Source organism: Grus americana, chromosome 1 (genome assembly GCF_028858705.1).
Source record: "Grus americana isolate bGruAme1 chromosome 1, bGruAme1.mat, whole genome shotgun sequence".
Classification (NCBI taxonomy): Eukaryota; Metazoa; Chordata; class Aves; order Gruiformes; family Gruidae; genus Grus; species Grus americana.
In genome coordinates this window covers 86,986,197-87,096,221 of record NC_072852.1, presented here as the reverse complement: position 1 = coordinate 87,096,221, position 110,025 = coordinate 86,986,197, and the positions used below count along the sequence as shown (strand labels likewise).

At 50.9% G+C, this 110,025-nt stretch overlaps 9 protein-coding genes across 13 annotated transcripts; 8 read left to right on the top strand and 1 right to left on the bottom strand.

Moving 5' to 3' along the window:
• Positions 1-10,674: 10,674 nt before the first annotated feature.
• On the top strand, positions 10,675-23,809 carry CD4 (CD4 molecule). The gene is made up of 10 exons (XM_054813350.1): positions 10,675-10,922; positions 18,259-18,370; positions 19,652-19,807; positions 19,893-20,036; positions 20,226-20,501; positions 20,935-21,297; positions 21,416-21,658; positions 21,749-21,867; positions 22,107-22,174; positions 23,443-23,809. Exons 2-10 carry the CDS (start codon positions 18,310-18,312, stop codon positions 23,456-23,458), a joined length of 1,446 nt encoding a protein of 481 aa, XP_054669325.1. The 5' UTR covers positions 10,675-10,922; positions 18,259-18,309; the 3' UTR covers positions 23,459-23,809.
• Positions 23,810-31,832: 8,023 nt separating this feature from the next.
• GPR162 (G protein-coupled receptor 162) lies at positions 31,833-38,452 on the top strand. 2 transcript variants are annotated; one of them, XM_054813505.1, is made up of 5 exons: positions 31,833-32,105; positions 33,878-35,673; positions 36,484-36,673; positions 37,256-37,407; positions 37,573-38,452. In XM_054813505.1, exons 2-5 carry the CDS (start codon positions 34,834-34,836, stop codon positions 38,095-38,097), a joined length of 1,707 nt encoding a protein of 568 aa, XP_054669480.1. In that variant the 5' UTR covers positions 31,833-32,105; positions 33,878-34,833; the 3' UTR covers positions 38,098-38,452. The 2 variants fall into 2 exon arrangements, with proteins under 2 accessions (XP_054669480.1, XP_054669479.1); XM_054813504.1 differs by having other exon boundaries at positions 37,253-37,407.
• A 1,174-nt stretch (positions 38,453-39,626) lies between these two features.
• Positions 39,627-50,688, top strand: P3H3 (prolyl 3-hydroxylase 3). Of its 2 annotated transcripts, XM_054813316.1 has the most exons (15): positions 39,627-40,102; positions 40,332-40,484; positions 41,201-41,387; positions 41,515-41,646; positions 42,563-42,696; positions 42,986-43,075; positions 43,405-43,457; positions 43,664-43,722; positions 44,902-45,026; positions 45,151-45,246; positions 46,236-46,386; positions 46,564-46,681; positions 49,087-49,162; positions 49,560-49,700; positions 50,017-50,688. In XM_054813316.1, exons 1-15 carry the CDS (start codon positions 39,683-39,685, stop codon positions 50,227-50,229), a joined length of 2,148 nt encoding a protein of 715 aa, XP_054669291.1. In that variant the 5' UTR covers positions 39,627-39,682; the 3' UTR covers positions 50,230-50,688. The 2 variants fall into 2 exon arrangements, with proteins under 2 accessions (XP_054669291.1, XP_054669292.1); XM_054813317.1 differs by lacking the exons at positions 41,201-41,387; positions 41,515-41,646; positions 42,563-42,696.
• Positions 50,689-57,588: 6,900 nt separating this feature from the next.
• Positions 57,589-62,711, top strand: GNB3 (G protein subunit beta 3). Its single transcript, XM_054837706.1, has 9 exons — positions 57,589-57,645; positions 58,215-58,253; positions 58,434-58,540; positions 58,652-58,715; positions 58,832-58,994; positions 59,096-59,162; positions 60,096-60,297; positions 61,446-61,662; positions 62,504-62,711. The coding sequence occupies exons 1-9, from the start codon at positions 57,589-57,591 to the stop codon at positions 62,608-62,610; spliced, it is 1,023 nt and encodes a 340-aa protein (XP_054693681.1). The 3' UTR covers positions 62,611-62,711.
• A 1,417-nt stretch (positions 62,712-64,128) lies between these two features.
• CDCA3 (cell division cycle associated 3) lies at positions 64,129-66,782 on the bottom strand. 2 transcript variants are annotated; one of them, XM_054837720.1, is made up of 5 exons: positions 66,617-66,782; positions 66,408-66,537; positions 66,087-66,323; positions 64,919-65,040; positions 64,129-64,526 (listed from the first exon to the last, which is right to left on the bottom strand). In XM_054837720.1, exons 1-5 carry the CDS (start codon positions 66,728-66,730, stop codon positions 64,386-64,388), a joined length of 744 nt encoding a protein of 247 aa, XP_054693695.1. In that variant the 5' UTR covers positions 66,731-66,782; the 3' UTR covers positions 64,129-64,385. The 2 variants fall into 2 exon arrangements, with proteins under 2 accessions (XP_054693695.1, XP_054693704.1); XM_054837729.1 differs by having other exon boundaries at positions 64,384-64,526; positions 66,020-66,323.
• A 342-nt stretch (positions 66,783-67,124) lies between these two features.
• Positions 67,125-82,314, top strand: USP5 (ubiquitin specific peptidase 5). Of its 2 annotated transcripts, none has more exons than XM_054805961.1 (20): positions 67,125-67,295; positions 68,779-68,904; positions 69,190-69,256; positions 72,158-72,291; positions 72,617-72,762; positions 73,064-73,248; positions 73,828-73,922; positions 74,424-74,617; positions 74,776-74,847; positions 76,157-76,238; positions 76,444-76,569; positions 77,007-77,160; positions 77,570-77,744; positions 79,118-79,206; positions 79,415-79,606; positions 80,159-80,302; positions 80,461-80,606; positions 80,690-80,843; positions 81,451-81,535; positions 81,708-82,314. In XM_054805961.1, the coding sequence occupies exons 1-20, from the start codon at positions 67,188-67,190 to the stop codon at positions 81,799-81,801; spliced, it is 2,568 nt and encodes an 855-aa protein (XP_054661936.1). In that variant the 5' UTR covers positions 67,125-67,187; the 3' UTR covers positions 81,802-82,314. The 2 variants fall into 2 exon arrangements, with proteins under 2 accessions (XP_054661936.1, XP_054661943.1); XM_054805968.1 differs by having other exon boundaries at positions 67,156-67,295; positions 79,415-79,537.
• Positions 82,315-82,477: 163 nt separating this feature from the next.
• On the top strand, positions 82,478-85,549 carry TPI1 (triosephosphate isomerase 1). The gene is made up of 7 exons (XM_054812938.1): positions 82,478-82,702; positions 83,558-83,681; positions 83,767-83,851; positions 83,982-84,114; positions 84,363-84,448; positions 84,651-84,738; positions 84,991-85,549. The coding sequence occupies exons 1-7, from the start codon at positions 82,591-82,593 to the stop codon at positions 85,107-85,109; spliced, it is 747 nt and encodes a 248-aa protein (XP_054668913.1). The 5' UTR covers positions 82,478-82,590; the 3' UTR covers positions 85,110-85,549.
• Positions 85,550-90,155: 4,606 nt separating this feature from the next.
• Positions 90,156-96,820, top strand: LRRC23 (leucine rich repeat containing 23). The gene is made up of 7 exons (XM_054843025.1): positions 90,156-90,283; positions 90,360-90,472; positions 91,348-91,601; positions 91,698-91,828; positions 95,218-95,354; positions 95,947-96,169; positions 96,452-96,820. The coding sequence occupies exons 1-7, from the start codon at positions 90,218-90,220 to the stop codon at positions 96,488-96,490; spliced, it is 963 nt and encodes a 320-aa protein (XP_054699000.1). The 5' UTR covers positions 90,156-90,217; the 3' UTR covers positions 96,491-96,820.
• A 144-nt stretch (positions 96,821-96,964) lies between these two features.
• ENO2 (enolase 2) lies at positions 96,965-106,573 on the top strand. Its single transcript, XM_054813049.1, has 12 exons — positions 96,965-97,148; positions 100,066-100,157; positions 101,059-101,154; positions 101,431-101,489; positions 102,526-102,595; positions 102,762-102,895; positions 103,576-103,798; positions 104,257-104,454; positions 104,576-104,777; positions 104,987-105,095; positions 105,233-105,291; positions 105,626-106,573. The coding sequence occupies exons 2-12, from the start codon at positions 100,073-100,075 to the stop codon at positions 105,693-105,695; spliced, it is 1,305 nt and encodes a 434-aa protein (XP_054669024.1). The 5' UTR covers positions 96,965-97,148; positions 100,066-100,072; the 3' UTR covers positions 105,696-106,573.
• Positions 106,574-110,025: the final 3,452 nt, after the last annotated feature.

Below are 110,025 nucleotides of genomic sequence, written 5' to 3'. Positions count from 1 at the left end.
CCCGCACTTCGTGGCTGACTGAGTGAAGGCCTTTCACAGGCACGCATGCACAGGACACAGATGGTCTTTTGTCTACGTGTTTCCGGAATAGGGGAATGAGCTCACAAGAGCCTCCACAGGTTCTGTTCTTGGTCGAGTCGGATGTCTGCGACATTCCCTTGTTATCAGTTTATCCCCGCTTGGGTCAAGACGGATGTTTGCAACATTCACCTGTTATCAGGGCCTTACAACACCCCGTGGCTCAAACAGACGTCTTGACTACTTCTTGGAGGTCATCTTCTAGGGTAGTGATTCTCACATAGCAAAGAGAGGGAGAAAAAAGAGAAGGAAGAGGTGGCACAGGTAATCATACAGCGAACAACAGCTAGGCCAATCATTAAAAATATGAAACCAATAACTAATGTTAGTCCTATTTTCATTAACCATGCCCCCCATCCTGTGAGTCCCAGGGACTGTAGGATGGATTGTAACCAAGAGTTCGGAGTCTCACCATCAAACCAGTCTTTCGGTTGCATGGATTGAAAAAGTTCCACCGTATGGTCAGTTATATCTCCTTCATTTTTGTTCGAGCTTCCTCTATAGAGCTAGTAGTGTTGTGTATCTCCATCGGTGAGATTTAACATCCCACAAGCTTCTTGTTCTTTGAGCAATATCATATCCAGGACTAGACGATTATGAAGGCTCATCTTCGATACGTGTTGGACCTGTAAATTTAATTCTCCAAAAGCATATTGTGTCCAGTTACTTAAAAGATGTACCTGCCAGGTAACATTTTCTAGGACAAATTGGTGCCATTTTAAGGTTGCATAAGGGATAAAAATATTCTCAAACATTAACGCAGCTAGTTGTCCAGCAGTATAATAATTGGGAGTTTGGACTCCATTAATCATCCATTTGGGGCAGGCCTTTGGATTACTTCCCACTTCTCTACGTGATTGCTGGGAAGGTACTGTAAAAATAAAAAAAACAGGATGGACACAAAGAAGGGATACCCAATCCACACTTCAGACCAGCATGATATTCCAATGTTAAGTAAGAATAAAATTTTCCATTGGAGCACCCCCATGCTAACCCCAAAGGGGCTGGATATATGTTAGTTTTACAGGTATATTGATCTGTATAATTCACAGCATATATAATAGGCTTGGTGTTAAGGGTGTCCCTTGTAAGGGATAACGAGTGAAGGGTACTCCACTCCATTCTTGTTTAATAAAATTGCAACTTCTGGGAAGAGTGAGGTTACAAGTTTTGTCGCTGTTTCGCCATCCCTTTGAAGGATATCCCCAGCATGTGCACATATCTCAAATTAAGGTTCTGAGACTATCAATAAACCAAGTTTCAGGAGGATCACCTGGTCTTGAATCACAAGTGATTGTCTTAGAACAATTAAAAAGGGGGCTTTCAACATCCCTGATAGGTGGATCAAACTTAGGCTCTATAAAAACTTGTCCCACTTTGTTCCCTGACCAAGCCCACATCAAATTACTTCTATCTCGAGAGGTTATATGGGTCTTATTTGGGAGTAGGATACACCATTCTGGGTCCCATTGAGTAGAATAGTTTGCTTCATAGAAATCGGGTTTTGTTAATAGATCAAACAGAGGATCCCATGGATAATAATAACAGGAGGTTTTCCTGGTGAATTTTTTGAAAGTGACATTTCCAGCAGGTATGTTCCTTTGGCGTTAGTAAATAAGGGGTTTGATCCATCTATCGGAGAAGAAATAGAGACATTAAATGGTGGTCTGGTAGCTTTACACACCACTGTTGAATATAACTTCGCATTTTTGGCCCATTTTGGAGGTTTACTCCAAACGTCATATATATCAGGCCTTACCATTGGCTATTGCCGAAAATGCACCCAGTTATTCTTGATGGTCCAGTTGGGTGACAGGAATGTTACAGAGGTGGCATTAGTCATATTAAAGATAAACGACAGATTTACAGGTGACATAAAAACCCATAAGCCTTCTTCAGTTAATCTAGGTAAAGTAAGACACAGACCTTTATTTTGATAACCCCACATCCTAACAAAACCTTGAACTAACTCCCAAGCCAGATTTGTGGTATTTTGGCTTGTGGTTCTTATAATGCATAGGGAGAGACAAAAAACATAGGACCAGATCCACAACTGTCAGTGTTGAGCAGAATTGACAATCATGGTTTGGCTATGTATTCCTCTGTATCACACAGATTAGGAGTATAAATTCCTGAAAATAACATCAGCTTTAACTTACTGAGGTGGAGGATGTTTCCGGTAGCTAGACCTGTGAAAGAACAAAGGAAAAGATTCCAATTCTTTCAAATCAGTAGTCAAAAGGATGGGACAATCTATCTGGTATTAATCTTGTCTTCCTTTCCATGGGCATCAGCAGCTATCCATGAATAGGTGTTCAGCAGAATTTTGAGGGTCAGAGGCACCTCCCCCACTCTTGGGAGGTCCACCGGAACGGGCTGTCCTGGATAGTGTAAGGGTTTTACAGGGTCCTTTTTCTCCCTCTCTCCAGGGAGCAAGGAGGGGGGTGTTGGACAGAAAGCGGTAAGTTTAGGGCATCCATTTATCCCCCACAGACCATTTGCTCTGGCTATGGCATCTGGGAGTCTTGCGGACCACCCAGGGTCGTGAGGCCTCAGGATGCGTTTTAGGAGTCCATTGGTCCTTTCTACTATCCCATTAGCTTGGGGATATAGGGGGTATGGAATGTCCACTGGATTCCCTTGGTTTTTGCCCGCTCCTGGACTGCCCCGGCAGTAAAGTGGCTGCCGTTGTCTGATTGAATCGATTTAGGTTTCGGTAAAAAGCTAAACCACAACTTTAACCCTTTTACTGTATTTTCTCCTGGTGCCGCCAGTATAGGCCTCAGGACCTTAAAGGGCCCTCATAGAATTATTAATTGTCGCCATATCTCCTTTTTGTTTTCTGGTATCTTTATGTGTCCTAAGGTAGCCAAGGTTTAGGGGGAATACACACCATTCCTCCTTTCCACCATATACCTACGAACTTCACCTCAGGGGAGGGGAGTTGTACCTTTTCTGCTGGAACCTGAAGTCCTAAACTTTCCAGGTGAGTGATTATTTTCTTTTGGGTTTGTCCCACTGCAGTGGCATCGGACCCCCCCGCCAATATATCATCAATGTATTGGTAGGTTTTAACTCCCTCCTTGTGGGTGTGATTTCTGCTAGTACTTGTGCCAGGGCATGGTGCACCAAGGTAGGCAAATGCCGATATCCTGGGGGCAAACATGTAAAAGTATATTGTATACCTTCCCATGTAAATACCAATCTATCTCTATCACCTTCCTGTAGAGGAACCATGAAAAACGTATCTTTTACATCAATGGTGGCTAAAATTTTATGGGACTGTTCCTCTATGGTGACAATCAGTTCGGCTATATTAGGCATGGCTGCTGTCAGGGGACTGGTGCCTGCGTTTAAGCGCCAATAATCCATTGTTAGCTGCCACTTACCATTTGGTTTGTGAACTGGCCACACTGGGGAGTTATAAGGGGAGTGAGTTTGAATAATTACCCCCTGTTCCTGCAGCTCTCTTATGACCCAAGCGATTCCCTCCTTCGCTCCCAGCGGTAAGGGATAGGGTTTCACATTCACGATTTTGGACAGGGGAAGGGTAGAAGCAGTCTGCAAAAGCCTTATCAGGGTTGCCAGAGACCCGAATTTCCATTCCCTCCCTGCCGAGTCTGTCCAGGACTTCCCTTTCAATAAAGCCAATCCCAAAATATTTGTAGGGAGCACTCCCAATACCATAGTGGTCTCGGTGGGGGTGGTGTCTCCTGGCAGCCAGCACTTGGTCTGTAGGTTGGGGTTTGGAATATCCGAATACATCGGTAACCCATATCTGTTTTTTATCAGGGACAATCCCACTCCAGCCAGCTGTATCAGCATTTAAAGCAGACATTTGGGCCTCTGTGTCTACCAGAAAAGTGACCGGAGTCTTAAAGGCACCAAGGGGAAAGGTTACCAGTAGGTTCCCCAGCTCATTTTCAGTGAGTCTCCTAAAATACACCCACTGGTCGTCCCCCAGCTCACTCACTAGAGACGGGCACAAGGAGTATCCCGACTTTGGAGGGCTGGTGGGCCCCCCCATGGGAGCCATGGGAATGGCCAGTCTCTGAGGTACAGGGGCCATGGGGACACTTTCCTTTCGCAGCTGGCCTTTATCTATCGGTTTCCACATTTTTACCAGCAGCTGCAAATTGGGGAGGGGTAGGCCATCCATTAATTCTCAGGGAATACCCTTATCTCAACCTTCCTTCCACAGTTGATTCCTTGCGCCCTTCCCACAAAGCTCCTGTCTCGGGGGCAGAGTATTTTCTCCTCTGCCTCGGTCCTACGGACTGCCGCTTGTGCCTTCCCCTCCTTTCCGACATAGCCCACGCGCCAGCCATAATTGATCAGTTCCCGTGCAATTTCCCCCCAGGTAAGACCCGGTCCACCCTGAGGTCCCATGGCTACAGTGGCTCTTAATCGGTCTTGAATTTGCACAGCGTAAATCTTCAGTGAGTCGGGTAACCCTCTAATCAAGGGAGTCATCCTGTCCAGATTGGCAAACAACAACATCGGGGAAGGCTGGTGGGGAACTAGGCGCCTACCATGCATCCATTGGAGGCAAGCCGCCTTCTGTATACTCTCTGTAAGCTGGCTCCCTCCAGGGGTAGGGATGGCAATGGGATCTCCTCTCTCCAAGGGGTCTAACCCTCTGGCCCAGTACGCCACCCTCTGGGTCAGGGACCAAGGTTCCCGCTCGTCACCTACGGTCAAAAATACACCAGGACCCCATTATCCCTGAGCCTCTTCCTCCAAAAGCCTTTTTCTGTCTCCGCCTGTCAGGGAGACCCTCCACACATACTCGGTCTCAGTTTCCTTAGCCTGCCTACTATATTTTTCCTGCAGTTTTGCCAGTTCAGTAACGGTATAAGATATCTCTTTAGTGGTAATGGCGGGCTCCGCATCTTTGCCGTCATACACAACTTCAGTTTTAATAAGTGGCCGGAGCTTGGGAGTAGGGTCAGGTTTTGTCACCAGCCCTCAGCTCCTCCCATGGATAGTGAGGGGCAACCTCCCTCGCCATGAGTCCCCCGAAGGCTCCCCCCCGCCTGCCCCACCGCTCGGCCCCAGGCATCCCCCGGCCCCAAAGCCCGGGCTACCGGCCGAGGGAGCCTTGTCCCTCCATCACGCGTGTCGCACCAACCGAGGGCTGTCCCGAGGGCACCTGGGCGCAGGGGCTGAGGGCAGGCGGCAGCCCCGGGGATGGGGGGGGGGGGGCACGGCTGGGGCGGGCCGGCCCTTGCCCCTCGCTGGGGGGGCTGCTGCTGCGCCCCCTCCGCTCCCTTCTCTCCTTGGCCCGGGTGTATGCCGCCATCTAGTGTCCATGCACGACGGGGATTTCCCGCCCACCCGCGCTTGCATTATCGGGTGCATCCATCATTTGTTCCTTTTGTGCTGTGAACAGCTGTGACTCAGCTCTCCAGTGACCGGTTAATACGCCCAGGTCCTTCTCTCCCTTTGCTTTCAGCTAAGGAAGTTAAAGAAAAAATTCTTATAATTACTACTCAGAGGCAAAACCTTATGGTGCGTGCTATTGAGTTGCATCCCACTTTAAAACTATGAGCCTCAAGCTGCTTCCAGTGAGATATTCCAGACCGTCTGTACTGATGAAACCCCTCCAGTTGTGCATCATAACAAATATTGTCACCAACTTCTCCCCCTTTCTTTTGCCAAGGTCATTAATAGTAAGATAGTAAGTAATATCCACCCCATACAGGTCCTTAAACACTCCCCCAGCCACCTCTCTCCTGCCTGTTGCATTTCTGACACATGTTTAACATTGGCTTGGTTTTGTTTAGGTTCACTCCAGCCCGTGTCACTTTTGGTGTTACACTTTCGCGGTTGGTGATTCTTGGACCATCCCTCTCTCCAGTGCCCCTGAGCAGTCCCTGACTTCCCAGCACATCTAGTTAGTCTTTCTCCATCAGACTTCACACCTCCTGTCAAAATACGAGGGACCCCTTGCTCATGAAGAACATCTCTGGAGATTTCCTGATTTTCCACTGTGAATAGCAAATGAACCTTCACGATATCTGCTCAGAGAGTCCTCTCTCCCCAATGTAAGCTTCTGCAGAGAGACTCCAAGCTCCTGCAGACACGTATCTCTCCCCAGCGCAACCTAGGAGCCTTCCTCCTTTCTGAGGTACATAGCTGTGCTGGGGCAAATCACCATGCCTCCTTGCCAGACAGCTGGTTGTTTCTAGCTCTCCACATCTAGCATCAAAAACACCCCTCAACAAGCTCAACAGGTGTCAGCTATTCTGTTGCAAAGAGAAAACTCCTGGCCTTTGAAGCCGCTGACATTCAGGTGCCTGAAGATACAGTTTTCATGCTGTGTTCAACACTTGTCCTTCCTTCTCTCCAATACCACTGAGCAATCACTAATTTTCCAATACATCTGAGTATCCTTTACCCATCAGAGTTCCCAGGCACACGCCTAGCCCTCACCAGTGTGTGGGGAAGTTGGTTTTAAGGAGTCCACCTCTGGAGGTTTCTCAGCTTCCCACTGGAGTCGATAAAAGGTCCTTCACGACATCTGATTTCTGAAACCCTTTTCTCCCTTTTTCGCACTTCCTTGGAGAGACTTTGTGTCCCTGCAGACTGTGACCTCCCCCCAGCATAGCCTGGGAGCCTCCTCTCTCCACTGAGGTCTACGAGAATTTGTTTGTTGCCAACCCCAGTTTGCAAAAAATATTGCTGGTGATGGGATTAGAGCAAAGAGAGAGACAGTGCAAGGTGGGTGGGGAGTGTCTCTGCAGGGGAGAAAACAGGGAAACGTGACAGCCACAACCTTGGCTGTGGGCAATGGTGTGTAGTGCTCAGGCTCTTCTCAACCTGCCACAGGGTCAGTGTGTGGTGCTGGATAAGCCCCGCTTTCCCCATGGGTGCAGTACAGCAACTGTCCCAGCGAGGTGAGAACGAGACTCACGTGGAATTTAAAAAACAGTTAAATATTTATGAGAAATATTACATTCAGAAGAGAGACTAGCTACCTAATATTATTCATCCTTCCTGGACTCTGATGTTTAATTAATGCTTGCAAAGTGCTTTGAGATGCTTGGATGAAAGTGATACAAACACGTCACTGCACGCTGTGACCCTCGGTCCCAGAGGTACCTGTTCACCACACAGCTGTAGCAGCTCTGGGAAATGAGACTCCCTCCTGAATCCCTCCCCTGGAGTGAGAATGGGTCCGTGCGGGGGCCAAGCCTGCCGCTTCAGACCCACAGCTCTGCTTGTCCTTGCAACTCTGCAGCAAGTTCAAGTGCATTTTGGAAGCTTTACCCCTTCAGGGAATGCTGTTTCTGGTAGGTATTTGCAGTGACATAAACCAACTGTTTAAACACAAGCCAGTGTTTCTGCATTACAGCATGCTGGGGAGACAAAAGGCAAGCCAGAATCCGTGCGAACTGAAGCATCAGCTCAATGCCCCAGAGCCCCAAGCCCCGAGACGCCAGGGTCTTACGATCTCAACCTGCCTTTTCTCAGCTCTGTTTTTCCCAGGACAGCTAGGGACCAGAAGGGACACTTCTATTTGCAGGCATGTGAGGGTGTTTTGAAGATACTGATGTGATGCAGCAGGCTCTCGCAGGAGAGCTGTGTTTCAGAACAGGGTTTTCACAGGCTCTGGACACTGGTAAAGCAGGATCCCATCCCATCCCATAGCCTGTATCCCATACTGGGAAGTTCCTGTCTCACACAGGTGGCTCTTTCCCTGTGATGGGAAGGCTTCATCTTTCTCCAAAGACACAATCAATGGACCAGCTGTTGTGCTCAAGGGCTGATCAGTGCTGTTCTTTTCACAGTTGGTGGCACATTATGAACCTCAGTGCTGTGTCTGTCTGTCCCTGCTCCTCCATGTGTTTGTCTGTCCCTGCTCCTCCAAAGCCTGGTTGCATCTCACACTCTCATCCTCCAGACAAAGGGGCAAGTCACTGCCAGGAGGAGAAGAGTGGGTGGCACAGAGATGAAATCTCAGCCATGTCTGGGGCTCAGTGGGTTTCCGCCGTCTTGGCTGAGGCTGGGATTCAGAGAGAGAGAGAGACCAAATGTGGGTGGAAAACCACAAAAGCCCCCTCCTCCACTCTACAGAGAAGGGAAACAGCTGAGATTCAGTAGCTGTACAGATTGCCTAAGAGTAACCTTGTATTGGGTTTGCATGGCAAGGTTTTGGTAGCAGAGGGGCTGTGGGGGTGGCTTCTGTGAGATGTGAGCAGGAGCCGGCCCCATGTCAGTCAGAGCCTAGTCCAGCCAGCCCCCAAACAGACTCACCGCAGGCCAAAGCTGAGCCAATCAGCGATGCTGGTGGTGCCTCTGTGATAACATATTTAAGAAAGGGTAAAAAACACTGCACAGCAGTTGTGAGAGAAGTGAGAAATGTGAGAGAAACAGCGCTGCAGACGCCAAGGCCAGTGGAGAAGGAGGGGGAGGAGGTGCTCCATCCAGGCATGGAGCAGAGATTCCCCTGCAGCCTGTGGTGAAGACCATGGTGAGGCAGGCTGTACCCTTGCAGCCCGTGGAGGTTAAAAGTGGAGCAGATATCCACCTGCAGCCCATGGAAGTTAACAGTGGAGCAGATATCCACACTGAAGCCCCTGGAGAGTCCACACTGGAGCAGGCTCTTGGCAGGAGCTGTGGCTCCTGGAGAGGAGCCCACCCTGGAGCAGGTTTTCTTGCAGGAGCTGTGGCTCACGGAGGACCTGCACTGGAGCAGTCTGTCCCTGAACAACAGTACTCCATGCAGAGGACCCATGCTGAAGCACATCAAATCATGGAACAGCCCAGGTTGGACAGGACATCAAAAGATGATCTGGTCCAGCCTTTCATGGGAAAGGGGCCCTAGATGAGATTATCTAGCACCCTGTCCAATCACATCTTGAAAGCTGCCAGTGATGGGGACTCTACCATGTTCCTGGGGAGGTTGTTCCAGTGCATGATTGTTCTTACTGTAAAAAAATGTCTTTCTTATGTCAAGATGAAGATGACGAACTGTAGCCCATGGGAAGGACCCACAATGGAGCACTTCATGAAGAACCCCGTGGTGGAGCAATGGAACAGCATGAGCAGGAAGGATCAGCAGAGACAAAGTGCTATGAACTGACTGCAACCCCCACTACCTGTTCTCCTGCGACACTCGTGGGGGAGGAAGGAGGGGCAGAAGAGTCAGGTGTGAAGTTGAGTCTGGGGAGAAAAGGGGAATGAGGAAAGGTGATTTTAGTTTTGCTTTTATTTCTCGCTATCCTACTGTGGTTTTAATTGGCCACAAATTAAATTAATCTTTCCCAAAGTTGAGTCTGTTTTGCCCATGATGGTAACTGGTGAGCCATCTCCCTGTCCTTATCTTGACCCATGAGGGTTTTTTTCATCTTATCTTCTCTGCCCTGCCTTGCTGAGGAGGTGGAGTGAGACAGCGGCTGGGTGGGCAGCTGGCAGCCCACTAAGGTCAACCCATCACTGCTATAAAGAAAATATTCTCTCCTCCCACCCCAAATGTCAACCATACTCCACAGACAGGTGCCCCTAACATATCATCAGGGATCCTCTCTTCCTCTGTTATTACTCCTGTGCAACCCCTGGGGTCAAGTCCATGGCCCACTCCTCAGAGGTGTCTCTTCTTAGCAGTGATGCAGGAGACAGGCTGGGAAATGGAGGTCGGATTGCTCTTACAGAGTATCAGAGGCATGGGCTGGGTCTGGATCTGCTCAGCTAATACTTTAATTTGTGAGCTTTCTTTGTCAGTAGGTGTAAGGCCCCTGATAACAAGTGAATGTCGCAAACACCAGTCTTGACATGGGCAGGGATGGGCTGATGACCAGGGAGTGTTGAACAAGAACGGAGCCTGCGGAGGCAGGATAATGTCTTGTGAGACCACTCCTCTATTCCTGAAACACGTAAACAAAGACCATCTGTGCCCTGTGCGCCATGTGCCTGTGATGGATCACCACTCACTTGGTCAGCCCTGAAGGGGGGGGGGGGTGGAGCAGTGAGACCCCCAGGACCCCCACAACCCACTGACTCATTTCTAGAACATTTCTGAACATTCCTGAGCACATACTGCACCTGCTCAGTGATGACAGACCCCCACCTATGGGGCGGGCACATCGGGTTATAAAAAGGGAAATCATAAGTTTTCAGCGCGCGCTCACCACCTGAAGACTACAACTACGAGCAGAGAAGATCGCTGGATCCAAGGGTGGTGATATCTTTTCTCTCTCTCTCTTTTCTTTATCTCTTTCTTTTCCTCTCTATCACTCTCTTTGTCTCTAATTTAATTTTCAGCACATTAGGGTAATATCATCACATGTTTTGCTAAACCCTTACCTTTCATAGTTCTGCTAAGTTTTGAGCATTGTTATGACTTTTGCTAAGCCTCCATCTTTTGTAGTTCCACTGAGTTTTAAGTAAATTTATGATTGGTTTGAACCTCTAAAGTAATTGTCATTACTCCTGATTACTGCGCAGAGAATTAAAAAGTTAACCTCACCCTCACCCCCTGAGTGGGACGGGACAGTAGGGCAGAACCAGTTTCCAACTGTTCGCTTTTAAGTTCCAGCCCCATCACGGCCTCCCATCAGCTGCCATATGGCCAATAGGATCCCTCTGTTTTACACACTCATTCTCCCCAGGTGCCGTAATACATCGCCTTCCGTTATGGTCTCCATTTCTGTTCACACTCAGAGTTGAAATCAACTGACGGTCTGGCTGGAGAGGAGGAGACATCAAGGCCAACGTCTGTTGAGCTGCTTTCTGAACATCGACTTCGTTCTTTTGTTTCAGCTGTAGCTGGGTGAGATCAATTACGGCAGGTGACAAACACAAGGAGACAGAAACACAGAGGCAGAGAAGAAGGAAAAGAGGTAAGGAAACTTTCTTTCTTTCTTTCTCTGAGAAAAGAGGCCAATCTGTTTTCGGTTTTTTTAATGTTACGAACTTTACTTTTCCACACGCATTGCTGTTTTGCCACGAATGGATTGGTTTTGCCCCACTTAAAGGTCTGATGTAAAACCATCTTGAACCTTTGACTTGATAATACTTCTGGCTGTGCAATTCTCAGAAGTCTTTTAGTTTTAACTAAGAAGTGTTTTTCTCCCTGGATTTTTTCCCTGAAAGGGGCAACAAAACGGGAGCTACGAAAAGCTCAACTTGTCTCGGAGCCTGGGGATCTCACAGATCTTTTAAACCCATGTATAGGGAAAAATGTCCAATATGAGGGCCAGTCACTGGTGACTGTATATCCCCAAGGGCTGGAAATGCACTGGGGAGCAGCCCTCCACCAGCTGCCACTTGCTATCACATTCTCCACGTGCCCTCCAGGAAGGGTAACTTTAATCTAAAAAAAGCCTGAAAAATAAGAAGATGCCGGTCTCTAGCTAACTAGGGACGTCTGCTTACATCTGTACGTGCTGAGACTGGAGGGCTCTGTTCTGCTAATCCAGGCTGACTGGCTCACTGCCTGACACCGGCTGCCGATGCAGCCTGATCCACTAGCTCAGGGCTGAGCGAGCAGGATTTCTTGGAGAAAGAGGGATCCTTTCAATTTAAGGACACCAGAAAAGAGACTTGCCTTACCCTTCCATGGGCTGCCACACTGTTGAAAACAGGAGTTTCATTTCTGGTTGAATTTTTCAACTTTCAGGTGGTGTATCCTCCTCAACCTTTGTCAGCCACCTCAGATATTCCTCTACAGGGTGCATTAAGGTTGAGCCCAGGTTACTACTTAATGTTCTCCACTATAAACTGAACAGTCCTCTTAAGTCCCTGGTGCATGTTAGCCTCAAATCAATTCACAGACTTTTCCTTTATCCTCCCCAGTGTTTCACAAACATGGCTGCCAATGCTGCCTGCAGTACGGCAGGGCTTGCCTCATCTAAATTGAGCATCCGTCCCATTCCCATTCGTGGTTCTCAGGTGCCTGGGGATGGTGCCCACCCAATCTGCCACAGCCTTGCACGGATACCTTGTATTCACCAGGGAAAAATTAAGAAGGGATGCATTTTTGCTCTGAAAAATGGCAGATATACGCCATTTTGTTGTGCTGACCTTATCAATATGTATATAGATCCTTTTCCCGTCTGGGCTGCACATCAAGTAAACAGCATGGTAAGATCTTGCTGTTCCTATTTTGGCAGCTGCGTTAATGATACCTGAATGTCATCCCAAGCATGCACATGGCTTGGGAGGGTGATGGAGGACCTGCCTTTGGAGGGCATCTCAGTGCCTTTGCTAGTCACAGCCTCCACTGGCTTTAGAAAGTCACCCCGGGGCTGCAGTTGCGAACTGGAGGATGAAAGAGAGTTTGCAGAGCCAAAAAGAGGAGGGTTAGGAGGAAAGAAGGGGGGGGGAAAGCTCAGAAAGCAAGTGCTGAAATGCCTGTGAGGCAAAGGCAGGTCTTGGCTTCCCCTTAGGCTGATGGAGGGGTTAGAGGCTGTAGGGAGCAGCCCGGGCTGCAGAGATGGAGCTGCTTCTCGTGGCCTCCACGTGTCCAGGCACACATCTAGGCCGGGAGGGCTTTATGGCTGAAGAGAGCTCAGCCGGTGCTGACATGGTGGCCTCGTCACCCTGCCTCATCCTGATGATGGGACCTCTCTCTCTGGGGGGATTGGCAGCCTTCACCTGCCCAGCCCCGCGGACCCCGCTCCAGCACCTCCCTCTCGCAGCAGCTCTGAGGAGTGGCAGCTGCTCTCAGAAGAACGGCCAGAGGTGCTCAAGGGGAAATCGAGGCAGGGTCAGCCAGTCTGGTCTGTGTCTGCATGGCATCTGGGGCTGTTTATGCTCTGGGGCTTAGGGGGACAGTGGGGCCCATGAAATTACCTTCACTGCTATCGTCTCTTTGCTCTCTGCTGGCTACTTTTACTGGTCTTCTACCCCTGCCTGCTGCTCACATACCTTTGCTTTAATGTTAACAAGTAATTTCAAAGAAACCACTACTCAGTAAAAGAGCCAGATCAGCTTTACTTTAGATGTTTTAAACTTGAGAAAAAGAGAGGAGATCCTTACTGAGCAACTGTAACCCCAAAGCCAAGCCAAACTGATGTGCAGGGACAAGAGGCAGCTGCATCTCTCAGCTCTCGCCCGACAGCTACCACAAGGGGAAATGCAAGTGCGGCAGCAGAGGCTGAGGTGTGGAGCCCTTGTGCGGATGGATGGCTGGGAGGCCCCCCCGCCGCACCCCGGCAGTGCGAGCTGCTGTCAGATCAAAAGCACAGCCACAAGCAAGAAGAAGAGAAGAAAATAAGAAAACCACACTGCATGAAAGAAGCACAGGAACACAGTGACAGAGGGAGATGGCCTACTCTGCATCAGGAGCGGTTTCTGAGTTTTTGGGGTTTTTGGTGGGTTTTTTTTATTTCAGTTTCCTCCGCTGTCATGTTGGTACCAGCCTGGGGGAGAGCTCTCTGCAGCCATCACCCACGAGGGCTTGGTGCTGGAGGGAGCGAAGGGCTGACAGCCCCTCTCCCAAGCAGATGTTCTCCAGGCCAGTCTTGGTCTTGCAGGCATCATTCTTCGGAGCAAGACCACTCGCTACCTCATCTCTCCTTTTCCTATCCCTCAGAGAGGCAGGGATTATTAAAAGAAGTCAAGAAGGAAATTAAACCAGTTTAATAAGAGGGGGAAGTTAAAATGAAATGGAAATCAATGTTCACTTGGGAGGGAGCCCTGCTCCTCTGTTGCTAGACGTGCTAATAAATCAAGTATGGCTGGGCTGTTTCCGGCATGGAGGCCAACTGGCATGAGATGGTCTGGGCTATTAAACCCACTTAACCTCCAAAATGAACTGGCTACATGCCAGCCGCCTAATGGGAGTGGTCCCTGGCCCCTGCTAACACCTAAATGCATCCCGGGAGTTGCTTGGGAGAGCAAGAGTTGTCCTGGGCCAAAAATGTGTCAGGAAATGTTCTAGCAATTTAACAGGACTGATGAGTGTGTTCCAGTGCCTGGGGACATTCCCTGACACCACTTAATTTATGAGTACCACCATAAGACACAGCTGGGCTGCCTGTAAGGAGGCTGTGGGTCTGCTACAGGCACTCGCTAATGAGAGCGGCTTGCTCAGTTATCATAGCAGAGTCTTGCTCACCGAGATCTGTAAACTCCAGAGCAGCATTGCCTATGATCAGACCTGGAGGGATACAGGAGGAGATAGGGGAAAATAGGAAGTGGCATGCATGAGAAGTAGCGATAAACAGGGAGAGGGAAAATGTGTGAAAGAAACGGTAGCTGAAGGCAACCCGTTTTCCCCACTGACTTGTGACATGTAGGTGGTAAACATGATATTCTAGAGATCTGCCACAGAAATACGAAGATTAGTGTGAATGCAGTAGGGATGCAGAACACGTGAAACCATGAGAAGAAACAGAAAAACAAAGGTGCATTAATCTGCATCTACCAAACTGGGCAAGGTCAGCAGTTCACCGGTCCCACGGTGCTCTGGTTATGTGCTTTCACTCAATAGCCAGGTAGCAAGAAGGTGAAGAACAAACTGAAGCCATAAGATTACCAAGAAAATAGAGATTCCCAGCCAAAACAAAATGATGATGTGTGACTCAGCAATTTCATTAGTTTTTACCTGTTCCATTACCTTCAGGTTTTATATAAAGTTTAATGACTTAAAATATTCGAAACCCAGCACTGACCCTGTTAATTTGTAGATAGCACTTTACAGTGGGGGCTGACTTTTCCTGCTGGTCCCACTAGGACAGGTGATGAGAGTGTTCACAGCGGAGACAAGGTTTCTTCTGTTGTTTCAGGAATGGATCTTACCCAGGGCCCTATGCCAGTTCTTAGTTATAGATGTTTCTTCAGAGTGAGATGCATACAGATGCTTTGTTGTTGCCCCTTTCCTTATTCTGTAGCGTACCCCAGCAAACTGCTTGATTGCTGCTACTGCATCTTGTTAGAAGTGATCTCGAATCACACACACTGGCTCCTTTGTTTTACTGTTTCTGTACAAAACAGCTCATGCAAATATTCACTGGGTCTGGGATGGGTTTTTTGCTTTGCACGAGGCAAGCCACAAATTTTCTCTGGCTGTGCCTTTGCCATCTATGTCTCTTCTGATGGTGCACATGGCTGCCGCCTTGCTCTTGCACCTGTATTTTTCATATGTGTACATGCGTACATCTGTCTAGCTGTCAGATTGTTGGTCATGCTGACCTGATCTCCATGTAAATGTAGTGTTGATGTTTTCATCTACTCTTTGATAGTTTCATGTGCTCTGATCATTTAAATTAATTTCAATATTAAATTATCCTCTAATAGAATATATTATATTTAATATTGTACATTATACAAATAAATATGGTATAAAATTATTCCTGCATTTCTTTTGAGTTCAATCCCATTATGACTCCAGCCTTCAGTCTATCATGCTACCTGTGACAGGAGGTTTCTATTATCTGCTAGAGCTGAGTGACCATCCCACCAGCTATCTTCCTGACTTCTCTGAAAAATGGTGTGAATATTTTTGTTAGGGATCCAGATCTCCTTGGGCTTGGATCTCTCCTCCATGACCCCACTACTTATCAGTTCTACTTCTGATATCTGATTTTCTCCATTGGTAGCATCCACAGTGTTTTCCCAAATTCCATTAAAACAGGATTTGGTTTGTTCAGCTTGCTTCCCACTGCTTGTCTCTTAAGCTTTGTCAGCTTCTGCCTGACCTTTCACTTGAGGACACGGAGTTTTTGTGGTTTGGATTCTTCAGCCCACATAATATGCTCATCTATATTTGTTGGATTTTCATGTCTTTGTTTTAAAAAGCTCTTACTTTATATGTCAGCAGTCAGGTGCTGTGTCGGCTTAAATGAAGCCTCTCTTGCTTTAGATGAAGCCCAGGGTTTCTGTACAGCTCCCCACGCTCCCTGAGTTCTCCTGTTCCTGATGACTCCATACTCCTCCTCTTTACACTACTTTGCCACACTTTGCAGCCCTAGCACTCTGCCTCATCTTATGCATGTTTCTAGAAGCGTTTCCAGCTTTGCCCTTCCTGCCTTACAAGTTAAGCTATGCCCATAAAACCTTTTCTGTCCTGTCTCTATGCTGTCAGTGTTCACACAGCACTCTCCAGCTCCCCTTCACAGACCTGACATCCCCCAACCTTTGCCTCATCCTGACCAGAGCTTGGAGGTGGGATGCTTCTGAGCTGCACCAGTGCCTCACCCGCTGGCTCCCTGGCCCCTCTTGGCTCAGCCACTTCAGCCGCAAGAGGCCCCTTGGAGGCCTCTGTCTGAGGGATGGTGGATGCCTGCCAGGGACGAGTCCTTTCAGGGCTGACACCTTATATAAGCAACAGGAAAGGTCCGCCCCAAGGGCGCCTTGGCATGAGGAGTGCCTGCTTTTGGAGAGGTGAGGTTGCCTCACTGGTTTTGCTCGGTCCCCAGATCGGTTAACCTGCTTGGCTTGCTTTTTGTGATATATGCCTTGGTTTAGGGATGGAGAGCTCGGTAGTCTCCTCACACCAGCAGCCACGGTCCCCTTCACCTTGTCAGCCCACCCAGCTGCAGTTGATACCAGCCTTGGTCTCTGCTACAGTCAGATACTTCATCTAATTTGATAATTCTCCTTAACACAATAGTTATCTCCCAGTTCCCACGTAAAGTTTTGTTACCATGTATTGGGTCTAGCTGAGATGGAGTTAATTCTCCCCACAGCAGCCCTCATGGTGCTGTGCTGTGTATTGGTAGCTAGCAAACTGTTGATAACACACAAGTTTTGGCTACTACTGAGCAGTGCCAGCACACATCAAGGCTGTCTTTCCAACATTTCTTTTCCCCCCTCAGCAGCAGGCTGGGGGTAGGCAAGATCTTGGGAGGGGACACAGCTAGGACAGCTGACCCAAACTGACCAAAGGGATATTCCATACCATGTGACATCTGCTCAGCAATAAGAAACTGAGAATAGGGGGAGGAACAGGGCGGGGGCATTCGTTGGTTTTTTTTACAATGTTTGTCTTCTGGAGTAAGGGGTACACATACTGAAAACTTGCTTCCCAGGAAGTGGCTGGACATCACCTGCTGATGGGAAGTAGATAATAATCTTTTGCTTTTTGCTTTGCTTCTATGCGCGGCTTTTTGCTTTAGCTACGTTAAATTGCCTTTATCTCGACCCATGAGTTTGGGGTTGTTTTTTCCATCCTCCTTTCTCCCCTCCCTGCCTTACTGAAGAGGGGAGTGATAGAGCGGCTCTGGTGGGCACCTGGCCCCCAGCCAGGGTCAACCCACCACATACCATCAATGCATATTCTTTATGACCTCATTCCTCCCTTCCCTGCAGACTTTTTGTTGACTAGTCCTAAGAATTCAAGCAAGTCTTTCCACAACATCAGACTTGGTAGTTATCGAGATTTTTAAGGTAAGGAGACAAAAACAAACTGAAGAAAAGTATTAATAAAAGTCTAAAGATGGCCTTAATCATAGAATCACAAAATCACACAGAAATATTTAGATGGCAAAGGACCCTTGGAGGTCTCCAGTCCAACCTCTTGCTCACAGCTGGGCTCCTTATATCTAGTCAACAGTTCCTTGCTGCAACCTATGGCTGCTACCTCCTGTTCTTCTCCTGTACACCTCTGAGAAGAATGCGGCTCCTTCTTCTAGGTAATACCTTTTAGATAATGGAAGACTGAATTTAGATCCCACCTTGGCTCTCTTCTTTCTGCCAAACCCAGCTTTCTGTCTCTCCCCGTATACCACGTGCTCCAGCCTCCTCACCGTCCCAGTAGCCCTCCATTGGACTGTGTCCAGTTTGTTGGCATCCGTCTTGTACTGGGGGCACAAAACTGGATCCTATACTCCAGATGAGATCTCAAGTGTGCCAAATAGAGGGAAATAACTGCTTCGCTCAGCCTGCTGGCTGTGCTTTTGCTAACGCAGCCCTGTATGTTTAGCCTTAATCGCTGCAAGAGCAATGATAACCCACCACAGAGAAGTAAAAAAGCACAGAACTCTTGGCAATATAAACACCTGCAGTCCGATGAATGCCAGAAACCTAGGGATGAGTAAAACAAAATGCTTACCAAACTCTAGGGGGAACACTGCAGCTGGATTTTTTGCTGAAACACAGGGCTCAGGTGAGTTTACCAATGAGTTTCCACTTTGCTGCACTGAAGGATGGTGGGTACTGTCTGGGAACATGGGCCCCATCCACCAAGGTCTAAAAATCAACCATTATTAACAGAGCATTTGGGTCTTCCAGGCAGCATTTCCATCCCTGCGGTCTGCAGCAGGGAGGAGCGTTCCCACAGCGATGGAATTATGTGGCACAGTGGTGAGCAACATGCTTGCTGTCGTCTTGGTTCTGCATCTGGGTGAGTCCTTGGCTCAGCGAACCCTCCCAGTTCTTATGGCCTTTCCACAAGCCTCACAATATTTGGGGTGGTTTTAGGCTCCTCATGATTTGCCATATAATATAACTCACAGGGCTTAGAGCAGGCTCCTTCCAGCAATGCAGCTGTGACAGCTGCCTTCTTACCTTGTCTGGCCCACCCCTGCAGATTAGGACAGAGGGGCTAGAAGCTGAGGGGCTCCCTACATCCATGCCCTGTTATTTCAGAGGCAGCACAGACAGCTCAAGCTTTGGGACTCAGGTTGTTCCCAGCCTGCCCACTGAGCCTGCCAGTCGAAACCAGGGTGTCTGGAGCATCACCAGGTTTGGGGACCTGCCCCGTAAAGGTGCAGGAGTGGGGGTTCCTGTGAGACCCAGGGCACACACTGAGCAGAGAGTGGAAAATACTGCCCTCCACGCTGCCTCCAGCTGCCTGGGCAAAAACGTGTGTGTTTCTCATCACAGATTTGCCTTTACAAGTATGATGCTACTGGCTTGCTCAGTTTGACTGCTAATGTTATAAGATTTGGTGGACTTTTCAGTGTTCATTTTCCAAGAAAGGAAGACAACTGAATAAGGCCAAGCCTGCATTTCTCAGATACTCAGCCGTGATTCCTCTGGTTGCAGAGGAAAGATTGGAATTCTTTTATGCACCCTAGCACCAAAAGCAAAGCAAAATATACCAAATCTTATTAATAGCATTCATAATTTCACAGTTTAAGACAAGTTCATCATTTTCTGTGGTCCAATGTGTAATTATTGAAAACCTGTATTGGCAATGTTGCAGATCACCTATGCTCTTGGAGGAATATGTAACTTGTGGAAAACCCTCCCTTAAATTCATGTAAACTTTTTATTTTGCATTTCTGTGGCTCTCCAGCACTAGGGTCACCTGGGGCATCTGCAGGTTAGGCAGCTCTGAGAGCTTACCAGCAGTGAGGCAGGAGACCACAACCCCCTTATTCCCAATTGTACCTCTGGCAACTCCATCTCCTTCTTATGGTCTCCTGCAGAAATTCTCATTACAGTGAAGGAAATGAAGTGGTTCTTCCAAGAAACCACTCGTAATATTTCTTCAACTTTATACAGCCTTCTTATTCTACCGTCACATAGGAGTGAAAAATTCAGAAATTGAGGTTAATCTTCCCAATATCTGGGAAAGGGAGAAGAAATATCTGGATCTTTCTGGAGGGATGGGAAGTATTCACTGACCCACGCTTCAGAAAGTGAATGTATGCCTTTTTTGGTGGGTATTGACTTTCAGGTCTGATCCCCATTATGGCTCAGCAAAATGAACTGCAGATTGGGGTTGCAGGACAGGCAGTGATCCTGAACTGCAGAGGCATACCTCATCACACATATGTGACCTGGAAGTACTACAAGGCTGTTATAAGGTTGTTTAGAGGTACTCATTTGAAAGGTAAGGCTTTCATTTCATCACCCCTTCTCCCCAGTATATGGCTGAGAAACCTCTTCCCTCCTAGCTAAACTTATTTTTTCAAAAGGCAAAGCCACCATGACTGATCGATCTGAAATCAACCCCAACACTAAACACCTGAAGGTGTTGGACCTAAGGCTCTCCGATGCTGGCATCTACACCTGTGAATATGACTCTCACACAGTCAGTATCTCACTGCATGTCTTTAAATGTGAGTGATTAGAGGGCTTTTATCTATGAGGAGGTGAGGGAGGAGGATACTGTAGAGCTTGGAGAGACATCTCTGTGGGGATTCTCCATCTCCAGGGCACAGAGTCTCTGTATTCTCTTTGCTGTGACACTTGTCCCTCTCTCACAAGAAGAGGACTTGACTTACTAGCTGCACTTTTTCTCTTGACAGTGACGATCTCTTCAGATGGGCACTTCCTGCCAAATGAAGTCCCTGAGCTGACTGTAATGCAAAATTCATCTCATCCTTTACCCGATCTCAAAATCACATTGTTTAACAGTAGTAATAACATAGTAAGACCAAAAGTCTCACAAGACAAGACCCATGAAAAATACAAAGTGATGTTAAAGCAACTGGAGACTACGGACAGCGGGACCTGGATATGTCATGTTCATTCAGACTCTCCATTGATTAATCAGAACATCTCCTTTGATGTAAAGGTATTAGGTATGTGACAACAAAAATGCAACTCAAACACAGACTTGAGAACCAGCTTATGAGCTGAGCTTTCACTTTCCAGCATCCCAAGCAATGGTGCTACAGGGTCAGTTTCCCAGGGCTCCTAACATTGCAGCTTGGGGATTGCTCTGCTGCCTGAGCTCTGTCCCACACTTGCTCCCATTTTCCTTTCCAGATTTGCCCTAAAAGATCCCGCTCTCCTTGGGATCTGTTCTTCTCAGCTCTGGTGAGCTTGGGACCTTTGGCTCTTTAAACCTATTCTCAGACACAACTGTTTATCCTTCCTGGGGTATCTCATGGCTTTTCTCCAAGTTGTCTTTCAACTGAGCACAGCATGCATCTCTCCAGTTCAAGGGTGGACATGGGGAAGTGTAGCCATGGCTTTCCCTGCCTCTGTATTCCTTGTCTCTTCTGAATTCAGGTTTTCAGCATCCAGCCTTGGAAAGAAAGTATGCGACTGTTAATAGCACTGTCATCTTGTCATGGCAGCTGAACTTCCAGCAGATAAAATGGAAGGAAGGTTTCACAGGACAGCTGAATTGGAAACAACAGGGAAGTGCAACCGCTTATGAGCTACTTGATTTCAATGTCACAGCACGGGGAGAGCAGCATGAGACCAAAAAAAGCAGGCACTTTCAGTTTGAGATACCTGAAAGCAAACCTAAAAGCACCATAGCAATGAACCTCCCCAAAGTCCGTTTCGACCACTCTGGTCAGTACCAGTGTCAACTGGCGTACAATGGAAAATATGTGCAGAGCAAGACAGAGCTGGTGGTGATGAAAGGTGAGAGAAAGAAAAGTGGGTTAAGAGATGAAGAGCTGCAGAAATCTGGAAGCCACAAGAGTATGGATGGACCCATCTTCCCAACCTCTTGCTCACATGTCCTTTTTTACCTTTACAGTCTCAGCTAACCCTGTTGGGCCACTCCCCAGAGGGGCCGAGATGACCCTGATTTGCCAGGTCTCTAGTCCACTCCCATCCAACGCCCACTTGTGCTGGGAACGTGTGAATGGGACTCAGATGGACGTCAAGAAGTCAAAGCAGCATGAAGCAAAGCTGGAGGTGAATGTTAGTTCTGCAGGGCTGTGGAACTGTCACCTCATAGAAGACAATGACAGGAAGATCAGCCTTAATTACCCCGTGGGTATGGAAATTAGCATCACATCCCTGCCTCCACGCAAAAACCTTAAAATTCTCTTTGTATTTGTCTCTAAATACTTTTCTTCTTCCATAGAGGAAGCTCCTGTTTGGACTAGCTATGTGGTAATTGGAGCAATTATTGGAGGCAGTGTGTTGGTGTTTGGCCTTGCATGCCTGTGCATCATCAATGGTATAAGTTGGCAGCGGAGAAGGGTGAGTGCCCTGGTCCCAGTGAAAGGTGAAGAGGTGACAGTCTCCCCAGACCATAGGAGGAGTCTGATTTTCTGCCTCAGTGCAGAGCAGAACAGATTAAGGGTCAATCCTTAGACTCAAAGCAAATGGTTAGAGATTGATGGGCTGCAGATGTCAGACAATACTTTGCTACCACTTCAGAGGAAAGCATTTGAAGCATAAAAATATCCAATTCTTATTTATCCTTTCTCTCCTGGCAGCAACGGGCAAAAAGAATGGCACAAGCAAGACAATACTTGCTGGAAAACAAGACATGTCAGTGTCAACAGTAAGTGGCAATGAGGGCATCTAGAATGGGCAAAAGACTCTGATTTCGAGACAGGGGAACTGGATGGTCAAGTGGGGAAAAAATGGAGCCTGAGCCTGTTTGGTGCTACAGTACAGCTGCATTTCAGCATTTTCAGCTCTTACTAATGTTAAATCATGTTTAAGAGTTATGATCTATGCTCAATGAATTTCCTGCTATGTCCCAAACCCATGGTAGCACTGTCCCGGCAAACTTTTGAGCAGAGGGGTTTCACATGAATTACCTTGATGTTGAGAAATGCTGGCCAAACCCAAGCAGGAGCTCTAGCATCCTTTGATAGATTCCATAGTGGATCTGGAACTTGGATATCAAGGTTGTGAAGGTGGAAGGCACACAACCAAGCTCAAGGATGAAACCCAAATTTTAAAAATCCATTATGTCCATAATGTGATTCCAGCTCTGCTAGCACAGTGCTGGACTGCAATTTGTGGAAATTGCCAATAACCTCATGGGAGCAAGGAAAAAGAGGAGAAAACCACAGCGCACTGTGAACCATGCCCTCTCCCAAAGACCTTGAGTGATATGAAATACACCATCATGTCCTGGTCCTTTTCATGGGAGCAAGGATTCCTCAGCAGGGATGCTGCCCTTTTCCAGGTCTTTAAGCTTACATGGTATCAGGCATTAGAAGCAGCTGTGGAGAAACACTGACAGCTATTCTGTCACTGGAAGTGGAGAGCTAAGGACAGTATAAATGATTGCATGATCAAGTTCAGTGAATGTACAGGTATAGAACTGGACTTCTGCTTAATTTTCACTGGTGACAGTGGCAAACTGTGATAGTTTCACCTTTTTTTTTTTTTCCCACCATCTCTGAGAATTCAGTGAGAATGTTTATTGGCAAACACTACTTCATTGCTAGGATGTATAAGCAGAATTGGTTAGCATTTCGTGCATCAAAGAATTCACCTTGTTTTCACCTACTTTTTATCAAGGTTGAAAAATAATCCCCATAAGGAGGGGACAAAGCCCATACAACTACATCAAAATCTGTGCAATACAAGTGCTGATACAGTTGTTCTTTAACTCTCTTGGCCAAGTAAGCAGCTCCATATTACTGAAACCTAAACCACAGCCACGTGGATGCACAAGTAACCATTTGCAGCCTCAGCTACAGAGGCGGGCAGTCATTCTCTACACTAAGCAAAAAAGTGGGGGGTTGGCTGGTATCCAAGTGAAGCCTTTCACCTCTACACTACCGGTACTCACACAGTACTCTTCTCTTGCAGCCGGCTGAATAAGTAGTATTGCAGCACTGGAGTCAGAAGGACTGATGAAGTCTCTGCCTGTACCTAAACACCTGCCAGCTCATAGTGCTCTGTGAATCCATCTCCCTTTCTCCTGTTTTGATGTAATTCTTTATTCCTTCATCATTCTCCCAGTCTAATGCTATGGAGGGATGTTGTCTGGCTAGGAGCAGATGGACAAGACAAGAAACCTTATGATTAAGCCTCAGTTCTGTAATGAGAGACACTGAATAGAAGATATATATACATATATATATGTGCTTGTATTTTGCCCATGTACTTAATTTGACCTTCTTGTGGAACCAATTTTATATGCTTCTTTTATCTGCCTGAGCTACAATAAATTACATTGGGGTTGTTTAGGGATTTTTGCAAGCTGGACTAAATTTTTTTTCTGAGGCACTCTTGTCTGGTTCAGATTCACATTTCTCCCTTTCCTGCTAGGATGTGGCATCCTGATTCTATCTCCCACCTCCCTGACTGGCACAAGCCTTCCTTAACACGCCAGCCCTCTGCTCTCCGTGAAATGTGTCCATCCTTATTTACCTTTCCTGGGCAATCTGAACCCTACAGTGCACTCCCCAGCCCCATCCCTCAGACTGTAGTCTTCACCTCTCCCACCACAAACCAATGCACAAGTAAAACCACCACAAGCAGTGGGATTACAGCTTCTGGAGATTAGAGCCTGAAGAAGTTGTGAATGTTGACCTAGAAGGTAAGTTTGGGAGGGGGGTGACAAAGTCATTTCCTAGGAGAACAAACCAGCCTCAGACTTTGCAAACCTGCAGAGTGCAGAGAAGAGATGCTTCTGAGAAAACCGCTGAAAACAGCTCCTTGTTGGCTCAAGATGGGAGTGTGAAGCCCAGGAAATTTAGGATGGAAGTAAAAGTGTGTTGCAGACATGCAAGAATGTCCTAAAAGAAAAATACTGTTAAAATATGTACACAGAAGCCCTGTGTTTATAGAAGTTATTCTACTGTCTGCTAGTGGTGGGTCAAAAAGTCCTTGAAGTCCTACAGCTGTCACTGGCTGCGGTCCAGATTTGTTCGTCTGCGCTGGGCTTGCTGGGGAGAGGCAGAGAGGGGCACGGGGCTGTAGGAAGGGCTCCCCATGATGGAGACACCCCCCCCCAGGATGCCCAGTGATGGAGAAGGGAGTTTCTCTGTAGCAGTCACACCAGCATCGTGCCGTTACTGACAGAGGAAAGACAGGTGGCAACAACGGCAGAGACAACACCTGTGAGCTGGGGGAAATCTTCACACACACACACACACACACAACCCCGTCTCTCCCCTGGAGCGGGGATGCAGCCCCAGGCAGCTGTGGCAGCAGGTGTGGGCCACCATCAGGGTCATGCCGGCTCCTCCACCATCATCCTCACACAAACAGGAGTGATGAAGGCTCGTGCTAATGCCATTTGCCTTCCCATAGCTTGTGCTTGTGCACACAAAACTACATTAATTTTGGAAAAGCCTTGGTCCGTATCCTGGTGCATGCTGTTGCTCCTCCTACTCCTGTCCTGTCCCTGAACTGCCAGTGTAATTTGGGAGCCGGTTGAGGTCCAACAGTCTGCTAAACAAGGCATCTTCAGGGCTTAAGGAGAGGTCAGTTTTGGGAGCTGTATGAGGGAAAATGAGCACAGTGGTGGTCAACATAACGATCATGACAAAGTGCTTGGCATAGTCCCCTCAACCAAAACCAACCCCTGCTCCTGCAGTCCAGACCTTCTCCTTAGATAACTGCTTGAGTGCCCAAGTCTGCTCCTCTCCCCACTCACATGGGTGCCCGGAGCAGAGGGATTATCCTGTACCAGCTGATCCCCAGGTGGGACAAAGCAGCACACATCATGAGCTGCTCCGGCACTGTAGCCATCTCCAGCAGTTCAGATGCTCACCTGAGGCTCTAGCAGCTGAACCAACCACCTCTGTACCTAAAAAACACAAGCCTTGACTTTTTCAGTGAAAGCATCAGCCTGACAAAAAAAGACTAAGCTAATAGGCCTACCTGGCCTCCAGCACAGGGTTCATCAAACTGGGATGAAATGCATGGGTAGCAGAGAATGCCCACAGTGGTGGCTCGGAGAGCATGTGCTGCCTGAAAGCGCTGCCCACAGCTGTGCGAGGCCAGGAGGCAGCAGCCTGCCCCAGCACAGCCCTGATCTCACCCTTGCAGGTGGCAGAGCAGTCTCCAAGCCAGGCTGGTCCTCTCATGTGGCCAGGAGTGGCTTGCAACCCCAGTGACACATTCTGCTCTCTTCCAAGGGCTGGAAGAGGCACGCTGAGTCCCCACAGGCGACCAAAGGCTGTGTCCCCATTCACAGCTGGGACCAACCTGCAAAGCACGGTCAGGTTCACACTCCTGCCATCGATGCAGAAGGTCCCTCCACTCATTTCCAGGTGGCCTGGTTGGCATTACAGCAGATGCGATGGTGCCACTGGGATGCCTGTAAGTGCACAGCTGCGTCCACAGATGCACAGCTTCCAGCTCTCACATCTGGATGGGTGTAACAAAAATTATAAGCCTTCCTCAACACAGCAACACAGCACATTTCTTCAGTAGGGCTCCTGATCTCAGTGGTCGTGACCCTGCCCTACTCTACTTGAAACTCACCTGCAAGCACAAACCACTCTAGGCTCCGATCTCATAAATCTCTTTTTTTGGCAGCTTTCCTGTCTGTATCTTTTCACATGACGACCTTCTTTGTTCCCTAGATGCACAGACTGCCCTGACTGAAAGTCATCCACAGAGTGAGTCCTAGATGGGCTTTGCTTTCCATCTGAGTGCTATACTGAAAACTTCAGTGTGGGCTTCAAGGCAGTACGGAGGTGGAGGTTCAGAGCAAGTGAGAACAAGCTTGCACAAAACATCAGCGTTGATGGAGATGTACTTGACGAGTCCGCAGCTGGAGTGGACTGCAGTAACATCTTGCCCAGGCCTGGGCTGTGGTAATACAACAGCAGGCTCCCTTTCTGACACAACAGACTGTCTTTGCAGCCTGTGCAGCAGGTAACACTGTGGCAACAGTCCTCCTATGTGGCAGTGGAGACAGAGATGAGAAGCCAGGTGTCCCTATCAGATCACTTTTGTGTGGTCCCTTCCTTGTGGCATCCCAGGGCTTTACAGGCTGTGTTGCAGGTATTCTGGTCCTCCTTCTCAACAGGCATTGAGGACTTCTCCCTTTGCTCGGTGTGACGAGGGTGTATCTACACTATGCAATGGAATAACGCCTCTGCACGATGCAAACCACAGTGATGTACAACTCTACAAAGCAACAAACACAATGACAGACATATTTTATCATGTGGTGACAGCTCATCAGAGTAGCCCTGAGATGATGGCAGGACTCAGAAAGGCATCCATGGCAATACTTACAAAATTACAATGGCAGCAAGAGCTCCAGGCAGCGATGTGGAAACATCACGGAAAGCAAGAGTTTAGAAAAAAATGAGAAGTGCTGTTTTTCCCTAATGTGTTGGTCTTTCTGGTTCTACCATTCCCCACGTTTCTAGGCTGCAGAAGGAAAAAAAGCACATACTTCAGTCCTTTGGACCCACCGCCAACGTATGGCCCCTTGTCAGGAGCCACAGACCTGCTTGCTCCAGCAGAGGAAGGGCCTTGGGTGCAGCTGAGGCTATACTGCTCTGTCCAGTTCTGCTGAACCAGAAACACACGGGCTGAAATAACCCCAGCCTTCAGCCCTACCTCCCTGAGCCCCTCCTGCTTCCCAGTTTATTTCTGCCCTTTGAGTGCGGCGCGAGGCAGTGATTCAGTGGATGCTGTCAGCCCGGATCTGCCGAGGCAGTCCATGTGACTCATGCTCCCCGTGGGCTCTGCAGCGAAGCACTCAGATCCCTCAGCCTTCAGAGCCAAATGACCCTGTGTGTTTCTTTGCATGTTCCCAAGGTCTAGAAGGGAGGACACTGTGCACTTCAGCCTCGTCTAATTTTGTTTTATCTCGGGGGGGGGAGAACAGTTTTCAGTGTCCATTCGAGTGGCTCATCAGCCTAATGCAGCTGCAGAGGGAGAGTAGCTTCCATTTGCCCTTCTTGGAGGTGAGGGTGGAGTAGGAGTACCAGACCCTTGCAGATGCTCTGGTTCCTTTTTGAGTGTATTCCCAAGTGTGCGTTTATTACAAGGGACCCTAGGGTTCGTTAGTGTGCTCACATCCGAGCAACACCTCCAAACCATGGTGGGCTGCCTTTGCCTCATGCATGTCAGCATCCTTCCCCAGCATCCCCCCTGAAGAAGTCTTTGGCTCTCCTCTTGTTCATTTTCTAGCCAGCTTGGCTGAGCCTTAGAGGTGCTTCCAGATTTGGAGAATTAGAGAATAGCAGAATAAGAAATGGTGGCAGAGACTGCCTCGCTGGCAAGGAATCAAAGGGGAAGAGAGGAGAAACCCCAGCTCCTCAATGCTTCGGCACCAGCTGGCTGGTGCCACAGTGCCTGTTTCAGGCTCCGGTGCTGGGAAGTCCCTCCTCTGAGCTTGTCTGTGTGCTGTGTGGAGGTGAGGTCCTGGAGATGAACAGTAGTAACAGTGACGCTGGCTCTGTGAGGGGCCACAGCTCCGGAGAGGCCACCACACCAGCTGGAACGACGAGGGGAGCCAGAGAGCTTCCCTGGCACAGGCCGGTTGCATCCAGCATATCAGCAGCCCTCATAAAATCCCAGCCTATTTTTGAATTAAGAAAAGATTGTTCTGATCTTGAGAAACCTCTGACATACCTAGACAAGCTAGGAAAGCAGGTAGTAAAATGAAAGTTGCAATTCTGTGATACAAATCCAAAGAAAAGAAATAATTTCAGCTCCTTCCAGATATTGTAGATCCCCAGATTAATGATTCAAGAGCTCCTAATTATCCTTTCTGTGTATGAGAACAAACAAGTAAGTGTTTAGTAATTTTGGAAAGTGGCGCAATTAAATTCTCAAATGACATTTTTACATCCTTTACAGATTGGGACTCACTGTGCTGGGATATCAGTGAGGCCACAAGGGCAGGAAGGATGAAAAAGGGGTTGGTAACATACAGAACAGAAGAACACACAACGCAGTATGTTGGGGGGTAAGGGGGTGGGGGAAGCAGGAGGATATATACACCTCTGCTAAATGGCATGCAACTTCATAACAACCATGTATTTGACAAGCCTGCCCTGGTACTTCCTTTTCTCAAGGAAAATATCATATACAAATATTTATGTATGTGACAGAGGAAAAAAAATCTTTCAGAAGGTGCCCGGCTGCATAAGGAAAAATATTCAACTGTAAATAAGCATCCACAAGTTCAAATCGCAGTTTTTACATTGCAAGCCCTTAATATTTCTGTGTAGCTCATGACCAGCATTAGTCGTCTGTCCCCTGATGTGAGCTATTATCACTTGCCCATTTTGCAGATGAATTATCTGAGAAATCTCACTAAATCTTTCCATACAGTGCTAAAAATAGAATCTAAGGTTTGGCTATGACAAATCTACATTGCAGTCACTGTCTTTTCTGAAGGAATATGCTAACATATCTGCTTGGCTGGATTCTTGTTAGCCATTAACCACACCCTGCTCAAAGAGCCAGGAAGGATGCCAGGAAACCTGCTTGCAAGCACACGAGCGTAGCCTCACAAGAGGCTGTGTAAGCCATGCTGGGGCTCTGAGGATGGATTTAATTGCATCCATGATCTGCAAGAAACATGTGATGGTCCCATGGTCACTATCAAAGTCCCAACTAAGTGCTGCGAACCATCAAAGCCCTGTGAAGTGAATTCGGCTATTCTGTTAATGCTTTTGCTTTTACGATTCTGGTGTTTGTTTCTTGGTTAATGAGTTCTGCTCCTTTAAGAATCCAGGGCACCTCTGGGAAGTGCATTTCCCTGGACCTGCAGAACTGCTGTCCAGAAATAACTGATCTTCTAGTGATATTCTAGTGAGCTACTGAGCCTTTAGACAGTAAATCACTGGTCAGAGTCCAGCCTGGCTCTGCAGGAATTAAAAATCGCTCCCAGCTCTGTGAGTCCTTCTAGGAGATGAGTCGGGGGTGGGGGTCTCACTTCTAGCCTGGACTTCCTAGATACACAGGGAACCCTGCACCCACAGGGAACCTTACACCATGGGGCTTCGAGATTTCCAGATCCGAGCATTGGTGTTCCTTTGCTGTGCATGGTCAATATACAGTGCATATGCAGTTGCAACCCACCACTTATCAAAACCAGTGAAACCAGGTGTCTGGAAATCCTAGGCAAATAGAGAGAATCTTTGAAATCCATTTAGATGAGATGGATGGATGGACTAGCATCTGCCTGGGAGTATGACAGCCCTAGGGTAAATGCTCTTCTCCTTCCCACAGAGTTCATTCCGCTTCACAGTAAATCTTCAATTTTGTGCTTTCATTCAAACTAAGTACCTGGCCACATTTGCAAACACAAGAAGCCTCCTCGAGACAGGAGGATCTGTCCCCATCCAGCTCTGCTCACCAATCTCTGTCAGGTGTAGCCCGAGCCATGAAGAGATGCTGGGCTGCAGGATGTCCCTACCTGAGCGGAGCTGAGGCAGGCAGGCAGCACAGAAAGTGCCGGAAGCTTGGTTTGCTGTTTCCCTGAGATAACAAGAAGATTTATTCACCCACGCAGGCAGGCTAACAACTCACACTAAGGAGACTCAACTTCTGAATCAGAAGAGGATGGCAATGTGGAAGTTATCACATTAAGTAATTCATACAAATGACACAACTGAAGCTGCACAAATGTTTACATTTGTGGATATAGACCTCCTCACTCCAAGGCGTAAACCTCCTGCAAATGATAGGAGTTAAAAAGAAAAGACTGAGGGGGGCCATAATTGTCCCTTCTCACGTCTCTGGCTTCTGATGTTGCTGGACTGACCACTGAGATGAACCACCTCGGGGCTGTTCCACCTTGACAGTTCCTGCATGCCAGAGAATAGCCAGAGCATGGCAGCATCGTCGCCACCCACCTTCCTCAGAAATATCATCTCTTATCACCTACCTGAAGCAAAACCGGATCTATTCTAGTGATTCCTGATTCTACTCACTGTCTCTAAAACAGGCCCCAGTCACAACAGCCAGCGCAATGCAAACAGGTCTTGTCTCAGAGGTGATCTCTGTTATTCCTCTGGAACTGCTTTTGCTGCTGCCTCTGGGCCTGAGAACCAGCAGTACCTCCAGCTTTCTTACTCAGGAGTCTCTCCTCCTCCTGACTGTATAAAACTCAGATGAAATTCCTTGGTATCCAAGGCATTCGGGATCACCTCAGACAACATTTAGAACGATGTATGAAATCTGCCCAGTCAGAGGGGGTGATAAAGCTGAGCAGACCCTGGATCTGCAGGGTCATGTCCACTTAAGCAAACAGGAGCAGATCTATAGAAGAAAGCAGCTGATGCTGAGGACTTAGTGGCCACACTATAAATGTCTGGGGGCTTACTTCAGCCTAACCCCAGCCCAAAGCAAAGCTGAATTCTCATTAGTTCTCAGAGCCTGTTTGTCACTTATCTTGCAGGTCCTTTCACCTAAATTGTTCACGTTCTCCTGATCTAAACTGAGGTGCTAATGCAGCTGCACCCTAACTGTCCAGAAACATGGACTGCCATCCCACCCGTTCTAATGGAGGAAAGGAGTGTAGAGATTTTGGGAGACATCAGCTCCTAAACGGAACAAGGACAAGGAAAGTGTTGGTGCCTTCACTTCAGCAGCAAGACAGTAACTGAGGAAGATGAGATGTCCATTGTCTTGTGAAGACTTTCTAGCCAGGATTACCCTCACTGAGGTGATGCAGCTGGAGAGGGAGCTTTACCCTTCTGACATGACCAACCCATTCCTCTGAGCACTACTCCTGCCCGGTCTCCTTCCTTCTCTTCCCCTTTCCCTGTTTGTGGGACCATGCTGCTGGCTGGTGATGGAAGAGGCCATCACAGCAGCTGAGCAAATTGTGTCAGCTCCGCTACCATGGCTCACCCTGGGCTGCAGGTGTCCTGGGCACCCCGCTCTCCTTGCAGGCCCGTTAGCACTAGCTCTTTGCCTTTCCCCTCATGTCAGCATCCATCCTCCCCACATCTCTTACGACCAGGGTGCCTCCTCATTACCCTCCTTCTTTGGGAACAGGAGTCCGGCACCTTCTTGTCCCGCAAACTCGTATTCCTGGGGGCGGCCAGGCTTGCCCCGTGGGGCAGGAGGGACGCATACGAGGGGGAGCCGGCCGGGCCACGGCGGCAGCAGCCCCTGCGGCCGGGCCCTGGGCAAGACCAGCTCCAGGAGCCGCGCGTACCCCAGCAGAGCCGGGAGCAGCCTGTCTCGTCACCCCGCGCCCGCCGGGACCGCCGCCGCTGGCGCCCGGGCGCCGGGAGGGGCCGGGGCTGGGGCTGGGGCCGGGGCCGGGGCCGGGGCGGTGGCTCCCGCGCCCGGCCGGCCGGCCCGCCCCCTGGCTGCTCGGCCCGGCGGTGCTCCTGCCGCCGTCTCCCGCCGGCGCTCCCCGCCCCTCGCCCCTCGCCGTCGCCCCGCCTGGCGGATGGCCGGAGCGCGGGGCCGGGGCGGCTGCCTGCGGCGTCCGCTGCGGCGGCCGGGGCCGGGGGCCGGCACAGCCGGGCAGAGGCGCGCACAGCCGCGCGGGGCGCCCGTCGCCATGGCAGCGCTTGCTCCGGCGAGAGGTAAGATGGGTCCCTCCGGCCCCCGCCGCCGCCGCCGCGATCGGCCCCCGCCGCCGCCGGCCCCCGCTCCGCTCCGCCGCGCGCAGGGCGGCGCCGCCGCCGGGCACGGCCGCGCCCCGGAGCGCCCCGCGGGCTCCGCGGCCCCGGCCCCCGCCCAGCCCAGCCCCGGCCGGCCGCACCGCTTCGCTCCGCCGCCAGGCGAGGCTCAGGGCGGCCCGGCCCGGCCCCCCGCCGCCCCTCCGGCTGCCGCGGGGGCCGCGGCCGTGCCCGAGCTGCCGGGCGGGCGGGGGACAAGGGGAGGGGGCGACGGGGGAGCACCGCACCTCGGCTCCGGCCCCACCGGCCGCATCCCCCGCCCCCGTCACCACGGGCACCCCGGTTTTCTCTGCTCTTGCAATTATTCTGGGTCATCTTCCCCTCAGACCCCCCGCCCTTGCCGTCCCCCGAGTCACCAGCCCCAGGAGTCTCTCCTCTCCCCGCTGGTGGGATGGGCGGTGGGATGCAGTGGGGGGGCTCTGGCCGGGGAGCAGGGCCAGGTGAGGATGACTTTCCCCAACCTGTTCATCCTGCATCAGCTCCGGGGCTCTCCCATCCCTGGGAGCGGGAGGACCACGGCTCGGAGCAGAATCGGGCCCCAAAGCCAGCAGAGGCAGGAGGGTTCCTGCCTCATTGAGGGAACAGCGTGGGCCACCAGAACAAGCCGGGTGGGAAGGGCGGCAGAAGGAGATGCTGCAAGGAAATTCGTTCCCCTGGGATTATCAGGGCCAGCAGCTTTGTAACTGTCTCCAGAGGCCACAGGCCTAACTGCAAGAGTGATGGCAGTGGGGGGAAAAAGGTGAACCAGGGCAGAACGGGGGCATCGCCAATCCAGGCATGGCAAACTGCTCCAAGCAAGGATAAAAGGAGGAGAAGCCTCAGGTGGTTACAGAGAGGGTGAGAAAATAGGGAGAAGTAGAAGGAAGGGGAAGGGTCAGAATAGAGCCACTAGCTCAAACTGGGGAGCACTGATCCATCCACAGAAAGATTAAGTTGACATCTGCTCCAGTCAAGGCACGGAGCAGGTCTATACCTTTCTGGAATATACTGCTTGGGTGTACCCTATAGATGAAGACAGGAGAAGGGGTCTGAGCTGGTAGGACCAGAGGTCACTGGCAAAGGTGAGTAGTCTCAGGACTAGGTTAGCAGTCTTGTTTGCTGGATTTGTAACTGTGGGGTGTCTGGAGACGAGAGCGGCCCTGGCAGAAACACACTGGGTGGGCGAGGTGTGTAGCTGGAAGACTTGTGCAGGATATTGGAGTGGTGGCATGCACCCGTGGATGCGATGGGATGGGAGCAGCAGGTTAAAATCCAGAGCGCTAGTGGAGAAAAGCTGAGGTCCAAAGACTGGCGGAGCTGTGGGAGCTGTACAGCAGGAGCAAGGGGTGTTACAGCGGGTGCGTGGGGAGGGCAGGACCGGAACAGCAAGGGGCAATGCAGATCAGGCCTTCCATTACAGAAATGGCATTAGTAATGCTTTGGGTGGGGAGCCTCAGACTGGAAGGGCAGGGAGCACAGTGTCTCAGCAGCACTGGAAGGAGTTGCTGGGGGCCAGAGTCTGGCCTGAGGTATGCAGGGACTGGTGCAAATCTGGCTCTTCTGTTCCCTGAAAGACACAGGGAGTGCTCTGCACAGTCTAAATCGTGACAAGTTGTTTGTGTGGGCAAGGAGAGAGAGAGAGATCTGGGGAGATAGACTAATCTTATATTACTTTTTCTCTTTTCTCTCTTCTACAGTGAACCTCATGCCCTGAATCTCCAAGGGAACCTTTGAAAAGGATTTTCCCCTCCCCACCATCTCCTTATTGTTTGCCAGCTCTGCCCTGCGCTGTGCAGGAAAGCTTGAAAGAGCAGGCTGAGCCCTGGAGGACAGCAAAAAGGACAATGTAGTGAGGGTGCCATGAGGTCTTGAATACAGAACCCTCTGAATCTTGTTCCTCGCTCTTCACTCTCTGTTGATAGCTCTCTGACAGCCTTGGCAGGAACCTCTACCTGGCCACAAGCGTGGCATTTGGTGAGAGGGGGATTATACACGGTGTATGCGCCACCCTCACCGTTTCCGCAGGACCTTTGTCCTGCCTCCTGTCATCTCTGAAACTCTTGGCTAGCTCCTCATTCACTAGGACGCTGGGCAGCAGGCACTTGCTACTACCAAACTGTTTGGAGTCCCCAGCAGTCCCTGTTTGCGTGTGGCCTTCACCAGTCCCAGCAGAAGGTGGTCCCTGAGACCGAAGGTGCCTGGTGGGCACATGAAGTAAGGAGAGCTTTTTCTTTGGGGGAAGAGTGGAGGAGGGGGATGAAATAGATGGGGAGGAAAAAAAAAAGTGAGCCCAAGCGAGTGAGGGAAGCAGCACTGGCAAGCGTTCATGAGAAAGAGAGACAAAGAAGGTGGAAGAAAGAAAAAGAAAGAGAACAAGGGGAAAAACAGGTGAAGAAGTTAGAACAAAGGAAAGAAATATAATCAAACAGAAGGGAAAGGGAGGACTGACAGTGAGACAGAATTGCTGGCTGTTCCGCCTAGCACCTGGTGGCAATGCCTTGAGGAACCCCTCCAGTGTGCATACACCTCGCATCACAGCAGCAACAGCAGCAGCAGATGAAGAGGGACGTGGCCCCCCCAGCGCGGAGTCCCACTTGCCCTCTTAAAAAATCCCAGTGGCAGGGACAGGGTGCAGCCTAGCAGGGGTGGCAGCATGGGGGACTCTGAATCAGAGTCCACCTTGCACAACAACTCACTGTGGTGGCTGGCATGTGGGATGTTAGCCCTGTTGGCCAACTCTTGGATTATCCTCAGCATCACGGCCAAACAACAGAAACACAAGCCCCTGGAGCTACTGCTGTGCTTCCTTGCTGGGACCCACATCCTTATGGCAGCAGTACCCCTCACCACCTATGCCGTGGTGCAGCTGCGGCGCGAGTCCTCCGACTACGACTGGAACGAAAGCATCTGCAAGGTTTTTGTCTCCACATACTACACCCTGGCCCTGGCCACCTGCTTCACAGTGGCTTCCCTTTCCTACCACCGGATGTGGATGGTGAGATGGCCAGTCAACTACCGGCTGAGCAACGCCAAGAAGCAGGCTCTGCACGCAGTCATGGGTATCTGGATGGTATCATTCATCCTCTCCACCCTGCCCTCCATCGGCTGGCACAACAACGGCGAGCGCTACTATGCTCGTGGCTGCCAGTTCATTGTCAGCAAGATAGGGCTGGGTTTTGGTGTCTGCTTTAGCCTCCTGCTGCTCGGAGGAATTGTCATGGGCTTGGTGTGTGTGGGTATCACTTTCTACCAGACCCTGTGGGCACACAGAAGACGCCGGCGGTGCCGCCATCAGAGGGCAGAGGAAGCGTCATCCTGCTCTTCATCAGCACACACCACTTTCAATGTGCCGGCCATTGTAGTGGAGGATGTACGAGGCAAAAGGAGGTCTTCACTGGATGGCTCTGAGTCAGCCAAGACCTCCTTGCAGATGACCAACCTCATCAGCGCCATTGTCTTCCTGTATGACACTCTCACTGGGGTGCCTATCTTGGTAAGCAGCAAGTTCTCCCTTTCCCTTCACTGCATCCACAGTTAAACTAGATTTCCATTTCTCTCAAGTTTTAAAGAAGAAACTCTGTCTTCTGTTCACCAGCCACAGAGTTGCTGCATCTGAATCTGTGTTATTCTGAATTTTAAAAAGATTGCAGAAATTCTCTCATCATTCCACAGCAGCATTTTCTTAAGACAAGTCTAAGCCTGGGGAATACACACCACACAGCTAAAACCACTGTGAAAGTTTTAAGTGGCTAAGAGGAGAGGAAATTATTCTGCAGACTTACAGGGGGATCTACCTCTGTAAATACGATGAGATTTCTCTCTCTCCAATTTGCTTCTGGAGAACTGATACACCAGCTTTAAAAGCTGTGGCAGACAGTTTTCTTTTTCCTTCTGCTTGTTTAGTCATAGTCAGCATTCAGGTTTTGGCCGGCTGGTTGCAAAACTGGAGAGCTGGGGAAGTTCTCAAAGGGAACCGTTAAGAGGACAGAGGCTTAGTCACAGCTTTTTTTTTCCAGTGGCTGTGTCCTTTGTTAGCACCTGCTTAGCTCCAGCTCATAATGAGCATGGGAAGAAGGGATGCTAACACCAGGTCTCCTGTTAGAGATAGGACAGCTTGGAATATGGTCTAGCAAACCTAGGGTAACACCCAGGAACAGTTTTTCAAAGGGACATGAGGTAATTACTTGACAAATCCTTTACAGACAGATTATGTTCTGCTACAGAATTGACTCCCATTATCTTTCTCCTTTGATCTCCACTTCTGTCTTCTTTCTCAGTGTTGTTTCTCTTTCTTACCTCAAAGGTCGTGAGCTTTTTTAGCCTGCGCTATGATACAGCCCCCACCTGGATGGTCCTGGCTGTGCTCTGGTGCTCCATGGTGCAGACTCTGCTGCTCCCCTCCTTTATTTGGTCCTGCGAGCGCTACCGAGCAGATCTCCGCACCGTGTGGGAGCAGTGTGTGGCTATCATGTCTGAGGAAGACGGAGATGATGGTAAGCTCCTCACCACCCCACAGTCACCTTTCTTCCTTAACCCTCTCCCCAAAAGACTACAGAAGAAAGAGCTCTGCCTTGGGAAAAGGACCTGACAGCACTAGGAGTGGTGGTGTGGGTGGCTAGGTGGGATTCATGTTCTAGCTTGGAGTCAGCAACCCTGAGACAATTTATTCTGGAGAAGGCTCTGTCACTCACTTGCTGCCTTAGGACTCACTAGCATCCAGGAAAAATTAGTGCAACAGTAGATGCAAGAATAGAGACCATGTGTACTGCCGCCAAACCACAACGCAAGTGACATGCTGGGCCTCAGCCCAACTTGCTGATCCAAAGGTCCAAGTTCTGGCAGTGAGTGATTCAAAAGTGAGACAGAAGAATCAGGGCAGTCTCTGGGTGCTTTAGTGCTGGGTGCATTAGTGCTGTTGCAAGCAGAAAGATGAGGTCCTTGTTCAGAGGTGAGCCCTGAGGGCTGCAAGTAGGGTGGCAGAATTCAGACAAGCCTTAGGATGGCTTCCAGGTGCCCTAATAACGCTCCTCTTCTGGCTGAAAAGTGTTGACTGCCGTTCTCCTCTTTGCCAGCAGATGGTGTGTGTGATGATTATGGTGACAGCAGGATCTGCAAAGTGAGATTTGATGCAAACGGTGCTGCAGCTGTGAAGCGGGACTCCCGGGACATCAAGCTGCTACCCATGCACCACATGTTGTTGCCCCAGGACAAGGTGCACTACCTACAGGTGAGCTGAGAGCTAGCATGGGCAGCCCCACAACCCACTCTCTTCTTTGTCAGTCTCCCACGCCTTTGTGTCCTCTTGGCTCTCTTCTCTGAGAAAGCCTCAGCTGCTCCCTCCGGTTCTGTCTATTCTAGTCTTCCATCACCTGCCTCCTTCTCTGTTTTCCAGGTCCCTATCTCCCGGAGAATGTCACATGATGAGACTAACATCTTCTCTGCCCACCGCTCCGCTCCATCCTTCCTACACAAGTGGTCTTCATCTGACGACATCCGCATTTCCACCCCCCGCAAGCCTGGCGGCCCCAGCTTCTTGCCTCCTCAGCTGCATGACTACCAGCACCGCCGACGGCCCCCAGAAGATGAGCTGACAACCCTGCGGCAGTTTTTGGAGGGGGGGCTGATGCCGCGGGGCTCCAGCTCCAGTGCCTGCTTCTTCCGAGATGAGATCACCACGTTCATCGACGAGACACCGCAACCCACCCCAGCTTGCAGCCCACGGCACTCCCGTCTCCTGCTCGCATCGCGCCGCGATCGCCGCCTCTCCCTTGGCAGCAGAGAGGAGAACGCTGACCGGCCACGGCGCTGCTCTCTGGCTGGCAATGAAGCCTGGCATCTGCAGGACGGAGAGCAGGTGCCGTGTGAAAGGACCCTTGAGGCCTGCGAGGCACAGACCTTTCAAGATCCCAAACTATGAGAGACAGCATCAAAAACATTCAGTGCCATCACGATTTTTAAATAAAACTTCAAGTGTTCCCTTTGTCCTGGGACCCGATCACTAATTTGCATTCTCATCTTTCTCGCCAGCAGGCAGGAAACACGGCGCCCCGCACTGGTGGGGAAAAAAGAAGTGGGACAGATCCTCAGAAGGCAGCACAACGGATGGATGGACAGCCTGTGCCTGCTCTCAGGTTACAAACACACCCACCGCTGCCACCACCACTTGGCACTCTCGCCAGTCCTGTCCCTTTGTGAACTCCACCCTTGCATCCGCTCTGCCCTAAGAGATGAGGCAGGCACAGAATGGTATTAAAATTCTATATTTGGAGTGTCAATCGTGTGTCTGTTTTTAAAATAATGTATTAGTAATAATTTTGTTTCCATAGAAACAAAATGACTGGCCCAATGTTTAATGAAGCTTCACAGACTTCTGGAAGGGGAATGCGGAATGTGTGAGGCTCCTTTCCTCCCTCTCCATCCCTTTCTTGTCAGCGCACCTGGAAGGCAGCAGATGCTTAGCAGCCCAGGAAGGGAATGAAGCCCGTAGAGGGGTTCTAATGGGAGACCAGGTGAAAAGTTTTCCTGTCCATTTCAGGGCAGACTTAAGCTATCTACAGCTAAGCAGGAGCAGCCTCTGTGCTTTCTAATATCACTCAGCAAAAGGTATTGCTTTGAAGCAACCCCATGCTTGAAAACAATTACATTGTCTCCAAAAAGACCCTGACCCATGACATTTCATTTCACCGATGCAAACTGTTGATTCCAGTGCAAACATTGCATGAAACACGTTGGCCCAAAGTTCTCATCCATACAGAAAAGCTGACAGAGCCTTCCAGGGAGGAGGGCCCTGACTGCCCACGCTGTCAAATCTGGGAGTGGTGAGGTCTGAAGCAGGCTCCTGCCCCACACAAAATTCTTGGAAGGGAGGTGGAGAAGGAGCGCGTGGCAGATCGACCTTCTCCTGCCCGGTGCTGGCAGTAGTTCCAGCCATGGGCAAGGCTGCATCAGATGGGCTGTGAGAGATAGGTAGCCCTTCACCTCCAAAGCACTTCTCCATGTGATGGGTACTGGTCTATGAACTGTCAAAGTGTGCCTCATCCCCAGCATGGATTCTGATAGATTAACTGTAATCTCTTACAAGACATCTCGTTGGAGGGGTGTGGGTGACCCTTCCCAAGGGAGGGTTAGTGCTGGGAGATGCTTGGCAGATGCCTGGACAAAGGACCACGTCAGACGATGAGGTGCCAGTGATCTGCTGGCCCACGCAGGACCAGTACCGGGCTGGTCCCAGCGCCCATGAAGTGGCGGCAGGTCTTAGCTGGCACAGCAGGACCTGCTCCCGCGGAGAGACGTGGGGATGGAGCCCGAGCCGGACCTGGCCCCCGGCAGCGGCCCTCTCTCCCGCTCCCCCACCTGGACGCCGAGCTGCCCGCCCACCGAAGCCCCGAGCCGGCACCGCCCGCCGGCCCGCCCGGTCCGGCCCCCTGGGTGGGCCTAGCCCGGGGCCCGCCAGGACGCCTGCCCGCCCGGACCCCCTCCTCCTCCTCCCCGGCGGTTCGGCCATGGCCTCACTCCTCTGCCTCTGCCTTCTCGCCGCCGCCGCCGCCGCCACGTCGCCGGGCCGCCTGGTCCCCTATGACCTGCTGTACGCGGACGGGGTGCGGGCGTACTTCGCCCGGGACTGGGGACGGGCGGCCGAGCTGCTGCAGCGCGCCCTCCACAGCTACGCGGGGCTGCGGGCGGCCCGCCGCGCCTGCCGTGCCGCCTGCCGCCGGGAGGCGGCCTTCGTCGGCGGGCCGACCGGGGCCGGGCCCTGGGAGGCCGCCCTCTTCGGCCGGGTGCTGCAGCGCGCCGACTGCCTGCAGCACTGCCTGGGGCAACGGCTGGGCGCCGCGCCCTCCGCCCACCGCGCCAGCCACGCCATCCGCCGGGACTTCGAACAGAGGGAGCCCTACAACTACCTCCAGGTGGCCTTCTTCCAGGTGGGGACCGGCTCCGGCGGCGGCGAGGAGCCCCCCGGGGTGGGCTCTCCCCAGGGGGCTGGGAGTCGCTACCCCGGGCAGGCCCCCAGTGCCTCTGTCAGCACAGGCAGGGTGCTGGCTCTGCGCGGCTCTGGCTGACGGGGTGGTGGGCAAGGGCTGGGGTGAGGGGTTGATGGAAGAGAAGGGGGCCCGCAGGAGTGTGACAGGCGCTGCTGCCTTTTCTCCACAGCTGAAGAAGCTGGATCAGGCTGTGTCCGCTGCTCACACCTTCTTTGTCGCTAATCCCCAGCACCTCCAAATGCGGGAGGACATAGAGAAGTACCGGCGTATGTCAGGGGTGAAGTCGGACAACTTCCGTGACCTGGAGGCCACGCCGCACTGGGTGAGGGTTTGATGCAGAGCAGAATGTCAGCAGCTCTTATCCAGTCGTAGGGACCAGTCTGGGGCCCTGATGTATTCCCAAACAAGGGCCGTGGCTTGAAACAGGGTCCCCGTACATAGATCACAGAATGGTTTGGGTTGGAAGGGACCTTCAAAGATCCTCTAGTTCCAACCCCCCTGCCATGGGCAGGGACACCCTCCACTAGACCAGGTTGCCCAGAGCCCCATCCAGCCTGGCCTTGAACACTTCCAGGGACGGGAAACGCACAGCTTCTCTGGGCAACCTGTTCCAGTGCCTCACCACCCTCATCATAAAAAAATTCTTTCTTATTTCCAATCTAAATCTACCCTCTTTCAGTTTAAAACCATTGTCCCTTTCCCTGTCACCACAGGTCTTTGTAAAAAGTCTTTCTCAGTCTTTCTTATAAGCCCCCTTTGTAGACTGCAATAAGGTCTGCCTGAAGCCTTCTCTTCAGGGTGAAGACAAACCATTGCAGGTATGACACAGAGACTTTCTGGTGACAGTTACAGCAGGCTGCAGAGCCTTGGACAAGTACATTTGGCTTAAGTCCAGAAGATTTGCTATCACTGCGTGGTGGGCTGTGCATGATCGGGCAGGCCCCTAGATGTCAGTACTATCCTGTGAGCGACTCGAAGTCTCGGGAAGTCCTTTGGTGTCACCTGCACTGACAAGGGGCCTGGATCTGTCCTTCACAGGAAGCATACGAGGCTGGGGTGCAGCACTATGATGCAGATCAATACCTGCAGGCTGCGGCCAGGCTGGAGGAGTCACTCGCAGAGGCACTGTCAGCACTGGAAGAGTGTCGTGCCCTGTGTGAAGGGCCTCTGGAGGATGAGGAGGAGGAGGAGGAGATGCAACCTGGCCTGTATGAAGCCATTGCAGGTAGCATTAGGGGCACAGAGGGTTGGGTAGGAAGAGCTTGCTCCCCACACTGGGCATGCCCTGTTTCCCAGTGCTCCTGTCTGGAAGAAGCGTGAGCTACTGCCTTTCTTGCTCCTCTCTCTTGCAGCCCATTATATTCAGGTTTTGAAATGCAGACAGCAGTGTGTCCTTGAAATTGCCACAAAGCCAGGACGGATTTCTGCCACGGAAGATTTCATACCCTCTCATCTTGATTTACTGCAGTTTGCCTATGACCAAGGTGAGCAGAGCCACGAGCAGAGCTTATACTGTGGCATCCCCATCCCTAAACTTGACCTTTGCTTCTGGACTAAGAGGGCAGCATGTCATGGGGAGAAGTGGCACACTGACGAGCTCTGCAGCTCTCTCCCTCCTTCTGCCCCCTGACTCCCCTACTCTGCCCAGAACCTCTCTTCTCTTGTTCAAGCCCAAGACTGTGGCCGCCTTGGAAGAAGTCTCCTGTGGTCTGCTTCAGTCTCCTTGTGCAGCTTCTGTAGCGTGTGGCTGTTGCCACTTCTTTGCTCCAGCACTCTCCGTTTCAAGTCCTTGCTCCAGCAGCATGCTGTTCAAGCTGTGTATTTTATACCCAGGCCCCCACTTCCTATCTAGAGCATGTGCTTGCATCTCATCTCAACAGTGGTGTTCCTTCTTAGTCAGCCCTGCCTGCCCTTGCTGAACTGGTTGGCCTGTCATGACGTTGGTCATCCCGTCGCTTTCACATGTCCCTCAGCTCTTCTCTTGGATACCTCTGCTCCTTCCCACACTGACCCAACTGTCTCTGATCTCCTCTGTCAGACCATTGGTAAAACTTGTATCTCAAAGCCTCCAGACCCTAGACCCCTCATCATGTCTTTTGTGTGAGGGAGGTGGAACTATCTTTCTTCCAAATATATACTTATTTTTATCTCTGTCTCCTCTGAATGTGCTCCCAATAAATACTGAAAGTTGGCCTGTTCTTCACCAGGCTCATTCCCTGTATTCTCTGCCCATCGTTGGGTACAGGCCCAAGTAGGCAGGGGTTGATGTGTCCTCGGTGTAAGGCCTCCTACTGCCAGATCCTGACCAGCATGTTGGGTGCTTCTGGCCTGTACACATTTGCTGTTAATGTCAGGTCTTTCAGAGACTTATCTGTTTGTTCTCTTCTGTCCCTGCCCAAGTTGGGAACCAGGCACTGGCTGCTGAATGTGCTGCTTCCTACTTGCTCTTCTATCCCACGGATGAGCCAATGTTGGAGAAAATGAAACAGTATCGCACAGAACTGGGAGAGGACACAGCTGTGACAGCTAGAGAGGTAGTTACAACCCCAGGTCTGTACTTTTTGGCCCTCCCTTGTCCCATGCGACACGACCACAGTCCAGGAGAAAAAAAGGGAAATGTATTTCACTGCAGATGTGTGCCAAGCCCAGGACTGAAGAAACTAGAGCCTGAGTTTACCTACAGTCTATACAAGGCAGGGTCCCTTCAGGACAGAACTGGGCTTTCATAGTGCACAGCAGTGTGTTGGGGCAAGTTTCTGCCCTGGACAGGGGTGGGGTTGTCTTTTGTGGGGTGGTTGTTTGACAGCCTCTTTGCTTCCTTAGAGTATTCAACATTATGTGCAGAGATCTCTCATGGAGAAGAAGTTGATTTATTATGGAGTGGAGCATCTAGGAGGAACTTTTAATGACCCTGTAAGTATCATCTTAATCTTGTTGCCCTAATTTCACCAAGACAGTTGCCAGAATTCACTTCAGTGGCACATGATCCAGAAAGGATCAGATGCTGATGAGAAGAACCCCCAAGTCCTTATGAGGTGGATCTTTAAGACCTTTCTGCTAAAGTTAGTTGGAAATTGCTGTTGTAACCGTATGCATTAGCCCAATCTGGCTGTCATCAGAAGCAGGCCAGAACCATTGGTCTGATCTTCACTGGAGAAGGGGGACAAGGAACCGGCTGTTTGATGTGATCCAGTGTGGGAGAAGTTTGTTGTGTACTGAACCATCTGTGTTTGTTCCTACAGGATCTTTGGACTCCAGATGAGCTAATTCCTGAAAACCTAAAAGAGAAACACAGGTAAGGTTGGCTGAGTTGACTAGGGCTGAAATGTAAGAGTTGGAAGTAGGGGATGGGGTTGGACTGACAGGGGTGATACAAGGAACGGTAGTGCCTACTAAGTAACAGGCAAAACAAGAAGGGTGTGAAATGCTACCACAGAGAGGGGTTAGGCATAGCTCTGTGTACTGACAGCCCTGGTCTCTGTTTTTCCCCTTGCTCCCGAGAGAGGATCAGGAGAAGCAAAAGCAGGAAACTCTGGAAGTGGAAGAGATGGAGAAGAGGGGTGAGTAAAAGAGCTTAAAGAAGGACTTGGATGCAGTCAGCCAGGCTTAGCCAGGCTAAGTGCTGTCTTTTCTTCTATCCTCAGACATTTGAATGCTAGCATAGATGCAGACTGACTTGAATGGCTCAGCAAATCTTCTCACTGTTTCTTTTCTCCCTCTTTGATGCATGTGTAATCTTGTAAAATCTTGCTGTATACATCTCTGAGATGGGAACTCAAAGAGCACTGTGGCTGGAGAAGCTGACAGCAGTGGTGCCTGAATACGTGACAAGCCTGTGGACGTGCAGATCCCTGTTCAGTGTGGCAGGAGTGTCTACACCAAACCTGGTTCAACTCCACCAGCCCAACTTCAAACAACACTTTTCTGAAGGGGACGAAGGGCGGGAGGGGGGGAATGAAAACTGGAAACAGACTATTTGGCTTAGGCAAGTCTTTCCCTGAAAAACACAAGTTCAGACGATTTGTGGCTGAATGCTATAGACTGCAGCGCAGAGTCTTGTGTTCTTGCTGGTCCTCTGGTCTTATGTGTGGACACACAGCCTCTTGCAGGGCTCTGTCCTGGAGTCTTTGCTTGAAGTGACCCCAAATGGTTCTCTGCTGCGACACATGGGAGAGCAGATCATTCTGAGGGCCTGAGTGCCTTGACATTCGTGACCATCCAGAGGTCGGGGGGGGGGGGGGAAACAGCCAAGGATCAAAAGATCAAATCACCAGTTAATACCCATTGCTTCTCTTTGGGGCTGACGAAAGTAGAAAGATTCACTGGAAGTAATTCTGGGATAAGATGTGTGATTGAAAGGAGGGTTGATGGAGGTGTTTACCTGCTTCTTTTCTCCAGAGCCTCACCCCAGTAGGCTGGACCTGTTCTGCTGCTGCGATCCACAGTGCATTCAACTTTCCCCAGCTCCCTGCTGCTCTCCCAGCAAGCCCCAAGTTTCTGCTGGTTCCTGAAGTACTTGCTGTAGGCCAGCTTCCCCACCTGATGCTCTGGTCCCCCTGAAGCATGTGAGGGGTGCAAGTGGCCCAGGTCTGCGAGGAATGGGTGCTTCTGGGGAACTGTCCTGTCTTCTCAGAGAATGTATAGTGTCTCTCCACTTCCTTATCCAGGCTGGGGGTTGGTGTCTGAGGGCTTCTTTTCCAAAGTTTGCTCATGCCTATCTGTACTTGCTTCTCTGACAGGTCCTTTGCCTTTTGAGGGTATTGCTGTCACGATGGATTCCCGACAGATGAATGGAACCCAGAGGGTTGTGTTCGACAGAGTGCTGACGGAGTCTGAGTGTAAGGACCTTCTCCGGCTGACAAAGGTGAGGTCTGGGTCTTGTAGGAGCTCCTGTATGTGTACTTTCCTCCTCAGCAGGCAGGGCTGTAGTGTTTCCATGGAGGAGATATGGCAGCCTAATGTATGTCACCTGTATGCTCATATTCCAGGCAGCAGGAGAAGCAGGAGATGGCTACCGGGCAAGACGGTCGCCTCACACCCCTCATGAGAGATTTGAAGGGTTAACCGTTTTGAAGGCCACACAGGTAAGTGGCTCTGTGAGTCTGCTGCCTTCTTGATTGTCCAGAGTGTTTGCCACTCGAACATTTTTCTGTGTGAAGTGCACTCTGGATGGGGCCATGGGTGTGTTATCTTCCTCACAAGTGCATGTGTGGTTTCTCCTGACCCTCTTCCTCCCTCCATGATCATGTTTAGGCACGTTGTACATGGAGGGCTTGACAAGTGCTTTCTCTCCTGTGAGACGGGGTTTCGGAATTGCTACTTGTCCCTGTGCGGTAGTCTTACGGACATGCTTAGCTTAGCATTGGAGAATAAATTAAGGTGGAAGAAGCGTCTGGAGATCCCTAGTCTGACCCCCTGCTCACAGCATGGCTAACTTCAAAGCTAGATGAGATCCCTCAAGGCTTTGCGCTGGCAAGTCCTGAACATCTCCAAGGGTGGAAATTCCCCAGCTTCTCTGGGTGCCTGTTTCAGTGCTGTACCACTCTAAGGAGGAAGAAATTTTTCTTTATATCTAGCCAAAATTTCCCTTGCTACAGCTTTTGCCTGTTGGCTCTTGTCTTTCCAGTGTGTCCCTCTGAGAAGAGACTCACTCCATCTTCTCTATAACCCCCTTTTAGGTGACAGGAGACTGTAGTTAGATCCTCCTTTGGCCTTCTGTTCTCTAGGCTGAAGAAACCCAGTTCCTTCGGCCTCTCTAAGTCATGTGCCTCAACACCTCTGCCATTTTAAGACCCTTCACTGAAAACTCACTCCAGTTTGCTAGTGTCCCTTGTGTACTGGGGGACACAAAATGATGCTGCATTCCAGATGTGGCTTCATGTGCTGAGTAGAAGGAAAGAATTGCTGTGCTGTACAGGTGTACTCCTGACTTATATTTACATGAGAAAATATGTTCTTGTATGTGTGGCCACAGGACTTTACCCACATCTCTTTTTCTGTACTGTGTACGTGTATCATTTCTTAGACTATCTTTGTATGTAAATATTCTAACAGGCTTGTTTTTCACTCGTAGCTGGCCCAGAATGGGGACGTGGACTGGAGAGATGCCAAATTGCTTCTGCAGGCCAGTGAGAAATCACGGAGAATCATTGAATCCTATTTTACTCCTGGAAAGAAACTCCATTTCTCATTCACACACCTTGTGTGCCGCACGGCTGTAGATGGTAAAGAATCTTTCCCCCATTAGTCCCTGTCTCCTGGAGAGTCTCCTCAGCCTCAGCCATGTGCTCTCAGGAGACACTCTTCCCTTTACTCTCACTGTGCCCCTTTCTCTTTGCCTTATTCTTCCTTGAAACCAAAAATGCCCGTATTTTTTTTTTTTTTGTAACTTCCCTTTTCAGAGGAGCAGGAAAGTCGCATGGATCTTAGTCATCCTGTCCATGCTGATAATTGTCTCTTGGATCCTGAGGGGCAAGAGTGCTGGAAAGAACCACCTGCCTATGTGTACAGGGACTACAGGTAAGAGAATAAGGGGACCTGCATTAGATCATGTGGAGATCAGAATGTCTCCCCGGCCCCATCAGAGGATAAGCTCAGCTTATAGAAACCAGGTGATGGGGTTTTGGCTCAAAGCCAGCCAGGACTGTAGCATCAGACAGAAGGCTGTATCAGTGGCTTCAGAACAAGGTGTGAAACACCTTCCCTAGGCTGGGAAGAAGATCTGCCCTTTCTCCCTCCTCCCTCCTCACAGCCAGCATTAACAGAGAGCAGAACAAGGCTGGGAGGCTGCACGGACTAGAACCATATCAAGTTGTTGTCTTGTGGGTCTACCACAGTACTGCAATCCACTGTCAACCCTTATGACAGTCAGTTTCTTCTAATCATGTTCCTTCTTTCACAGCCTTCCATGCATTACAGGAGAGAGAGAACCAGGCTCTTTGGATTTCCTTTGAGCAGTCAGTGTACTTTGGTGACTATTCTGTCTGTTCATCTCTCTCAAGATTCACTGCCGATACTTTTTGTTGGTTTTTTCCATTCCATGTGAGAGTTTTTCCAGCCTGTGGCAGGTTTTGTTACTCTTCTCTGAAAGAACCTGAAATATATTTTAAAGATGGTGACAGTTGTTGCACACTGCAGCCTAATTAGGTCAGTTTGCTACAACTGATTCCCATTTTCCATCCCATCCTTGGGCATCCAGAAATATTATTTGCCTTTTCATTGAGTTGTAGCTGTACTCAGAGCAGAAATCTTCTCTGAGCAGCCTATGGTAAGGATGTAGGACTTAAAGGGAATTCCAGTGTCATTGAGTCCGTTTCCCTTCTGACATAGATGTTAACTTGATTTAGTCAGATTGTGAAGTTACCAGGCTCTGTCGTGTAACTGGTTAGATCTCTGTCCCTCCTGTGGGAAAGCTGTCCGTTCGCCTCACTCCTCCCCGGGTAGGGGGCCTCTCTGACTTCTGCTTGAATGTATATTAAAATATCTTCTTGGGGTCTCTGCTGCTGAGCTTTTTCTAGGAGTATTCCTGTCTTCTTGCTGAGTGAAACGTGATCGGCCAAACAACTCACAAAGGCTGAGCTCTTCCAGTGTACTTTTGAAAGAGGTCCCTGTGCTCCAGACTTCCTGGATCTCTTCTGATCATTAATGGTTATTAATGAAACAGGATTGGGCCCAGGGGTCCAAGAGTCCCAGTGATCTTCCTCTACGCAAACAGTACTCCTTTTGGTGCCAGTGGCGTGCTAGTCAGGGTGTGCTGTTCACATGCTCTTCACCTTCTTTGCGTTCGTTAGTAATTTCTTTAGTGGCACTGTTCTGAGTGCTTCTACCAGAGTCCAAACGGCTGAGGTCAAGCATGTTTTCTTTCCCTGGGAAATCAACTGTTTTGTCAAAGATTGTGTGGCTAGCCCCATCTGCTTCTAGTACTCCCATCTTACATTTTAAGACCATTTTCCATTTATATTTTGTCCTTGGTTTATCCTTCTCAGAAATGGAGTCTAAAGCCCTGCAGACTGCTGAGGTCAGGCTAACAGGCCTGTTTATGCTTCAACCATTATCCCTACCCTCCTGCCCCTTCGTGCATGTGAGAGCTATCCTTGCTTTTCTCCAGTCATGTTACCACCCTGACTGCCCAGTCTTATTAAAACCCTATGGCAGAAGAGCCATAACTTCCAGTTTTCAGAGCTGGTAATCCTCTCGCTGTCCTTATGTCCTAAATGTTTTGCTTCAGCAGCCACAGTGTTGACTTCTATTTCATTTTCCCAGTCCCATTAATGAGCGTCTCTTGTTCCTCTGACATTTTCAATCAGCTTAATTGAATACCAGGAGGAGTTCAAGTAGTTTGTGGTCCATTCTTTCATCTGGTTGACTTTGGTCTCACCTGCATGGCACAATGGCCTCGCTACTTCTCTTTTTGTCTAACATTAGTAAAGAAATTTCTTCTTCTAATTTTTTCTGCATGCACTAAGCCTCTTTTTGACCATTCTTATGTTACCCTGAAATTCCTTGACTCTTAAGACATGGCTTTCTTTGCTGATCAGTGTCCTCTTCCAGACTTTGGATTTTTCCCAATATTAAAATATAAATAACATCATGCCAGGTCAGAACTAAGGTCTGTCTAGCCCAGGGTGTTGTCACAATGGTACCACAGATGCATGCTGCAGAGGATTAAAAACAAAACAAAACAGGACAAGCATGTCAAGCTAAGTCCCTGGCATACTCTCCTAGCCTCATGTGGCTTGCAGCTCAGGGACTTCCCTAAGCTAGGCACTGCTGTATTTAACACTCCCAAATGGATTCTCCTGTGAACTGGTCTACTCACTTTCTGAACCTGTGGTATCCACAGCCTCCTGTGATAAGGAGTGTGGGGAAGCACCTGGGAGGAATGAGCTTCACCGTCTGTATGTCCTCTTTCTTTTTGTCCACAGTGGCATTCTCTACCTCAATGATGACTTCCAAGGTGGGGGCCTTTTCTTCACTGAAATGGACACTGTGACTGTCACAGTAAGTTTGGGACTGGCCAAAAGAAGGAGGGCTGAGGGTGAGACTTAGTCTGGGTGGGAGGAAGCTAGTTGATTATTGGATCCCACCACTCCAAAAACAATGTAGTGCTGGTGCTGTGGCAGATTCAAATAGGGGCAGCTAAATGCAAATTGAGGCAAATCTCAGACAGAGGAGAAGTTAACTCCTTCCTAGGTGAGATGTTCCAGGCTCTCCCAGGCTGTGGCTATCTGTGACCTGTGTTGATTATCTCTGCCTCCCCAAGGTCTGCCTTGCTTGTAGCCTAGCAGCTCTCTGCTATTCCATGTCCCTAGAGGTAGCGTGACCTCTGTAGAAGGACCATGTACCCCAGAGCAGGGGGCTGCTGGCTTCATTGTCTCTTCTGTCTTTCTCCTGACAGGCTGAGGTGCATCCTAAGTGTGGGAGGCTTGTAGCCTTCAGCTCTGGCAAGGAGAACCCCCACGGCGTGTGGGCAGTGAGCCGTGGAAGGCGCTGCGCCATTGCACTCTGGTACACACACTCCCAGGAGCATGCTGAGCAGGTAAAGGACCATGCTGGGGAAATGGATACTAGTACCTCCAAGCTAGATCAGATCCCCTCGAGCAACGGCTTGTGGGCTTTCCCGTGGGGCAGGGCCTAGAGCAGCCAGGGGTTGTCCTCTGACAAGGTACCTGGTGGAGGGACCAGCTTGTGATGGGTCCTGCAAGAGAGAGTGGGCTTGGGGGGAGGGATGGGGGGCGGGTGTTGGATGGATGGATGGATGTGGCAAAGATGAGATGTGTCTTGTCAGCCCCTGCAAGCAGAGCCAAGACCCTAGCTGGGAGGGGTTCACATCATCTCTGTCTCCATGGCTGCAGGATCGGGTGAAGGCAGAGGAGCTAATGGAGCAGAGGGCTGTGGAGCAGGACCGGTCTGATGGAAAACAACATCCAGGAGCTGATCACAGCGGCAGATCCTCCTCGGAACCTCTAGTTCCCAACAGTGGAGCCAGGCCCACGAGCCAGAGACACAAGCCTGGCTCGGACAGGACGCAGCACCCCAAGGAGCTGCGGGCCAGAGATGAGTTCTGAGCACATGGGGCCCTGGGGGCAGGACTGGCACACACCATGGCCTGGCAGGTCGCGGTAGCGCCGGGACCACAGGGGCCTGGAGCAGTGTATTAGCATGCTAGAGCCGTAGTGATGGGGAGGGATGCAGCTTTACTTCTCTGTGTCATCCCAGCAGATGAAAAATGGGAGCAGGGACAGAGTATTAAAGTCAGTGACACCAGGAACTTCACTGCCTCACCAATGTGTTTGTGTCACTCAGAAGTAAGAAGGTAGGGTGTTCTCACCCCACTCCTCTCAGTGCCAGCTTCTTGGTCATCCAGGGCCAAATTTGAGAGGGGGAAGAGGATCCTGGGGTCTTTCAGCACAGGAACTCAAAACAGAAGCCTCTGAATTTCCTAGGCACCTGCAAACTCCAGAACCTCACAACTGGTCCAAGAGAGGGAAGGTGAGGGACTGTGAATATATGGAATAAAAGCAAAATGCTGGACACAGATGTTGGTGGGAGTTTGAATCCATACACCAGGAGGGAGACGTGCACTCATTGCTGATGGAAATTTAATTAACAAATAATGGAAGGAGATTGAGCCCTCAGTGAAAGAAAACAAATTAAGTATCTGCCCAGATGCCAGCTATTTCCAATAAGGGAGAGCAGGAGAGAAAGTCAGCTCTGCCATGGCTAACCCCTGGAAAAGGGTGGGGAGTGCCTTTAAGAAAAAACACTGTATGCTCATGTTTCCCTGCAGAAAGGTGTTTTGTTTTTTGATTTTGTGGGGGTTTTTTCTCTCTCTGTGCACCAAGCTGCCCCTGAAAGCAGAAGAGATATTTTGTTTATCATTTTCCACCCTCATACAAAGACAATCTGCTGTCACTGCCCAGGGGATTAGTGTCCTGAGATGGGATTATATTGTAGCCAAACGGGAATTGAATGGGGTAGATATGGAGTATCAAAAAGAGCAGTGACCCTTTTCCTGGTAAGCATTAGAGCCAGAGATCAATCTGTGGTCACGACACACTTGGGCCTTGATGAGAGTTGTGCATGGAGACCCCAACTACAGCTCAGGTGAAAGAAATCTGTAGGGCCAGAGCCAGTGATGTAAGAGGTGGATGGGTGATCCCCTCATCACTGCTGGCACAGGACCCCTGCTCCATGGAAAGGGAAGTCTTTCCTCAACCTGAATCCTGGCACTTCTTTGACATGCAAGCTTGGGAACCCTTTTTGCCTCCCATCCTCCCCAGGGTCACAGGAAAAAGAAAATTTGATGTGTGCATTTCGAATTCCTTCTCCCTGGTGAAAGGTCCATCACATCCTAGCACTGACACGTCCGTCCTGATGATTTACATGGGGGCACTGGATGGTTCCTGCTTGAGGATGTGTTGAGGGGTGAGGGGCCAGTGTCCACATCTCTTGCTTTGCTTTGCCCAAAGGTGGCTTGGGTGATTAGACTGATGGCCTCCTGACGTCAGATGAGATCCGTTAAAAGGTATTTATCTCGGGCTTGGGCCAAAGCCGCGGGAGAGATTAAAAGAGATTGAGGCCAAGATAATCCCCTCACAGCATCCCACTAAAGTGGCTGCCAAAAGGCATGCCACCAAATCTTTTGCCACCCCTGGCCCTTGTGCCCAGTTCTGTTTTCCCCCATGCAGAGCCCAGTTTGCTGCCCAGGGAGGGTGTGACCCCAGCCCTGACATTGGTTTTCCCTTGGCAGGGCCACCGTGGGTGGCAACCATCCCTCTTCCCACCCCATCCAGGACACAAGTGGCATGCTGTCCCTGGGAAAATGGGAATTCTTGTGGACTGTGAGGTGCAGCAAGCCCTGCCCCAGTGGCTGATAATCCTAGCCTGTTCCAGCTAATCTTCACTTTATTAGTTTGTTGCTGATATCAACAGAGGGAGTCAAATCTGCCTGTGATGGTTTCTTTCCCTTCAGGAGCAGTATGCTACTCTCTCTTTTCACCCCTCCCCATCCACCTGCTTTGCATTACATCCCAATCCGATTTCCCCAAGTCTCTGGTGTCTGATTTAATTTGCCTGATGCTGCTCCTGGAATCAGCCCTCCCCCAACCCCTCCCGTCCACAGCCTTCCAGCTCCCCATGGGGAGAGATCAGTCCTGGGAGAGGCTGAGGAGCAGAGAGGAAGCGAGGGATTTTCTGGGTGGACGGGCAGGACTGACTGGAGACTGCACAGGGACAAGGGGCTTCTGGCCAGTGGGGAGTCGTTCTCAGCAGGGGAAGCAGGCTGTGAGGGTCCCATCCAGGGAGGACTGCAACCCATCTCACTCTACAGATCCCGGTAAGTATGTTGCCTTGTTGTGATGCCTGAGGTCACCTTAGTAAGCCTGGCACTTGGGACCGTGAGGTTCTTGGTGTGATTCTATGGGGACTCTATAAGGGCTGATCCCATTGGACAATGTGGGAGGGAAGATAGTGGTGGGGAAGGAATTGGGGTTAGCGCTGAGATGTCTTTATGATGATGAGGGGCTTTGTACTGGGATGGGGTTGCTTGTTCTCCCCTTGGCATGTAAATCTCACCAGTTTTCAGACTGGAACAGAGGGTAACGCCTCCCCTGAGGACCTGGCACTCACTACCCGTATGCAGTCCTGCACTCCTGGTGCACCCCTGTGCACACTTCTTTGCAGCTGGCTGCTTTTCTGGATGGAGAAGGAGCCCTCAAAAGAGGGCGAGGAGCAGAGCGGGGTAATTTACCCTGGCCTTTGATCTCTATCACAGGAGAGGGGGATCATCTCTGTATCCGGCTTTGCAAGGAGCCCAGGGTCACCAGGGTGAGCATGCAAGGCCAACCAGGGATTACACAGAGACCATGGGATGCTGCCTATTATTACTCAGTCCTCCCTCCTGCACCTTTCCCTTTTTGATTTACAGCCCTCTCCCAGCATCCCACAGAGGGACCTCTCCCTCCTCTGTGTGGAAGAAGCTACCCAGAGGATAAGAAATAAGGGGGTTCACCTCCCCTTTCTTCCCACACACCACTTGCACCCTGATCCCTATAAAGGGAGTGATGCAGGTGGCTTGGTAGGACAGCCCCTGGGGTGCAGGCTGGGCCTCCACCATGGCATGGTGCAAGGGACATAGCCATTGCCCTAAACAGTCATGGCGTGGCAGCAAAAGGCAGAAGGAAGATGATTCCACACCCTGCCGCCCCCTTGCACCACAGTAGAGGTACTTGATCTGCTATAAGCAGACACCCAAGGGCTCAGGTTGGGTCTGGTTGTCCGCAGACAGGAGTGCTACAGTAGGTGCTTCCAGCAAGTTTGTCAGAAAAGGCAGGAGGGGAAAGAACTGTCATGCTGGAGAGCAGAAGAGATGAAATGTGGTTTCAAAAGCCAAGAACTGTGAACTGGATGAGCACAGCCAAGGCAGAGCGCAGAAGCAGGCTGGCTCGAACCGCCCAAGCCCAGGCTCTGTTTGGCTGTGCCGTGCTCCTCCGTGATGTTTGTAGGAGTCACAACTCTGGACCAGTGCTGGTGCCAAGGTTCTCCTGTCAGTATCTCTTCGCAATGCTGGGCTGGTGGTGGTGAATTGCTTTTTCAAAGATACCTAAGGACTTGGTTTCCTCTACTGCTTAGCGTCCACCTGAAAGAGCCCTTACTTCCAGAAAGCACCGAGCGTGCACCATTTAGAAGCCTTTCCCATTAAAACCAGGCTGGGCAGCTACCATGAACAACTGTGAGCTGATCCGTGGATCCACAAGAAATGTGCATCCCTAAGGTCCTGCTGGTCACGGCAGGAACGTGCCTTGGCCAGACTCTGAACTTCATTCCCCTTTCCTCTGTTCTTCCCCCATTTGGATCCCCCATTTCCTGTCCTAAATTTACATGACCATGACAAGCTCTTCTTTTGCACACCTGCTGTGGTCCTCCTAGGAGGCAGCTGCACTCTGCTGGGGACCAGGTAACTCACTCTCCACAAATTGCACAGGGGCGTGATGGGTGGAGGTGACAGGCAAAGCTGGAGCTATTATTATCACTCATCTGCAGCTCCTTCTGAGGCTGAGAACAATTTCCAACTTCATTTAGAGTGTTCCCTCAAAGGGATTTAAAGGTTTGGACAGAGTCCTGAACCTGAGCTGCCCTTTCTCTATATTTAGCCCTTTTTATCTGTCCTCAACACTGTGCCCCTGCTCTTTGATCTGCCTACCAGCTCTGAAAGCCCCTCATATGGTTGTGCAACTTCACAGAGCAGGTGTCTGTGAACTGGCACTTACATGCTAGTGCCAGAGTTGAGAAGGAAACACCTGGGGAAGGGAAGAGAATGGTGAAAAGCAGGAGAGATGCAAGCAAGACTGGGGATCTGATGGGTAATGAGGAGGACGTGAAGACAGCTTCACCTGGGGCAGAAATTGGAAGAGAGAACAAGGCTCCCATCTCTATGCAGGTCTGGGTGGGCAAAAACAGAAGTCTACAAAGAGATATGGATGGACAATGATCTCAGATGGCCAAAGCTGTGTGAAATAACAGCCTGGAAAGCAGAGACCAGAAGGAGAGAGTCAGAGGGAAGAGGCGGCCCAGCAGAAAAAGGCGATCCAATGCTTAGAGTTGATGGAGGGGAGGTAGAATCAGCCCTACGGAAAACTGAGAAAGGGGAAGATGTGGACCACAGTGGTAGGGCTTGTCTCCGCAGAGTGGCTGGATGTTCAGGTTTGCCACTTGATGTGCTGGTAGGCAGCGACCAGAGCTGGGCGCAGTCTCCGCAGCTTGACTGCACACCGAAGCCGAGGGGCAAATGCCACAAGATAAGGAGGATGTCCAGCCTCCTACAGAAAGCTGCAAGGCCTTCCCCAGCATCTCCCCAGTCTGTCAGTTGGCTGAGAGATGGTGTGGAGTCCCCAGCCCCTTCCCAGAGGAGGAGAAGTGCATGCAGGTGGGCTTTCATGGCATGCATCCTTGCTGGGAAGAACCCCCTCATCACTGTCCTGTCAAAATGAGAGAAGAAAAAAACCAGTGGAAAAGGCCCATCTCAGGTGATGGTCTGTCCCTATTCTCCAGCACAGCCGAGGCTGGCAGCCCCAGGCCACCGCAGTGGCACGTGCCTCCGGGCTCCTCTCCTGCTCCCGCACCGTGTGCTGCAGCCAGCAGATTGGGCTAGCAGCCACGTCCAGTGCATGGGTATGGAGCAGGGAAGAGGCAGCAGTGCTGTGGCTCTGTTCAGGCTTGCAGGCAGCAGGTACAAGTCTTTCTCTGCAAAGTATAACCTGAAATAGCTTCCCTCTGGGATAACCTCATGCCTCCCAGGAGCTAGTTTTTCTCCCTGTTTTTCCTATACTCAAAGCCATGCCGCAGGAGTCCGTTGGCCAAGCAGACATTCACTCTGCCTGAAGGACTGAAGGAAAGCCAGAGGGACAGTCAGGGGAAGGGATTCTGGAGGGAAACTCAGAGAGCTTTGTGAAGCAGCAAGCAAAGGTGGGACTTGGGAGCTATCTGCATGTCCACAGCAAGAGAACAGCCTGGCATTGAAGAACCCAAAGCCCCATTGGCTGGAAGAAACAAGGCCTTCAGGCAACAGGCCAGAGGGGGATGGAGGCTATGTGACCCACAGGGACTAGGAGAAATTCTACTGATGCTACAGGAGCATTTTTTGGCCATGGGGCAAAGTGCTGGTTCTAATGATGAACAACACATGGAGCACATCTGGACACTCACACCTACCCAGGAGAAAGATTGAAGCAATTAAAGACCAGATTTGTCTACAAGAGTTTGAGATGCTATAATCACTGGTGAAGTTTTAAGTGCACGTAACAAGAAAGAGAGAACTAAAACAGAGATGCTATATAATCATACTGTGTACCTGTGTCTTGAATATGGATTACAGTTCTGGTTCACTGCTTTCTCTGCAAAAACCTGTCATCTATACTTGGTAAACAACTGAAAAGGGCTTAGAGAATGACGGAGGTAATAGGATGTAATGGCTTACATGGGAGGAATGTCTAAGTGTGCTCTGCAGTCTGGAAAAGAGATGGATGAAGACAGGTATGGCAAAGATTTATAAAATACTGAGTGATGATGAGGTGAATAGAGAACAGTTGTTTGCTGATTCTTCCAACTCAAAAGCTATGGACCACTAAGTGGAACTATTGTCATTGGGGAGTAATAGAACCAGGAACTTCTTTGCAGAGCCCACCACTAAAGCTGTGGAAGTCATCACCGTGGGGTACTGAGGATGCTAAACTTTGACATGGGCACAAAAACTATGCAGACAAATGCATAGAAAGGCCCATCAAGGACTTGCTGCCTCTAGCTTTGGCCATCAGTGAAAAGCTGGGGCTAGGAAAGTGGGAGAAACACCACTATCTGCTTTTGTTATTCTTAGATCCTTCTCTAGGTATCCACTTTTTTTTGTTTGTTTGGGGTTTTTTTTGTTTTGGATGGGAAACTAGAAGGGAACCCTAACAGAGCACCTTAACAGCCCCCAGATTTCCTTGATGGTCAAAGAGCTGGTGGGAACTGCCTGGTGATGCATTGTCCAGGACAAATGATAGAAAATAGTCACTGAGCTCCCCCCATCAGGTTTCCTCCTCCTGAAGCTGAGAAGGACAGCTTGGCCATGGACAGGGAGAAGCTGATGAAGAGGACCCAGGACTTGGTGGGGCTTGGAATGGAGGTTAAAAATAAAGACATGAGGTGACAAGTGTGGCCAGAACCTCAGCAAGAGGCTCTGGAGTTCTTCAGCTTCCCTGCGTACGTGCAAGCAAGATACAAGACCAAACAGACCTTTGATTGGGCCCAGTACAATCTTCGCAAATGCTAAGGGCTTTGACCAGACACAGCATGACATTACCAACCATTCAGCCAAGAAATGGTTGCTAAGCCTTTTTCAGAGATGCCTACACGTGCGTAACTGAGCAGTCAGTGCCATTTTGTTGTAGTTTAGCCCCAGCAGCAGCTGCACCAGGTGCTCGCTCACTCCTCCTCCCCCTCCCCCCACCCCCGGCAGGATGGGGAGGAGAATCGGAAGAAAAAGGTAAAATTCGTGGATTGGGATAGGAATAGTTTAATAGGACAGCAAAGGAAGAGGAAAAATAACAACAATGGTACTAATTAAAGAACATACAAAGAGGGTGATACACAATGCAATTTGCTCACTGCCCAGAACCCGACGCCCAGCCCGTTGCCAAGCAGTGACCCCTCCTCCCCAGCCAGCTTCTCCCTTTATATACTGAGCATGATGTCATATGGTATGGAATACTTCTTTGGCTAGTTTGGGTCAGCTGTCCTGGCTGTGTCCCCCTCCCAGCTTCTTCTGAAAATTAACTCTATCCCAGCCAAAAAGCAGGACACCCTTCTACCTCACACCTCTTTCCTTTGATTTGTGTCCCCAGAATCAAGGCTGCCCCACGTGGAAGAGCCACCCCTAGGTCAGAAAGATGGGGGAGATGGAACAGATGAAGCAGGAGGCTGAGCAGCTGAAGAAGCAGATTGCGGTAATGTTGGCAACAGTCACAAAACTGCTGAGAGAGTGTCTACCCCCCCGTGTCAAAGTTCTCCTCAGCCACAACTTGGAGTTGAGCTTTCTCCATCTACATCCTTGGAGCCCTCTGCAGTTCTGCACAGCCCTTTAAGTGCTAATGGAGCTCTTCATAGCTTGGGCGGGGGGGGGGGGGGAGAAGGGAGAGGGGAAGGGAGAGAAGAGGGGAGGTGAGAAAGAAATGGCCACCGGCATTGTGCAGCAGGGCAAAGAGTGTAGTGTGTCTCCAGGACCTCCTCTGTCTGGGAGGCAGCTGGTGTTCTGCCAGGCAGGAGGATCCATGGAAAGGGTGTAGCACGGGGAACTGGATGCTAAACAGCTTTTGACTCACATTCCTGATGTTTGACTGGTGCCAAGGTACCCGAGTCACAGACCAGGATCCCTCCGTGCTGGCCACAATCCAAACACAGCAAAGCCACAGTTCCTACTTCTAGCAGCCCCCAGGCTATGGCCCTGAATTTCACTCGCCATTGCCTTCATCACACTTTTTTTTTTATGTCTCATCTGCTGTTTTCTCTTCTCCAGGATGCCCGGAAAGCCTGTGCAGACACAACGCTTGCTCAGGTACGGGACAGGGCTGGCTGGGCAAGTGAGTGCATGTGGGGGTCAGCTAGCACCACTCCACCACTCCAAGGGGGACTCTCTCCAGTTGGGAAGCAGAGTTAGAAGGCTAGAGATGTGATGAGCAGTATAGCTCCTGCCAGTCCAAGATTAATTCTTTCTTTCCCTCCACACTTTCCTCAGATTGTGTCTGGAGTGGAAGTTGTTGGCCGCATCCAGATGCGGACCCGAAGGACCCTGCGTGGGCACCTGGCCAAGATCTATGCCATGCACTGGTCCACGGACTCCAAGTGAGAGAGATGCTGCTGCTCTGCTGGTTGCGGGGCAGCACATGGGTGTGAAGGGAAAGGCGACTCTGATGGGAAGAGAACTACTAACGTGATCTTGTTCCTTTCTTACAGACTTCTGGTCAGTGCCTCACAAGATGGGAAACTGATTGTGTGGGATACATACACAACTAACAAGGTAGGAGTCAGGTGGCTGCAGCAAACCGGGATGCTGCAGTGGATCCCCTCGGAGCTAGTGCCCTTGCCCTGCTTGCTCTGCTGCCAGAGTCCCAACGTGGTTTCTTGTCCTCCCAGGTTCATGCCATCCCTTTGCGTTCTTCCTGGGTCATGACCTGTGCCTATGCCCCTTCAGGCAATTTTGTGGCCTGTGGAGGCCTTGACAACATGTGCTCCATCTACAACCTCAAGACTCGTGAAGGCAATGTCAAAGTGAGCAGGGAGCTCTCAGCCCATACAGGTGTGTGTGCTGCCTGCCTGCAATCTGGGTGCCCTCTGCTTCCAAACCTCACTCTTCTAGCCCTGCCCCATTTCTCATGTTTGCTTGTTCCCACTTCCCAGGTTACCTCTCCTGCTGCCGATTTCTTGATGACAACAATATTGTGACTAGCTCTGGAGACACCACATGGTGAGTGTTATCTTCTGCATCCTGGTGACATGACCTCTGGCTCTTAGAGGCACAGTGCACATCAGCAAGTGCAGTTGTTTTGCTCTGCAGCAGTCCACTATCTAATGATGAATTGCCTCTACATGGGGAGGCCACACAGAGCACCTTAGTAAGCCAGATCCATTCTTGCTCCCTTGGCAGAACAGGTGCTTCTTTTCCCAGTTGAGGTCAGGCCAAGATGCAGGTCTATTGTTGAAGCACTAGGGACCACATTTTAAGCTCTCACAGTATCATTTATCCCATGATAGAAAACATTGTAAATTTATGTGGAGCCCACATACATGCTCCACTTCTCAAGTCTTGCCCACTGTGCAAGGGACACCTGCAAAGCCAATGCCTGGATCCTTTGGTTCTCGGCTCTCAGGTCTCATTGTGCTGTGACTCGGCACAGCGTCAAGTTTTTATTCACCCCCACTCTGTCCCAACACCTGCTTTGGAAGAACTTCTTTACCGAGGATGAGTCAGGATGTGGCATTTCCATCAGAGATCAAGGTTACACGAGGCTGGTTTGCCTGGCTGTAACGTGGGATCCCAGCGAATGCGGCCCGTGCATCCTACGTGCATGGATGCAGCAGACCTTTTTCAGCTGTTTGCCTGTGGGCCCCTCTTACCTCCTCTCAGTATTCCCTTCAACTGTTGCAGTTATGGGAATACAGTCAAACCTCAGACACCCCCAGCTTTAGTCTAACTCTGCTTTGGCAAAGGTATGACCAACAACAGCTGTGAAGATATCTCCTGTTGTATACAGCTGACTCCAGTGATGCTTTCACCTGGTTTCCCACGCTGTAGCCAGACCCATGGCTTCCTTCTTTTTGTTTGCAAGTTTGCTTTTCAGCCCAGCTGTAGATCTGTTCTGCCTGGGTTAGCTCTGAGAAATTCTCTCCTCTCCCACAGTGCGCTCTGGGACATTGAGACGGGGCAGCAGAAGACTGTGTTCCTGGGTCACACCGGAGACTGTATGAGCTTGGCCGTCTCTCCAGACTTCAAACTCTTCATCTCTGGGGCTTGTGATGCTACTGCCAAACTGTGGGATGTGCGGGAGGGCACCTGCCGTCAGACCTTCTCAGGGCATGAGTCCGATATCAACGCCATCTGCGTATGTACGCTGTCTGCACACTGGTAGGGAGGCAAGGAGGGCGGACCAGCTTTGGGACAAGGTCAAAAGAAGCTGTTGCAGTGGTGTGGGGAACAAGGTTCTCAGGAGACCTTGGCCCCATGATCCAGCCTGAAGCAGGGAGGGTTGAGTTCACTGAAGTTTGGAGGCTGGCTCTTCACTGGCACCAGGGCACCAAAGCATCTAGGTCTGACTCAAAGCACTGCTTGGACTCAGCTATTACACCATAGTCTGTGGAGCTCAGCACGCTAACACAGGTGCTGGTGCAGCTTTTCTCATAGCAACTGTTGGGAACCATTGTTCGGGCGTGCTCCAGGAGCCCTGGCAAAAGACACAAGTGAGGTAGCAGGAATACCTAACTCAGCTGAGGGTCTTCATCAGCTCCAGACAGCAGAGGTGGGAACTTGGGATCATAGGGAGGTCTTCTGAAGATGAAATCTTCACAGGAGGCAGTACAGACATTTGGGGGCGAGTATCCCCCTCAGAGGCAAGGATTCAAACTAGAGCCCTAGAGGTGGCAGGACAAGAAACATGTCAGTTTAATCCCATGCAGCTAACCAAATGAGTCTGCCAGCTTCCTGCAATGTCTGCTGCTTGAACCACCCTCCACTAACTTCAGTTAGTACAGCATTTCTCACCTGTCCCATGGCTACCCTGCCAGCCGTATGGCTTTCTGCCTTACCTGCTCCTGAGGAGCTCTTTTTCACTCCTCAGAGCAAGGACACAGAAAATGAGTATGTATGAGAAGGTTGGGGTATGAGGATCAGACGGAGGAAGGCTCCTGTATCTCTGAATCATGCCAGACTCCACCTGGGGAATAATGGGTGGACACTTGTCAACCCCCAAACTAACAGCTGGAGTTAAAGGACAATAATTCTTCCTCAAGCACTGGGATGTCTTGCAATAGGTCTAGCCCCTAGGTCATTGGCTTTCTTGAGGTGGAAGGGGTTTACTTGGTCTTAGGAGAAGCGTCAGTCTCTCCCTTCAGCAGACTCAACTTCTATGATCCAGTGTCTTGTCCCACTGGGTTTTCCTACCTCTGTGGCTTCCTGGTGGTTAGCAGGGAGGCAAAGAGCTGAGGAAATGTGCAAGGCACAGCCTGATTAAAATCTGTTGTGTGCCCTTCTCAGTTCTTCCCTAACGGTGAAGCCATCTGCACCGGCTCAGATGATGCCACTTGCCGTCTCTTTGACCTCCGGGCAGACCAGGAGCTCATAGTGTACTCTCATGAGAGCATCATCTGCGGAATCACATCAGTCGCCTTCTCCCGCAGTGGGCGCCTCTTGCTTGCTGGATATGATGACTTCAACTGCAACATCTGGGACTCCCTGAAAGCAGAGCGTGTGGGTGAGTGGCTCCTGGAGGTCCCTCTTTAATTCCTTGCAAGGTCTTCTGTCCCTACCAAGGCAAGAAAAAGACCTTTTTTTTTTTTTAAAGGGACACATCCTATTCTAACTGAAACCAAACAAAGCTTCCTCACACTTAAGGAGCACACCATAACTAGTACAACTCTCTTTTGTGTAGAAGAACTACTGTTTTTAATGTTAAGGAAGTCAAACCTTTAAACAACATTGGTTCAAGGGGGAAAAGAGCATTAAGGTTCCTATTAACTAAAACTGCTCACAAGCACCAGTAGCATTTCCTACTTTCTCCTAGCCTCTGCCATTTGCCAGTTCCAGGTACTCACAGTGCCATGTGGTAGCCAGGCACCAAGCTGAGCATGGACCTGGGCTTCCATCCAACATCTTTGGATACTCTGTGATGCTCATACACAGAATACACCAACGTGCCATTTTTCTTTCAGATGTGTCTCCTAGGCTCTGAAAATTTATAATGCAGCCCACCAACGGCATTCGTATTTGTCAGTCTTATCAAGGACACCATCCTTTCTTAGTCCTACCATCACTCCAGGGTGAAAGCAGTTGTATGAGGACTCAGCTAGCCAGACCTTCCCAAGCACATTGTTCTTTGGCCAGTCCCATGGGTGGTGGTTGTATGCCATGCACAGATGTTCTTCTGCATGTTTGTTCTTATTAGCCACGTACTGATTTTAACATGTTGTGCAGTGACAGTGTGATACACAGGGGTGTAGGTACACAGCCTACGACAAGTGTCCTCAGCATGGCCAACCCCTTCATCTCTCCCAGGCCCCACTTCTTTTCCTGACCTCTCTGCTTTCTTCCCATAGGAATCCTTTCTGGCCATGACAACAGAGTGAGCTGCCTGGGGGTGACGGCAGATGGCATGGCTGTTGCCACCGGCTCCTGGGACAGCTTCCTCAAGATTTGGAACTGAGGATGGCAGCAGAGAGGGAAGGAGCAGAGGAAGCACGGCCCACAGCCTGAGCCCATGCAAACAGCATCGTCAGCTGAGCACAACAGAAACACCTACCTACCACTCCCGCTTGTCTCTAGACACAGGTCACTTGTAGGGGTCTCCCAGAGTGAAAGGAAAAGGAGAGGTCAGGGAGGGGGACCAGGGGGAGCTGGGGAGCAGGAGCACACACACTGGCCCTTCTCTCCACCTCTAAAGAGGCCCAGCAGTTTCCAGCCTCGTGCAGGCTTGAAGACCTGCAAAACACTGTTCATTGTCTCAGGACTTTATGCTGCAGTTCAGACAGCCTGCATCTTCCTTCAAACAGCTCTACCCACGTTGGCACCCACCTTTCAGAGGACCCTCATCCAACACCTATGTCCCAGACTAAGCTCTGTCCCTGATTTAACTCTACCTAGCTTCTCTGTGCAGCTGTCCTATATCCCTGCAGACAGCCTCAGAGACATACTGGGTTTGTGATTTCTATTATGCAACCTCAAACAAAAAGCTAGTGTAAATTGGGCTCATTTTCCACTGGGGAAGACTTAGCTCATCTTATCTATGCATAAATGGGGGGAAGGTAGCCCTCAGACCTGCCAGTATACCAGGGAATATTACATTTGTTATTATTTATTGTCTGCTTCTTGCTGTTCCTTCTCTTTTTGCCTCACTCCTGCATCGTGTGATGACCCTGTCCAACCAGTAGCCATCAGCCCATTTTCAATTGTTATAGATCTCCATAGCCCAGGCAAATAAAGAAAGCTCACATAAGCACTGCAGGCTGCATTCTTTCCAGCATTGCAATGAGCTACTGCAAACATAACTCTCCTCCTGTGAATACTGCCTGCTAACCTCATCCAGAGAACATCTCATCCACAGGCTTTGCTTCTACCTCAAAGTACTCAGGGGATGGTTGAGAAAAGGCTATTAGTGCCAAGGCTTGCTACCCTAGAATAGGGATAAAGAGCTCAAAATGCATCCTTACAAACTTTAGAGATTTGAGCTCAAGTACAGGACACAGCCATTATATTCAGCCCCTATGCCACTTGTTGGCTCATAGCAACATCCCAAGACTCTGCTAGGGGGAGCTGAAGGTTAACAAGCTAGAGTGACATCAACAAAAGGTCAAGATATTAATGCACAATACTATCTCATTCTATTTTGGATATCACCCTCATGCCAGACCCTTGCTACAGTCCTTTGCACACATTTAGTTTCAGGCCAGTGTAGGTGCAGCAGAACTCCACAAGTGACACTAGATACATCAGTCTCCTGCATAGAGCTGCAGCTTCCCAGCCCACTCTATAGTATGTAGGTTCAAGGCTGGATCCTTGTCAGCACAGCTCTGTGGTGGCACATCACAGGCAAGGTACAGAGGTTAGTTTTAGGACTAATGGAGGGCTGAATTATTTGTTCCTAGATCTTTGTTCACAAAGATGACATTGCACTGGGCAAAGCAGGGGACTCCTACTGTCCTATCAGGACATAGATACAGTCAGCAAAGGTTTTAATACAAGTTTATTTACTACAGATAAAAACTCTACAGTATGTAAATATAGCTAATATACAATAGAAGAGCCAAAGTCCATGCTGTACATAAGACATGCAAAGCTAGGAGAGAGTTCTCTTTTCCCAACAAGGATAGGTGAGAAGAATGACCACAAATCTGGAGTTTCAGTCTATTGCAGGATTTCTTGCCCCTAGAAGACTCTCAAAACATAGCAGCACATTACAGCAAGATCTTGAAAAGGAGATATCTAGTTCTCCACAAAAGGACACTGTTGGTTCTCTTTGTTCAAGTCACTCCAAGCACAGTTCCCAGATTTGAGGCTCCTGCTCAGATCCACTGTCACTTCCTTCTTCTCCCCAAGGCTCTCTCCCAACACATGCCTCTTACCCTAGAGAAATAAAAAAAAATCCCAAACATACAGTGTAAGACACCAGTTAATTCTCAGTGGAACACATAGCCCATTTTCAGGCCATTCAGCTTTGGCTCTCTTGTGACAATGTCTAAGAGTGATGGACTTCTTTCTACACCCTAAACAGAAAGGAAGCACTGAAATGGGCAATATCATGGTGAGGGCAAAGATACAGACATTGGACAAGACCTGAAGGTATCTAGGGACAAAACTGACCCACAGAAAAACCACTTATGAAGGCTCTACAGGAGGCTCTACAGGCCTAGGAGGCCAACTGGGGCCCTACAAAATATAGAAATTGAAGGATTTTGTTTTGGGGTGGTTTTTTTCAGCCCATTCTCCCTTCCACAGCATGACTCATTAAGCTTTACCTGGCGAGGGACAGGAGCACTGGGGGAATTATCATCTTGTAGGATGCTGAGAGGAGAACGACAAGTTCCACCAGATGATGCCATTATTTTGTTGTTGGTCTTGCGTCTTACAGGCTTGCTCCCTAGTGCCAGAAGGAAACATGTCAGTGTGTCATGACAAGGCTAGAGGGTCCTGGATTTTTAATGCTTCCTGGCCTTTATGATCTAGCTTGCTTGCCTGCACAGCAAAGACTGTTACCCAAGGACTTCCAGGTAAAGGGATCACAGAGTGGTTGAGGTTGGAAGGGACTTCTGGAGAACATCAGGTCCAACCCCTCTGCTCTGCTCCCGCAGTGCCATCTAAAGCCAGGTGCCCAGGACCATGTCCAGATGGATTTGAATATCTCAAAAAAATGGAGACACTAACCTCTCAGGGCAATCTGGTCCAGTGCTCAGTCCTCCTCACAGTGGAAAAAAGTGTTTCCTAATGTTCAGATGGAGCCTCCTGTGTTCCAGTTTGAACCCATTGCCCCTGGTTCTGCCACTGGGCACCACTGAAAAGAGCCTGGCTCTCCCTTCCTTATACCCTCCTTTCAAGTATTTATACATATTAATAAGATCCTCCTGAGCCTTCTCTTCTCCAGGCTGAACAGTCCCAGCTCTCAGCCTCTCCTCATAGGAGAGATGCTCAGCATGGAGTTTTCCAAAGCATAGCCTATATTAAAGGCTCTCAGCACCACTCAGTTATAGCACTTAGATGTGCTTCCCACTCTTGCTACCCAGCTCTGCCCAAGGAGAAACTCCAAGGTCTCACTGAAAAAGCCTCCACAATTACAAGCCTATCTCTGAGAAGGGAAGAGCTGACATTTACCTCTTAAAGAGGTATATTTATCTCTTGATTTTGACTACCAATTAAAAACATAGTTTTTTCAACTCCTGACAGAAATCAGTTTGGTAAAAAAAATTTCCCAGAAGGGCCTCCTGCCTGCCAGCTGCAGAGGCCGAAGGCCAGGCTATCTGAGGCAGTGGGAGACAGCTGAACCGGGGGGGACAGACAAGGTTCTGTAAGAAAGCAACCCTGGAGAAGGTCCCTGCACTAGACGGTTGTTGACCTGCTCATACCTCGAACCGTGCAGCTCCCCGGGCACACAGAGCCTTCGGTGTGTTACCCCCGACAACAAGCGCTTACCCGAGGAGAAGCCAGGCCCAGCAACGCGGGCTGGCCGAGCCGGGGCCACGCTGAAAGAGGGCGACCTCTCCGCCTCTTCCCCCGAGGCGGCGGCCGCCTCCGAGCCGCCCGCGGGCGGAGAGCTCTGCCGGGCCGGCTCCTCCGCTGCCGGCTTCTCGGTGGGGCAGGCCGCTCCCGGCGGCGCCGCCTCAGCCCCGAAGGCCTCACTGAGCTGCTTCACCAGGTAGTCCACGCTGTCTGCCGGGGATGGAGGACGGGGTGAGCCGCCATGCCATGCCGTGCCGGGCAGCCCACCCAGGCACCTGGAATGGCCTCACTCACCACTCGACGCGGCTCTCATAGGCGTGCGGGAGATGCCGGGCGTGGGCGAACGCGGGTCCCGGTCCTGGCTGGCACCCACCGCCGGCTCGGCGGAGCCGGGCTGAGGGCTGCCCGCCGGGGAACTCACCACCTGCGGAGAGGGCAGGCGTGGGTACGGCGGGCCGAAGCCGCCGGGAGGGGAGGCGGGCGGCCCGCGGGAGGGCGCCTACCTCGATAGGGGTGCGCAGGATACCAGCGCTGGGGGAGCGGGGGTCGGTGACGTGCGCCAGGTGCTTGTTGCGGAGAGCGGCGGGGGTCGCTGGGGCACTGCCGGAGACCCCCATAGCAGCAGGTACCAAGCCGCACTGCTCCCCCACCCGCCGCCGCGATTCAAATCTCCCGCGCGCCGGGCGGCGCCGCCCCATTGGCCTCCGCACGGAGGAGGGGCCCGCCCCGCCCCCGGACCCGCCCTCGCCCGCCCATCTCCCGCGGGGGCCGCCCGGCCGCTCCGCAGCCCCCGCCCGGCACGTCCCGCCTCGCTCGCCGCCGGTCTGCTGTCAATCTTCGGGGAGCCCGGCACCGCCCCCGCCCCGCTCTACGTCGCCATTGGCCGAGGATCCCGGCACCGCCTCCCGTGACGGTTGCGGTTGGATGAACCGGCCGGGCGGTGCCGCGGGCCTGGCCCTCAGCCTCGCTGTCGGTGCTCCCGTGCGGCGCGGGATTGGCTAGAGTCCGCCTGACCACACTGGGCTCTGATTGGTTAGGGTGGGGCTGTGGGCGGTGCTACAGTGAGCCGCTGTCATGGCGGAGCTGAGCGAGGCGCTGCTCTCGGTGTTGCCGTCCATCCGGGTGCCCAAGGCCGGCGACCGGGTCCACAAGGACGAGTGCGCCTTTTCCTTTGACACGCCGGTAAGCGCGCCCCGCGGCCGGCCCGCCCGCCTCGCCGGGCTGCCCCCCGCTCCGGCCCACTCCCAGCCCACCCGCCCGTCGGGGTGCCGCGCGCGCGGGGCGCGATGGGACTTGTGGTTCCCTGGCGGCCGGAGCGGCCCACGGCCTGACGGAGCGCGGGGCCCTCGGGGACTACAGCGCCCGGCGTGCCCCGCGTCGCGCCCCTCCCGGCCGCAGCGAGCTGGGGGCTGTAGTTCTGGGGCCGGAGCGGGCGTGGGCAGGTCGCTCGCCCCGTTCGGCGGCGGCCCGGCCCCGCGCGCCTGGAGAGCGGGTGCCACCCCGACACCACCCCCCCCCCGCCTCCGCTGCAGGCGCTTGCCGGGACTCGTAGTCCTGCAGGGGGTGGGGGGCCGGGGCATGCCCCGGGCCCGGCCCTTGGCACCGGGGGGCGGGCCGGGGGTCCCCCCCTGCCCGGGTCCGAGCTGCCCCTCCGGCCTCGCCGCGTGGCGTGGCCCGGTAGGGCGGGGGGGCGAGTCGGTGCTGTGTCATTAAGATGGCAGTGGTCCCTTCTCCAGCCGTCTCCACCCAGCCGGCATCCCTGCTCCTCCCTCCCTACCCCCGCCTGGCCTAGGCGGACCTGGGGAGGCCCAGGCGGCGAGAGGGCGAGGTCCCCCCGTTGGCCTCCTCCAGGCACCCATCCGGGCTGTGCCCCAGCCCACCAGAAGAAATGGGCTGCGGCTGGAAGATACTGGTCCTTCGAGGAAGCAGCACACGGCAGCCTGGCCCTCTTTCCCTCCCCGAGCCCCACGGTGATGCCTGTCCATGTGCTCCCCGCTCTGACTCTGTCCCAGCTGGTTAATGTTGGAAAGCAGGCTGAGAGCTTCTTAGTGGTTTCTCTCCTTTCCAGCCTCTGGATTTGGGTCCCTTGCCTCTTTGATTTTTTTAAAGAGTATCTCTGCTGAATGAGTGTAGTGTTTTCCAGATACTTGTGAGATGAGGAGGGCTCATCCTGTATCCATTTTGGAGCTACTTGTAAGCTTTTGAACACAGCAGCAAAAATAAAGTGGTCTGTTAACCTTCCTTGCACTGTAGCTTGGCAGACTTCCCTACGGCACTGGGAATTACGCTTTCAGACAGGGTGCCACGGTTTTGTTGGTAACGATTGTACCATGCTCTGAATGTGTGAACTGTGCGTGCTAAGGACCTTTTGCGAGGTATAAGCTTCTGAGGAATCTCTCTCAGGCTTTCCTGATTCAGTAGCAACCTGCCATAAATGAACAGGCAAACAGATTTTCAAATACATCATCTTGACTTGAGTACCTGTTCTTCTGGGGCAGCCAGACTGGGGCTTGCCATCTTATTTCAGACTAGCTATTAAGTGGCTGGTATGTAGGAATGAGCTGTAGCCATGATTTAATGAATAGTATTCCTAGAGGTCTATCCTAGCAGTTGGAATGGCATTCTTTACCATCTCCCTTCAGTTTTAATCTGTCCTTCCTTCCAGGAGTCAGATGGTGGCTTGTATATCTGCATGAACACATTCCTGGGCTTTGGGAAGCAATATGTGGAAAAGCACTATCAGAAAACAGGCCAGCGGGTCTACCTGCACCTCAAAAGAACACGTAAACTGGTAAAAAATAAAAATATATACAGTCAAACTTGTTCTGAAATTGAGAGCTGGGATATGTCTCTGTATTGAATCAGAGTTTTCTCTCTTCAAATATAACTGATGTTTTTCTTGGTGAATTGAGGTTCATCAGTTCTTCAGCTCTGCTTATGTTGACTTGTTGTATGGATTGCCCATGCTATTTCTGCCTCTTTCTGTTTTCAGAGTAGCTTAATTTCAATCCTTACTGCTTGCCACAGCTTGCCTGTCCCCCTAACTCTATTTCCCTATTTCCTCTCAATGAAATAGAAGGAAGAAGACACCAACTCCAGTGCTGGGGACCCACCAAGGAAGAAACCAACTCGTTTGGCTATTGGTAAGAAAGCACTTGCGTATGATACCATCCTTGTTGTTTTGGACCAGTCCTCTGGAGCTGCCTGGCTTCATGACATGTCACTTTTGCCTTTCCTCTTCTTGGGCTAGTTGAAGCTAGTATCCCCGACCAAATTTAAACGTCACATTTTCTAGTGTGTCTTAGGTGGGTATTTCTGCAAAACAGTTGTTGAGGTGGTAGTTTTGTGCTGTGTTCAAAGTTGCATCATCTTTTCTGTAGGTAAATATGTTTTGCATCCTCTCTTAACTCTATGGCTGACTCAGCTTGGTGTGGGTATAACCATTGCTTAATATGGATGTGTCTGTATTATGTTGATGTATGGGGCTGGAGTAAGTTTGAGAAGTTGTCTAAGTCTGAGTTTGAAGTAAGTTTGAAGTTTCTAATAGAAAAAACTATTTTCTAAACTTCTCAGGTATTGAACTGGTGTTATTTTCTAGATGGGGAAGAAATTACTGGTAAATGCTGTCTTAACATTTTGGGCTCGATAGTTCTTTGAAATACAAGGCTGATACTGGAGGAAATACATATGAACATTAAAATACAAAAAGCAAGCCCTTTTTTGGAAGAACAGGGATGGCATTCCATTACTCTCTTGCACTGACTTCAAAGGCTGTCATGGCAATCAATGAAGATGCTGCTTATTTGGAGCAGTCTTGGCTAGTAATTTCTGAACCATTATGGAGATCTATAAAGCAGAGGATAGGAACATTTTTTAGCAGTAACAGGTTCTTGGCTTGCTGGAAGCTGACCACTAGAGGGAAATCCGGAACCTGGACTATGCACGTCTTGCTTTATGCTCACTTTTTCCGTGGCTGTGCCATTGTGTAGCAGGTGCCCAGTGACACCACTGCTGCCACAGCCCAAACACCAACATCAAGGCTTTTGGCTGCTCCCTGTTTTTATGGTGAGGTGAATGAAGTCCCAAAGGTCACTTCTAGCAAAATTGAGACTAGAATCTGTTTCTTCAGATAGGCAGTGCTTTTATGTATATGATTATGCTGCTTTTGGAGAGATGAGGCCCAGTCTGCATTACAAGTTATTTCTGCATCCTCAGTTCTACGAAGGTCTTGAGACAAGTGTTGTCCCTGGGTCAGCACATAGCTGCCTGTGATAACAGCTTAGTGGTGTGAATAGAGCAGGAGAGAATAAAAGACAGTATTAGGCCTGTGGTTGAGGCAGTGATCTTAAATCCAGGAGAGATTTTTTTTTTCCTCTCTTTTAGATAAACTGTGCTGGTTTACCTAATCCTGACATGGGAGATTTTTTAAAGTACTAGATAGATGTAGGAAGAAAATGTCATTGGCTGCAAAATGTAGCCCTTGATCTCTCTGTACCTCAGCTTCCCTCTCCATGGGAAAAAAAAAATCTATAGTGCTCACTTCCCATGCCAGCGTGTCAGTTGGATGACTTGTGGAGTTTGTGGTGCTCAGATACAACCACGGAGAGGGAGGCAGTGCACCTTCATGGCAAGCTGTTGGCTATATAGGGGGGAAAAAAGGGCTAGGAGGCAGTCTGCTGACTGAAGACCCTCTTCCTCATCTGAAGCTTCAGCAGGTTCATATAACCACTGTAGGGAACTTCAGCAGTCTTTTTTGGTTTGTTTAGAGTTCAGAAATTGTGTAATACCCTGAGGGATTGTGTATTGTTTTACTCTATGAAATGATGGCAGGAGATCTCTCTGGGATGTGCTGAAGAGGCATGGGACTATCTGGGTATGTTGTTGCATGATGCTGGTGACTGTTTTCAGGTATTTCTAAAACCACTCCGGCTTGTAGCATCTGCATTCATACATGGCAGTTTGTGCATAGTCTAAAAAATGTAGATATTTGAGGGGGGAGTTGCAGGAGATATTGTGGGAACCGGGTATTCTTGCCAATGTTTTAACTAAATGCAGTAATGGTTATCACAACTGTGTTGCAAACAGGGTTCTCGAGGCTGAGGCATTAAACAGCAAAAACTCATATTCCCTTCAGAGATCTGTGGCAGCCACAGGTCTTCAGAGATCAGCATGCCATTTTTAATGAAATAAAGGAAATTCAGTTGAAAAAACCCCCAGGGAGTTAAGGCAGCTAGTAAGTAATGTGTCTTCTACCTGTTTCCTTCTGGGATGTAAGGTGTGAATGCTTGGAGAACAGGAAGGGCCAAGGTTTTTTCCTGAGTACCTACATAAATCAAAAACAGGTCCCTCCACTGCAGATATTTTTGGTGAGCGTCCATCATGACTCTTGACAACTGGCAAATAACCTGTTATGTATGGAACCCCCATTTCTGTTGCAGTCTCTGGAAAGCATGGCTAGCTGGGCATGAGAAACTGCTAGGACTATACCTTTCCTAAGACTTTTTTTCTGTAATTCTGGATGTTCTGGTTCCAGAGGAACTCCTGGTTTGCTTTGCTTAATTTTAGGACTCTGAACTGTCCTTCCTGGAAAAGGCAGGAAGCAGAGCCAGGCTCCTCACAGATGCTGATAGACTAGAGCTTTGCACAGGGTTAGAATATGATCTCTTCATGCACATCTCCATTCATCATCTTGGATATAATGTGAAGGACGAACAGCAGTGCTTTATCATGGCTCTGTTCTGGACAATGTCTCTCTAGAGCAGGTCTTTTTTCTGGTTGTAGTGAGGGTCTGGTGATTCCTTCTAAGCATCTGTAAAAAGAGCTGGGAAAAGCAGACCTATTGTCACTAGGCTTATATTTTCTTCTGTGAAGTCCACACCACCAGCAGAAACTTTGGGATCCAGAAATGGAAGGAAGATTGTGGATTTTTGATCTAGAGCTTTGCCTTAGTCATGGTACCTTATTTCATGTAAGCTGTGGGCAAAGAAGCTTTGCAAGCTGTTTGGTTTTACATGTTACCACAAAGGGTTTTTTTCTTCCTGTAGGTGTAGAAGGTGGATTTGACATCACAGAGGAAAAGTTTGAATATGATGAAGATGTAAAAATAGTAATTTTCCCAGAGCATTTGGATATTCCTCGTGATGGTCTGGAGGGACTACCAGACATGGTCAGAGACAGGGTATGTTTGGCGGAGGGCTGTGTTTTCTGTTGTAAAGGAGGAAATGCACCATTGCAGAGAAGGAACCGCTGTCCTGTGAAAGGGATCCTGCAGAGCTGTTGTGAAGTCTCAGCTTGCAGTAAGCAGGGTTGTTCTGCGCTTACACAGTGCAGAACCATTCTGTGATTCTATGATTTATGTTACGGAGGCCTGGTTTGTGACTGAGGCTCCTGAAGGCTGCCCTAGCACAACTGACTTGCCAATCTGAACCTAAACGTGGAGTGTTGTGGCACTGGAAGCTTCTTTCCTTCTGCCCTTAATTTTTTTCCTGCTGTCCTAATTCCAGATTGCCAGTGCGATCGAGGCGATCCTGACAGCAGATTCAGCCTCACGGAAGCAGGAGGTGCAGGCTTGGGATGGGGAGGTTCGACGTGTTTCCAAACACGCTTTTTCCCTGCAACAGCTTCAGAATGATGTCCGCATCCCACCATGGTGAGCATAGTACTGAAACTAGCTGTTTTGCTCTGTATCCCAGATCCACCCCATCACCTTCTTCTCCTGTCCTGGACTGCAGCAGCAGATGAGACTTCTTTTGTGAGTCTCTGAGTGTGCCTTGTCCTACTAAATTCAGGGGAAATGGCAAACTAAGGTATTTCAGGATACTCAGTGTTCCAAAGTAAAAGACGAATGAGATTGCTTGTACTGTGGTCAGCGGGTAGTAATGGAGAGAGTTTGGGAGGTAGAACGCAAAGGTTTGCACCCTAATCTCTTTTTCTCTGTTCCTTCTCAATAGTGGTTGGAAGTGCAGCAAGTGTGACATGAGGGAGAACCTGTGGCTGAACATGACCGATGGAGCCATCCTCTGTGGTCGGCGTTATTTTGATGGCAGTGGTGGCAACAATCATGCAGTCGAGCATTACCGGGAAACTGGCTACCCACTGGCTGTGAAACTGGGAACAATTACTCCTGATGGGGCTGGTGAGAAGGGGGATCCTGTGGGGGTGATAGATGCCAGGCACCACTCAGGCTGACTGTGGTCTCTGACAAGGCAAGTCAGGGAGGATTTCCAGGAATCAGGCTGGTATTGCCCATCTTATGATCTGGAACATTCAGTGTCATCCTATCGTGAACTTTCCCAGCTTGTGGCAGGCAAAGAACCAGCTGATAAAACCTTGTCTTCTTCCTCCCCTCCCTTGTAATTTGGAGGGTTTTAGAATAGTTATCCAGGTTGCCATCTTATTTTCTGTGGTGGGATGTTTATCAAATAATTTTGCGTGCAAAACCTGAGTAGAGAGTATATGGCACAGTAACTCACTTTCCTCACTCCAGATATACCTCTCAACCTTCATCGATGACAAAGTTGTTTGTCTTGTCACATGTTTTGAAGGAACCTCAATATTCTGTCTGTCATGCTACTTTCCTGAGAAAGAAGAGAAACCCCAACTGCTCAGTTTGTCAGACCTCCTTGTTCTGAGCACTCTGTTCTGTTCATCCAGCAGTTAATGTTAGATCACAGGCCATTATAAGTCTCTGCTTTTCTTCTGTGTTCCTGCATAGACGTCTACTCCTACGACGAAGATGACATGGTATTGGATCCAAACCTGGCAGAACACCTTGCTCACTTTGGAATTGACATGCTCAAGATGCAGAAGGTGAGGGCAGGGGGTGGGGGGTGTCCTCCATAGGCCTAGAGGGGGAGAAAAGCAACTCAGGTTTCTTAGCTGGATCCCAGCTTTCTGTGGCTATGCAGAACCATTCCTGGTAAATAAACCCTGTTTGTTGTCAGGCAGAGCATTGCGTCATCTGCCCTTCTTCTTTTGCTGCCTTTTTTCCCTTTCTTTCCTGTCCCTCAGGTTCATTTCCTTGGAGTTCTGTGTCAGTACTGTAGGCAGGGAGGTTCCCAAGCTCTGAGCTTTGCTCCCTAGATTCAGTGTTAGTGTGTGACCCCTTACAGGGGATGGTTCAGATTTCTCCCATGTTTCTTATCATTCCTCCTTCTGTCCCAGGTATTCAGATCAATTCTTGTATCTTCCTCTTCTAATTTAATAAAACAGAATGGATTTGACTCTTTGTTTCTCTACAGCATTGTCCTTTTCACTCCTCTGATGTTCCCTTGAGTCTTTGAGGGTTTTTCCTGTTCTTTCCCTCCTCAGACAGACAAGACAATGACAGAACTGGAAATAGACATGAACCAGCGCATTGGGGAGTGGGAGCTCATCCAGGAGTCTGGCGTGCAGCTCAAGCCCCTCTATGGGCCTGGGTACACTGGTATCCGTAACTTGGGCAACAGCTGCTACCTCAATTCTGTGATGCAGGTGCTGTTCAGTATCCCAGACTTCCAGAGAAAGTAAGTGTGATTAATCACTCATTTTCATTGGCCTGGGTTCCCTTGGGATCAGTACAAAGGTCTCCTAGAGCTGGGAGCTTCTGTTACCGTGACCAGGCTCAGAACTGTGTCTTTAGTAGATGAACCCATACGTCCCTTAGATTGTTCGGTTTTTTCAGGTATGTGGACAAGCTGGAGAAGATATTCCAAAGTGCACCTTCGGACCCCACACAGGACTTCAGCACACAAGTGTACGTAGAGTTTTGGTGAGAGAAGGAAGGCTGAGGCTGCCTGGGTGCGTCCCGACCTCTGTGCTGCTACAGTGTGCTTTGCTGCAGGTTTCTCCCTCAAGCCTTGCCTCTCTGTTTCCATGTCCATCACCAGAGACACTGATCCTCAGTGATCAATAAGAATCTAAGCCAGGAAGGTTCAGCTGAATGCCCTAGATGGAGAGGACAGAGTGCACCTCAGTGTTCATGAGAGGCCCTTAAATGTATTATGTGGTGAACGCAGTACCATCTGTTACCACGGGGGGATTTCTGGTAGGCACATTCTATCTGTGTAACAGCAAAAAGGTGCTTGTTCTCTGCAACGGAGGGAGATAGCTACGAGCAAAGAGATATATAGATTTAGGCAACTTTATTCTCAGTGGATAATTTATATATGCTTAAAGAGGCTTCCAGCAAGAGGTATTGTGTGAGCAATAGCAGGAGAATGTATAGAAGGAATACAAGATTTGGGAGAGTGTTGCATTTTAAATACATGAATTCTCTGTTACATCTGCTCTAAAAGAGCAAAGCACTATATGGAGGTTTGGGGTGGAGGAATGGAAGGTGGCATTTGTGGAAGGGAGTTCAGCGATAAGGGAGGATTCTAAATTTGGACAGCCTGGGGAGCCTGTTCACTGAGGAGGGGATTAAATTGAGACAGCCAGAAAGACTTTTGCCTGGGCAAAGAGAGGAATTGGTAGGGTTTAGTTCCAGACAAATGGCAACAGTGATGGGGAAGGACTGAAGTGGAATAGTAGGAGAGTCTGAGCATAGGAGGAAATCACTGAACGTTAGTGTTGTTCATTAAGTGCCTCATGCAGTCATTCTTGATCTTTCCCCTGGGAAAATGTGATCAGTCTGCTCGCAGCAATGCTATTTCTGGCTCAGGCAATTTCACTCTGCCCTGTTGTCTCCCGCACAATCAGTTAGATGCACTGCTGCTTTACCCATGTCAGGCTGCAGCTTAGTTTGGCTGTTATGCAGCTGCTGTGTGGCTCAGCACCAGCTGCCCTTCTCTGGGGAAAAGGAAGCTATTCCTTTATGTTCTCACTGTGCAAGCAGCAGTTGAGATTGGTGCCCAGAAGTCCTAGTAACTTTCTAGTCGATGTCTCATGGGACCACAGAGCAGACTGAGATAAGATGATCTCAGCTGGTGCAGCAGAGAACACTGATCTCTGTGAGATTGGCAGTCCATGGCGGTGTTAAAGCTGGATGGGTTGGTGTGGCTCCTGGAGTTTGTGGGATTGAAGAAACCTTTTTGATGCTAACAGTGACGACTTCATCATTCCAGAGCCAAACTGGGCCATGGACTACTTTCTGGGGAGTACTCAAAGCCGGTTTCTGCAGATGGGGAGCAGCAGCCCGATCAGAAGGTGAGACTTGGATATGGCATCTTCATGATGTGTGTGTTGCATGAGGTATTGTGTATGTTACATGGGGAAGGAAGGAAAACCCTTTCTGAAGACATTTCCTGGGGCTCGTTCCAGGGCCCTGTGACCTGAAGAAAAGCATGGTGAGTGGCAGGACACGTGCTTGGCAAATTATGACCACCTTCTTCTTCCACCTTGTTATTTTTAGGGTATGCAAAATGGCATCGCTCCACGCATGTTTAAATCCCTCATTGGAAAGGGGCACCCAGAATTTTCCACTAACCGACAGCAGGATGCCCAAGAATTCTTTCTGCACTTCATCAACATGGTTGAGGTAATGGTTGAGTTTATCTATCAAATCATGGAAAAACCCAGCTTTGTTTTCTCCCCACAGCAGGGGTTAGGAGTGGAGGTGAGAAGCTGGCAATCAGAGCAGAGAGAGGGAGAGCACACAGGGAAATAGGCCAGCTAGCACCTGCGTGAGCAGAGAAGGAGAGATGCTTGGCCATGTGTTCAGGGCTGATTCCTTGGAGGAATCTCTTTTGGGAGTGGCACAGCTGGAGATGTAAATTGTCCTCTTTAGGAGCAGGAATGGCATGGGTTCCTGTGGTACAGAAGTTGGCTCTGGTTCCTCTTTGCTGTCTTTTCCAGTGGACTGGGTACAGAAGTAAATACTCTGTAGCCATGTCCTAGGTGGCACCGCTGCTACTGCAGATATTTATTTCTGCCATTCTGATGTTACATCTGTCCTTCTAACCTCTCCTCCTTCAGAGGAACTGCCGCAGCTCGGAGAACCCTAACGAGGTCTTCCGTTTTCTGGTCGAGGAGAAACTCAAGTGCCTGGCCACAGAAAAGGTGAAATATACCCAGCGTGTGGACTATATTATGCAGCTACCCGTGCCCATGGATGCTGCACTCAACAAAGGTCAGTAACATGCCAAGGCCAGAACCGTAGCAAACATCGTGTTTAGATACTGTACTTTTATTACAGAACTCCTTAGATGAGAAAGGGACTTCCTCAAGGACTGGCTTTGCCACTTATGAAACCAGACTGATCCTTTGCCTGCTTTTGTGGGATCGGGCTGATTTTTTCAGAGGTGGTGTGACATGGTGATGTCTTTCTAGAGCCATTCCCTCCGACACCACAAGCTGGGCTGCGATTCAAAAGCAAAAGAGGACTGCAGTAGCAGAACAGTGCTCTGGAAGACATCTGCTTTGTGCTTCATTCTTGATGGCGTGTATCTACAGGCCTATTCTGCCTCTGGGTGTAGCTTACGCCAGTTGCTTTGTAGGTACCTAGAGATGGTCCTTGACTCCTCTGCTTTGTTCTCTAGATGAACTACTGGAATATGAGGAGAAGAAGCGGCAAGCAGAGGAGGAGAAGCAGCCACTGCCTGAGCTGGTGCGAGCCAAGGTGCCTTTTAGCTCCTGCCTAGAGGCCTATGGAGCTCCAGAGCAGGTGGATGATTTCTGGAGCACAGCCTTGCAGGCCAAGTCTGTGGCTCTCAAGTGAGTGTGTGTCAGTTATCAGCTAGGCTATGACAAACTGGCAATAGCTGCATCTTTGGGGACTTCTTTTAGTTGCTTGGGGAAGAAGTGTTACCAAAGCTTTGTAGTTCTCCACACCCTGGACCCATAGAACATTGATGCAGAGGGGGAACCAGTCTGTCAGTGCTGGAGTGATTGCTCTCAGGGGATTTCAGTGGGCAGAACAGCAGTGCTAGTGAAATCCTTACCATCAAATTTCAGTTGCTGAGGGGTTATGAAAATGCAGTGATAGTCCAGGAAACTAGCAGCTTTTATTCTAAATTCAAAATTTAGCTTTAAAATCAGTACTGACAGTATGGCAACACTGGTCTTGCATGGTCTCTAAAACTTGTTTAAAGGAAGTTTTTAGCTGTTAAAGTTTGAGCAAAACAGTGACTATAACAGACGCATAAGTTACTTTAACTAATGCTAACTTAAATGCTAATAGCAAGGTTTAAAAAACAGTTTTAATTTTTCTCACTGCCTGCAGCACATGCGACAGTGCAAAGGTGTAGCGAGAAGATTACAAACCTAAGCAGCTTCCTGTTGTGATGCTACTGACTGTTCTGCAATGAAAGAGTAGTTTTCAGAGAATTGGAAGTGTTTTTCTAACAAATACTCTGTTATTAAGCAATAGCTACTATAAACACACAGTCAGTAACACAATCACATTGAAAAGTAGGGTTTTGTTTTGCTTTTTAGTAGTGAGTTATGTTCAAACACTTTGTAAGAATTAGCGTTGAATATATACCATTACTTAAATTAATTTTATGGCATGTTACAATTATCCCCCAATAATAAGTATCTGTCTCTCTTATGATTGCTTCTCCCTTCACAAACATTGCCCTCCGTTTCACAGATTCCAGACACCCTCTCTCTCAAATTGTCTAACTAAATAATGTTCAGTCAAATTCAGTTAGCTTAAAATTCACTGCTTCTGCTTTGTATCTGAAGAAGTGCTCTTGTGCTTGAAAGCTTGTCAGTTCCTGCAGCTGTATCTGTCGGTCTAATAAAAGATGTTATTTCCTCTACATTCCTTAAGGGTTAGGCTTTTAATTAAATACTCAAATCTGAGGAGGTTTGTAAAATACAGGATTGGAAGGTAGAGAACATGTACTATTTTTCCACATCCCCCAAGATTTTGTACATGCTGCATTCTGTCTCATCTGGTCAGAGCCTCTGCTTTAGAAATGGTTGTGTTTGAGGAGCTTTAAGCTCAGCGTAGGAGACCTGCACAGATCTGTGTATCCCCTCCTTAGGACGTGCCTCCACCCTACTCACTGGTGTCTTGAATCAACTAGGTGCCCTCAGTCATTGCTGGCAAAGTATTTAAAAGTATTATTTGTCTCTTTCAGAACAACACGGTTTGCCTCTTTCCCGGATTATCTGGTGATCCAGATCAAGAAATTCACTTTTGGTCTGGACTGGGTGCCCAAAAAGCTTGGTAAGAAGGATGAGAAGTACAGAGCATATAGGTATTGGGAGTCATATATGGGTATTGTGGTCATTACTGCAAAGAGGAAGATAACTACCCCAAAAGGAGCTGCAGACTGTAGCGTATTGCATCCCCGGGGACTTACCCTTCTAGATCTCCCAACCAAGTCCTTTGTTTCTGTCCCTATGGGGAGGCTGAGCAAGGCTGTATCTTGCAGATGTCTCCATTGAAATGCCAGAGGAGCTGGATATCTCTGCACTGCAGGGAACAGGGCTGCAAGATGGAGAAGAAGAAATGCCAGACATCGCACCCCCACTGGTGACACCAGACGAGCCCAAAGGTAGCCTGGGGTTCTATGGCAACGAGGACGACGACTCCTTCTGCTCCCCTCACTTCTCCTCTCCGACATGTTAGTGATTCTCCTCCTCTTTTCCTGATGCCTGACTTGTTTCCTTGCTCTCCTCGTCTTGTCTCCCATGCTAGTGGTTTCCCACTTGCTCAGACTTTCCCTGTCCCTCTGTCAGCGAATGCCGGCTGCCTCCCTTGCGTGCCTGTTATGCAAGGGTGTTATGCAAGGGAGTTTGTTGATTCCTGTTCTGTGAAAGATGGGGAAGTGTCATGTCTACTGCTTTTAGAGGGGGCAGAGCTGGGGTTTATACAAGATTTAACTGGTAGAGGTATTTTATTTTCACAAACCACAGTGGGAAGTGGGGTTTGGAGGGTAGGGAAGAGCCAGTGCTCCTGAGTTCATGAGTTGAATCCTTTTGTTCCCTGGGGTGCCTGTGCGTGAGCCTGCACTTCTGAAGAAGGAAGGTAGCAAAGGATGAGAAGAGCAGAGAGACAGAACTTGTGTGAAACGAAGCCAGGAAACGGTGGCTTAGGAAGGCTGTGTGACACTGCGCAAAATGGAGCAGGCACAGCTGGGTGGGAGTGGGTGGCTCTAATCTTTGTCTTCCCACAGCACCCATGTTGGATGAGTCAGTGATTATCCAGCTAGTGGAGATGGGCTTTCCCATGGATGCCTGCCGCAAAGCTGTGTATTACACAGGGAACAGCGGGGTTGAGGCTGCCATGAACTGGGTCATGTCACATATGGATGATCCAGGTATGAGACCACATGGCCATGGTGAAGTTTATTACATGTGGGCCATTGTACTTCCTGTCCCACTACAGCAGTGGAAAACTGAAGTAGTTGGGAGCTTGACCTGTATCCCTCTTGGAGAGGTCTAACTGCTCTGAGCCATGTTCTCTTTTCTGCTGCAGACTTTGCTAACCCGTTAGTTCTCCCTGGATCCAGTGGACCAGGGTCAACTATTGCCTGCCCAGACCCTCCTTCAGAAGACAGCATGGCCACCATTGTCTCCATGGGCTTCTCCCGGGACCAGGCTATGAAAGCGCTTAGAGCCACGGTGAGAGGCATAGGTGACATCAGAGTGAAAGGATACTCTTGGGAACAAGCATTCCCAAGTTTACAGTCTTCTCTTCCTTCCAGAACAACAGTCTGGAGCGTGCTGTGGATTGGATCTTTAGTCACATTGATGACCTTGATGCAGAAGCTGCTATGGATATCTCAGAGGGGCGCTCAGCAGCAGAGTCCATCTCTGAATCTGTCCCTGTGGGTCCTAAAGTGCGAGATGGACCCGGAAGTGAGTTCCAAGCAGTAGGAATGCGGATTCAGGGGTGCAGCTTGTCTTTATCCTCCCTAATCCATGCGGTACCACGGGTTTTAGCAGCAGCAGCAGCTGCCACAGAGCTGGTCTGGTTGCTGAGGTGGAAGCAGGGAGGAAAATGAGAGGGATGGCCGTGCAGGGCCTGGACCCTTCAGGCTGGGGATTACCTGGAAGCCTGTAAGAGAGAGGCAGAGGAAGTGCCGTCAAGCGAAAGAGGGGAGAGGCTGTGTTCATCTCAGTTGTCCTGGGAGGCTTTTCTGCTCATCAGGCTGCCGTTGAAAAAACTTATTTCGGTCTATGTGCAGAATTGGTGCAAATGCTGGTAGGCTGCTGCATGCTGTTGGGATGGGGAACCCAGCACTCAGGGAAGAGAGAAGGCTAAAGAAATTACCATCTCCTATTTCCCCGCACATTTGGCCTTAAGGCCATTCCCAGTCACACTTGACGGGGACCCAATTCTAAATTATTACCCAGCAGAGCTTCCTTCAGGGGATCCTCTAGAGAGGGCCTTGCACAGGGTGTTTTGGCATTAAGACGCATTTCCTCTTTCCCTGACACTCCTCTCTTTCCCCTCCCCCTCAAGAATATCAGCTGTTTGCCTTCATCAGCCACATGGGCACTTCGACTATGTGTGGACACTATGTTTGTCACATCAAGAAAGACGGCAGGTAAGAGGGACTTTCACAGCGTAAGGGGACTCTGAGGTACAGTTTGAAATCACTGTCTTCCCCTGTTTCTTCAGAGGTCTTGGGGGGTCGGCGATGAGAGCAGGTGAGGGGGAATCGAGTCATGTCTTAGCCACAGAGTGGCATCCCTGAGTTCCCGTTCTGCCTGTTGCAGGTGGGTGATCTACAATGACCAGAAAGTCTGTGCCTCTGAGAAGCCCCCCAAGGATCTGGGCTACATCTACTTCTATCAGCGGATTCCCAGCTAGAACATCCTCTTGCTGTGTGTGGTGGGGGGAGAGTGGGCTGAAGGTGTGGGGGGGGAGGGGGGAAGGGGTGGGGGGGGTGAGGATGAGAGCAGGGTTCTTCTCTCCCCTGCTCCTCTTTCCCCACTCATCCCTTCATGGCCTCTCTGTGGAGACAAGAGTTCCCTGACTGGGGGCTGGAGCCCCCGTGGACACGAGTGAAGGGGGTCCGGGGGGGGTGGGGTGGGAATATCTGTTTCTATAGGAAATGTCCTTACTGTCTCCCCACCCCCGTGTGACACACAGCCCTAGTGCTTTGCTGCTTGGTGGGATAATGCCACCTCCTTGCTGTCCGGAAGGGGAGGAGGGGGCTTGTGTGTATGTGTGGCTTGTGTATGGGGGGTTCCTCCTGCCTGCCCTGCTGGGGAGGGCGCGGGGCGGGCAGCAAGGTGGGCCACGAGCAGCGCCCCCACCTTGTGTGCCCTTTACATGCCAAAATACACGAGGGACAAAATAAAAGTCGAAATACACCCCCTAGCCCGGTTTCTGTCTGCCCTCTGCATTGGTAGGCGCCCCCCGGGAGCGGAAACACGAGTGGTCGGGGGGTGGGGAGGAGCGCTGGCGGTGCCGCGGACTCCCTCCGCTCGGCGGGCGGGCGGCGGGGGCGGGGCTGGGGCGGGGCCAACTGGTGGGCGGGGGCGGGGCGGGGCCACGGGCCCTGCCGGGGGATAAATGCGGGCGCCGGGAGCCGGGTGCTGCTGCCGTTGCTGACCTTCGCCTCTCCTCCGGTACCAGCCCCTGCCCGTTCCCGCCATGGCGCCCAGGAAGTTCTTCGTGGGGGGCAACTGGAAGATGAACGGCGACAAGAAGAGCCTGGGAGAGCTCATCCACACGCTGAACGGCGCCAAGCTCTCCGCCGATACCGGTGAGGGCGCGGCCGCACGTAGTGCACGTAGCGCACGTCCCGCGCGGCGCCTCACGGCCCGGCGGCGGCCTGGCGGAGTCGGGGCCTGGGTCCGGGCGGGGGAGCGGCAAATGTCAGAGGGCGGCGGGGGCGTAAATATGAGCCGGCGGCGGGGCTAAATATACCCGCGAAACCGGATCCGGGGCTGCGGGCCCGGCGGACACGTGCGGCTCCCCCGGGTCGCCTCCGGCTGCATTCCCCGGGAGGAGGAGGCCTCTCCCCGCCCCTCCCGGCGGGAGCGGGTGGGCTGATGTCCCGCTGCCGAGATCCCCGGCCGCTTGTCTCCCTGGGCCCCTCGCCTCTCCCCCATCCTTGTCCCTACCCCGCCTCGTGTGCTCCTGCTCCCGTCTCTTGGCCGGGGCCGTGGGGCACGGAGCTCCGTGCTTCAGCCGAGGTCCCTCGGGGCTGCGCTGCCGGGGCAGGCTGTGAGACCGTGCCCCTGCCTCGCCGCGGCCGTACCCAGTTACAACCCCAGGCGTAACCTGATGCTGCCCTTTCCCCCCGGTTCAGGCGGGCCCGGGCAGCAGGATGGCATTCTTTCCCGGTTTCTCAGCTGGGCCCTTTCCAAGGGGCCTGATACCACCGATCTACCCACTGGAAAGGGCTTCCTCTTTGCTGTTGAGTCATCAGATAGCAGGGATATTCCTGCTGCAGAGGGTCCCCCAAATGTCAGTGAGGGCAGGCAGGCTGAGCCTTCCCAGGAGCTGGGGAAGGGAGAGAGGGATGACCTCTCAGAGCTGGGATTTGGGGATGGTGGCTGGGTACAGTTTCTGCCCTTTGCCTGTTTCAAGGGTGGCCACTTTCTTTGCCTTCCAGAGGTGGTGTGTGGAGCTCCCTCCATCTATCTTGACTTTGCCCGTCAGAAGCTTGATGCAAAGATTGGAGTTGCAGCACAGAACTGTTACAAGGTACCAAAGGGTGCTTTCACAGGAGAGATCAGGTGAGCCCACAGAGAAGAGTAAAGCCAGGGTGCCTCTGGGATGTGAATTTCCTCCAGAGGTGTGAGTCATCTCCTCTCTCCCCAGTCCAGCAATGATCAAAGATATCGGAGCCACGTGGGTGATCCTGGGCCACTCTGAGCGAAGGCATGTTTTTGGAGAGTCTGATGAGGTGGGCGACCCTGGGATGGAGAGATGGTCTAGCTCAGATGTGCCTGCAAAGGCTGGAGGGGTGAGCAGTTAAAATATGACTACAAGAGTAGATCGGACTATTGGTTACCTCATTTCTTTTGCATTCTCAGTTGATTGGGCAGAAAGTGGCTCATGCTTTAGCTGAGGGCCTGGGAGTCATTGCCTGCATTGGAGAGAAGCTGGATGAGAGAGAAGCTGGCATAACAGAGAACGTGGTTTTTGAACAGACCAAGGCCATTGCTGGTAAGGAAAGAAAATGGGTGCTCTTTTCCTGCTTTGGACATTTAGGAAATGGCCATTCTGGCCTTAACTGGAAGTCTGTAATGGCTGTCCTGGCCTTCCTTGTAAGGCTCATAGATATGTTGCTGTAAATGTTCACATATGGTAATGATGATGTTAATAAAAGACCTGTGTGTTCCAGAAGGCTTTCTAGCTCTACCCTTCCCAGCACAAAGTACTGTGCTTACCTACACCTTCTCTCTCCTCCCCAGATAATGTCAAGGACTGGAGTAAAGTGGTTCTTGCCTATGAGCCAGTTTGGGCTATTGGAACTGGTAAAACTGCAACTCCCCAACAGGTATGAGCACAGGGGAAAGGTGGCTGACTAAATGGCCAACTGACCCTTTCCACTCTTCTTAATCTTCCTGAAGACTTTCTCTAAAGACTAAAGATTTAGAGAATCTCTCAAGATTCTCTCAGAGATTCTCCCCTTTGGAAGGGAGTTGTACACAGAGTATATATTGCTCAGCTCTTAGTGGTATTCTTTCTGTTCATTGCAGGCTCAAGAAGTTCATGAGAAGCTGAGAGGGTGGCTGAAAAGCCATGTGTCTGATGCTGTTGCTCAGTCAACTAGGATCATCTATGGAGGTAAATGAATCTGAAGCTGCATTCCAGTGTAGGAAGCAGTTTTTCTGCTTGTTGCTGCAGCTGTACAACATGCTCTGCTGATGAGGAAACAAGGCTGTCAGAGCATGAAGAGCCACCTACTAGCTTGTTTCAGTAAATGGGAGACAGTTTTACTCTCTGCAGAGTAAGATGTGGCTAGTCTTACCCTTTGTGCCCAGGCCCCATTTTCTAGAGCTGGCCACTTCTGACCTTGAAATATTGTTCCCTACTTAGGTTCGGTTACTGGCAGCAACTGTAAGGAGCTGGCCTCTCAGCATGACGTGGATGGCTTCCTTGTTGGTGGAGCTTCTCTCAAGCCAGAGTTTGTGGATATTATTAATGCCAAACACTGAAGCGGCCTGAGGAGCAGTCCCTTGTGGTTCAGAGCAAGAAATGGAAGCAAGAAGGGACCTTTCATTGCACATGTCTTAGTACAGAGGCCTCCTCTGAGGCTTTCCCCCTCCACGGTCATTGTTCTAGCTGTGCTGCTAACCCCCACCACCATGTTGGAGTCTGTTAGTGGGACCCTGTCTCAGCAGAGTCTTGACAGCCTCCTCTCTGAATTGGCAAAATCCTTGGTTGCCTGTTGAGCCCACATTCAATTGGGCCAGTGTCTCCCTTTTTCCCTGCAGTTCTGCAGGGAGAGAGGCCCACTGGTGCTGGGGGAAGGAAAAAGGAATTAGTCTCTTGCATCCTTTAGCTCCATCAGCAAGGAGCCTGTCAGCTTAGACCCTTGTGAGATGTCTGACCTCACCTGTGTCCCATACTGAACAATAAATGAAGAAAAGAAAAAGCAAATGTGTCCTGGATCTTATTCAGAACCAGCTGGGGACAGGCAGTGTACAGAACTTATTACTTATGGAGGTAACTGGTTGCAGAGAAGGTAGCATGGGGTTTGTGGGCTTTTTTTTGAGGGCCCACCACTGCCCCAGTAGGCATTGCAGAGGTTCAACATGCATCTTGCTATCATAGGTTTCACCTGCAGCATGCTGTGAGCATCTTGTTCCTCTCCTGTTACAGCTCTTCTGGGCCCATGGTGACTTCTGTGCATCTCTGTACCAGGAGCTGCCCCACTAGTGAGCTGCTCTTTCCAGACAGGCTTGATAACATGCTCATCCCTGCTCTCTTTGCTTGGGAAGACTGGTAATTGACTTTGCTGCTCATTAAATGTGGAGCAGGGCAGCTCCCTCTTTATGCAGGGAAGGGTTTTTTTTTTTTTTAGGCCAATGTGCTGAGGCTGTGCTTGCTGCCTGCTTTCAGCTGTGGGCTGATGGGTGAGAAAGCAAGATGAGATATTATTTCCCAGCTGCTACACCAGCTAGGAGGCTTTAGGTAGCACTAAGGGTAATGAAAAAGGAAGTGCCTCACAAGGAGGAGCTTAGCTGTAAGGCAGTACGTCCTTGGGAGCCTGTGGGCAGTGCTCTGGTATGGAGCAGACGTGCAGAGGGTGACTCGGTTTGTTAATGCACAGCTGAGAGATCCCCTCCCACTTGATGTTACTGGTCTGCAGGAGCGGCATGTCCCTCCCCTTACCCTGCTAGCGCCACCCGAGGAATGAAAGCAAACCCGATAATGCTGCGGGTCCCCCTGCTCTGCTGAAGGGGTCCCTCTCAGCTGGAAAGGAGGGGGAGAGGAGCTCCCAGCCCTTCAGGGGACATCTTCCTCGGGCGGGGCCGGTGCCGGGCAGCTGCCGGTTCTGCGGGTGGTGCTGGCGCGCCCCCGGGCGGCCGCGGAGCCCTCCGCCGCCTGAGCCTGGGGGGGGCTGGGCTGAAATGGCGCTGAAACCGGCCTCGGGTTTGGCACCGGAGTCAGCGTGACTCGGTAGGGCCACGAACTGCGCCTAAGGCTGCCCGGAGCCGGGGTCGCTTGCAGGCGTCGGCCACGGGCTGTATCGCGGTTGTCGGTGCCTGCTCCTGCCCAGCCCTGCCCACAGAGCTAGGCAACAACCCAGGAGAGTGACCTACATAGAAAAAAAAAAAAACAGATGGGAGCCAAGCATTGATTTTGCTGCTTTGAGGAGAATAGAGAGGCATGAAAGCATTCGTTTAATGAGGAATAAACTCATGGAAAATAATTCCTGCATCAGCAGGAATGCCAGATCTTGTTTTTCTTCTTTTTGTCTGCTTTCTGGCAGGACTAGAGCTCTGTGGAGTGGAAATACTGCCAGATCCTCAATGCAAATTGTAATGGTTGGATCTTAAACAGGTTGCTGTTGAGAAAAATGCATTATGCCAGATGTGATGGCCTGAGAGAGGCTACTGCAGCTCCATGTCCTCAGCCCCAACCAGCAGCCAAGCTGAGCTTGTGTTCCCAGTAGGTACACACACACATCCCCCCCCCATATATACACATATACACAGATGGCCACACAGAGCACTCAGATGAACACACCACCAGCAGCCTCATCCCACCCCCTCCTCTGGCTGAGCAGGATGGAGGTGCGCTAGTGAGTGTGCATATATATATGTATTTATACATATATATATACACACATACACGCACATATGTACAATGTAGCAGCTGGGCTCAGGCAGTCTACCCAGTAGCTGCCCTTCAATCTCAGTCTCTCCGTGCCTTCTGGTCCCCTTAGTACCCAGCTCCCCTATGGTGCTCAGGCCCCTCAACCCCCTAAGGGACCCCCAGGCCCCCCAGCCTCTTCAGCAGCTGCTGTGACTCCCTCAGCCCCCTGGCAGCCGGCTCCTCCCTTGCAGCCCCCTCCCAGACCCCAGGCCCCCTTGCCAGCTGGTCCGGCTGCACCCTCGCTGCTGCTGACACACTGGTCTGCACACACATGCCCATGGGCACACGGGCCCCAAGACCCAGCCCAGCCGATGGCATCCAGACCCGCATGCACCCCTTGCATGTGGTAATAAGAGTCCCTCGCCCAAGGCAAAGTGAGAAAGGAGTTCAATGAGAAGATGGGACAGCGCAGGGCATGGCCAGAGAAACCATCTCAAATCATTTACATGCAACCAGCCTGTTTTATTCCTGTACCCCTCTGTTTTCCCACACTCATTCCTCCACAAATCACCTAGACTCCTCCCTTTCCCACCTTTGGGTTCTCCCCTAAGCATCCCCTAATCAGTCCTGTGCAATCCCCAAACACTCTTCCCCTGCATCCCGTCGTGTATATGCAGCGACCCCCCAGCCCTAAAGGTGCCCTGGGGCTGAGGCTCCCCTGGGATAGCCCCGGGAGGGGCCCGGACAAGGTGTCCCTTCATCTGAGTCCATAATTTGGGTTCTCATCTGCCATCATGCCCCTGTGCTCCTTGAGATGGGCCTTTGGTGGTCTGATGGCTCCTGGGATGGGCCTGGGAGCAGCCCAGCAGGGTGCTGTTTGGGCTGCCCCTCCTGCTGTCATCTCCTTGTGCTCTTTTTTCATAGAATCATAGAATCATAGAATGGTTTGGGTTGGAAGGGACCTCAAAGATCATCTAGTTCCAACCCCCCTGCTACAGGCAGGGACACCCTCCACTAGACCACGTTGCCCAAAGCCTCATCCTTTTGGGTGTGCAGATGAGCTTTTGTCACCTCCCTAATGATCATTATAGTTAGGTTTGGGATCTTTATATATATATATAACCTAAATAAAATTTCTCTCTTCTAAAGATTTGGGTTTTCTTGAATAATTTCTCTTGTTTCTTGTAAGTTCTTTGGTCATCTACAACCAAGGCAGTTGAGCCATATGTTCCTGTTGTAAGACCATATAAAACATGTGCATAGAGGTGCACATGACTTCTACCAGTCCATTCTTCAGCATAAAGGGATGAGGGATGGGAAGAAAAGCATGTTGTCACTCTTCCTCCAGTGCTGATTTGCTGAAGGGCTCCTTAAAGCCTTGGAAAGCAAAGGCAAGAGGAGCTGGAATGCTTTATGTGTAGAGGGGTTTTTTTTGCAGGGGATTTAGTGGAAAACAACATCATAGGCAGGTTAATGACCAGGGACTGAATTCAGATGGGACAAGTGTAGCACAGGAGAAGAGATCAGCACTGGGGACTCAAGTGGGACAAGGCAGGGGAGATGGGCAGCAGCTTGCTGTGCAGCCCTGAGCAGAGCGGGGTGCTTTGCAGGAGGGGTGAGGGTTGGCACATGCGCTGCAACAGCGTGAGACTCGTGTCTGATGGTTGTGCATCCACCTCAGCTTGGACCAGGTTACCTAACACTGACGTTGCCCGGGGGCTGCAAAGGAGCAAAGTGCACTGGAGGGAAAGGGAGCAGGGCCTTGGACTTTGGTACTAACTATGAAATACTGGCGTCTGTTACCTCTGAGCAGCATTCTTGGCTGGTAAACACCCAGCTCTGCTCAGCAGCCGACGGGGGCACAGCCACCCGCCCGCCCGCGGGTGCCAAAGCTGGGCAGGCACCGATGCCATCTGCTGGGTACTCGCAGCCTCAGCCCTCCCCAGCCTGGAGGAGAGAGCTGAAGCAGCATCACCTGCAGCAGGTAGGGACACTGTACCCCAAAAGCCACTTCCTGGCATCTGGGAGATCGTGTCACAGGAGGTTTCACATGGAGCCTAATTAATATGTTGAGCTGAATTAAACATTTACCGTATGGAATGTCTTTTCTCAGAGAAACTCACCACTTGAGCGACCACCACCCCATGCAGCCCAGCCTAACTTTGAAGCCAGATCCATTTTGAGCTGGGGTGTAGACAGGATGACCTCCAGTGGTCCCTTCCCACCAAAATGATCACTCAGCTCTCTGGATACACTCCTAGTAACTGCGGATGTCACCCAGCTAGGAAGGGCTGGGAGCACTTGGGAAGGTAGAGTAGGATCACAAAGCATTTCTGATGAAGGAGAGGCATGCTCTGAGCTTTCCACGTGGAATTTAATACCAAAAATGATAAGCTATTGCAGTTGGAGCAGCCAACTAATGCAAGTGGTCAGCTGGGAGGAGTGTTACCAGCAAGATGATGAAAAGAAACCACAGGGAGCATGGAAGGCTGACGATCTGTAAATCAGCAGTGCACACATTGCTGCAGGAAATCGAGCGTTAGCTGCGGGATGCACTAACCGGAACACTGCCTGTGAAATACAAGAAGTCTTTTTTGCAGAGGTTTACTCAAAGCTGACAAGACTCTGGATCTCACATTTTCCCCGTCTGAGGGAGTAGAAAGGCCCAGAGTCAGGAGACGAGGATAAATCTGGTGAGAGAAGGGGAAAGCCCAGAGGATGAGGCCTGTGTGGCTGAGGCAGAAGCCCAGAGTGCCTGCATCACCTTGCACCACCGTACAACACCCCTCAGCTCCCTGCAGCACCGCTGCGCCGGCGCAAGAAGCAACCACCCCCCCGCCCCGTCGCTGTCACTCAGTGCGGTTGCTATGGCAGTGGCGCCGGGCCCCGCCTCCCCGGTTTCCATGGCAGCGGGGCGCCGCGGCCCGCGCAGCGCAGGTTGGCGGTCGCCGCCAGGCCTGAGGGAGCTCCGTCAGCGGGGCGGGAAGCGGGGCCTGTGGGGATGGAGGGCGAGGAGGGAGAGCAGGCGGAGGAGGAGGCGCTGTCGGAGCAGGAGGGGGAAGAACAGGTGAGGGTGGGGGGCTCAGCACCTTCTGGCTGTGGTTAGGCCAGCGCTGGCGTTGTGCTCTCTCCTTCTCTCCCAGGTGCCGGCCCCATGTGCCCTGACGGAGGAAGTCCTGAAGGAAGGTCTCTCTCTCCTTTGTAAGACTGGCAATGGCCTGGCCCACGCCTATGTGAAATTTGAAGCCAAATACAAGTGAGTGTGCAACACCTGCCCCAGGAGGCCTCTTCCTCCCTGAGCTCCCCATGGAGCAGCTGTGCTGTAAGACCACTGGTGACCAGCCGTGTGGGGCAGAAACGTTTCCAGGCCATGTTCTCTGGCTGTCTGGCTTCCAGTCTGTGCCTCAGCATAGCTTATCCATCCTCAGCCCTGAGCTGGGGACTACCTCCAGCCAGATACGCTGGTGGGGACATCAGTGTCCTCCTAGATGGAGGGGAGCCTGCCCATGGCTCTGAGCTGTGGTCTCCTGGGGGGACCTGAACAGGTTGACCTCCCCACAGTCACTTTGAGAAATATCCGTTAAGCATCTCTCCTGTTATCTGCTAACCTGCAAGGCATGTGCTTGTAAGTACAGTGCCACAATGGCCTCAGGACAGTTCGGAGCCTTAGCCCCATCAGTACACCCACATAACCCTAGACCTAACTGACAGGCCTCAGTAAGACTGTGTCTTTCAGCAGCCTCAGAAGTATCTCAACCAGCTTTTTCCCACTAGGAAAGTCCTTCCACACAGTCCTTGGTGTTTCCACTACTGTTTAACAGACCCACCCCCCCAAACTTATCTTCTTTTCTGCTCTGGTTCTGGCCTCTCCTGACAGATACAATTCAATGGGAATAAGTACTCCCTGTGCCAGGAAAGCAGGTCAAATCTTACCATTCAGCCTTCTTTACAAACTGTTTGGCCTGTCCCTGTCACCTGCCTTTTTCTTCCTTCTCTCCAGCAAGGCTTCCTAGGACAGCAAAGAAGTGGGAGAGGAGGATGCCCTCCCTCCAGCAGTGGCAAGGAGCAAACCGAAAGCTGGTAGCAGGGGGAAATATGAGAAATATTTTATTCACATCTTCCCTCCCACAGGGACTTGACAGACATCAGCCTCCTTGAATGCTTCATTCACCTGCGATATGTGGATTTGTCAGAGAACAAGCTGCAGGATTTGTCTCCACTGAGCAACCTAACCCACCTGCTTTGGCTGAAGGTGGATGGGAATCTGCTTACCAGTGCGAGCATGGAGGAGCTGCCCTACCTCCAGATCATCAGCTTTGCTCACAACCGCATCAAGGATATGGAGGGCATTACTCACCCCTGCTTAGCCAGCCTCAGCCTGAAAGGTGAACCAGACCACCTCTCTTCATTCCCGTTCCCATAGAACACTCTTTTTGGGTGGGATTAACTTTCTCATTGTTTCTTCCTCCTCTGGCACTCAGGAAATAAAATCCAGACAGCGCTGGGCCTGAGTCACGGCAAATTGTTCAGTCTGCAAATCCTGGAGCTGCGAGGAAACAAGCTAGAGAGCACAGCAGGGCTCAGTCTTCCCAAGCTCAAGAACCTCTATCTGGTAAGGGGTCAGCCAGCTTGGGGAGTGGGACAGAGCTGCTGCAGAGCCTGGGACCTCCAGTCAGTGGGAGGAGAGGAAGAGGCTCTCACTTTCAAAGCAGGATAATTTCTGTGCTAGCCCGTTCAGTTCAATCTTCTCAGCCTGAGAGAGAAATAGATTTCAGAGAGCTAAAGAGACAAAATCACTTATTTGAGGTAACTCCTTCTATGCTGTCTGTCCAGATAGTGCAAAGGCAGTCTGACCACTGACCAGTAATTCCTCTGCAGAGAGTGGGGGAGGTGGTAGCGTTCAGTGCACCGGGTTCTTCCCTCCTGTCCTCCTACCGGAAAGAGGTATTCTGTTCTGGCAGCGCTAGGCAAGCCTGTATTCCCTGTGTCCCAGGACCCTGGAGGTCAGTGGGGAAAGCAACAGGTTTGCTCTGGGTGATAGGGGGAGGTGATGCCTTTCTTCTCTCTGATGAGCCTAATCAAATACTGGTTTAAAACCAGCACAATTATATAATTCACACTTTCAGCTGCCAAAAAAGAAACTGATTGAACATCATAATGAAACTAAGATAGGAGTGACGTGGTTTAGGCCCAGCCGGCAGCTGAGTGCCACTCGCTCACCCCTCCCCCAGCGGGATGGGGAGGAGAACAGAAAAACAACGTCAAAGCCTCGAGGGTTGGGATAAGGGCATTTTACTGGGACAGCAAGGGAGAGGGAAAACAATCAACAACAGTACTGATAACAGATATTCGCAATGGGTGATAACAGAGAACAATTTACCAATGATCCAACAACCGGACCAACTGGACACTCAGCCCGGCGAAACCACACCATGCCCTCCCCTGCCTGACTAGCCCACCTTTTATGGTGAGCATGATGTCACATGGTATGGAATAGCCCCCCCCCCCCCCCCTTGGGTCACCTGTCCTGGCTTCTTGTCAAATTAACTCCATCCTTGCCAGAACCAGGACAGGGAGAAGCAATTTCCTAATATCATAAACAATTGCTTCAGGGAACATTTACTCCTAGAGACACAAGTGAAGAAAGTATGTGTGGCTTAGTCCCATGCATCACACAGTGCTACAGCTTGCAAAGACTAGATAGATGTCCTGAGTCACTACCTCTTAAAAAGCAATTAAAGATGATAAAGGCTTTGAAAAGCTATATGGTTTCTTTTCATCAAGACTCCCTGGCAGAAAACACTGTGGAGATTTGCTTGCTGAGATTGCCTGCAATTTTCTGTTGGAAAACTGAGATTTTGGGACTAGACGTGCTCGAAAAAGGGGTGAAGTGGATAAGTCACTAGATACAATACAGGATTTCACAGTAAAACCGGTCACTTTAGTGAATGATTAGAGAGAAGCGAACACTAGAAAAAACTAGAAAAACTGACTCATTTCTCAGGAATTTTTGGGGCTCGAATTTGTGTTCCATGTCCACCTACTCATTAAATCATTTTGGAGGGGAGTCTCTCCCAGTAGCACCTTGCTTTCTGTATAAAGATTTTGGTATTACATGAGCCATGGCTAGATGTAACTGATGCCTCAAGACAAAGGGTTCAATTTAAAGCAACCAAACCGAATTTGGTTAATGTATGACATAGTTGCAGATGAAATTTAGCTTTAAAAAAGTTATACCTACTAGCAGAAAGACTATGAGCTGGCTGTGTACCATGTGGCACTTGTCTCGGTTTGAGGATCACTGCTGTCAGTAGGGGTCTGTTGGTTCTTGGTCATTGTGCAGCAGCAGCGACAAAGGCTACCTAGAGCAAGGCCAGGTATGCAGGAAGGGGAGAGGGAAGCACAGGGAACATATTACAGTAGCTTTCCATAAGAAATGGTGGCATCATGTCTATGTGAAGAACTGGTGTCTAAGGTAAGGTGACAATGTTGTCATTTAATTAACGGTGTCATAGGAAATGTTATTTGATTTGGGGAAAAAACCCCCAACCCCTCAAAAAAAATCCATTCTGCATTGTGCTGTTAGTGCTTGCAGGGCCAGAGCCATTAAAACTATTCACACTGAAGTAATGAAAAAAGTGAGAGTGATGGGAGGTTACTATTCATTTTACAGACCAGTGGTCTGTGAGCTCCCCACCCTACTTCCCACACCAGCTCCTGATTTCCTCTGAAGTACAATGTACTAATCCTTCCTGGTTGTTAAATCTGTTCGCACAACCTTCGCTAAATCGCCGACTTTCCTCTTTTTGTCCTTGTGTTACCCGCTTTACTTGGCCCAGCTAGTCCAGACTTTTCCTTGTCAGGTTTCCATTAGAGACCTCATTTTCTACAAACACTCCTTTTCCTGAGTGACCCAGTCCTAAACTGTTCTCTTATCCCACCAGTTCAGCCTGTGCCCCTTTCATTAGTCTTGAGCGTTGGCCATGTCACTGCCTGGGTACTAACAAGGAACAGAGAGCACAACAGCACCTCTCTCCCCATTTCCTGTGCAGGTATCTGCATCCTTAGAGACTGCAGCCCTGAGCCACAATCACAAGTGAAGCCCTGCGCAGCTCCAGGCTGGAGAACATGGGCCGGGAGGTTGTATTTACCGGGGATGTTCCAAATTTGGCTGCACAAGGCTTTGAGCAGCCGGACCTAACATTGGTGCTAGCACTGCGGTGAGCCCAGGCTTGGGCAGGAGACCTCTAGTGGTCTTTTCCATCTGAGACTCCCCTGTGAAACTATTGCTGAAATTCAGAGCTTCGTATTTACCGTCTCATAACTTACATCACAGTGAAGGGAATTAAATTCAATGATGGGGAATTTTGAACTGATAGGACACATTCTTCCTGCTGCAAGGTTGCAAGAAGGTGCACTTATGGATGGATCACAACAATTATACCAGGAAATGCTTAAAATTAAACTAACAAACCCCACCCACCTGCAACCTCTCTCAGGACCACTCAGCCTGCTTCTGCTCCTAGAGGAATAGAAAGGGAGACTTCTTGGTAATAGATTTCCCCCACAAGAGAAGCAGCTGACAGTGGAAGATCCCTGGACTGCCTGGACTATGTGACTGAGAGGGGCTTGTTATTCATCCTTTAAATACACTTGTTTCAGGCTCAGGTTCATGCTTTTCCCTCCATGCTGTTACTCTCTGAGGCCTCACTGCCATGGAAGGGGGTCTGTGCTGGCAGTGGGTGGTTTTGTCTCGGTCACCAAGTGATGCTACAGGGAACACTTTTTCAGCAAATTTTTGGTCCTTGAATCTTTCAGATTCAGATGGTTAGAACCCATTTGGGCAAGACTCTGAGTAACCTGATCTAGCTTCAGAGAAGGCTGTTATGAGTGGTAGGGAGTCTGAAGGGTAGAAAGAGCTTTAAAGGCCAGAAATAACTGCTGTTTCTTTTCCTGTGTGTCTCCTTTTCCCTTCTCTTTTACTTCCTCCCTGGTGCTCAGGCCCAGAATGCCATTAGAAGCCTTGAAGGCCTTGAGGGGCTAGGGCAGCTGACAACTCTGCACCTGCGGGACAACCAGCTTGAGACCCTGGATGGATTCTGTAGTAGCATGAAGTGCCTGCAGTACCTCAATCTACGGTAGGTCCTCCCTGCTCTCTGTCAGGACAAGAGACTCCTTCATCAGGCTATACTCCCATTTAGGTCTTTAGGATTTTCTGGTTCATTTGGAAGTTGAAGACCTGATGGGGATGGGTTGATCTTCGCCGTTGTTAACTGGTGTTCAGTGCTCAGCTTTCTAGCAGTATAACAGCCAGGACCTTTCCTGGCCTTCTCAGAAAACAGCTACCTCTTCAGTCACTCTCAGACCCCACCTCATATTTTTTCTTCCTTGCTATAGCTCCTTGGGATCCCTCTCTGCGTGTTCTCTGTGTCCTGGACATGACTGCAAGTGCCCTTTCCTTTTTGGCATTTGCCATACAGGGCAATGGTGATATCAGACGATTCAGTGGTCTGTTTGAGCACAGAGAAATCCAGAGATGTCCCTTTTGTCCCTCAGTCTGGGGAGCTGCAGACAGATCTGGATCTTAGATCACAGGTGTGTTGTCTAAGGTCTATGGTCTATCATGCTGCTAAGTTTTGCTTTGTCTGTCTTGTCAGCCTTAAGTTCCAAAGGGACCTCACTACTTGCATGTGTCTCTTTCCCCTGCCCTTGGTGCTTCCTCTTCTTCAGGAACAATGGCATCAATAGCCTTCAGGAGGTGGCAAAACTGCAGGTCCTCCCCATGCTGCAGGCACTGGTGCTGTTGGACAATCCATGCTCTGATGAACCCAGTTACCGGCTGGAGGTCCTGGTCCTGCTGCCACACCTGCAACGCCTCGACAAGGAATTATTTGAGCAAGATGAGCGAGCAGAGGCAAACAAAATCCGTCAGGAAAGGCAGGAGGAAGAAAAGGTGGGAATAGAATGGTGGGGAGAGGAGAAGTGAAGGGAAAGAGACAGGATCAAGCATGCTGATCAAGCCTCTCCTCCTCTAGATTACATGAGGAGAAGGCTGAAGGAGGTCAGTCCCAAGGGCAGAGGAGCCTGCAGCACAGGCCGGGCTTCGCAACCTGATTGCGATGGCCAGCATCGCAATCCTACTGCCATTCCTGACCCCGCTAGCAGAATTGAGCAGCAAAAGGGGAAAAGAAGTCAGGCATGGACTTGTTTAACTTCTCCTTCATTCCTTCTTCAGGAAATGGAAGGATCTCTCCAGGGTGATGTGACTGAGTGACCCTCAGTTTTAATACCTCTTCCCAGAGCAAGTCAAGACTTGGAAACGCCTTCCCCGCCATGCGAGCAGCTGGGAAAGTGAGACCTGCAGGTAGCAGAGCTGCCTTCACCTCATTTTGCCCCTGGAGAAATGGGAAGGGCTACCCACCCTGGTCCTAGAAGCTGCCCTGAGGTACTGCAGTGTTTTTGCAGTCACTGCACTCATATGCTCTATTCTCACTAGACCTGAGAGGGAAGAGGGGAAAGGGGAGAGTTACAGGTTCTGTGGTTGGATTTACAGCTCCCAAAAATCCGACAAGATTTTCTGATTTGAATAAAAATAATGAGCCTGGAGTGACTGGAATTGTTTATCCTGCACACCCACTCCTATTCCCTGGCTCTCTCACCCTCCTCTGTCTATGTCTATCCCCTGTCTCTCTCTCCCTCTCCATCCTCTACGTGCTGTTTGCAAAGCTTTGCTAAATCCTGACTCATCGCAGCTCTGGGTCACATGCTGCTGTCCCGGCCCTATCAGGGGCGTCTCCATCCTGCTGCTGCCACCGCCGTTGGCTTAGAGGACACATCATCTCCCCTTGAGGTCCTGCATCCCTCCTCAGCTTCGTCCTCTCTCCTTTCTACCAGCACTTTCTCAATCTCTCGTTCACCCCTGGCCTAGGAAGGTAAGTGTCTCCCCACGGCCAGCACCCCCCTCACCGCATGCATGTTTCTGCTTCCCACCCTGTGCCCTCCAAACCCCACAGGCACTTTGGGGTCCCTGACGGAGAAGGACCACGGTGAGCGGCATTAACAACTAAACTCCCCTCACTTCCTCCCCCTGCTCCTCCCACCTCTTTCTCCTCACCCCCACCCTTCTCACTTTTCTTTCATATTTTAATTTCAGGTACTCCCTCCTTCCCTACCCCCGGCTAGCATCGTTTCAGATGTGAATATAGGGAATTGCAGGAGGGGGGCAACCAGCAAGGCTAGGCAGTGCTCCCAAGGGCATTGCCGGGAAGCGCGGCGGGATGGAGCTGGACCTGGGGGAGGGGGGTGGCAGTGGGGAGGAGGCAAAGCTCAATTTTGGGGAAAGGACCCAGCCTCAGAGCAGACCAGCCCCCCCTGTCCCGGGTCTCCTGAGGTGTTGACATAAACACGGGCACTCAGCCGGGTCCCAGGGAGAGGGAGGGAGGAGAGGGGATGTTTTCTTATCTGCACAGCCCCACACCACACGGGGGCGGGGGGGGGGGCAGCAGGGAGAGGAGGTGACAGTCAAGCAAGCACTAGCTGCATCAGCCACCACACTGCAGCAGTGCGGGCTTCCTGGGAGCAGTGCCCAGCCCAGGGGAATCGCAGTGGCGAGACGATGCCCTGGCGACACGCAGTGCCACGAAGCAGTGCCCACAGGAAGGCAGCGTGGCAGTGACAGTCTCCCGGGGCACTCTGCCCAGCCCCTGTTCAAGGGAGGCTGCCCAGCCTCCAGCCTGGCTCCTCTCTCCTCCTCACTGTGGTCTACGGGCTCTCGACTATGGCTCCATCCCAATCCCTTATCCCAGCTTATCCGCCTCTGACCTCCTTTCAGGACAGTGCAGCTGATGCCAGGGATTTCAGGGTGCTTCTTTGCACTGCTCAAATGCGGGGGGACACAGGGCAGCAACACAAATGGAGAAAGGGGTGTGAAGGACTAGAGAGATCAAGTGAGTGATGGGGTGGGGCAGGCAAGGCTGGATTTGGGTTTGTCATTTGGCTTCCTTGGAGCTGGCCCCAACAGGGGCAGGTGGATGCGGGCAGAGGGATGTGAGTGACCACGGGCAACATGACCACATAAGCAGAGAGGCACTGCATCTGGCACAGGTCTTGCTGTCAAAGATAATTTTAATGGGGTCCTGTTCCCCTCTCCCCCACGGAGGCTGTTGGGGCATGGCCAGGGCACTGCTGCAAAGGAAGCTTGCAGCTGCAGAGGCACAGCTCTGGAGGAAGTTCCCGCGGTGTGTGCCAGATGGCGTGAGGAGCGCTGCCAAAGCGGCTGATGGGGGATCCCAGCCCAGATGGACATAGTGGAGGGGCCTGCGCAGGCTCCAGAGAGCTCTGGTGTCGCGGACTGAAATGCCCCAGTACAGGAAGCTCTTGCTGAAACTTCAGAGCAGCGTGATTTCCTCACACCCGTGTGATTTCCACCCACCCAAGGCAATGGGGGTGACTCCAGCTTCCCCCAGCCTGCTTCTTAGCTCCCCTCAGTGCTATGATGTCCTGTTTGCAGCACCCCACTCACTGCACACACCCTCACCCCATGCTGACCCCCTGTGCTGGCCATACCCCTGCCAGATGCTCACATGCACCATGGCGGGGTTACGTCTGTGGCCCTGTGGTTACCCCAGGTCCAGCCTCTGCACCAAATTTTGCATGGGTCTGGCTCTGCTCAGGGTTGAGTGAATCATCTGTGGGAGTTGTGGGAGGAAACCTGGCAGGGTTGGGGGTGTGGGGTGACATGCACCTTGCTGCTCCTCCCTCTCCAGGGGGATGCAGCTCCCCAGCATCGCACGGCCCCATGGCTGGGGGAATAAGAAGGTGGGATGGCGGGGAAATAGTCGTTTTGGATGCCCTAGAAAGCAAACTTTAGCAAGAGAAGCTCTTTCAAACAGCCATCCTCACCCACCAGCCTGTTTGCCATTTCAGGTTTAACCAGGCGCCCCAAAATGCCGGGTTTCTTCACCCTCCTCATCTGACAGAGATGCCTCCCGGTCTCATCCGTTTCCCCATCACAGGAGCAGAGCCTGTGTTCAGGCAGGGCCAGGTCTCCCTTCCCTTCAGAGCCCTCTCCCGCATGTCTGAGGCACTGTGGCCTTCAGCAAGATGGCTCCTCTGGCTGCTGGCCTCCTCCGCACTCCTGTCACCTCAGCACAGCCTGACCTGGCGGCTCATGGGGGAGATGGGAAGGCTGAGCTGGGTGCTTGGCCAGGGAGTCTGTGAGAGCTGGGCTGGGGCATTTCTCCCCACCACAGGCTGGAGAGGGGCTTAGGGTCCACGCGGGACGGCCATTCCCCTGCCCTGCCCAGCTCTGCCCTGGCAGCGGCCGCGCTCGGCTGGCTCCCTGCCTGCAGCACGTGGACACAGTGGCTGCTCGTTGCCTGGCTCTGGCAGGGACTGTCCTCGCCTCCCAGCAAGGGGAAGGGAGATGCCGGGAGCTCGTGCCCTGTCCTTGGCGCCGGGACCGTGGACGTCTCCCGGCTGCGCCAGCTGATCCCTCCCTCTCTGCTGCCCGCGGATGCTGTGGCACCCTCTGTGTCTCTGCCACCCCAGGTCTTATCAGGAGCCCTCAGAAGGGGCAGCGCTCAGCCGTGGCACAGGGAAAGAGGGGGAGAGAGAGAGCTCCCAGTTTGTCATCTGCAGCAAAGGGACAGAATAAATTCAAATAGATAACCAGTTCCTGGACAAAATGTGGGTAGATTCCCACAATATGGGTTTTAATAGCAATTTCTAAATTTCCTTGAGCCAATAGTTTTAGCTCCAGCTCATAAGGTTTCTCTTCCTTGACATTAGAAGGGTGAGCACCACATCCTGTGGCCTCTCACAGCTGAACATGTCCTGTCCTCTCCACAGACTCACCATGGCAGTTGAGAGGATCCATGCCCGTGAGATCCTGGATTCCCGTGGGAACCCCACCGTTGAGGTGGACCTGTACACACACAAAGGTATGTGGGTGAGGACAAGAGATGGATGGGAAGTCTTGCCCACCCCAGTGGAGCTGGCACTGTATGGCAGCCTGGCATGCTCTGCTGAAAGCACGGAGGGTCTTCTCCAGTGAACCCCCAGCAGACAGCAAGCCAGGGGAAGAGTGCGTGTTCAGCAGCTCCACACATGTGGTGGGCAAATCACAATGAGACAGCTGGCTGCCATGTATGTGAGTTGAGCCATGTGCCTACTAGTAGCAGGGACCGAAATTTTCATTAACGTAAATATATTTACCTTCTTCTTGCATCCCCGTGATGCCCTGCTACAGCTATGCTTTTAGTCCTGGGACACAGTGCAAGTTTGGAAAGACATCCACGGCCATGCTCATGAGGTGGGGAAAGGTTTGTCCCCGAGATCTCTCTGCAGGCATGTGCATGCACATGTGTCTCAACTGGAAGAGCTGCCATCTGCGCTGGGCCCAAAGCTAGTGAGGGGCCAAAGCAGGCATCCGACCAGTCTCTTCCTCCTTCACTGAGGCAGAAACCAAGCCCCAGTCTGAGGGGGAAGCTGCTGGCAGCTGTGGGTCAAGCTGCCTCTGGAACCAGGAGGAGGGCTGAGGAGCCAGACTTCCACCCATCATCTGTAGTTCTGAGATCAGTGTGGACCTCTGGGTACCTGAGATCCAGGTTTCTCAGTCTGGAAGCCCTGGGTGCATTTATTTCTGCCACTCCGGTGCTCCACCTCTGAGAGGTGCTCCACCTCCAAGAAGACCAGTCATGAGCATCCAACCAGCGGGGCCACCCGTTTGCACAAGCAGTTGCCACATCCTTTCCCACAAAAGCAGAACAGAAGCAGGTGCATGAGGTTTTCCCTTCTGTTCACCCTCTGCTCGCCTCACACCCGTGTTTTGCTGTTTCCCAGGCATGTTTCGAGCAGCGGTCCCCAGTGGTGCGTCCACTGGTATCTATGAAGCACTGGAGCTGCGAGACAACGACAAGTCGCGTTTCCTTGGAAAAGGTGGGGAGATGCCTGCTCTGCACCCCGTTCCCGGGGCTGCCTGTGCATGAGGCTCCGCTGGAGGGTACCACTCACCCACTGGCGTGATGTGGATGTGTCCCACTGTCCTCAGGGAGACCATAGAGGCACAGACCTAGTGTAAAGTGAAAGATCTTCCCTCGCTGTCTCCCTCTCTCAGGCTATGGGTCCTCTCCCTCCCTCTTTCCACTTTCCTCTTTGCCTCACACTCTCTCTCTCTCTCTCTCTCTCTCTTTCTCTGTCTCTTCCCTTCTTTAGGGGTCCTGCAAGCCGTGGATCATATCAACAGCACTGTCGCCCCAGCTCTCGTGGGCTCTGTAAGGATTTCTCTTTGTTCTCCCTTGTCCAATGCTTACTCTGGTCCATCTCTGTCCCCTGCTCTCTGTTTCTGCCTCTCTTCATCTCACTCAGTTAACAGACATAGTGATGCTCTCTGTGAACCTGGGTACACCCCTCCTGCCCTCCATGCCTGTATGTGTCCACAGTGATCTTTTCTCTGGACAGAAAGGATTTAACGTTACCTGGTCCACCGCAGCATCTGTTATACCTACCTAGTCCCCTCAATGCTCCATGTAGAGCTCTCTCCCTCTTTCAGGTGTGCTCCTCCTCAGGCACTGAATCTCATCCACATGTCTGTGGCCTCACACCCATTCGTCCCACCCAGCACTCATGGTGTGATGAGCAGTGACCGTACCGTGCAAGGTCTGGCAGCCCCCCTGGCACAGCCTTGCGGAGTGGTGGTACCACATCTGGAACCTGTTTACACCTGAAGACCTGGAGCCTGCTCTGAGGAGAGCTGAGCTGAAGCCACACGTTACACCCCATGCAGCCTGTGGGGGGGTCTGGCTGAGAGACCAGCTCTCTCTACCCCTGAAAAATAGTTGGCCTGGTGGAGGGCTGCCTGTGTTGGGGCTAATCCTGCCCTCCACCTCACTCCTGGGTACGGCTCCATCCAGTCTACGTTCACTTGCTTGGGGTTGAGCATGTACTGTTGTTCTGCCAAGCTTCTGTGTGACCACAGCACCACAAAGCTCCCTGGAAGCTGCCAAAAGGCTGGGTAAATCCCCAAGGGAGTCCTGTGTCCCCAGCAATGCGTGGCCTTGCCTGGGCTGCAGCTGATGCCCTCTCCAGCGTGGGTACATCTACACTACACTGCAGCAGCAGCATCGTGGTTACCTAAGTTGACTAAATACCAAGGCACTAATTTCCAGAGCTTTGTGTGTATATGTTCCCTCACAAGCTAAAAAGGTCCCTGTGCCCCCCCAGCTTCTCCATCAACGCCTCCTTTCCCACACACCAGAGCCAACAGCCCTTCTCAGCCTCCCCTTCTCAAGAGCTGTTTTTTTCTTGCAGGGCCTCTCTGTTGTGGATCAAGAGAAGATAGACAACCTTATGCTTGAGATGGACGGCACAGAGAACAAATGTAATTAATTCTTCTTTTTTGGCCTGGGAAATAAAGAGCATGGGAGGCTGCAGGGCTGGAGTGGGGGGTCCTATCAGAGCTGTGGTGACCCCAAGGCTGGGCTGGCAAGGGCTGGGCAGGAGGCTGCTGCCTGAGAAGCCTAACTCCTCCTTGGTTTTGCCCACAGCCAAGTTTGGTGCCAATGCTATCCTGGGAGTTTCGCTGGCTGTGTGCAAGGCAGGAGCTGCAGAGAAGGATGTCCCCCTGTACCGGCACATTGCTGACCTGGCTGGCAACTCTGATCTCATCCTTCCTGTGCCAGTAAGACTCCTCCATCCTTGACATCCACCTTCAGAAACTCCAAAAGAAACTTGAAAGGGTGTGTTGGGAGGTAGAGAAGGAAGGGATGTAGGACTGAAACATCAGCTGAGTGCACTGCACTCGTCAAGGAAGCAAACCAAGGCCTGAGATTTGTCAGGTTTCAATATAGAAAAGAGGGGCCTGAGGTGGATATGGTGGAGGTTGTGGTGGGGCTTTACTCAGGATCTCACTCAGCACAAGAACCAGAGGACATCATATGAACCCTCTGGTGCACAGTTCAAAATAAGGGCATACGTGTCTTCACACCAGGGGTAGCTGCCCTGTGAAACTCATTCATAAAGGGCATTGTGGATGCTAAAATTTTCTCAGAGTCAAGGAGAAAGGTCCTGGAAGAGAGATGGACATAGCATTGCTGATAAACACACAGATAAACACATACAGCTCGGGAGATCTCTGAGAGGGAAAGAGGTGGGAAAGTCCTCCCCAACCATTTGCTTTGAGCCACTATTGGAAGGAAGACCCCGGGGCTTACGTGCCTTTGGTCTGATGCATTGTCGCTGATGTGTTATGTTACCCTGTGGGATGTGGCATGAATGGGCATGGTGACTCACCTGAGAGCCTCCTCTAGGTGGTGCCAAGACCGGTTCCTTCAGCTCTGATTCTCTTATGGGCTCTTCCAGGCTTTCAATGTGATCAACGGAGGTTCCCATGCAGGCAACAAACTGGCCATGCAGGAGTTCATGATCTTGCCTGTGGGAGCTGAAAGCTTCCGCGATGCCATGCGCATCGGGGCTGAAGTCTATCACAACCTCAAGAGCGTCATCAAGGAGAAATATGGTAAAGATGCTACCAATGTGGGTGATGAGGGAGGCTTTGCCCCCAACATCCTGGAAAACAGTGAAGGTGAGAGCCTTACAGAGATGGAGTACCCCTGACTGCAATGCTGTGGTTTCCTATACCCAGCTCACAGCATTCCCCAAAGATTGGTTCAAAATATGATGCCTCAGTGTCATTGACTTCCTGTGTTAGGGAATGGTTTCTAAGCTCCTTCTCCATGGGGTGGCCTTGATCTGTCACAATCCCTCCATACAAACCTTTCATGCATGTGCACACTTTTCCAAGGCCTTCTCCCAACTTGTCTCTGGGCTGTAGGATTGTATTTCAATTACTCCTCATCCCTTTGGACGTGACCTCCATAGCTCCTTGGCATGTTTCTTTTGTGCTCTGGGCTCCTTTCTACCTCTCCCATCACACCATCAGACTCTCAGTGTCTCTCAGGACCCTCCCAAGGGAGATTCCCACTGAAAGGCAGAGCTCTCTCCATGGGCTGACTCTCCTGACTGCAACTCTCCTCCTTCCAGCTCTGGAGCTCCTCAAGGAAGCTATTGACAAGGCAGGCTACACAGACAAGATTGTCATTGGTATGGATGTGGCAGCCTCCGAGTTCTACCGTGATGGCAAATATGACCTGGACTTCAAGTCCCCAGATGACCCAAGCCGCTACATTTCTGCAGATGAGCTGGGCGACCTCTACCAAAGCTTTGTACGTGATTATCCAGGTAAGCTGCTGTGCTTGGCAGTAGGGACTGGTGTTGCATACTTAACAGGCGCATCCCCTCTGTGTTTTTGGGGTGGGAAGGGAGGCAGCTTTGACTCATGTTTCTTCTGTTGTCCCTTCAGTGGTCTCCATTGAGGATCCCTTTGACCAAGATGACTGGGAGGCCTGGTCTAAGTTCACGGCCAATGTGGGGATTCAGATAGTGGGAGATGACCTGACGGTGACGAACCCCAAGCGCATTGAGCGAGCTGTTGAAGAGAAGGCCTGCAACTGCCTCCTGCTCAAAGTCAACCAGATTGGATCTGTCACGGAGGCCATCCAAGCGTAAGTCCAGCCTGTTGCCCTCGTTGTCCTGTGAAAGGGTTGGTAATGAACCACAGCAGGGTGTCATGCTATCCATTGGATGAACAGACTTTTGTCTCTACCAGAGTGTAGGATGCTGAGGGTGGGAGGAGAAGATGCCTGGATCTCACCCTGTGCAGATGGTGGTTATAGGAGTGGGAGCTGCTGACTGCGTTTCTTGCTCCTTGCAGCTGCAAGCTGGCCCAGGAGAATGGCTGGGGGGTGATGGTGAGCCACCGATCTGGAGAGACCGAAGACACCTTCATTGCTGATCTGGTTGTAGGACTGTGCACCGGGCAGGTAGGTGAGACCCAGGCCATGCACAGGCCTGGAGGAAAGCGAAGGGATGTGAAGATACAATCCCCTGCCCCACCATGGGAAACTGGTGCAAGTCATAAAAGTGTCTTACAGTGTTTGTTTTGGGGAATGCTTTACAGATAAAGACGGGTGCTCCCTGCAGGTCTGAACGCCTGGCTAAATACAACCAGCTCATGAGGTAAGGGGCTCCAAGGATGAAAACGTGAAAGAGAGAATGGGGGAGTGACTAATTGGGGTGGGAGAAATTGAAAGCCCAAGGGTATATGGGGCTTGTGGGGGAAAGATAAGGCACAGAGATGACAGTAGGATCCCAGGGAGATGCCTGGCGCAGACTCCTTCCCTCCACCTTGGCGTGAGGGTGCAGCCCCACGGGCACAGCAGCTGGCAGGAGCTGAGCTCCTCCCATCCATGTCAGCCTCCTGTGGATGCACCGCCTCTCCAGTGCCCTGGTGCCTCCGATGTGCCCTCGCAGCAAGGGCCTGATGTTTGCTGTCTCTCTCTCTGTCCTGCAGGATTGAGGAAGAGCTTGGCGATGAAGCACGCTTTGCTGGACACAACTTTCGCAACCCAAGTGTTCTTTGAACATTGTCCCCAGGGCACAGCCATCCTGCTGCTCTTTCCCACCTCACAGACTCTGAAGCCCCCTTCCCTCCACTGCTCCCTTTTTTGCTCTTTCTCCCCCTTCGCCACCTACCTCCCTCTCACCTCAAACCCCCTCGAGTTCAGGTGTCCCCGGATAGATGTACCCAGGTGAAGGACGAGAGAGAGGCCTCTACCCTGTCCCTTGCTTTGGGATCATAAGCATTTCTGGATCTAGGCATTGTGTGTCTTTTGTTTTTTGTGCAGGACCACACCTGAGCCACTCTGTTCCCATGTTAGACTACGGGAGCATGCTGCCCGGTGTGTTTCCCTTGTGCACTGAAGCATGTGCGGTGAACATACGTGCGTCGGCTGGTGTGTTTGGGCAAGTGTCGCACCTGTAGCTGTGTCCGGATGAGTGTCACCAGTGGCTCGCTCTCGTTGTGCATGTGTGTAGGTTTATGTGTACTGGCCTATGGCGTCCTTGTGCCCCAGGCGTGTGTTTGCGCTGAGCCCTGGTGGGACCCGAGCGTCGCTTCCCTCCACCCCGAGTGCTTGGCTGTGTTGGGCTGTGCTTGCCAGCAGCTTAGCGTTGAAGTGCACTGCTGTCCCTCACTGGGTGTGCGTGTGTGTGCGTGCTGTCAGTCTCCGGGTCAGCACATAGTACTGTGGGCGATATATTAAAACACATCCGTAAACAAACCCGTGCTCTCATTTGCTTCTCGTGATCTTTTTCTCTCTGTTCCCTTCCCTCTTGCACTCCTTCACCTTCTCCTCTGCCCATAATGTCTGCTTCACCTTCTGGACAGCCCATGCTCAGCTGAGCAACAGACAAACTACAGATCCCTAAACTCAATTAAAATGTATTATTTCACACCTGAGTTGCCTGGCTTGGCCTGATGTTTCTCTCTACATGCCAGTGTTTGGGAAATGGGGACGTTTTGCCATCAAAGCAGGAGAGGGTCACGCAGAAAGGTAGCCAAAACAAGCAGAGGGGACTGGCAAGAGAAAGAAAAGGTCCAGGTACCCCCACCTCCTTTCACAGCCTTGTCCCACAGCCAGACTGCTCTGTCGGCCACCCAGCTGGGAATGCCGAGGGGAAGGCAGGTGGGAGGGTGGGAATTGCCCCTGCCATCTCCACCAAACCACGTCGCATGAAGATCTGCTGTACGGGGATTTTAATCGTGCCCTCCACTGATGTAAAGACGTCAAGGTGGGCCACAGGCCAGCTGCCCACTGAGCTCAAGTGATGGTAAACTGCAACTGCAAGTCTTTGGGACAGAAAAGGCTCCAAGAGGGGCTTGCAGAGCAGTGAATGGAGGTGTAGGTGGGATGTCAGTCTCTCTCAGCTCCATCGTTTCACAGGAGCAACACGGCAGTACTTGAGGAAAGCAGCCTGTGCTCCAGCCGGTGCCCCAGCGGGCTGAGTGCCAGCAAACCCCAGCGCCTGCTCGACAGCATTATTCTGGACAGACTCCAACAAAGGCAGGAGGCTGGGGATGCTCCTGTGAGAAATCCAACCCAAGCTATGACAGAGAATAAATGATAAAACCAGCTTGCCCACCATTACTGGTTCATGTCAGCAGCCCTAAATAGCATAGAAAAGGGAGTAAGTTCAAGAAGAGAAGACAAAGGCTGTGGCACACATGCCCAGAACAGAAAAGAGGGTGGGAGGGAGAACGTGAGGGTAGAGACAGGATTGGTTTCTAGGGGATCACTAGTGAATACAGAACAAATCTCGGTGGTAATGAATAGCTTGTGTCCTAGCCGCAGGCCATCTCTCGCCCATGGTCTGGGAAGTCTCCCCCTCAGCCTCTCGAGCCAGCAGCGTTGCTGCAGAGTAAAACTCACCCCAAACCCAAAGCCCGCACCTAAAAGCCACTGCATCAAGCTCCACGCCTCATGCCCACGGGTGAACAAACCCACGCAAACCCCGTGGATGCTGGGAGGCACACGGAGGCCGCTGCTGCCCACGCCGAGCATCGGCGACAAAGCAGGAGGGCGGCGAGGCCGGCTGCCGGACGCCCACCCCCGGGCAGGCAGCGGGGGAGCGGCGCCACCAGCACGGGCTGGCACCCGGACAAGGGGACGGGGAGGGCGGACGGGGCGGGGGGCTGCGGGCCGGCGGGCGGCTGCCAGCCCCGCACGACGGCAGAGCCGCAGCTGCCTTCTGGGAGCTGTAGTCCGGGCGCCGCTCGGGGAACGCTCCATTTTCCCGTGCCGGAGACCGCGCCGCAAAATGCGGCACCCGCCACCCCGAACCCGGCCGCGGGAACGGGGACACCGGGCGGAGGGGGCGTGCGGCGTCTCGCGGGCGGGAAGGGGGCGGGTTGGCCCCTGCAGTGTCCCCCGCCGTCACGTCTCCAGCAAAAGGGTTCGTGCAGCACAGCGCAGTTTTTGTGAAGGAAAAGTGCATTTTGGGTGCCTGCGTGAGGTACAGGGAGCGGGCTGGGTTGTTTTCCAGTTGTACACCTAACTGCTGTTTTCCTTTGTTTTAGATGCTGGGATTTTGCAAACGGTACGGCTATTGCTGAGCAAGCAGGGCAGTTTTTTGGAAATAAAGTTTCTTAGCTTTCATATTCCCAAGAGCATCTCCCCTTTTGTCTTCTTGTGCAAGGAAGGAAATTAAGTACCCAAGGTAGCCTGTGTTGCCCATTTAAATGCAGCAACGCTGTAACAGCAGGGAACTGGTATATGTGTCCCTACATTGTGGTAAGAATTTGTTAGTGAAGAGTTATCACCAGTGAGGTATTGCCACATCCCTATGTCAGAGAAGACACGTGAAAGCACTGAGGTGATGAGAATGCGCTGCTCCATAGCAGTGCCTCACCTTGGTGGCTTTTCTAAATCAAAAGAGTTTGTCATTGATGGCACAAGGTATATAAGACCCTGGTATGTTTGCTTGGGTCACTGCAAATATTTATCCTTAGCCAATGCATCACAGGATGTATGCTGCTTTCCGTTTGCCTTAGTGGCAGAGATTTGGTGATAGTTTCTTTGTGCTAGAAATGTCCAAACACTTTGCTATTCCTGCATGTGAGGACTCCTGTTGTATAAGCTGATGTCTCCATCAGATTGCTGTGCCTTAATATGCCTTCAGAGTGTGAGGAACAGCACAGAGATGGGGTGGAGATGTGACAATGTCTGTGAAGGGAAGCATTTGTTGGATTTAACTCTCAACTCATATTCTGTTTAGATGACATTTTAAGAGCAATGTTGAGCTGTTAAAGGGATAATTTAACACTAGCCCCTTTCCTCCCTCCCTGCCCCCCCCCCCCTCCCCAGAGCCTGCAGAATTTTCTTTCATTTCTAAATAGTTGTGTGTGCCCATGAAGGAGCTGGAAGGGGAGATGTCACTGAATTAGGCTTGTTGTAGAGTGCACAGAGAAGCCTTAACGATTAAGAGCTACTAAATTTCTCCAGTATCTTTTTGTCTCTCTCAAGAACAATGGGGTGTTGTTCAGCCTTGGGAAACCAACATAGGAGGCTGTCAGAGACACTCTTGTGCTGAACATCGGACAAGAGGTCCAAAAATTTGGGTGCTGGGTAATTCCTATAAGGTGCTGGGCACCTTACTTGAATGGAGAGTATTTGTTGCTGGAAGACTGAATGTGGACAGCTTGGACGGGTTGTCAGGAGGGTGTTATGAAGCTCACTCTCTGGGCAAAGATCAACTTACCAGAGCATTGCATGTCTCAGCGTGGAAACAGCTTTAACTGTGTGCTATGCCATGTATGGGGGAGATAAAACACCTCTGTAAATGATGCAGGTGCCACAGTTTTGGGTGAAGTGTGGGTATCTTAGGGGTCTCTGCTGGCAGTGTACATCCTGCTGTGCCTCAGAAATCAGCTGTGCAGCTATGACATACCAGCACGTCCAGTGGACAACTGAACTGAGGTGATGGGTAAGGTTACCTTGATCCTCACTTCTAGAGGATGCCAGAGTGGCACGTGAATGAACCTCCAAAATTAACACCTCTGAGGCCCAACTGGCTTGATTAAATGGTAAACTGAGGCAGCTCATTGTTTCATTACCAGTCACTGAGCCATCTCGGCCATGGGGACAGCCATTGTGGGGAGACTGGTAAGACTGGGTGAGGAGATTTATAACTTTCTCAGTGTTTCACTTACCAACAAACACCAGTTCACAGGTGAGTTTGAGAGAGCAAGCCAGCAGAAGCCATCCTGGGTGGCCCTGACTGGGTTCTGGCTTGGAGAAAGACTTTCCCCAGGCCTAGTGCAGACTAGAGGGCTTGCTTGATTATTCTTTTCATCAAGGAAACTACTATGTGCCGTGTGTCTGCACTGTCAAAAAGGGAAATGGGGCTCTGTAT

Excerpts from the sequence above, each read along its gene's own strand:
- CD4 (XM_054813350.1), top strand. The coding sequence starts at position 18,310 with ATGGAATTATGTGGCACAGTGGTGAGCAACATGCTTGCTGTCGTCTTG. Across the intron at positions 20,037-20,225 it reads CTCACTGCATGTCTTTAAAT|TGACGATCTCTTCAGATGGG; the intron begins GTGAGTGATTAG and ends TTCTCTTGACAG. Across the intron at positions 21,298-21,415 it reads AGAGCTGGTGGTGATGAAAG|TCTCAGCTAACCCTGTTGGG; the intron begins GTGAGAGAAAGA and ends TTACCTTTACAG.
- GPR162 (XM_054813504.1), top strand. The coding sequence starts at position 34,834 with ATGGGGGACTCTGAATCAGAGTCCACCTTGCACAACAACTCACTGTGG. Across the intron at positions 35,674-36,483 it reads TCACTGGGGTGCCTATCTTG|GTCGTGAGCTTTTTTAGCCT; the intron begins GTAAGCAGCAAG and ends CTTACCTCAAAG. Across the intron at positions 36,674-37,252 it reads TGAGGAAGACGGAGATGATG|CAGATGGTGTGTGTGATGAT; the intron begins GTAAGCTCCTCA and ends CCTCTTTGCCAG.
- P3H3 (XM_054813316.1), top strand. The coding sequence starts at position 39,683 with ATGGCCTCACTCCTCTGCCTCTGCCTTCTCGCCGCCGCCGCCGCCGCC. Across the intron at positions 42,697-42,985 it reads CAGCTGTGACAGCTAGAGAG|AGTATTCAACATTATGTGCA; the intron begins GTAGTTACAACC and ends TTGCTTCCTTAG. Across the intron at positions 45,027-45,150 it reads ACCTTCTCCGGCTGACAAAG|GCAGCAGGAGAAGCAGGAGA; the intron begins GTGAGGTCTGGG and ends CTCATATTCCAG.
- GNB3 (XM_054837706.1), top strand. The coding sequence starts at position 57,589 with ATGGGGGAGATGGAACAGATGAAGCAGGAGGCTGAGCAGCTGAAGAAG. Across the intron at positions 58,541-58,651 it reads CACTGGTCCACGGACTCCAA|ACTTCTGGTCAGTGCCTCAC; the intron begins GTGAGAGAGATG and ends CCTTTCTTACAG. Across the intron at positions 61,663-62,503 it reads CCTGAAAGCAGAGCGTGTGG|GAATCCTTTCTGGCCATGAC; the intron begins GTGAGTGGCTCC and ends TTCTTCCCATAG.
- CDCA3 (XM_054837720.1), bottom strand. The coding sequence starts at position 66,730 with ATGGGGGTCTCCGGCAGTGCCCCAGCGACCCCCGCCGCTCTCCGCAAC. Across the intron at positions 66,324-66,407 it reads TATGAGAGCCGCGTCGAGTG|ACAGCGTGGACTACCTGGTG; the intron begins GTGAGTGAGGCC and ends CATCCCCGGCAG. Across the intron at positions 64,527-64,918 it reads GTGCTCCTGTCCCTCGCCAG|GGTAAGAGGCATGTGTTGGG; the intron begins GTAAAGCTTAAT and ends TTATTTCTCTAG.
- USP5 (XM_054805961.1), top strand. The coding sequence starts at position 67,188 with ATGGCGGAGCTGAGCGAGGCGCTGCTCTCGGTGTTGCCGTCCATCCGG. Across the intron at positions 77,161-77,569 it reads GGATGCTGCACTCAACAAAG|ATGAACTACTGGAATATGAG; the intron begins GTCAGTAACATG and ends TTTGTTCTCTAG. Across the intron at positions 80,844-81,450 it reads AGTGCGAGATGGACCCGGAA|AATATCAGCTGTTTGCCTTC; the intron begins GTGAGTTCCAAG and ends CTCCCCCTCAAG.
- TPI1 (XM_054812938.1), top strand. The coding sequence starts at position 82,591 with ATGGCGCCCAGGAAGTTCTTCGTGGGGGGCAACTGGAAGATGAACGGC. Across the intron at positions 83,682-83,766 it reads GCTTTCACAGGAGAGATCAG|TCCAGCAATGATCAAAGATA; the intron begins GTGAGCCCACAG and ends CTCTCTCCCCAG. Across the intron at positions 83,852-83,981 it reads TTTTTGGAGAGTCTGATGAG|TTGATTGGGCAGAAAGTGGC; the intron begins GTGGGCGACCCT and ends TTGCATTCTCAG.
- LRRC23 (XM_054843025.1), top strand. The coding sequence starts at position 90,218 with ATGGAGGGCGAGGAGGGAGAGCAGGCGGAGGAGGAGGCGCTGTCGGAG. Across the intron at positions 90,284-90,359 it reads AGCAGGAGGGGGAAGAACAG|GTGCCGGCCCCATGTGCCCT; the intron begins GTGAGGGTGGGG and ends CTTCTCTCCCAG. Across the intron at positions 90,473-91,347 it reads AAATTTGAAGCCAAATACAA|GGACTTGACAGACATCAGCC; the intron begins GTGAGTGTGCAA and ends TCCCTCCCACAG.
- ENO2 (XM_054813049.1), top strand. The coding sequence starts at position 100,073 with ATGGCAGTTGAGAGGATCCATGCCCGTGAGATCCTGGATTCCCGTGGG. Across the intron at positions 101,155-101,430 it reads GTCGCGTTTCCTTGGAAAAG|GGGTCCTGCAAGCCGTGGAT; the intron begins GTGGGGAGATGC and ends TCCCTTCTTTAG. Across the intron at positions 102,596-102,761 it reads GGACGGCACAGAGAACAAAT|CCAAGTTTGGTGCCAATGCT; the intron begins GTAATTAATTCT and ends TTTTGCCCACAG.